Source organism: Eleutherodactylus coqui, chromosome 1 (assembly GCF_035609145.1).
Source record: "Eleutherodactylus coqui strain aEleCoq1 chromosome 1, aEleCoq1.hap1, whole genome shotgun sequence".
NCBI classification, from domain to species: domain Eukaryota; kingdom Metazoa; phylum Chordata; class Amphibia; order Anura; family Eleutherodactylidae; genus Eleutherodactylus; species Eleutherodactylus coqui.
Window position 1 is genome coordinate 526,227,704 of NC_089837.1, and position 144,179 is coordinate 526,371,882.

Genomic DNA, 144,179 nt, shown 5'->3' on the forward strand with positions numbered 1-144,179 from the left:
CAGCGCTCAGGAGCGGTCATTCATGTACTATCATCAGCGCCCCAGGAGCGGTCATACATGTACTATTGTCAGCGGTCAGCGCCCTCAGGAGCAGTCATACATGTACTATCATCAGCGCCCCTGGAGCGGTTATACTTGTACTATCATCAGCACCCCAGGAGCGGTCATACATGTACTATCGTCAGCGGTCAGCGCCCCAGGAGCGGTCATACATGTACTGTCATCAGCACCCCAGGAGCGGTCATATATGTACTATTGTCAGCGGTCAGCGCCCCCAGGAGCGGTCATACATGTACTATCATCAACGCCCCTGGAGCGGTCATACTTGTACTATCATCAGCGCCTCAGGAGCGATCATACATGTACAGCAGTCAGTAGTGAGCGCCTCAGGAGCGGTCATACATGTACTATCATCAGCGCCTCAGGAGCGGTCATACATGTACTATCATCAGCACCCCAGGAGCTGTCATACCTGTACTATCATCAGCGCCTCCGGAGCGGTCATACATGTACTATCATCAGCACCCAGGGACCGGTCATACATGTACTATCATCAGCACCCCAGGAGCTGTCATACATGTACTATCATCAGCGCCTCAGGAGCGGTCATACATGTACTATCGTCAGCGTCCCCAGGAACAAGCATACATGTACTATCATCAGCGGTCAGCGCCCATGGAGCGGTCATACATGTACTATCATCAGCGGTCAGCGCCCCGGGAGTGGTCATACATGAAGTATCATCAGCGCCTCAGGAGTGGTCATACATGTACTATCATCAGCGCCTCAGGAGCGGTCATACATGTACTATCATCAGCGGTCAGCGCCCCAGGAGCGGTCATTCATGTACTATCATCAGCACCCCAGGAGCGGTCATACATGTACTATTGTCAGCGGTCAGCGCCCTCAGGAGCAGTCATACATGTACTATCATCAGCGCCCCTGGAGCGGTTATACTTGTACTATCATCAGCACCCCAGGAGCGGTCATACATGTACTATCATCAGCGCCTCAGGAGCGGTCATACATGTACTATCATCAGTGCCCCAGGAACGGTCATACATGTACTATCATCAGCACCTCAGGAGCGGTCATACATGTACTATCATCAGCGGTCAGCACCTCAGGAGCGGTCATACATGTACTATCATCAGCGGTCAGCACCTCAGGAGCGGTCATACATGTACTATCATCAGCGGTCAGCGCCTCAGGAGCGGTCATACATGTACTATCATCAGCGCCTTAGGAGCGGACATACATGAACTATCATCAGCACCCTAGGAGCAGTCATACATGTACTATCATCAGCGCCTTAGGAGCGGTCATACATGTACTATCATCAGCACCCCAGGAGCGGTCATACATGTACTATCATCAGCAGCCCAGGAGCGATCATACATATACTATCATCAGCGCCTCAGGAGCGGTCATACATGTACTATCATCAGCGCCTCAGGAGCGGTCATACATGTACTATCATCAGCGCCTCAGGAGCGGTTGTACATGTACTATCATCAGCGCCTCAGGAGCGGTCATACATGTACTATCATCAGCGCCCCTGGAGCGGTCATACATGTACTATCATCAGCGCCCCTGGAGCGGTCATACATGTACTATCATCAGCACCTCAGGAGCGGTCATACATGTACTATCATCAGCGCCCCTGAAGCGGTCATACATGTACTATCATCAGCACCTCAGGAGCGGTCATACATGTACTATCATCAGCGCTCCTGGAGCGGTCATACATGTACTATCATCAGCGCTCCTGGAGCGGTCATACATGTACTATCATCAGCGCCTCAGGAGCGGTCATACATGTACTATCATCAGCACCTCAGGAGCAGTCATACATTTACTATCATCAGCGCCTCAGGAGCGGTCATACATGTACCATCATCAGCGCCTCAGGAGCGGTCATACATGTACTATCATCAGCAGTCAGCACCTCAGGAGCGCTCATACATGTACTATCATCAGCGCCCTTGGAGGGGTCATATATGTAGTATAATCAGCGCCCCAGGAGCGGTCATACATGTACAGCGCCCAGCGCCCCTAGAGCGGTCATACATGTACTATCATCAGCGCCTCAGGAGCGGTCATACATGTACTATCATCAGCACCCCAGGAGCAGTCATACATGCACTATCATCAGCGCCTCAGAAGCGGTCATACATGTACTATCATCAGCGCCTCAGGAGCGGTCATACATGTACTATCATCAGCGCCCCAGGAACGGTCATACATGTACTATCATCAGCGGTCAGCACCTCAGGAGCAGTCATAGATGTACTATCATCAGCGCCTTAGGAGCAGTCATACATGTACTATCATCAGCACCCTAGGAGCGGTCATACATGTTCTATCATCAGCGCCTTAGGAGCGTTCATACATGTACTATCATCAGCACTCCAGGAGCGGTCATACATGTACTATCATCAGCGCCTTAGGAGTGGTAATACATGTACTACCATCAGCACCCCAGGAGCTGTCATATATGTACTATCATCAGCGCCTCAGGAGCGGTCATACATGTACTATCAGCAGCACCCCAGGAGCTTTCATACATGTACTATCATCAGCGCCTCAGGAGCGGTCATACATGTACTATCATCATCACCCCAGGAGCGGTCATACATGTACTATCATCAGCACCTCACGAGCAGTCATACATGTACTATCATCAGCGCCTCAGGAGCAGTCATACATGTACTATCATCAGCACCCCAGGAGCGGTCATACATGTACTATCATCAGTGCCCCAGGAACGGTCATACATGTACTATCATCAGCACCTCAGGAGCGGTCATACATGTACTATCATCAGCGGTCAGCACCTCAGGAGCGGTCATACATGTACTATCATCAGCGGTCAGCGCCCCTGGAGCGGTCATACATGCACTATCATCAGCGCCCCAGGAACGGTCATACATGTACTATCATCAGCGGTCAGCACCTCAGGAGCGGTCATACATGTACTATCATCAGCGGTCAGCACCTCAGGAGCGGTCATACATGTACTATCATCAGCGGTCAGCGCCTCAGGAGCGGTCATACATGTACTATCATCAGCGCCTTAGGAGCGGACATACATGTACTATCATCAGCACCCTAGGAGCAGTCATACATGTACTATCATCAGCGCCTTAGGAGCGGTCATACATGTACTATCATCAGCACCCCAGGAGCGGTCATACATGTACTATCATCAGCAGCCCAGGAGCGATCATACATATACTATCATCAGCGCCTCAGGAGCGGTCATACATGTACTATCATCAGCGCCTCAGGAGCGGTCATACATGTACTATCATCAGCGCCTCAGGAGCGGTTGTACATGTACTATCATCAGCACCTCAGGAGCGGTCATACATGTACTATCATCAGCGCCCCTGGAGCGGTCATACATGTACTATCATCAGCGCCCCTGGAGCGGTCATACATGTACTATCATCAGCACCTCAGGAGCGGTCATACATGTACTATCATCAGCGCCCCTGAAGCGGTCATACATGTACTATCATCAGCACCTCAGGAGCGGTCATACATGTACTATCATCAGCGCCCCTGGAGCGGTCATACATGTACTATCATCAGCGCCTCAGGAGCGGTCATACATGTACTATCATCAGCACCTCAGGAGCAGTCATACATTTACTATCAGCAGCGCCTCAGGAGCGGTCATACATGTACCATCATCAGCGCCTCAGGAGCGGTCATACATGTACTATCATCAGCAGTCAGCACCTCAGGAGCGCTCATATATGTACTATCATCAGCGCCCTTGGAGGGGTCATACATGTAGTATTGTCAGCGGTCAGCGTCCCTGGAGCGGTCATATATGTAGTATAATCAGCACCTCAGGAGCGGTCATACATTTACTATCATCAGCAGTCAGCGCCCCAGGAGCGGTCATACATGTACAGCGCCCAGCGCCCCTAGAGCGGTCATACATGTACTATCATCAGCGCCTCAGGAGCGGTCATACATGTACTATCATCAGCGCCTCAGGAGCTGTCATACATGTACTATCATCAGCACCCCAGGAGCGGTCTTACATGCACTATCATCAGCACCCCAGGAGCAGTCATACATGCACTATCATCAGCGCCTCCGGAGCGGTCATATATGTACTATCATCAGCGCCTCAGGAGCGGTCATACATGTACTATCATCAGCACCTCAGGAGCCATCATACATGTACTATCATCAGTGCCTCAGGAGCGGTCATACATGTACTATCATCAGCGCCTCAGGAGCGGTCATACATGCACTATCGTCAGCGTCCCCAGGAGCCGTTATACATGTACTATCGTCAGCGCCCCTGGAGCGGTCATACATGTACTATCATCAGCGGTCAGCGCCCCTGGAGCGGTCATACATGTACTAACCTCAGCGGTCAGTGCCCCTGGAGTGTTCATACATGAACTATCATTAGCGCCTTAGGAGTAGTCATACATGTACTTTCATCAGCGCCTCAGGAGCAGTCATACATGTACTATCATCAGCACCCCAGGAGCGGTCATACATGTACTATCGTCAGCGGTCAGCGCCCCAGGAACGGACATACATGTACTATCATCAGCACCCCAGGAGCGGTCATACATGTACTATTGTCAGCGGTTAGCGCCCCCAAGAGCGGTCATACATGTACTATCATCAGCGCCCCTGGAGTGGTCATACTTGTACTATCGTCAGCGGTCAGCGCCCCTGGAGCGGTCATACATGTACAGCAGTCAGTGGTCAGCGCCCCTGGAGCGATCATACATGTACAGCAGTCAGTAGTCAGCACCCCAGGAGCGGTCATACATGTACTATCATCAGCGCCTCTGGAGCGGTCATACATATACTATCATCAGAGCCTTAGGAGCGGTCATACATGTACTATCATCAGCACCTCAGGAGCGGTCATACATGTACTATCATCAGCGCCCCTGGAGCTGTCATACATGTATTATCATCAGCACCCCAGGAGCGGTCATACATGTACTATCATCAGCACCCTAGGAGCGGTCATACATGTACTATCATCAGCACCCTAGGAGCGGTCATACATGTACTATCATCAACACCCCAGGAGCGGTCATACATATACTATCATCAGCGCCTCAGGAGCGGTCATACATGTACTATCATCAGCGCCTCAGGAGCGGTCATACATGCACTATCATCAGCGCCTCAGGAGCGGTCATACATGCACTATCATCAGCGCCTCAGGAGCGGTCATACATGCACTATCATCAGCACCCCAGGAGCAGTCATACATGCACTATCATCAGCGCCGTAGGAGCCGGTCATACATGTACTATCATCAGCGCCTCAGGACTGGTTATACATGTACTATCATCAGCACCTCAGGAGCGGTCATACATGTACTATCATCAGCCCCTCAGGAGCGGTCATACATGTACTATCATCAGCAGGCAGCAAGTCAGGAGCGGTCATACATGTACTATCGTCAGCGACCCTGGAGGGGTCATACATGTAGTAATGTCAGCGGTCAGCGCCCCTGGAGCGGTCATACATGTACTATCATCAGAACCTCAGGAGCGGTCATACATGTACTATCGTCAGCAGTCAGCGCCCCTGGAGTCGTCATACATGTACAGTGTCAGCGCCCCTGGAGCGGTCATACATGTATTATTGTCAGCGGTCAGCGCCCCTGGAGCGGTCATACATGTACTATCATCAGCGGTCAGCGCCCCAGGCGCGGTCATACATGTACAGTGTCAGCGCCCCAGGAGCGGTCATACATGTACTATCATCAGCGCCTCAGGAGCAGTCATACATGTACTATCATCAGCGCCTCCGAAGCGGTCATACATGTACTATCATCAGCACCCCAGGAGCTGTCATGCATGTACTATCATCAGCACCCCAGGAGCTGTCATACATGTACTATCATCAGCGTCCCCAGGAGCAGTCATACATGTACTATCATCAGCATCCCAGGAGCGGTCATACATGTACTATCGTCAGCGGTCAGCGCCCCAGGAGCGGTCATACATGTACTGTCATCAGCACCCCAGGAGCGGTCATACATGTAGTATTGTCAGCGGTCAGCGCCCCCAGGAGCGGTCATACATGTACTATCATCAGCGCCCCTGGAGCGGTCATACTTGTACTATCATCAGCGCCTCAGGAGCGATCATACATGTACAGCAGTCAGTAGTGAGCGCCTAAGGAGCGGTCATGCATGTACTATCATCAGCGCCTCAGGAGCGGTCATACATGTACTATCATCAGCACCCCAGGAGCTGTCATACCTGTACTATCATCAGCGCCTCCGGAGCGGTCATACATGTACTATCATCAGCACCCAGGGACCGGTCATACATGTACTATCATCAGCACCCCAGGAGCTGTCATACATGTACTATCATCAGCGCCTCAGGAGCGGTCATACATGTACTATCGTCAGCGTCCCCAGGAACAAGCATACATGTACTATCATCAGCAGTCAGCGCCCATGGAGTGGTCATACATGTACTATCATCAGCGGTCAGCGCCCCGGGAGTGGTCATACATGAAGTATCATCAGCGCCTCAGGAGTGGTCATACATGTACTATCATCAGCGCCTCAGGAGCGGTCATACATGTACTATCATCAGCGGTCAGCGCTCAGGAGCGGTCATTCATGTACTATCATCAGCGCCCCAGGAGCGGTCATACATGTACTATTGTCAGCGGTCAGCGCCCTCAGGAGCAGTCATACATGTACTATCATCAGCGCCCCTGGAGCGGTTATACTTGTACTATCATCAGCACCCCAGGAGCGGTCATACATGTACTATCGTCAGCGGTCAGCGCCCCAGGAGCGGTCATACATGTACTGTCATCAGCACCCCAGGAGCGGTCATATATGTACTATTGTCAGCGGTCAGCGCCCCCAGGAGCGGTCATACATGTACTATCATCAGCGCCCCTGGAGCGGTCATACTTGTACTATCATCAGCGCCTCAGGAGCGATCATACATGTACAGCAGTCAGTAGTGAGCGCCTCAGGAGCGGTCATACATGTACTATCATCAGCGCCTCAGGAGCGGTCATACATGTACTATCATCAGCACCCCAGGAGCTGTCATACCTGTACTATCATCAGCGCCTCCGGAGCGGTCATACATGTACTATCATCAGCACCCAGGGACCGGTCATACATGTACTATCATCAGCACCCCAGGAGCTGTCATACATGTACTATCATCAGCGCCTCAGGAGCGGTCATACATGTACTATCGTCAGCGTCCCCAGGAACAAGCATACATGTACTATCATCAGCGGTCAGCGCCCATGGAGCGGTCATACATGTACTATCATCAGCGGTCAGCGCCCCGGGAGTGGTCATACATGAAGTATCATCAGCGCCTCAGGAGTGGTCATACATGTACTATCATCAGCGCCTCAGGAGCGGTCATACATGTACTATCATCAGCGGTCAGCGCCCCAGGAGCGGTCATTCATGTACTATCATCAGCACCCCAGGAGCGGTCATACATGTACTATTGTCAGCGGTCAGCGCCCTCAGGAGCAGTCATACATGTACTATCATCAGCGCCCCTGGAGCGGTTATACTTGTACTATCATCAGCACCCCAGGAGCGGTCATACATGTACTATCATCAGCGCCTCAGGAGCGGTCATACATGTACTATCATCAGTGCCCCAGGAACGGTCATACATGTACTATCATCAGCACCTCAGGAGCGGTCATACATGTACTATCATCAGCGGTCAGCACCTCAGGAGCGGTCATACATGTACTATCATCAGCGGTCAGCACCTCAGGAGCGGTCATACATGTACTATCATCAGCGGTCAGCGCCTCAGGAGCGGTCATACATGTACTATCATCAGCGCCTTAGGAGCGGACATACATGAACTATCATCAGCACCCTAGGAGCAGTCATACATGTACTATCATCAGCGCCTTAGGAGCGGTCATACATGTACTATCATCAGCACCCCAGGAGCGGTCATACATGTACTATCATCAGCAGCCCAGGAGCGATCATACATATACTATCATCAGCGCCTCAGGAGCGGTCATACATGTACTATCATCAGCGCCTCAGGAGCGGTCATACATGTACTATCATCAGCGCCTCAGGAGCGGTTGTACATGTACTATCATCAGCGCCTCAGGAGCGGTCATACATGTACTATCATCAGCGCCCCTGGAGCGGTCATACATGTACTATCATCAGCGCCCCTGGAGCGGTCATACATGTACTATCATCAGCACCTCAGGAGCGGTCATACATGTACTATCATCAGCGCCCCTGAAGCGGTCATACATGTACTATCATCAGCACCTCAGGAGCGGTCATACATGTACTATCATCAGCGCTCCTGGAGCGGTCATACATGTACTATCATCAGCGCTCCTGGAGCGGTCATACATGTACTATCATCAGCGCCTCAGGAGCGGTCATACATGTACTATCATCAGCACCTCAGGAGCAGTCATACATTTACTATCATCAGCGCCTCAGGAGCGGTCATACATGTACCATCATCAGCGCCTCAGGAGCGGTCATACATGTACTATCATCAGCAGTCAGCACCTCAGGAGCGCTCATACATGTACTATCATCAGCGCCCTTGGAGGGGTCATATATGTAGTATAATCAGCGCCCCAGGAGCGGTCATACGTGTACAGCGCCCAGCGCCCCTAGAGCGGTCATACATGTACTATCATCAGCGCCTCAGGAGCGGTCATACATGTACTATCATCAGCGCCTCAGGAGCGGTCATACATGTACTATCATCAGCACCCCAGGAGCGGTCTTACATGCACTATCATCAGCACCCCAGGAGCAGTCATACATGCACTATCATCAGCGCCTCAGGAGCGGTCATACATGTACTATCATCAGCACCTCAGGAGCCGTCATACATGTACTATCATCAGCGCCTCAGGAGCGGTCATACATGTACTATCATCAGCGCCTCAGGAGCGGTCATACATGCACTATCGTCAGCGTCCCCAGGAGCCGTTATACATGTACTATCGTCAGCGCCCCTGGAGCGGTCATACATGTACTATCATCAGCGGTCAGCGCCCCTGGAGCGGTCATACATGTACTAACATCAGCGGTCAGTGCCCCTGGAGTGTTCATACATGAACTATCATTAGCGCCTTAGGAGTGGTCATACATGTACTTTCATCAGTGCCTCAGGAGCAGTCATACATGTACTATCATCAGCACCCAAGGAGCGGTCATACATGTACTATCGTCAGCGGTCAGCGCCCCAGGAACGGACATACATGTACTATCATCAGCACCCCAGGAGCGGTCATACATGTACTATCGTCAGCGGTCAGCGCCCCAGGAACGGACATACATGTACTATCATCAGCACCCCAGGAGCGGTCATACATGTACTATTGTCAGCGGTTAGCGCCCCCAGGAGCGGTCATACATGTACTATCATCAGCGCCCCTGGAGTGGTCATACTTGTACTATCATCAGCGCCTCAGGAGCGATCATACATGTACAGCAGTCAGTAGTGAGCGCCTAAGGAGCGGTCATGCATGTACTTTCATCAGCGCCTCAGGAGCAGTCATACATGTACTATCATCAGCACCCAAGGAGCGGTCATACATGTACTATCGTCAGCGGTCAGCGCCCCAGGAACGGACATACATGTACTATCATCAGCACCCCAGGAGCGGTCATACATGTACTATTGTCAGCGGTTAGCGCCCCCAAGAGCGGTCATACATGTACTATCATCAGCGCCCCTGGAGTGGTCATACTTGTACTATCGTCAGCGGTCAGCGCCCCAGGAGCGGTCATACATGTACAGCAGTCAGTGGTCAGCGCCCCTGGAGCGATCATACATGTACAGCAGTCAGTAGTCAGCACCCCAGGAGCGGTCATACATGTACTATCATCAGCGCCTCTGGAGCGGTCATACATATACTATCATCAGAGCCTTAGGAGCGGTCATACATGTACTATCATCAGCACCTCAGGAGCGGTCATACATGTACTATCATCAGCGCCCCTGGAGCTGTCATACATGTACTATCATTAGCACCCTAGGAGCGGTCATACATGTACTATCATCAGCACCCTAGGAGTGGTCATACATGTACTATCATCATCACCCCAGGAGCGGTCATACATATACTATCATAAGCGCCTCAGGAGCGGTCATACATGTACTATCATCAGCGCCTCAGGAGCGGTCATACATGCACTATCATCAGCGCCTCAGGAGCGGTCATACATGCACTATCATCAGCGCCTCAGGAGCGGTCATACATGCACTATCATCAGCGCCTCAGGAGCGGTCATACATGCACTATCATCAGCGCCTCAGGAGCGGTCATACATGCACTATCATCAGCGCCTCAGGAGCGGTCATACATGCACTATCATCAGCACCCCAGGAGCAGTCATACATGCACTATCATCAGCGCCGTAGGAGCCGGTCATACATGTACTATCATCAGCGCCTCAGGACTGGTTATACATGTACTATCATCAGCACCTCAGGAGCGGTCATACATGTACTATCATCAGCGCCTCAGGAGCGGTCATACATGTACTATCATCAACCCCTCAGGAGCGGTCATACATGTACTATCATCAGCAGGCAGCAAGTCAGGAGCGGTCATACATGTACTATCGTCAGCGACCCTGGAGGGGTCATACATGTAGTAATGTCAGCGGTCAGCGCCCCTGGAGCGGTCATACATGTACTATCATCAGCACCTCAGGAGCGGTCATACATGTACTATCGTCAGCAGTCAGCGCCCCTGGAGTGGTCATACATGTACAGCGTCAGCGCCCCTTGAGCGGTCATACATGTATTATTGTCAGCGGTAAGCGCCCCTGGAGCGGTCATACATGTACTATCATCAGAACCTCAGGAGCGGTCATACATGTACTATCATCAGCAGTCAGCGCCCCAGGATCGGTCATACATTTACAGCGGCGAGCACCCCTGGAGCGGTCATACATGTACTATCATCAGCGCCTCTGGAGCGGTCATACATGTACTATCATCAGCGGTCAGCACCTCAGGAGCGGTCATACATGTACTATCATCAGCGGTCAGCGCCCCAGGCGCGGTCATACATGTACAGTGTCAGCGCCCCAGGAGCGGTCATACATGTACTATCATCAGCGCCTCAGGAGCAGTCATACATGTACTATCATCAGCGCCTCCGAAGCGGTCATACATGTAGTATCATCAGCACCCCAGGAGCGGTCATACATGTACTATCATCAGCACCCCAGGAGCTGTCATACATGTACTATCATCAGCACCCCAGGAGCTGTCATACATGTACTATCATCAGCGTCCCCAGGAGCAGTCATACATGTACTATCATCAGCATCCCAGGAGCGGTCATAGATGTACTATCGTCAGCGGTCAGCACCCCAGGAGCGGTCATACATGTACTGTCATCAGCACCCCAGGAGCGGTCATACATGTACTATTGTCAGCGGTCAGCGCCCCCAGGAGCGGTCATACATGTACTATCATCAGCGCCCCTGGAGCGGTCATACTTGTACTATCATCAGCGCCTCAGGAGCGATCATACATGTACAGCAGTCAGTAGTGAGCGCCTCAGGAGCGGTCATACATGTACTATCATCAGCGCCTCAGGAGCGGTCATACATGTACTATCATCAGCACCCCAGGAGCAGTCATACCTGTACTATCATCAGCGCCTCCGGAGCGGTCATACATGTACTATCATCAGCACCCAGGGACCGGTCATACATGTACTATCATCAGCACCCCAGGAGCTGTCATACATGTACTATCATCAGCGCCTCAGGAGCGGTCATACATGTACTATCGTCAGCGTCCCCAGGAACAAGCATACATGTACTATCATCAGCAGTCAGCGCCCATGGAGTGGTCATACATGTACTATCATCAGCGGTCAGCGCCCCGGGAGTGGTCATACATGAAGTATCATCAGCGCCTCAGGAGTGGTCATACATGTACTATCATCAGCGCCTCAGGAGCGGTCATACATGTACTATCATCAGCGGTCAGCGCTCAGGAGCGGTCATTCATGTACTATCATCAGCACCCCAGGAGCGGTCATACATGTACTATTGTCAGCGGTCAGCGCCCTCAGGAGCAGTCATACATGTACTATCATCAGCGCCCCTGGAGCGGTTATACTTGTACTATCATCAGCACCTCAGGAGCGGTCATACATGTACTATCATCAGCGGTCAGCACCTCAGGAGCGGTCATACATGTACTATCGTCAGCGGTCAGCGCCCCAGGAGCGGTCATACATGTACTGTCATCAGCACCCCAGGAGCGGTCATACATGTACTATTGTTAGCGGTCAGCGCCCCCAGGAGCGGTCATACATGTACTATCATCAGCGCCCCTGGAGCGGTCATACTTGTGCTATCATCAGCGCCTCAGGAGCGATCATACATGTACAGCAGTCAGTAGTGAGCGCCTCAGGAGCGGTCATACATGTACTATCATCAGCGCCTCAGGAGCGGTCATACATGTACTATCATCAGCACCCCAGGAGCTGTCATACCTGTACTATCATCAGCGCCTCCGGAGCGGTCATACATGTACTATCATCAGCACCCAGGGACCGGTCATACATGTACTATCATCAGCACCCCAGGAGCTGTCATACATGTACTATCATCAGCGCCTCAGGAGCGGTCATACATGTACTATCGTCAGCGTCCCCAGGAACAAGCATACATGTACTATCATCAGCGGTCAGCGCCCATGGAGCGGTCATACATGTACTATCATCAGCGGTCAGCGCCCCGGGAGTGGTCATACATGAAGTATCATCAGCGCCTCAGGAGTGGTCATACATGTACTATCATCAGCGCCTCAGGAGCGGTCATACATGTACTATCATCAGCGGTCAGCGCCCCAGGAGCGGTCATTCATGTACTATCATCAGCACCCCAGGAGCGGTCATACATGTACTATTGTCAGCGGTCAGCGCCCTCAGGAGCAGTCATACATGTACTATCATCAGCGCCCCTGGAGCGGTTATACTTGTACTATCATCAGCACCCCAGGAGCGGTCATACATGTACTATCATCAGCGCCTCAGGAGCGGTCATACATGTACTATCATCAGTGCCCCAGGAACGGTCATACATGTACTATCATCAGCACCTCAGGAGCGGTCATACATGTACTATCATCAGCGGTCAGCACCTCAGGAGCGGTCATACATGTACTATCATCAGCGGTCAGCACCTCAGGAGCGGTCATACATGTACTATCATCAGCGGTCAGCGCCTCAGGAGCGGTCATACATGTACTATCATCAGCGCCTTAGGAGCGGACATACATGTACTATCATCAGCACCCTAGGAGCAGTCATACATGTACTATCATCAGCGCCTTAGGAGCGGTCATACATGTACTATCATCAGCACCCCAGGAGCGGTCATACATGTACTATCATCAGCGCCTCAGGAGCGGTCATACATGTACTATCATCAGCGCCTCAGGAGCGGTTGTACATGTACTATCATCAGCGCCTCAGGAGCGGTCATACATGTACTATCATCAGCGCCTCAGGAGCGGTTGTACATGTACTATCATCAGCGCCTCAGGAGCGGTCATACATGTACTATCATCAGCGCCCCTGGAGCGGTCATACATGTACTATCATCAGCGCCCCTGGAGCGGTCATACATGTACTATCATCAGCACCTCAGGAGCGGTCATACATGTACTATCATCAGCGCCCCTGAAGCGGTCATACATGTACTATCATCAGCACCTCAGGAGCGGTCATACATGTACTATCATCAGCGCTCCTGGAGCGGTCATACATGTACTATCATCAGCGCCTCAGGAGCGGTCATACATGTACTATCATCAGCACCTCAGGAGCGGTCATACATGTACTATCATCAGCGCCCCTGGAGCTGTCATACATGTACTATCATCAGCACCCCAGGAGCGGTCATACATGTACTATCATCAGCACCCTAGGAGCGGTCATACATGTACTATCATCAGCACCCTAGGAGCGGTCATACATGTACTATCATCAGCACCCTAGGAGCGGTCATACATGTACTATCATCATCACCCCAGGAGCGGTCATACATATACTATCATAAGCGCCTCAGGAGCGGTCATACATGTACTATCATCAGCGCCTCAGGAGCGGTCATACATGCACTATCATCAGCGCCTCAGGAGCGGTCATACATGCACTATCATCAGCGCCTCAGGAGCGGTCATACATGCACTATCATCAGCGCCTCAGGAGCGGTCATACATGCACTATCATCAGCACCCCAGGAGCAGTCATACATGCACTATCATCAGCGCCGTAGGAGCCGGTCATACATGTACTATCATCAGCGCCTCAGGACTGGTTATACATGTACTATCATCAGCACCTCAGGAGCGGTCATACATGTACTATCATCAGCGCCTCAGGAGCGGTCATACATGTACTATCATCAGCCCCTCAGGAGCGGTCATACATGTACTATCATCAGCAGTCAGCGCCCCAGGATCGGTCATACATGTACAGCGGCGAGCACCCCTGGAGCGGTCATACATGTACTATCATCAGCGCCTCTGGAGCGGTCATACATGTACTATCATCAGCGGTCAGCACCTCAGGAGCGGTCATACATGTACTATCATCAGCGGTCAGCGCCCCAGGCGCGGTCATACATGTACAGTGTCAGCGCCCCAGGAGCGGTCATACATGTACTATCATCAGCGCCTCAGGAGCAGTCATACATGTACTATCATCAGCGCCTCCGAAGCGGTCATACATGTAGTATCATCAGCACCCCAGGAGCGGTCATACATGTACTATCATCAGCACCCCAGGAGTTGTCATACATGTACTATCATCAGCGTCCCCAGGAGCAGTCATACATGTACTATCATCAGCATCCCAGGAGCGGTCATAGATGTACTATCGTCAGCGGTCAGCGCCCCAGGAGCGGTCATACATGTACTGTCATCAGCACCCTAGGAGCGGTCATACATGTACTATTGTCAGCGGTCAGCGCCCCCAGGAGCGGTCATACATGTACTATCATCAGCGCCCCTTGAGCGGTCATACTTGTACTATCATCAGCGCCTCAGGAGCGATCATACATGTACAGCAGTCAGTAGTGAGCGCCTCAGGAGCGGTCATACATGTACTATCATCAGCGCCTCAGGAGCGGTCATACATGTACTATCATCAGCACCCCAGGAGCTGTCATACCTGTACTATCATCAGCGCCTCCGGAGCGGTCATACATGTACTATCATCAGCACCCAGGGACCGGTCATACATGTACTATCATCAGCACCCCAGGAGCTGTCATACATGTACTATCATCAGCGCCTCAGGAGCGGTCATACATGTACTATCGTCAGCGTCCCCAGGAACAAGCATACATGTACTATCATCAGCAGTCAGCGGCCATGGAGTGGTCATACATGTACTATCATCAGCGGTCAGCGCCCCGGGAGTGGTCATACATGAACTATCATCAGCGCCTCAGGAGTGGTCATACATGTACTATCATCAGCGCCTCAGGAGCGGTCATACATGTACTATCATCAGCGGTCAGCGCTCAGGAGCGGTCATTCATGTACTATCATCAGCACCCCAGGAGCGGTCATACATGTACTATTGTCAGCGGTCAGCGCCCTCAGGAGCAGTCATACATGTACTATCATCAGCGCCCTCAGGAGCAGTCATACATGTACTATCATCAGCGCCCCTGGAGCGGTTATACTTGTACTATCATCAGCACCTCAGGAGCGGTCATACATGTACTATCATCAGCGGTCAGCACCTCAGGAGCGGTCATACATGTACTATCGTCAGCGGTCAGCGCCCCAGGAGCGGTCATACATGTACTGTCATCAGCACCCCAGGAGCGGTCATACATGTACTATTGTCAGCGGTCAGCGCCCCCAGGAGCGGTCATACATGTACTATCATCAGCGCCCCTGGAGCGGTCATACTTGTACTATCATCAGCGCCTCAGGAGCGATCATACATGTACAGCAGTCAGTAGTGAGCGCCTCAGGAGTGGTCATACATGTACTATCATCAGCGCCTCAGGAGCGGTCATACATGTACTATCATCAGCACCCCAGGAGCTGTCATACCTGTACTATCATCAGCGCCTCCGGAGCGGTCATACATGTACTATCATCAGCACCCAGGGACCGGTCATACATGTACTATCATCAGCACCCCAGGAGCTGTCATACATGTACTATCATCAGCGCCTCAGGAGCGGTCATACATGTACTATCGTCAGCGTCCCCAGGAACAAGCATACATGTACTATCATCAGCGGTCAGCGCCCATGGAGCGGTCATACATGTACTATCATCAGCGGTCAGCGCCCCGGGAGTGGTCATACATGAAGTATCATCAGCGCCTCAGGAGTGGTCATACATGTACTATCATCAGCGCCTCAGGAGCGGTCATACATGTACTATCATCAGCGGTCAGCGCCCCTGGAGCGGTCATACATGTACTATCATCAGAACCTCAGGAGCGGTCATACATGTACTATCATCAGCAGTCAGCGCCCCAGGATCGGTCATACATGTACAGCGGCGAGCACCCCTGGAGCGGTCATACATGTACTATCATCAGCGCCTCTGGAGCGGTCATACATGTACTATCATCAGCGGTCAGCACCTCAGGAGCGGTCATACATGTACTATCATCAGCGGTCAGCGCCCCAGGCGCGGTCATACATGTACAGTGTCAGCGCCCCAGGAGCGGTCATACATGTACTATCATCAGCGCCTCAGGAGCAGTCATACATGTACTATCATCAGCGCCTCCGAAGCGGTCATACATGTAGTATCATCAGCACCCCAGGAGCGGTCATACATGTACTATCATCAGCACCCCAGGAGTTGTCATACATGTACTATCATCAGCGTCCCCAGGAGCAGTCATACATGTACTATCATCAGCGCCTCAGGAGCGGTCATACATGTACTATCGTCAGCGTCCCCAGGAACAAGCATACATGTACTATCATCAGCAGTCAGCGCCCATGGAGTGGTCATACATGTACTATCATCAGCGGTCAGCGCCCCGGGAGTGGTCATACATGAACTATCATCAGCGCCTCAGGAGTGGTCATACATGTACTATCATCAGCGCCTCAGGAGCGGTCATACATGTACTATCATCAGCGGTCAGCGCTCAGGAGCGGTCATTCATGTACTATCATCAGCACCCCAGGAGCGGTCATACATGTACTATTGTCAGCGGTCAGCGCCCTCAGGAGCAGTCATACATGTACTATCATCAGCGCCCCTGGAGCGGTTATACTTGTACTATCATCAGCACCTCAGGAGCGGTCATACATGTACTATCATCAGCGGTCAGCACCTCAGGAGCGGTCATACATGTACTATCGTCAGCGGTCAGCGCCCCAGGAGCGGTCATACATGTACTGTCATCAGCACCCCAGGAGCGGTCATACATGTACTATTGTCAGCGGTCAGCGCCCCCAGGAGCGGTCATACATGTACTATCATCAGCGCCCCTGGAGCGGTCATACATGTACAGCAGTCAGTAGTGAGCGCCTCAGGAGCGGTCATACATGTACTATCATCAGCGCCTCAGGAGCGGTCATACATGTACTATCATCAGCACCCCAGGAGCTGTCATACCTGTACTATCATCAGCGCCTCCGGAGCGGTCATACATGTACTATCATCAGCACCCAGGGACCGGTCATACATGTACTATCATCAGCACCCCAGGAGCTGTCATACATGTACTATCATCAGCGCCTCAGGAGCGGTCATACATGTACTATCGTCAGCGTCCCCAGGAACAAGCATACATGTACTATCATCAGCGGTCAGCGCCCATGGAGCGGTCATACATGTACTATCATCAGCGGTCAGCGCCCCGGGAGTGGTCATACATGAAGTATCATCAGCGCCTCAGGAGTGGTCATACATGTACTATCATCAGCGCCTCAGGAGCGGTCATACATGTACTATCATCAGCGGTCAGCGCCCCAGGAGCGGTCATTCATGTACTATCATCAGCACCCCAGGAGCGGTCATACATGTACTATTGTCAGCGGTCAGCACCCCAGGAGCGGTCATACATGTACTATCATCAGCGCCCCTGGAGCCGTTATACTTGTACTATCATCAGCACTCCAGAAGCGGTCATACATGTACTATCATCAGTGCCCCTGGAGCGGTCATACATGTACAGCAGTCAGTGGTCAGCACCCCAGGAGCGGTCATACATGTACTATCATCAGCGCCCCTGGAGCCGTTATACTTGTACTATCATCAGCACTCCAGAAGCGGTCATACATGTACTATCATCAGTGCCCCTGGAGCGGTCATACATGTACAGCAGTCAGTGGTCAGCGCCCCTGGAGCGATCATACATGTACTATCATCAGCGCCTCAGGACCGGTCATACATGTACTATCATCGCCGCCTCAGGAGCGGTCATACATGGACTGTCATCAGCACCTCAGGAGCGGTCATACATGTACTATCATCAGCGCCCCTGGAGCGGTCATACATGTACTATCATCAGCACCTCAGGAGCGGTCATACATGTACTATCATCAGCACCTCAGGAGCGGTCATACATGTACTATCATCAGCGCCCCTGGAGCGGTCATACATGTACTATCATCAGCACCTCAGGAGCGGTCATACATGTACTATCATCAGCACCTCAGGAGCGGTCATACATGTACTATCATCAGCGCCCCTGGAGCGGTCATACATGTACAGTACGCTTCTACACAGAACCATGATCTGTAATGACTAATAGGCAAATGTTTGCTTATTGTTCATTCTCTCATCTATGAACGCCGGCCGCTTACTGTGAATGATCCCCATCCGCCCTGCGCCATCCACTGAGCGGTCACCGTCCTGCGTGGAAGCATCGGAGTGATTGTCGCCGCGCCCTTTGGGTGGATTCATGCCTGATGGGTTCTGGAGAAACAGCATTTTCTGCGACGGTTTTGCCTCCATCTTTTCCCTCAAACCGCTGTCAGCCGTTATGGAAACACGAAACTCGCTATAAAGTACATCTTTGCGGTTTCCTGTAAGCTTCTCTAAACTTCTGGAACCGCTTGTATCCCGCAGGACGGAATCAGCAGCGCGACGCACCGCAAGCTGCGCCAAAATATGCTTATGTGAGCGAACCCTCTGAAATCAATGGGCTGTACTCACTGCGTATTGGGCGGCTTCACACACGATATATATAGAAGATAGAACCCACTGACTGTAAAGCCTTCGCTTACATGCACGTGTCTTGCCTGTGGATTTCCGTCGCGCTTGGGTTTGGGCGGATGAGCGTTGTTTTCATTGATGTGATTTTTGGGAACATAGGACATTTTCTTGGATTCAAAATTAACTAAAAACTGAAATTCTTGCACTGATTTGTATTTTTAGGGCATTTACTACACATTATGACATGTTCATTTAATCCTGGGGGTCAGTACACCGTCTACCTGCAGCCACCACTAGGGGGAGCTTACAACATGCTGGTCATACTGTAGATTGAACTTGATAAGTGTATGGAGAGAGCTCCCCCTGGTGGTGACTGCGGTAGGTGTTTTTTTTTATTTCAGCCCTGGGGATTGAATGCTCTGTACCAGAACTAGAGCTCAGACTGATGTAAAGATATAGAATTAATCGGCACAGAATGTTCAACTCAAACATCACATGATGATAAAAGGTGGAGATCCAACGCTTATCATATAGCATAATGACCTGTCGTTAGATCCCCTGCCCAATCTGTGGGGCATTTATGAAACACTGATTTATTAGTGTTTGGCATTTATTATTCCCCCCGACCCCCCCCCCCCACACACACACACATCTAGTAGTGTTTGACTCCTTTGACCTTCAGAACCGCAGTAATTAGTAGATTCCACTCGGTGATGAAATGGTTCTGCAGGAATATCGGCCCCTGCGGACAGGAAGCTTCTTGTAGTTGCTGCAGATTACATGGAGGACTGACATATTCTGACCAGCTGACAGGAAGGGGTCAGCGATTCATGCTGCTTACACCAAATTCTGACCTCCCATCAGCAACAGAATTCTACATCTATTCGACTAGGAGATGTTTTTCTGCTGCTCAGTGATACAAGTTTTGCGCTCTTTTGCCCGCTGGAGTCTTTCTGTTTCTCTTAGACACAATGGCGCTGGAACTGGTCGCCTGCTGTTATACCATCCGTGCGCAGGAACGGCGAGTTGTGCGTTCGACACGTTAGTTGGAGCTCCAGTGTTGTATTCCGCTGACTGTGCAGCCTGTTGGTCAGAACGATTCCTGACATCCTCCTCCGACCCCTTTCAGTGATGAGTTGTTCCTGTCCGCGTGATTCTTCGCTGGATGTTTCCCCCGATCGCGCCATTCTCGGTATACTCTTCACACCGTTACATGAGAAACCCCCCGCGGTTGGCAGTGAGACCCCGGCTAGTCTAGCACCGATGACCGGCCTCGTTGGAAGTCGCTCCGATCGCTGGATTTTTCATCTAATGTGGATTCACACTGAAACTGATCCACGGAAAACTTGTCACGTGATTTTATGCTCCGGGTCACCGGGAGAATTACCATACAGGGTAGCGCCAATCACGAGAGGGACGGGGGTCTCTATTAAAAAGGGACAATTAAAGAATACCCCTTTGAAGTAAATCTCAGCTCACACGTGGGGGTCATCAGTGATCACATTTAGAAGTACTAGTATAGAAATAGAGATACTAGATATTTCCCATGATGCATCATTTGAATCTGCACTTTTTAGGACGGAGCTTATTGGGTACACAACTTCCACCAATGAAGAGTTACCACTAGGGGGAGTCCGACACCAGACCAGGATTGAAAGTTAAGTTGAAGCTAAAAGCTGCCAGCTACTACAAAAGCAGAGGTTGTATTGCAACGCAACACCCGGAGCGCAGCAGCTGAAGGCTTCCTCCACACGGGAAACTCGGCCCGATATTACGCTCATGCAATGGTCCGGCAGAGGCGAGGCATTGTTTTAAATGGGAAACCTTGAACTCATTCTGTTCCACTCATTGATCTATTCCCTCCTCCAGATCATTTATAACAATGTTGACCAACACTGGGCCCAGGACAGAGCCTTGTGGTCCCCACTTGATACATTCTCCCACTTGGATGTGCAGCCATTAATGACCACTCTTTGAGTATGATCACTCAGCCAGTTGTGAATCCACCTAACAGTTACCTTGTCAATCCCAGATTTGGTCATTTTTTCAATAAGTAGTAAAGCATTTGACAAAGTATCTCATACTATAAAGTCAAGATATACTATATCTACCACATTTCCCTGATCAGCCCAGCTGGTGATTGTGTCATAGGACATTAGATTCATGTGGCATGACTTGTTTGTTACAAACCCATGCTGGCTCTGGTTAATTATTCCATTTTTATCCAAGTACTTGCATACATGCTGTTTAATAATTTGCTCACAGATCTTTCCCTTTATAGAAGTCAGGCTTACAGGCCTGTAGTTTCCTGGATCCACCTTCTTCTCTTTTTTTGAAGATAGGGACAACATTTGCCCTTTTCCAATCTTCTGGGACGTCTCCTGTTCTCAAAGGATTTTCAAACATTATGGCGAGTTGTTCAGCAATTACCTCTGCTGTTTCCTTTAGTATCCTAGGATGTAATTCATCTGGACCTTGAGACTTGAATTCATGTAAGTTAGCTCAGTGTTCCCTCACCATCTCTGTGCTTACAGATAGCCTGCATGCTTGTATTCCCCCAATAGCACAAGGAAGATCAGTTGATGTTCCATCTACTTTCTGAGAGAAAACAGATACAAAATAGGAATTTAAAAGTTCTCAGCATCATTCTTAACAAATTCATCATCTTCATTCTGTAAACACCCTATAGCATCTTTGACTTTTCTTTTGACCCCCCAAATCTTTTTTTAATCGCTTTAGCCTCTCATACAAGCCAGAATTCATTACCAGCTTTAGCTTTTCTGACGATTGCCCTACAGTTTCTGCAGACTGCATCAAATTCCTCCCTCTTTCCTCGGAACGTATCGCCCATTGAAAACAATGAGTGATAAGTTCTGAGGGAAGATCCCAAGATAGGACATGTTCTTTTCATGACAAGTCGTTGATCTATATGAACGCACTCAAAGAATAGTGTTCATATTCGTACGAGATTTGTGCATCTCGCAACGCACAAGTTGAGCCTGGGCTTACAGTGTGGGAAATGACATGTGACTCACAATGAACAGTCCCTTTAAGCCCCCGGATGGGACCGTGTAGCGGCGCTCCAGTGACGACAGCCGGATTTGCATCTTCTCTCCTTTTTTTATTGGAAAAACAGACTTTTTAGAAAACTGCAGTTGGAGAAACGAGAGAGAACGTCGGATGCGCGAGGCGACCGCAGGCGGGAGGACAGCGACAGATCGAAAAATGCATCTTCCTTTATTGTTTACAGTAAGTATCAGCTTTAAGACAGAGCGAAGCATCACACACACGACAACCGCCGCGCTCCACCCACACGACAACCGCCGCGCTCCACCCACACGACAACCGCCGCGCTCCACCCACACGACAACCGCCGCGCTCCCGGCTCAGCTCGGTTTTTCCCCTTTTCACGCTGTACAATTAAAAAAAAAAAAAAAAAGACTAAAAAACTTTCGATCCAATAACTGTAACTGAAGGATAGGAGGCGCCGAGGAGTCGCCCAGAATATGTGGTAGAAATGTACACAAAAAAATCCATAATGGCAGCCACGGGACTTTCTGCGGACCATGTAGCTACACAGGCTAACAGGCCGATTACTGTAGGAGGGCCTACACCAACCGATGTGCTCAGAAAACAGGTAATGGCGGCAGCCTGGACATAGCGAAGGTTAATGATCAAAATATAAAAACTGTGAAAAAAAAAAAAAAAAAAAAAAAACTTGAACTTGCCAAGCTCCACCCACAGACCAGAAAAAAAACTGCCTGCCTGGGTTGCAGTATATTTGGGAACGTATCCTATAGAGTGTGTGAGATGAAAAGATGGAGGGGCGAGAAAAACATGGTTGCTTTCTTCAAAAAGTAGCGCCACCTCTGTTGGCAGGTCATGTGTGGTATTGCAGGTCAGAGCCGAAGACTGCAGTACATCCCAGCGATCTCCTATTCTAATAAACCGGAATGCGACTCACAAGTAACCGCGACCCGCAGAGCGCAAGAAATCCAACGGCTTGCAATCTGTCGGTGGCGGCGAGCTGTGAGACGGAGTGCTCCGCGCCATTTGTTTCTATCTTAGGAAATTACAGGACTGCACCGCCATATTAGGATACGGCTAAAGCCGCCATAGGGCGCTGGCCTAAGGCTCCACATGGCGGCAACCCAATATAAGGATCCGGTTTCTCTATGAGGGCAAAACATCGTTGACAATCATAATGCGGTCACTGCGAGTCGCTCGCCATTTTTTTTTATCATTGGTCGCATATCATCACAATTTAGAACTGTGGGCGGAGCCTGACGTTTAAAGTAGACCTCGAGTCGTCCTCTTCTGACAACGCTGGGTCACCCATCTGTCCTGGAGTCCTGAATGCCAAATGCTAGTCACCGACTAACGAGAGAGGAGTAGAGAGTCTAGGCAGCGGCTGCTGTGAGAGATTGGATGGCGGCCATATTACTCGTCACCCAACTTAGAGACTCGGGGGCTGTTCTTTATTTTGGGGTGCGCTCACTGCACCAGGCGAGGGATTTTATGTTGGAATGAATGGAAGTTCAAAGGAGAAGTCATCCCCTGACATATGTAATTATGGGATGATGGGAGTTGTAGTCTCGTATATGGATGGTGGGCTCAGTTGTGCAGTGGGTTGGGCGATGCTGGGACTAACGTATATAGGAGGGGGCCCGCCAGCTCAGCGCTAGTAACATGAAGCTCCACTTTTGCTCATTTTTTCCTTGTCTTTATACTCTACTCACATCCAAAGCTGCAGTCTGCTGGCATAATGTTTGATTACATTACCTCCCATAGCGCATTGTACTCTGACCAACACAGCTGCACTGGACTCCCATAATGCATTGCATTCTCTCACTCATCTCACAATGCAGGGCAGCGGAGCTTTAATAGGAAACCAGCAGAATTTCCCGCAGCTTAGGATGGGACTGGAGTAGAATCCCGGATGTAACAGCAGTGGTGCTCTAGAGAGGACAGGCATCTAAGACAGCAGTATTACAGGTGCAGCTCTGACTGTGGCTGGAGTATAGCTGATAGCATGGACCAGCAGCATTGTGAATGCAGCTCTAGAGGTGACTGGAGTAGAAGACCAGGAAAGCAAAGTATTTACAAAGTGAAAAGAGGAGTTTTACCCTCCAGGTAAGCTGCAACTTCTAAGATGTGGAAACCTAGAGATGAGCTGTGTCACAAGACCCAGAGCCCTTGGGCAGCACCCGCCAGGGTACAAGGTGGGTGAGGGGAGACGTTCCTATAGGGTGGCATCGTTTCTGCTTTATTCCTTCTCAGCGTATAAATGTGACGGCGCGACGGGATCTTATTTCATTTTTTTCTCGGAGGTCAAACTGTCGTGGAGCTTGGAGACTTCAGGCTCAAACATGTCCATGACTAAGGTGCCGCTGTCATCGAAGAACTTGGCTATAGATCTGGTGAACTCGGCGTCTCGCTGCTGATTGGTCCTCCCACTGATGAAGGTCACCTTCAGGGTGTACTTATCATCGAACCTGCAGAAAACAGCGAGACGTCAGAGGACTGCTGCCAAAACTAAATCACGCTCCACCCGCCCGCTCCCAGCGACAGACAGCCTCCCTCCCGTGAACCCCTCTACTCCCCGCCTGCTCCAAGCGACGGCCTGCGCATTCCCCCTCCTCCTGGCCTGCAAAGCCCCCCCTCCGCAACCACCTGCGGCTCCCCGCCCGCTCCAAGCCACCGCCTGCGGGTCCCCCTCGGCTCCAAGCCACCGCCTGCGGGTCCCCCTGGGCTCCAAGCCACTGCCCGCTCCAAGCGACCGCCTGCGGGTCCCCCTCGGCTCCCCGCCAGCTCCAAGCGACCGCCTGCGGGTCCCCCTCGGCTCCCCGCCAGCTCCAAGCGACCGCCTGCGGGTCCCCCGCCAGCTCCAAGCGACCGCCTGCGGGTCCCCCGCCAGCTCCAAGCGACCGCCTGCGGGTCCCCCGCCAGCTCCAAGCGACCGCCTGCGGGTCCCCCGCCAGCTCCAAGCGACCGCCTGCGGGTCCCCCGCCAGCTCCAAGCGACCGCCTGCGGGTCCCCCGCCAGCTCCAAGCGACCGCCTGCAGGTCCCCCGCCAGCTCCAAGCGACCGCCTGCAGGTCCCCCGCCAGCTCCAAGCGACCGCCTGCAGGTCCCCCGCCAGCTCCAAGCGACTGCCCGCAGGTCCCCCGCCAGCTCCAAGCGACTGCCCAAGAGTCTGCCTCTCCACCCGGTCTTCTCCCTCTCCTCACCGAGCGACGGCCCGAGAGGCGACGGCCCGAGAGGCGACGGCCCGAGAGCCCCCGTCTCCTCCCTGCCCGCTCCTAGTGACAGCTTGCAAGTCCCTCTCCTCCCCGCCCGCTTCTAACGACAGCCCCCGTCTCCTCCCCGCCCGCTCCTAGCGACAGCCCGAGAGCCCCCCCCCCCCCCCCCGTCTCCTGCCCGCCCGCTCCTAGCGACAGCCCGAGAGCCCCCCCGTCTCCTCCCCGCCCGCTCCTAGCGACAGCCCGAGAGCCCCCCCGTCTCCTCCCCGCCCGCTCCTAGCGACAGCCCGAGAGCCCCCCCCCGTCTCCTCCCCGCCCGCTCCTAGCGACAGCCCGAGAGCCCCCTCCCCCCGTCTCCTAGCGACAGCCTGAGAGCCCCCCCCGTCTCCTAGCGACAGCCTGAGAGCCCCCCCCGTCTCCTAGCGACAGCCTGAGAGCCCCCCCCGTCTCCTAGCGACAGCCTGAGAGCCCCCCCCGTCTCCTAGCGACAGCCTGAGAGCCCCCCCCGTCTCCTAGCGACAGCCTGAGAGCCCCCCCCGTCTCCTAGCGACAGCCTGAGAGCCCCCCCCGTCTCCTAGCGACAGCCTGAGAGCCCCCCCCGTCTCCTAGCGACAGCCTGAGAGCCCCCCCCGTCTCCTAGCGACAGCCTGAGAGCCCCCCCCGTCTCCTAGCGACAGCCTGAGAGCCCCCCCCGTCTCCTAGCGACAGCCTGAGAGCCCCCCCCGTCTCCTAGCGACAGCCTGAGAGCCCCCCCCGTCTCCTAGCGACAGCCTGAGAGCCCCCCCCGTCTCCTAGCGACAGCCTGAGAGCCCCCCCCGTCTCCTAGCGACAGCCTGAGAGCCCCCCCCGTCTCCTAGCGACAGCCTGAGAGCCCCCCCCGTCTCCTAGCGACAGCCTGAGAGCCCCCCCCGTCTCCTAGCGACAGCCTGAGAGCCCCCCCCGTCTCCTAGCGACAGCCTGAGAGCCCCCCCCCGTCTCCTAGCGACAGCCTGAGAGCCCCCCCCCCGTCTCCTAGCGACAGCCTGAGAGCCCCCCCCGTCTCCTAGCGACAGCCTGAGAGCCCCCCCCGTCTCCTAGCGACAGCCTGAGAGCCCCCCCCGTCTCCTAGCGACAGCCTGAGAGCCCCCCCCCGTCTCCTAGCGACAGCCTGAGAACCCCCCCCGTCTCCTAGCGACAGCCTGAAAGCCCCCCCCCCCCGTCTCCTAGCGACAGCCTGAGAGCCCCCCCCCCGTCTCCTAGCGACAGCCTGAGAGCCCCCCCGTCTCCTAGCGACAGCCTGAGAGCCCCCCCCGTCTCCTAGCGACAGCCTGAGAGCCCCCCCGTCTCCTAGCGACAGCCTAAGAGCCCCCCGTCTCCTAGCGACAGCCTGAGAGCCCCCCCGTCTCCTAGCGACAGCCTGAGAGCCCCCCCGTCTCCTAGCGACAGCCTGAGAGCCCCCCCCATCTCCCCCCCCCGCTCCTAGCGACAGCCTGAGAGCCCCCCGTCTCCTCCCCCCCCGCTCCTAGCGACAGCCTGAGAGCCCCCCGTCTCCTCCCCCCCCCGCTCCTAGCGACAGCCTGAGAGCCCCCCGTCTCCTCCCCCCCCGCTCCTAGCGACAGCCTGAGAGCCCCCCGTCTCCTCCCCCCCCCGCTCCTAGCGACAGCCTGAGAGCCCCCCGTCTCCTCCCCCCCCCCGCTCCTAGCGACAGCCTGAGAGCCCCCCGTCTCCTCCCCCCCGCTCCTAGCGACAGCCTGAGAGCCCCCCGTCTCCTCCCCCCCCCGCTCCTAGCGACAGCCTGAGAGCCCCCCGTCTCCTCCCCCCCCCCGCTCCTAGCGACAGCCTGAGAGCCCCCCGTCTCCTCCCCCCCCCCGCTCCTAGCGACAGCCTGAGAGCCCCCCGTCTCCTCCCCCCCCCGCTCCTAGCGACAGCCTGAGAGCCCCCCGTCCCCTCCCCCCCCCCGCTCCTAGCGACAGCCTGAGAGCCCCCCGTCTCCTCCCCCCCCCCCGCTCCTAGCGACAGCCTGAGAGCCCCCCGTGTACTCCCCCCCCCTGCTCCTAGCGGCAGCCTGAGAGCCCCCCGTCTACTCCCCCCCCCCCGCTCCTAGCGACAGCCTGAGAGCCCCCCGTCTCCTCCCCCCCCGCTCCTAGCGACAGCCTGAGAGCCCCCCGTCTCCTCCCCCCCCCCGCTCCTAGCGACAGCCTGAGAGCCCCCCGTCTCCTCCCCCCGGCTCCTAGCGACAGCCTGAGAGCCCCCCGTCCCCTCCCCCCCCCCGCTCCTAGCGACAGCCTGAGAGCCCCCCGTCTCCTCCCCCCCCCCGCTCCTAGCGACAGCCTGAGAGCCCCCCGTCTCCTCCCCCCCCCGCTCCTAGCGACAGCCTGAGAGCCCCCCGTCTACTCCCCCCCCTGCTCCTAGCGGCAGCCTGAGAGCCCCCCGTCTACTCCCCCCCCCCGCTCCTAGTGACAGCCTGAGAGCCCCCGTCTCCTCCCCCCCGCTCCTAGTGACAGCCTGTGAGCCTCCCCCCCCCCCCCCCCCCGTCTCCTCCCCGCCCGCTCCTAGCAACAGCCTGCAAGGCCCCCTCTACTCTCCACTCGCTCCTAACGACAACCTGCAAGCTCACCTCTTCTCCCCGCCCGCGCCTACTGACAGCCTCTGAGTCCCCCTTTCCTCAGCAGTTCCTGCCCTCCCCGACCACACAGTGACGGATTGCTTTCCTGCATTAGTGTGTATACATGTGTGGCTCTCAGTCACTGCATGGCCATCACCTTGTATCCTACACCATGATCCTTCTATCCTGCTGTGTCAGTCTTGACTACAGCTCTGGCATTCTGTTCATAACCCTGGAGCTCAGGATGAACAGGTATCACATCTCTGTGGCATGGGGCCAGCAGCTGGGAGTCCCATGCCAACGCTCACCTCTTCAGACTGGAGGACAGGTGCCAGATATCATCGGGGTCCATTCCTGCTGGATCCTTTCTGTGGGCGACCAGGAAAATGCTCTTCTCCTTGTATGAGGTATAAACGGTGAGGACGCCCATCATCAGGAAATAAGTGACCGAAGGGTTAAGGGAAACACGGGCTCAATGTGAATATCAGCACCCACAAAACCCCAGCTGGCTGTCAGTGAATGGAAACATTTATTGTATGCAGACAGCTGAGGATTTGTTACAATGTATCAGAACTTAAAGGCTATCAGACTGGAGTCCAGTATAGGAAATAGCAAAGGGTCGTCTGCACTGATACAATGAAGCAAACACCTCAGCTGTGTGACAACCAGAAGCGACAGGAGCCGAGAGCCGCGCAGACAGATAACAGAAGGATATGATATGACGCAGAAGGCAAGAACAGGCTTAGATTCGGGGAAGGGATGGAGATAATCCCACACCAAGGCTACGATGGCGAACATACAGGAGATGCTGCAGATGATGAGGCGGCCGTCAATAAGACAGAAGTTCTCCACATACTTGTACTTCTCCAGGAGGACCTGAGGAGAGAGACCATGGTTATACCACTTCTATAATCGTCCATTAGGGGGCAGTATTATAGTAGTTATGTTCTTGTACATAGGGGGCAGTATTATAGTAGTTATATTCTTGTATATAGGGAGCAGTATTATAGTAGTTATATTCTTGTACATAGGAGGCAGTATTATAGTAGTTATATTCTTGTACATAGGGGGCAGTATTATAGTAGTTATATTCTTGTACATAGGGGGCAGTATTATAGTAGTTATATTCTTGTATATAGGGGGCAGTATTATAGTAGTTATATTCTTGTACATAGGAGGCAGTATTATAGTAGTTATATTCTTGTACATAGGAGCAGTATTATAGTAGTTATATTCTTGTACATAGGGGGCAGTATTATAGTAGTTATATTCTTGTACATAGGAGGCAGTATTATAGTAGTTATATTCTTGTACATAGGGGGCAGTATTATAGTAGTTATATTCTTGTACATAGGAGGCAGTATTATAGTAGTTATATTCTTGTACATAGGGAGGCAGTATTATAGTAGTTATATTCTTGTACATAGGGGGCTGTATTATAGTAGTTATATTCTTGTACATAGGGGGCTGTATTATAGTAGTTATATTCTTGTACATAGGAGGCAGTATTATAGTAGTTATATTCTTGTACATAGGGGGCAGTATTATAGTAGTTATATTCTTGTACATAGGGGGCAGTATTATAGTAGTTATATTCTTGTACATAGGGGGCAGTATTATAGTAGTTATATTCTTGTACATAGGGAGGCAGTATTATAGTAGTTATATTCTTGTACATAGGGGGCAGTATTATAGTAGTTATATTCCTGTACATAGGGGGCAGTATTATAGTAGTTATATTCTTGTACATAGGGAGCAGTATTATAGTAGTTATATTCTTGTATATAGGAGCAGTATTATAGTAGTTATATTCTTGTACATAGGGGGCAGTATTATAGTAGTTATATTCTTGTACATAGGGGGCAGTATTATAGTAGTTATATTCTTGTACATAGGGGGCAGTATTATAGTAGTTATATTCTTGTACATAGGAGGCAGTATTATAGTAGTTATATTCTTGTACATAGGGGGCTGTATTATAGTAGTTATATTCTTGTACATAGGAGGCAGTATTATAGTAGTTATATTCTTGTACATAAGGTGCAGTATTATAGTAGTTATATTCTTGTACATAGGGAGCAGTATTATAGTAGTTATATTCTTGTACATAGGGGCAGTATTATAGTAGGTATATTCTTGTACATAGGGGGCAGTATTATAGTAGTTATATTCTTGTACATAGGAGGCAGTATTATAGTAGTTATATTCTTGTACATAGGGGGCAGTATTATAGTAGTTATATTCTTGTACATAGGGAGCAGTATTATAGTAGTTATATTCTTGTACATAGGGGGCAGTATTATAGTAGTTATATTCTTGTACATAGGGAGCAGTATTATAGTAGTTATATTCTTGTACATAGGGGCAGTATTATAGTAGTTATATTCTTGTATGTAGGAGCAGTATTATAGTAGTTATATTCTTGTACATAGGGAGCAGTATTATAGTAGTTATATTCTTGTATGTAGGAGCAGTATTATAGTAGTTATATTCTTGTATGTAGGAGCAGTATTATAGTAGTTATATTCTTGTACATAGGGGGCAGTATTATAGTAGTTATATCTTTGTACATAGGGGGCAGTATTATAGTAGTTATATACTTGTACATAGGGGGCAGTATTATAGTAGTTATATTCTTGTACATAGGGGGCTGTATTATAGTAGTTATATTCTTGTACATAGGAGGCAGTATTATAGTAGTTATATTCTTGTACATAGGAGGCAGTACTATAGTAGTTATATTCTTGTACATAGGGAGGCAGTATTATAGTAGTTATATTCTTGTACATAGGGGGCTGTATTATAGTAGTTATATTCTTGTACATAGGGAGCAGTATTATAGTAGTTATATTCTTGTACATAGGGGCAGTATTATAGTAGGTATATTCTTGTACATAGGGGGCAGTATTATAGTAGTTATATTCTTGTACATAGGAGGCAGTATTATAGTAGTTATATTCTTGTACATAGGGGGCAGTATTATAGTAGTTATATTCTTGTACATAGGGAGCAGTATTATAGTAGTTATATTCTTGTACATAGGGGGCAGTATTATAGTAGTTATATTCTTGTACATAGGGAGCAGTATTATAGTAGTTATATTCTTGTACATAGGGGCAGTATTATAGTAGTTATATTCTTGTATGTAGGAGCAGTATTATAGTAGTTATATTCTTGTACATAGGGAGCAGTATTATAGTAGTTATATTCTTGTATGTAGGAGCAGTATTATAGTAGTTATATTCTTGTATGTAGGAGCAGTATTATAGTAGTTATATTCTTGTACATAGGGGGCAGTATTATAGTAGTTATATCTTTGTACATAGGGGGCAGTATTATAGTAGTTATATACTTGTACATAGGGGGCAGTATTATAGTAGTTATATTCTTGTACATAGGGGGCTGTATTATAGTAGTTATATTCTTGTACATAGGAGGCAGTATTATAGTAGTTATATTCTTGTACATAGGGGGCTGTATTATAGTAGTTATATTCTTGTACATAGGAGGCAGTATTATAGTAGTTATATTCTTGTACATAGGAGGCAGTACTATAGTAGTTATATTCTTGTACATAGGGAGGCAGTATTATAGTAGTTATATTCTTGTACATAGGGGGCTGTATTATAGTAGTTATATTCTTGTACATAGGAGGCAGTACTATAGTAGTTATATTCTTGTACATAGGGGGCAGTATTATAGTAGTTATATTCTTGTACATAGGGAGGCAGTATTATAGTAGTTATATTCTTGTACATAGGGGGCAGTATTATAGTAGTTATATTCCTGTACATAGGGTGCAGTATTATAGTAGTTATATTCTTGTACATAGGGAGGCAGTATTATAGTAGTTATATTCTTGTACATAGGGGGCAGTATTATAGTAGTTATATTCCTGTACATAGGGGGCAGTATTATAGTAGTTATATTCTTGTACATAGGGAGCAGTATTATAGTAGTTATATTCTTGTACATAGGGAGCAGTATTATAGTAGTTATATTCCTGTACATAGGGGGCAGTATTATAGTAGTTATATTCTTGTACATAGGGAGCAGTATTATAGTAGTTATATTCCTGTACATAGGGGGCAGTATTATAGTAGTTATATTCTTGTACATAGGGGGCAGTATTATAGTAGTTATATTCCTGTACATAGGGGGCAGTATTATAGTAGTTATATTCTTGTATATAGGAGCAGTATTATAGTAGTTATATTCTTGTACATAGGGGGCAGTATTATAGTAGTTATATTCTTGTACATAGGGGGCAGTATTATAGTAGTTATATTCTTGTACATAGGGGGCAGTATTATAGTAGTTATATTCTTGTACATAGGAGGCAGTATTATAGTAGTTATATTCTTGTACATAGGGGGCTGTATTATAGTAGTTATATTCTTGTACATAGGAGGCAGTATTATAGTAGTTATATTCTTGTACATAGGGGGCAGTATTATAGTAGTTATATTCTTGTACATAGGGAGCAGTATTATAGTAGTTATATTCTTGTACATAGGAGGCAGTATTATAGTAGTTATATTCTTGTACATAGGGGGCAGTATTATAGTAGTTATATTCTTGTACATAGGGAGCAGTATTATAGTAGTTATATTCTTGTACATAGGGGGCAGTATTATAGTAGTTATATTCTTGTACATAGGGAGCAGTATTATAGTAGTTATATTCTTGTACATAGGGGCAGTATTATAGTAGTTATATTCTTGTATGTAGGAGCAGTATTATAGTAGTTATATTCTTGTACATAGGGAGCAGTATTATAGTAGTTATATTCTTGTACATAGGGAGCAGTATTATAGAAGTTATATTCTTGTACATAGGGGCAGTATTATAGTAGTTATATTCTTGTATGTAGGAGCAGTATTATAGTAGTTATATTCTTGTACATAGGGGCAGTATTATAGTAGTTATATTCTTGTACATAGGGGGCAGTATTATAGTAGTTATATTCTTGTACATAGGGGGCAGTATTATAGTAGTTATATTCTTGTACATAGGGAGCAGTATTATAGTAGTTATATTGTTGTACATAGGGGGCAGTATTATAGTAGTTATATTCTTGTACATAGGGGGCAGTATTATAGTAGTTATATTCTTGTACATAGGGGGCAGTATTATAGTAGTTATATTCTTGTACATAGGGGGCAGTATTATAGTAGTTATATACTTGTACATAGGGGGCAGTATTATAGTAGTTATATTCTTGTACATAGGTGGCAGTATTATAGTAGTTATATTCTTGTACATAGGGGACAGTATTATAGTAGTTATATTCTTGTACATAGGGGACAGTATTATAGTAGTTATATTCTTGTACATAGGGGGCTGTATTATAGTAGTTATATTCTTGTACATAGGGGCAGTATTATAGTAGGTATATTCTTGTACATAGGGGGCAGTATTATAGTAGTTATATTCTTATATATAGGGGGTAGTATTATAGTAGTTATATTCTTGTACATAGGGGGCAGTATTATAGTAGTTATATTCTTGTACATAGGGCGCAGTATTATAGTAGTTATATTCTTGTACATAGGGGGCAGTATTATAGTAGTTATATTCTTGTACATAGGAGGCAGTATTATAGTAGTTATATTCTTGTACATAGGGGGCAGTATTATAGTAATTATATTCTTGTACATAGGGCGCAGTATTATAGTAGTTATATTCTTGTACATAGGGTGCAGTATTATAGTAGTTATATTCTTGTACATAGGGGGCAGTATTATAGTAGTTATATTCTTGTACATAGGGAGGCAGTATTATAGTAGTTATATTCTTGTACATAGGGAGGCAGTACTATAGTAGTTATATTCTTGTACATAGGGGGCAGTATTATAGTAGTTATATTCTTGTACATAGGGAGGCAGTACTATAGTAGTTATATTCTTGTACATAGGGGAGCAGTATTATAGTAGTTATAATCTTGTACATAGGAGGCAGTATTATAGTAGTTATATTCTTGTATGTAGGAGCAGTATTATAGTAGTTATATTTTTGTACATAGGGGGAGAGTATTATAGTAGTTATATTCTTGTACATAGGGGGGCAGTATTATAGTAGTTATATTCTTGTACATAGGAGGCAGTACTATAGTAGTTATATTCTTGTACATAGGGGGCAGTATTATAGTAGTTATATTCTTGTACATAGGGTGCAGTATTATAGTAGTTATATTCTTGTACATAGGGGCAGTATTATAGTAGTTATATTCTTGTACATAGGGGGCAGTATTATAGTAGTTATATTCTTGTATGTAGGAGCAGTATTATAGTAGTTATATTTTTGTACATAGGGGGAGAGTATTATAGTAGTTATATTCTTGTACATAGGGGGGCAGTATTATAGTAGTTATATTCTTGTACATAGGAGGCAGTACTATAGTAGTTATATTCTTGTACATAGGGGGCAGTATTATAGTAGTTATATTCTTGTACATAGGGTGCAGTATTATAGTAGTTATATTCTTGTACATAGGGAGCAGTATTATAGTAGTTATATTCTTGTACATAGGGGCAGTATTATAGTAGTTATATTCTTGTACATAAGGAGCAGTACTATAGTAGTTATATTCTTGTACATAGGGGCAGTATTATAGTAGTTATATTCTTGTATGTAGGAGCAGTATTATAGTAGTTATATTCTTATATATAGGGGGTAGTATTATAGTAGTTATATTCTTGTATGTAGGAGCAGTATTATAGTAGTTATATTCTTGTACATAGGGAGCAGTACTATAGTAGTTATATTCTTGTACATAGGGGCAGTATTATAGTAGTTATATTCTTATATATAGGGGGCAGTATTATAGTAGTTATATTCTTGTACATAGGGGCAGTATTATAGTAGTTATATTCTTGTATGTAGGAGCAGTATTATAGTAGTTATATTCTTGTACATAGGGAGCAGTATTATAGTAGTTATATTCTTGTACATAGGGAGCAGTATTATAGTAGTTATATTCTTGTACATAGGAGGCAGTATTATAGTAGTTATATTCTTGTACATAGGGGGGCAGTATTATAGTAGTTATATTCTTGTACATAGGGGGGCAGTATTATAGTAGTTATATTCTTGTACATAGGAGGCAGTACTATAGTAGTTATATTCTTGTACATAGGGGGCAGTATTATAGTAGTTATATTCTTGTATATAGGGAGCAGTATTATAGTAGTTATATTCTTGTACATAGGGGGCAGTATTATAGTAGTTCTATTCTTGTACATAGGGAGCAGTATTATAGTAGTTCTATTCTTGTACATAGGGGGCAGTATTATAGTAGTTCTATTCTTGTACATAGGGGGCAGTATTATAGTAGTTCTATTCTTGTACATAGGGGGCAGTATTATAGTAGTTATATTCCTGTACATAGGGGGCAGTATTATAGTAGTTATATTTTTGTACATAGGAGGCAGTATTATAGTAGTTATATTCTTGTACATAGGGGGCAGTATTATAGTAGTTATATTCTTGTACATAGGGGGCAGTATTATAGTAGTTATATTCTTGTACATAGGGGGCAGTATTATAGTAGTTATATTCTTGTACATAGGGGCAGTATTATAGTAGTTATATTCTTATACATAGGAGGCAGTATTATAGTAGTTATATTCCGGTACATAGGGGGCAGTATTCTAGTAGTTATATTCTTGTACATAGGGGGCAGTATTATAGTAGTTATATTCTTGTATATAGGGGCAGTATTATAGTAGTTATATTCTTGTATATAGGGGGCAGTATTATAGTAGTTATATTCTTGTACATAGGGGGCAGTATTATAGTAGTTATATTCTTGTACATAGGGGGCAGTATTATAGTAGTTATATTCTTGTACATAGGGGGCAGTATTATAGTAGTTATATTCTTGTACATAGGGGGCAGTATTATAGTAGTTATATTCTTGTACATAGGGGGCAGTATTATAGTAGTTATATTCTTGTACATAGGGGGCAGTATTATAGTAGTTATATTCTTGTACATAGGGGGCAGTATTATAGTAGTTATATTCTTGTACATAGGGGGCAGTATTATAGTAGTTATATTCCGGTACATAGGGGGCAGTATTATAGTAGTTATATTCTTGTACATAGGGGGCAGTATTATAGTAGTTATATTCTTGTACATAGGGGGCAGTATTATAGTAGTTATATTCTTGTACATAGGGGGCAGTATTATAGTAGTTATATTCTTGTACATAGGGGGCAGTATTATAGTAGTTATATTCTTGTACATAGGGGGCAGTATTATAGTAGTGTTCGTAGAAGGTGGTATTGTAGTAGCTACAAGTCATTCATCCCAGTGTTTCAGGGGGTTGCGATACCTTTTTGGCTGCATCATCCAGCGAGTTCTTGACTGCAGATCCGTCCCATTTGTCGACTTTCACCGGCTTGTCATCAATCTTCCACTACAGAAGTAAAAGCACATCGGTCAGCTCAGACGATTATTGGTGGATGTTTTTAGTCACAGATGGATATAAATGTCTGCAGGTTCTCGGTGGCTCTGAAGTTTCTGCGATGGGGACGGCGGTGTAATCAGCTGACGTGTCCCAACATGCGGCGCTCCCCCGGCGGCGCGGTGTTGCAGTAGCAGCCGTGTGACTGCTGGTGATAAGAATCCCGTTTGTCAGGATGTGAGATCTATGAATTCCCCGTGTGTCATGCAGTCCCTCTCGCTGTCGGCGCCGTTCGCTATTCTGGTTTTCAGCTCAAAGGCAAAATTATAACAATATTTAAAGGTCTCCTGAGGTGACGAGCGACAAGCGGCTCCATCAGACATCTGACCAGCGGCTGCCGGAGACCCGTCTATCCTGATTATGGCAAAGTGATTGGAGAAGTTTTTTAGTGCCATTCCATATGCCAGCAGCAGCGGTGGGCAGGATGCTGGGATTTGTAGTCCCACACCATGTGACGGGTTTTTGAGACAACGGGGGTTGTGAACCACACAGCAGGCCGGGAGGCCGCGACACGTTACCGATCCGAAATATCACACAAAGGCCGCTGATGTTATGCAGAAATACGCAGATATTATCCGTCGCACTCGCACAGGCCGGTTCACGAGTGCGTTCTGTCCGATACGGATTGTGATCGCACGGGAAATGAAACGAAATGAGATGTATTTATTTCAATCTGTACATTCGCAGGCGCCGCGTCTCTCGGTGAGCCGCAGATGTTCCTTACAGAGAATCGGAAGAAAACAAACAAAAACCCGCCGCCGCGGTGATCTATGCCGCCAACGCTACTGGAACTACTTGCTAGCATTTTTCACGCGCGCAGATGCTCTGCGTTAAGAGAAGCGAACCGCGATCACATACAAAACTAAGTTAAAGCGTGCCATATCAGACCGCCATCCCGCGTGAATACAGCCCGACTCTTTGTACGCGGCGAGCATGGACCGCCTCCGAGTGTCGGTTACACCGGCGGTTGTCGTGCCTGAGGGAGGGGACGCTCATCCGTTTCCCGCTGCCATGTTGCGCCCAGCTGTTAACTCACTTATTTTTGATGACCCCTTTAATGCGGCCGCTCAGCATTCAGAGGGGTTTTCTCACATTTAAAAAACGGGAAAAAAAGTGGGAACGTCAGAAAAACGACCGCACCCTCCCCTCGTGTGTTGCTGCCGCTCCATTGTTATGGTCACATGACTGCTGCAGCCAATCTGTGGCCTCAGAGATCATGTGAGAATAACAGCATGTGACCGCTAAGGCCTGCGATTGGCTGCAGTAGTCACATGGTATCCTCACTTCCGGCGCCCTGTGAGTGACGGCCGTTGTATTTCTTCACCCCACTTTTGTTCTAAATGTTGGGGTCACAGCGTGCGCCGACCACTTGTACTGTGGGGGCCCAGGACCCCCATTCTAGTGAGCAGGCAGAGCGCCACCTCTAGGACAGTGGATATCTTTGCCCTCTTAAAGCTTCCTGCTGAGGGGCAGTCGGACCGCCAGTCCCGGTCGTCGCTGCTGCTATAGCAGGGACTCATGGCGGTCTACGGCGGCGGCTCCGGGGGCTTCCGCTTCGGGACGTTTAGGGCATTTTTACACGGAACGATTATTGCTCAAAGGAGTGAAAGTGATGAATAATCGCGGAGCGTAACCGCGGCCGGTGACCTGACGACGAAGGAGCGGTGCGTTCGCCAAGCGTTGGCTTAAATATGGATCCTTCCGGCTTCTCACTTATACGGCCAATGTGACGACTGAACGATTTCTCGTTTGAACGCGCCGACGCCGTATCTGTCGTAAACCAGACGCAGAGCGAACGGCGACATTGTTGGTTCGTTCAAATGGTAAATCGTCTCATCTGCAAGTACCCTTAATAGGTTAACATCTGCGACCGCCGCGGGGCAGACAGCCGGGACCGCCGCCGCGGGGCAGACAGCCGGGACCGCCGCCGCGGGGCAGACAGCCGGGACCGCCGCCGCGGGGCAGACAGCCGGGACCGCCGCCCCTGCGCTCTAAGGAGCCAGATGTTTCGCCATCCGTACAAACCGCTCATTAACGAGCGCTAAGATGAGCGCCAATTTTTTGAGTACCAAGAAAAAGCCCCATTTTTCTGGCCTCGGAACGCATCGCTCGTCATTTTCAACGGGACCGTCAGAATCGCGGCACGGCGTCCGAGGAGCCCACGAGCACGGCGTGATGCCCCCTACTGAGGTCAATGGGAAATACTCCTGCTCCTCCACCGAGCGCCGGGGACCGCGGATTCCCACTGGAGGCGGTTTTGCATGAGAAGGTAAAACTTTCACCGACGAGCGCCACGTCCGGCCGGGGGCTCACTGTGTGAACGCAGCCCTAAGGGGTTAAACCCGCTCCTGCGCCCCACAGGGTTGTTACATTGTATCCGGCCCGCTGATACATTGTAACAAAGCTACACCAGATCCGCGGCGGCCGTTGACTGGCAGGTTCTACGGACGGACGGCGAGCAGACGCTGCCACTACCAGATTATATCCAAGGCTCCATATAGCACCCTGCACAGGCAGCCCCTCAGCTGCTCCTCCTGTCAGCCCCCATGAGGAGGACTCCTGGTGCAGAGCTTCCTCCAGCCTGGTCTATCAGGGGTTGACTGTGACTGCCGCCCCCTAGGGCGAACAACTGCAGATTACATTAGGGTCCCCTTCCTCCCCATCCCCCGCCCGAGCCCCCATTACTTTCTCCAGGAGCCCGTTCTTGCCGCCTCTCGCCGCCATCTTGTCTCATCCCTCTGTGCCCTGACCTGGCAGCCGCTGATTGGTCACTTTCGAGTCGTGACGTCATGCCCCTTCTGTCTGTTGCGCGCGTCATCATTGGGGGAATTTACAGAACTACATTTCCCGGCAGCAGCGAGCGGAAAAGAACGTCACGACGCAACGTCACGTCGGCTCGAAGCATGTCGGGAGTTGTAGTTCTTGGAAGTTTGGGTAACTTGAGAGCGTCCTTGTTGCTAGGAGACGGAGAGATAGGGCCAGAAGGGGAGAGTGCGGCTCCGGAGGCGGCTGAGGAGGTGAGTCTGCGGGAATGAAGGTAAATGTGACCAGCGGTGAGACCAATAAGGAGAAATAATTAGTGTTTAGCGTCATTCCAGTCACTTGATAGGAGTTATAATTCGATTGCGGTCTTAAGAGTTGACATTTAACGTGATTCTGGTCACATGACACGACTCATGGTTTTATTCCGCCCACATCAGACGCCTTAGGCCTTCTTATTAAATGCGCCCCATGTGACGCGTGGAACACGGAGAGCTGAAGCCGCATGGATTAATACGTTTTCACGTATGTGAAAGAAACAAACTTGCAGCGCGTCCCGTCTAATAATGTGACCGCGAATACACACGACCCGCACGTATGGACTGCGTATCTACGGATGAAATCATCGGGGTCTTCTTGTGGTTTTTTCGCACACGTGACGGATGCAGTGACAACCCGCGCCAAACGCCCGCCATAAGCAGGGAATACGCACAGTCTAGTCCGTAAAAACACTGCGTATTTCACGGACTGAAGCGGAGCACGGCCGTGTGACCGCGCCATAGATGTGCGACACGATTCTGGTCACATGATGAGAATTACAATGCGATTACGGTGACGAGCCGACGTGTGATGTCATGCTGATCACATGGTGCCACGCCGGCCGATGTCATGTGAGCACAAGCGAAATTGCGCAAGCCGTAGTGCAACTATTTGGCACTCAGTAGGAGGCTTTTCTGCGTGTCGCGCACTTTACTGCACTTTTTCTGCCCGCGGTGTGTGGGGTTTTTTTTGCGTGGAGAACACAAAGAGGCGCCGCTGGAGAAGCTGATCCGTCTGATGTCCTCTTTATCCTGCAGAATTGCGCAGCGTATCACCAGTCTCCTTGCACACATTTTCGCACCCCTCCTTCTATGGGGGCCTTTGATTCGCAAATACGCAGGAAGATAGAGCGCGATCTATGTTTGTGCGCGCCAAAGTACATGCATGGGAAGAACGCAGTGAAATCAATGAGCTCCTTTCTCTGCGATTACGTGCGGAAATACGTCCGCCTGAAGCCGACCTTATAATGCAATTTAGGTCACATGATGCGACTTAAAATCTGTTACCGCCATGTGACAACTTACAATGCGATTCCGGTCACTGAATGCGATTTATATTGCGGTGCCGGTCACATGACCTGACATGCACGACGCGCTTACGGTTAAATGATGGGAGTTAGAATACGATTTACTGTGTGATTCCGGTCACATGAGGGGACACAATGCGTTTACGGTCACATGACCCAATTATACCACGTGGTTTAACCCATGTGAACCTGGTCACGTGATGCGATTTATTATATAATCCTGGTCACATGATGCGATTTATTATATAATCCCGGTCACATGATATAATTTATTATATAATCCCGGTCACATGATATAATTTATTATATAATCCCGGTCACATGATGCGATTTATTATATAATCCCGGTCACATGATGCGATCTATTACACAATCCCAGTTACATGATATAATTTATTATATGATCCCGGTCACATGATATGATTTATTATATATTCTGGTCACATGATGCGATTTGTTATATAATCCCGGTCACATGATATAATTTATTATATAATCCCGGTCACATATTGCGATTTACTATATAATCCCGGTCACATGATATAATTTATTATATAATCCCGGTCACATGATGCGATTTATTATATAATCCCGGTCACATGATATAATTTATTATATGATCCCAGTCACATGATATAATTTATTATATAATCCTGGTCACATGATATAATTTATTATATGATCCCAGTCACATGATATAATTTATTATATAATCCTGGTCACATGATATAATTTATTATATGATCCCAGTCACATGATATAATTTATTATATAATCCTGGTCACATGATGCGATTTGTTATATAATCCCGGTCACATGATATAATTTATTATATAATCCTGGTCACATGATATAATTTGTTATATGATCCCGATCACATGATGCGATTTATTATATAATCCCATTCACATGATATAATTTATTATATGATCCCGGTCACATGATGCGATTTATTATATAATCCCGGTCACATGATATAATTTATTATATGATCCCAGTCACATGATATAATTTATTATATAATCCTGGTCACATGATATAATTTGTTATATGATCCCGGTCACATGATATAATTTATTATATGATCCCGGTCACATGATGCGATTTATTATATAATCCCGGTCACATGATATAATTTATTATATGATCCCGGTCACATGATATAATTTATTATATGATCCCGGTCACATGATGCGATTTATTATATAATCCCGGTCATATGATATAATTTATTATATAATCCCGGTCACATTATGCGATTTATTATATAATCCCGGTCACATGATATAATTTATTATATAATCCTGGTCACATGATATAATTTGTTATATGATCCCGGTCACATGATATAATTTATTATATGATCCCGGTCACATGATGCGATTTATTATATAATCCCATTCACATGATATAATTTATTATATGATCCCGGTCACATGATGCGATTTATTATATAATCCTGGTCACATGATGCGATTTATTATATAATCCCGGTCACATGATGCGATTTATTATATAATTCCGGTCACATGATATAATTTATTATATGATCCCAGTCACATGATATAATTTGTTATATGATCGCGGTCACATGATATAATTTATTATATAATCCCGGTCACATGATGCTATTTATTATATAATCCCGGTCACATGATGCGATTTATTATATAATCCCGGTCACATGATGCGATTTATTATATAATCCCGGTCACATGATGTAATTTATTATATAATCCCGGTCACATGATGTAATTTATTATATAATCCCGGTCACATGATATAATTTATTATATAATCCCGGTCACATGATATAATTTATTATATGATCCCGGTCACATGATATAATTTATTATATGATCCCGGTCACATGATGTGATTTATTATATAATCCTGGCCTCCGTTTGTCTCTGGGCCTCCAGTCCGGTTCTCCTGCTGCTCACATGATGCAATGTTTTGGCGCTTCTGGTCACATGACAACATTTCTGAATGTCCGGCTGCTGTTCTTTCCTTCCTCAATAACAGAGAATCGCTTGCAGGAACTTCCCCAACATCCATCGTACTTCCCAGGGATGGACGCCGCTGCTCTGTACGCCGCCGACTGCTTCCCGGCGCGGAGGATTTTCCGGACTAACAACGCAGGTAAACGCAGCGACGCGCTCTCCCGTCTCCCGGACTCACAACCCTCTTACATGGCTGACAGCGCTGCGGCACGAATCTCGCTCTTTGTGGGGCGAGACGTACTTTACATTTTGGGGCTTTTTTTTTTAGATCTTCTTGATCCAATAATATAACTTTTGGGACATTTTGTAATTGTTTGTTAGTTCTTTTCCTACGACAGGATACATAACCGGATAATATTATAGTTATAGCGCTACTAATTATACGGTTAGCTAAATACACTCTGAACCCAGAAGAAGTTGTGGTTCTGCTGCAGACCCCGGCATGCGGCTCCATCTCAGGCAGATCTGTAACTGATGAGAGTTGTGGTGATTAGATGGACGGTCTTGTCACCGGAGGCCCTAACAGTGGTTCCCCCCTTGGCCTATAAGAGGCTCTCGGAGGCTCCTTGTGTGCAGTGACCTCTTCTTCCGCTTGTAGAGCTTGTTGGCCACTAGACGCCTCTACGAAGAAGAGAAGAGATTTCACCCCGTTACCAGAGGGGGGCGCATTATTGGGGTGTGAGAAGCTGGATGGTCGTATCGATGAATTGTCCCCCCAGCGGGCCGTTCTGTACAGACTGTTAGCAGGTTTTGGGACCAGTGGATGTGTGAGGGCACACAAGGTGACCGGGCTCAGGACGCCCCCTACAGACCACCAGTAGAGAGGAGTGTCTGACCAGACTGTTAGGAGGTGTTGGGACCAGTGGATGGGGGGACACAAGGGGACCGGGCTCAGGACACCCCCTACAGACCACCAGTAGAGAGGAGCGTCTGACCAGACTGTTAGGAGGTGTTGGGACCAGTGGATGTGTGAGGGCACACAAGGTGACCGGGCTCGGGACGCCCCCTACAGACCACCAGTAGAGAGGAGCATCTGACCAGACTGTTAGGAGGTGTTGGGACCAGTGGATGTGTGAGGGCACACAAGGTGACCGGGCTTGGGACGCCCCCTACAGACCACCAGTAGAGGAGCGTCCGACCAGACTGTTAGGAGGTGTTGGGACCAGTGGATGGGGGCACACAAGGTGACCGGGCTCAGGACGCCCCCTACAGACCACCAGTAGAGAGGAGCGTCCGACCAGACTGTTAGGAGGTGTTGGGACCAGTGGATGGGGGCACACAAGGTGACCGGGCTCAGGACGCCCCCTACAGACCACCAGTAGAGAGGAGCGTCTGACCAGACTGTTAGGAGGTGTTGGGACCAGTGGATGGGGGCACACAAGGTGACCGGGCTCAGGACGCCCCCTACAGACCACCAGTAGAGAGGAGCGTCCGACCAGACTGTTAGGAGGTGTTGGGACCAGTGGATGGGGGCACACATAGTGACCGGGCTCAGGACGCCCCCTACAGACCACCAGTAGAGAGGATCGTCTGACCAGACTGTTAGGAGGTGTTGGGACCAGTGGATGGGGGCACACATGGTGACCGGGCTCAGGACGCCCCCTACAGACCGCCAACTTCCACAGCCTACAGGTTTACACAATCTAGAGGCTCAGTTACAGCAAATGTGAACGATATGCTGCAGGATACCAGACAGAACCCTTATACCTCCATGCCCGGCCATATACATATTGTATCCAAGCTAGAGGCGGTACAACATGGTACTAGAACCTCCATGCCCGCCCCCGGTTTCATCTCCTATCTTCTCTGGCAGCCATGTTGTCTTGTACCCCCCAAGCGATGAGAATGATAAAATAAAAGTTTTTGGGCCTCATTTAGCAAAACCATCTACCGGTAACGACCTTGTTGCTCCTAGCAACCAATCACAGCGCAGCGGTCATCTTACCTCAGCAGGTGGAGAGACGAGCGCTGCGCTGTGATCGGTTGCTAGGGGCAACAAGGACGTCTTACCGGTAGATGGTTTTGCTAAGTGGATTTTTTGAGTTTCCATTGATGTCAAACGTCTGTATGGGAGTGTCAGGCGCGGTTCTGGGGTCTCACATCGGGGGGATCATCTGTAATAACCAAGTATTATGTAATTATGGCCGTGTTCTGTAGGAGTCCAGGAAAGTTCTGTCCCGACACTTGTGGACCCGTACGGGCGGCCACATTGGTGATCACCCAGCTTTCCCAGACTCCTGAATGGCCGGTTTGTAGAGTTCTGCATTCACTCCATCCTCATCCTCACAGGGGCCGGTCACTGGCTGCTGGCGCGGAGGGGCGTCCAGGACGGACACTTTCGGGCAGTGGTTCGCTCAGCGTCCTCAACGCAAAAGATGGCGCCTGAAATCGGAGAAATAACGCATCAAACCCGGAGAAGCCGATCCACCAAGATGGAAAACAGAGCGGAGCGCGTGCTGGACGGCCCACTGCTGGTACGGGGGGATCTCCAAGCCTAACATCACCCTGATCCCCCCCCCCCCCGGCTCGGGCCGCCCTGCACTATCAGGGGATGCCTCTGGCTCCGTTGTCTGCCAGTTATGTCTTTTTGCATTGTTTCTCTCACCTCTCTGATTTTATTTTTCCAAGGTTTGCATGTATTTAAAGTAACAGTCAAGGCCACGCCCCCTTGTCGAGGCTCCTCCTCTCAGACTCGCTGGGGATGTAGCTCTTTGTGGTTTATAATCTTTTTATCCTTACTGAACGAGAAGTCCTGCACTGACAACCTGCTGAGCCTATACACTGCAGCCGTTCAGAGCAAGCAGAGCTGCAGTGTAAAGCATGAGATACATGATTAATATATAACAGGGACTGTTTGTGATGAGATACGTTCTACTGCACCCAGATATCAAGTCTGATAGCAAAATTCCCTCTTATATTCTTGCTGACTAATCTCTGCTGCTTGTTATATACTGCCTGCAGATGAAGACCCATCATGTTAGAAAACCGTCTGATCTGTGCGCTGCTGATGTGAGCGACGAGGGTTTAACTTCAGTAAGTAGGAAATGTGTGACCCTGTATTATACTCCAGAGCTGCACTCACTATTCTGCTGGTGGAGTCACTGTGTACATACATTACTTATCCTGTACTGACCCTGAGTTACATCCTGCATTATACTCCAGAGCTGCACTCACTATTCTGCTGGTGGAGTCACTGTGTACATACATTACTTATCCTGTACTGCTCCTGAGTTACATACTGTATTATACTCCAGAGCTGCACTCACTATTCTGCTGGTGGAGTCACTGTGTACATACATTACTTATCCTGTACTGAATCTGTGTTACATCTTGTATTATACTCCAGAGCTGCACTCAATATTCTGCTGGTGGAGTCACTGTGTACATACATTACTTATCCTGTACTGCTCCTGAGTTACATCCTGTATTATACTCCAGAGCTGCACTCACTATTCTGCTGGTGGAGTCACTGTGTACATACATTACTTATCCTGTGCTGATACTGAGTTCCATCCTGTATTATACTCCAGAGCTGCACTCACTATTCTGCTGGTAGAGTCACTGTGTACATAGATTACTTATCCTGTGCTGATCATGAGTTCCATCCTGTATTATACTCCAGAGCTGCACTCACTATTCTGCTGGTGGAGTTACTGTGTACATACATTACTTATCCTGTGCTGATCCTGAGTTACATCCTGTATTATACTCCAGAGCTGCACTCACTATTGTCCTGGTGGAGTCACTGTGTACATACATTACTTATCCTGTACTGATCCTGAGTTACATCCTGTATTATACTCCAGAGCTGCACTCACTATTCTGCTGGTGGAGTCACTGTGTACATACATTACTTATCCTGTACTGCTCCTGAGTTACATCCTGTATTATACTCCAGAGCTGCACTCACTATTCTGCTGGTGGAGTCACTGTGTACATACATTACTGATGCCGAGTTCCATCCTGTAGATCTTTTTTATTATAAAATTAAAAAACATAACAGCAACAAAACAGACCCGCTTCACGGCTCACATAGCAACAATAACCAAATACAAATTGTTAATACTAAATACAAAAGTCCGGCTCTCGGTCAACGAAACTTGTCCTTAAATTATAACTAAACGGTCCTTCTGGTCAGGCTAAAAATACCGCACACACACTGCACACCATCCAAACCATCACAACCTATAGAATCTGTAACTGAAGAAAACCTGAAAAACGGGACACTACACTAAGGGCTCATGTCCACGGGCAAAATGTGATTTAAAATCCGCAGCGGATCTCCCGCGCGCGGATCCGCACCCCATAGGGATGCATTGACCACCCGCGGGTAGATAAATACCCGCGGATCGTCAATAAAAGAGATTTTAAAAAAAATGGAGCATGAAAAAATCTGGACCATGCTCCATTTTCGTGCGGGTCTCCCGCGGGCTTCTATTGAAGCCTATGGAAGCCGTCCGGATCCGCAGGAGACCAAAAATAGGAATTTAAAAGAATTACTCACCCGGAGCGGGCGCTGAAGCTCTGCTCTTCCTCACGGCCGCATCTCCCTTGCTTCGGCTCGGCGGATGTGCCCGGCGCATGCGCGCGGCACGTCGACGACGTGCCGGCGACGTGCCGCCGGCGTCAGGAATTCATCCGCCGGCCAAAAATGAAAATCCGGCCGTGAGGAACAGCTGATCTTCTCCGCCCGCTACGGAAAGGTAAATGCTTTTAAATTCCTATTTTAAGCACTCATGTCCGCGGGGCAGGAGGGACCCGCTGCAGATTCTACATGGAGAATCTGCAGCGGATCTGATTTTCCCCGTGGACATGAGGCCTAAGGGTTTGGGGGAGCAGACAAAATAAAGCTATATTTAACACCCTAACTCAAGGGATCCAGTCTGACCTAATCCAGACCTGCTTCAGTCCAAATTATAATGAGCTAAGAACAAACCTAAATAAACAGCAAATAAATGAGGGGGAAAAAACCTAAGAAATCATCAATATAACTGAACTTAAACCAGCATTCTGTATTATTTTTATTTTTTTTTATAATTTTTATTTATTTATTTATTTTTTAAATATATAAATGCACACAAAACTAAAATGAAATCAATTATCCCAACTATTCCTGAGCTAATTCCCCGCCACCACACACCCAGCACTCCACCCATACAGTGCAGCCTGGGGGCCACGCCTGCATCCCAAGTCCGTACCCAATGTTTCTGTCCAGGACGAGCCAAGCTGCACCAGAATACATGCCCTGCCCGCCGCAGCCTGAGGGCCACGCCCGCACCAACAGTCCGTGCCCAGTGTTCATTGTCCGGGACGTGTCAAGCTACGGCTAAGGCATATATCCCCCCTTCCCCCCAATAAATCCCCACCCAACCTATCTATAACCCCTCACCCTATATACAAAACAAAACATATAACATCTCATACTACATAAACTACAAACCAACACTACATATTAATACCCGAAAGCCTAAGGTTCAGTTACCTGCAGCCGTACATACTTTATCTTTGACCGAAAACAAAAACTCTACTAGTGTCACACTCAGCCCTCTACCAGGACTGGATATGATAAGCCGGGCACCGACCAAATAGAGAAACACTATCCCTATAGTTAATCTGTCCCTACAATGTCCCTACTCCTTCCCTAAAACTTACCCTCAGAGAAACTGTCCCTACCTCTCCCTATTCTGTCCCTACAAAGACCCTAACAATAAGAAAACTGTCCCTAACGAAAGACAAACCCTCTCCATAGGAGAGAGGCCTTAGTCATGCCCAACCTCTCATAATCCAGAGAGCGCACCTTCACCAGGTCACCCAGGATGTTCCTATTCACCTCATCCACGGGGAGGATTTTCTCTTCCGTCGAAACTAGACACCGTGCATTCCAAATGTGAAACCTGACCACTAGGCTGACTAAGAATAAAGTGCACCGCTCCCTGCCACCAAGGTCCCTGAATGCCCCATACACCCATTCTGCATACAAGAGTCGTGCCAACCTGGGCCAACCAATGGAGGCGCCCACCCGATTGTATACCTCTGTATTAAAGGGACACTGAAGCAGGAAATGCTCCAGGCTTTCCAGCACATCGCTGCACTCCTGGCGGGGACAACCCCTATCCACCAGCGGCCTGCTCTTCAAGTTGCCCCTTACATACAGTCTCCCGTGGAAACAGCGCCAAGTCAAGTCCCAAAACTTCAAGGGGATCCTGTCAGAATTCAATAAACGTAACCCTCCCTCCAGGTCCCGACTTGGGCAGTCCTTGAGCGCCAGGGGCTTCTGGAAATGGGTCAACAGAACCCTCTTATCGAGGAGTTTCCTCGACAGAGTTCTGATCTCCCATATCCCCAGACCCCACCGACTTATCATCTTCAGAACCACGGTAGCGTAAGCCGGAAGATGCCCGTGCGGCGTGCGAAGATCCTTCACTCGCCCTCCAGTTTCCCATTCCTGGAAAAAAAGGCCGAAGCCATCCCCAACAGGAGAATACCCACGGAGGAGCCCTCTCTTGCCAGAGGTTGCCTATATTGATCTTAACAAAGGTGTTTACGAGAAACACCACGGGGTTGACCATAGATAACCCCCCTAGTCTCCTCGTGCGATATGTGACATCTCTCCTAATTAGGTTCAACCTGTTCCCCCACAACATTAGGAAGAACAGGTTGTAGACCCGGGTCCAGAGAGGCTCTGGCAAAATGCATACGCTGCCCAGGTAGATGAATAAAGGGAGCAGGTATGTTTTGATCAGGTTAACCCTTTCCCGAAGGGTCAAAGACCAACCCTTCCACTGGGCCACCTTCTGAGTGGCACCATCGAGCCAGACCACCCAATTTTGCATGGGGTAATCTCCCCGGCCAAATTTGATGCCGAGAACTTTAGCCGAGTCCTGGGGCACTGGAAGGGTGTCCGGGAGACCAAATGTAGGATCTCCCCTTCCTAACCAGAGACTTTCGCACTTATCCCAGTTGATGCCGGACCCGGATGCTTCCGAGTAGCGATCCACCTCTGCCATCACGTACTCTGCCTCCCCCCTCGAGGACACAAAGACGGTGACGTCATCAGCGTACGCTGCCACCCTGAGGGTGGCTTCCGGCACCGTCCGATCCATCCTGACCCCCGCCATAGGCCCACCATCAATCCTCCTAAGGAAGGGATCAATGGCAAACACGTACAGCAAGGGGCTCAGAGGACAACCCTGACGGACGCCAGACCCAACCTCAAATGGGTGGCCGACCCAACCGTTCACTAGCGGGAAAGTCTCAGCCCTCGCGTACAATGTCTTGAGCCAATTGACAAACCCCACTGGCAGGCCATATCTCAGAAGAACAGACCAGAGGTACTCGTGATTAACCCGATCAAATGCTTTGGCCTGATCCAAGGACAGCAGGTACCTCTCCCAGTGACCAGCCCTATCCTGCTCCACTGCCTCCTGGACACCTAGAACAGCACTAAAGGTGCTACGGCCTGGAACAGAGCAATGCTGGGCGCCAGAGAGGAGCCGGGGTGCAAACTTGACCAGCCGATTAAACAGCACTTTTGCCAGAACCTTCCTGTCCGCATTGAGAAGCGTTATGGGACGCCAGTTCTCAATACGGCTCGAGTCTTTACCCTTTGACAGAAGGATCAAAGCCGACCTCCTCATTGACTTTGGGAGAGTGTCCGAGGAAAGACACTCATTGAAAACCTCAGTCAAGAGGGGACTCAAGAGGTCCTTAAAGGTTTTATAATACTCGGATGTTAAGCCATCCGGTCCTGGCGATTTTTTGAGCGCAAGCCCATCAATCGCCAGTTTAACTTCCTCTATGTTGATCTCCTCTGTCAAAACATTAAGGGAGATGTCATCCCCTGGCTCAGGAACAGCTTCAGCCAGGAAAGCCGACATCACATCTCGATCTAGATCCCTCTTTCTCAAAAGGTGCGAGTAGAAGGATCTGACGACTTCCAGAATCCCTGATTTGGACCTGTTCAGAGATCCCGTACCATCGAGCAGTCCAGTGACAGTGGCAGTTTCTGTAAGGGTCAGGTGAGTGGTACTTCCCGAAGTCCCTCTCAAAAACCAAAGATACGTGCCTATTATACTGGCACCCTTTAAGCAAAGACTTCACTCTGGAGATCTCCTCGCGGCTACCTCCAGTCGAGACGAGATGTTCGAGTTTCCTCCTCAGGCCCTGATAAAGACAGTACTTACTCAGGCTCCTGAGGCTAGAGAGCTGGCGGAAGAACCTCGCCGCCCTGATCTTGAGCATCTCCCACCACTCTGACTTACTGCTACAAAGATCCAGTAATGGTACCTGGCTCTGCAGAAACTCCTCAAAGGACTGTCTTATCTCTGCTTCCTCCAGGAGTGATGAATTCAGCCTCCATAAGCCTCTACCCATCCGGGGGGTCTCTGCAACATTCAGGGAAAACAAAATCAGACAGTGGTCGGAGAACTCCACCTCAACAACAGATACTGGTGAAGAGATGGCTTCCTCCTTCAAATAAAACCTATCTATTCTAGACCTGCACTCGCCTCTATAATAGGTGAAACCCGCGTGGCCTGGGGTGTGCTGGATGTGGACATCCACCAGGCGAGCTTCGCTAGCTATGCTATTAAGCGCGACGCTATCATAAGTCAGCTTGCCTAGGGAGCCTCCCCTGTCACGGGTCCTCGTGACTGCGTTAAAGTCACCCCCAAAGATCACCTGCCGACTGGTAAAAAGGTACGGCTTGATCCTCATAAAGAGATCCTTGCGGTCCCGCTTGGTTTGGGGACCATAGATGTTGATTAGCCGAAGCTCTTGTCCCTTCATGAGAACATCCAGGATCAGGCACCTCCCTATTTCTAACTCAATAACCCGTTGGCATTCAACCGCTGCGGTAAAAAGTACCTCCACTCCGCTATATGGCTCGGCCGCAAGAGACCAGTAAGATGGACCAGACCTCCATTCCCTCCTTGCCTTATGCACAGCTGCCAAATTTGGCAGCCTGGTCTCTTGCAAAAACAAAATGTCGGCTTCAACGCGGCCGAGAAAATCAAAGGCCTCGAATCTAGCCATATCAGATTTAATGCTGGCAACATTAATGGATGCCAGCGTCAACGGAGCGGGTGCCACCATCATTGGTGATTGAGTTAGATGGCTTTCTTCTTCCCACCCCCCTTCTCATCCGGGTCTGAGGATGACCCCTTGCCACGTTTCTTGGACACGGAAAGGTCCATGGCAAGGGGCTCCTCAACCTCGTCCTCCTTGCCACTGGGCTCTGGGCCAGCCCTCCCCCTGGAGGTCACCAAACCCCCACAAGAGGAAGGCTCAGCACCCCCTGTAGGCCCCACGCTTGTCCTAGGCACCTCTCCCTCTGCCTCCTCCGAGGACGAGAGAGCTTGGTACCTGTTGGAGAGCCCAACAAGAGGAGAGTTGGGATTGCCTTCCTGCACCTGGCCCGTTGCAGGGGAAGATTTCCCTTCCCTTTTTTCATTTTCTTGGAGCCCTGCTTGCGCTTTTTCTTTTGCCACTCATCCTTGCCCTCACCCACACTTTCATAGTGGGAAGAATCTGAATAAGTGGCATCCTCTTCCCTTTGGATCCTCCTGACCTCCTCATCCAGCTCCCTGTCCCCTGGAGCCTCAGCCACATGATTTGCGTCCGGAGCAGGGGCCAGCATTGACCCACCTGCCACCTGGGTTTCTACCAGCTCCCTGCCCCTTCCGCGCTTCTCTTGGCGCTTTAGCTTGGCTGCCCCAGCATGTTTGTTCTTCCTTGGCTCCTGGGCTCCATCGCCTCTGCTGGTCCCCTCCCCTGCAGAAGCAACCTCACGGCTCTCCTCCGCTGGGGCCATGACCGCATTGGCGAAAGAGCGCGGACAGCGACTGAATGGGTGACTGAGGTCACCACACAGGTGACACCTAATCTCTGCACAAGATGCCGCAAGATGACCTACCTCACCACACAGAGCGCACTTGATGACGTTACAGGCTGCACTCAAATGTGTAGGGTCGCCGCACTTGTGGCAGAGCTTCGGCTGCACCTGGTAGAAGGCCAAGATACGATCCCTGCCAAGGAAGGCCGCGGATGGTATGTGGGCCACCGAATTCCCTGAACGCTTTAGTTTCACCATAAACGTCCAGGCTCCGGACCAGATGCCGTGTTCGTCCCGGTTCTTATTGGGCATATCCACCACCTCTCCGTACCGACTTATCCAAGTCATGATATCGTAACAAGAGAGGGACTCGTTACGAGTCAAAACGGTCACTCTCTTGACTCCAGTCTGGCGGGTTACCACTTGTGCAGCGAAACCGCGCCAGCCGGGCTCGTCCTTCATCAACTCGTAGTTCCCCCAAAAGAGCTCGAGGCCCTCTGGGCGAACAAAGCTGATGTCGAACTCAGACGTGCCGTAAGGATGGATCAGGGCATAGATGTCATTTGCCCTGAAACCCATCTTCAGCAGAAGCTCCACCACCTTACTCCTGGATGGGCACGCGTCATTGCCTCTCCACTGAAGATGAGCCACATTCCTACGGCCAATGTCCTGCCCGGTTGTCGGCAGGGACCAGACGGTCCCCCCCCCCTTTGTTCTCGGAAGGCACCAAGACCATGTCTCTCCACCCAGAGAGACAAATCCACAACTCTGCCCCCTACATTCATCGAGCTCTCCCCCCTCCTCAAGGCCTCCAGGAGGCGCCGTTGCAAATCGCCGTCCCCAGAGCCCAAAGACAAGGAGGACGCATCCCCCCTCCCTCCAGCGGCGACACTGGCATAACTTCTACCAGCTGTTGTCGCCGCTGGAGGGGTGACTGGATCCTGGCCCATCCCCTGACTACTACCCGAATCCCCACCCTCCTGTACAGCTGATGGCATACCTCCCACGGGGTTGGGGGCATCCCGAGCCTCCACGGGAGCAGGGGCAGTGGTAGTACTAGCACTTACATTCATTACACCACTCGCACCTTCCTTTTCTTTCGCCGGACCAAGACCTGTTATACCTTTGTTTTTAATATTGCGTTTGCTAGATGGTTTGTCCTGGGAGCCTCCAGCGGGCTGAAGCTGGAGACCGACAGAATTCGTCCTGAGTCCTGCATTAGTCTTGGTAGGAGCTGTCTTTGCAGCTCCAGCTACACCTATTTTCCCAGCCATTCTGGGACTTGTGGTACTCTTCACTTCCTTAGTTGTAACTGCATTACTGTCATGATGGGTGGGAGGATTGGCAGACTTGGCTACCACCCACTGCGCCCCCTCTACACCTGACAGGCGTTTTAGGGACACAGGAGGGACAGCCAAGCCGCCACTGGTGGAACCTGATGCCGGACTGCCCCCCCCTCCCACTGGGGGGCAGCCATCAGCGCCAGCACCTCCGGATTGGCCGCGACCCCTGATTCCATCTTTCCCATGGACCTTCTCTGCCTCCTTATCGTCTCCATTCCCACTACTGGCACAAGCAGAAATGGAGTTTTGGGCCGCATTAACCCTCTCTTCCCCAGTCCCCTGCACCAGACCCACTGCAGAAGCCGGGTATACCAGGGCTAGCACCCCGATCTGACTTTGCAGCCGGACCGGAGTGCTTGGTGACGTACACAAACCTCTCCTGCACGGTGGTCTTCTTTATCTTTTTTTTCTGTTTCTTTTTGCCCACAGATGTTCCTTCAGGCATGTCGTCACCAAAATACATGTTCTGCATCCTTTCTGGGGACTCCTGCAGCATGATTTGCTGCATGATGAGGGCCCCCTCACCGCTGCTGCTGTCGCTGTCGTCATCCCCGTCCTCAGCACTGGACGACTCTGATGTGGGGGGCAGGCTAACCTGCTCGGCAGGAATGCTGCTCCCTGCTGTTCCCCTCTGCTGTAGGGACAGCTGCTCCCCAGAGCATACTGGCATCCCCTCCTGTGGATCCTCCGATTCATCCGAGCTGCTGTCGCTGCTCACGGGCGCCATTCCAGAGAATCACTCATCATTTAGGAGCTTCTCTTTAAACGGGCCGCTGGCTTGGAGTATTCTATACCTCTCCTCTTTGTAAAAATCAACGGCCTCCTTGCAGGCTTTAACTTTTTCTGCTGCAGCGATCTTTTTCCTTCCCTGTGGGGCTTTATCCACCTCGCTCAGGGCAGTCTGCAGTTCCCTGTGGTGTTTCTGCAGCTGCCTACCAACCTCCTTATAGTCTTTTTTATGTTGGCAGCTATCCGAGACGCCATGGCAGTAACAGATTCACCTTTGCTGCGCTCTCCCCAGCTGACACTTGTGGGTGCCTTTGCAGCACTCACCTTGCCTTTAGTTTGGCTTCGGGTTTTCCTATAAGCCACGTCCTCCCGGGGGGTTTGGGTGACGCTGCGTGGACCCCGACTGGATCCTCTCCCCTCCTGGGGTTCATTTCTCCCCCCTCCCGACCGAAGCTGGGGGGGGGGAAGCACGGAACTCCATGGCAAATGTAGCCCAGAAACGTGCACTTGTTCCTGGGCTTTCAGCAAGGTCTCCACCCAAGAAGCAGAGCACACCCTGGAACCAGCAGAGCTCTCCAACACACAGCCTTCTCCAGAGCTGCACTCACTATTCTGCTGGTGGAGTCACTGTGTACATACATTACTTATCCTGTACTGATCCGGAGTTACATCCTGTATTATACTCCAGAGCTGCACTCACTATTCTGCTGGTGGAGTCACTGTATACATACATTACTTATCCTGTACTGATCATGAGTTATATCCCGTATTATACTCCAGAGCTGCACCCACTATTCTACTGGTGGAGTCACTATGTACCTACATTACTTATCCTGTACTGATCATGAGTTATATCCTGTATTATACTCCAGAGCTGCACTCACTATTCTGCTGCTGGAGTCACTGTGCACATACACACATACTGTACTGATCTTGAGTTACATCCTGTATTATACCCCACAGCTGCACTCACTATTCTGCTGGTGGAGTCACTATGTATATACATTACTTATCCTGTACTGATCCTGAGTTAGATCCTGTATTATACTCCAGAGCTGCACTCACTATTCTGCTGGTGGAGTCACTGTGTATATACATTACTTATCCTGTACTGATCCGGAGTTACATATATTATACTCCAGAGCTTTACTCACTATTTTGATCCCTCAGTTGTCTTCTGTAAAGTGTCTTCCCTTCTTTATCCCGCCCCCGCAGGCGCAGTGGGAGGAGTTTCAGCAGTTTACTTGTCTGGCTTACATCAATGCATCGGAGAATTCGCTGCGTCTGGGTAAGAGACAGATCTGCACACATAAACTGTCCCATGGAGATGGCCCCCTTAGTGTCTGCGCTCGGAAGCCACAATGCTGCTTAGGTTTTCACCGTTTTTGGTTTTATTTGTGGCATCTTGCTCCCGCGCCCATTTCTTAAACTCCTCTGGGAAGCTGTGCTGTGATTGGCTACTGTGGACAACAAGGACATATTACTGCTAGACCTGTTTGATACGTGAGGCGCAGTGTATGAATGCACCGTTAAAGGGCCACAAACCCTACCCTCTGTCCACCACATCTACATCTACAGCTGTACATGACAGTTGGGGTCCTTCTGCAATGGCCAGGATCGGGGATAACTCTGATCCCGGCTGTTAACCCCATCATCAGTTAACATCATTAGCCCTCCACCATCGAATCGCAGAGGACTAACGGCTTGCCAATCAGTGGCCTAACTATGACATTTCGGCCTGTCGTGGCTCATAGCATAAAATAGCGATAATACACCGCAGTACAGTAGTACTGCAGCGTATTATGTGAGCGATCAGAGGATTGCAGGTTCAATCCTCTACAGGGATATAAAAAATCTAAAAAAAATGAAGATGATGGAGAAAAATCCATAAAGACATAAAGAATGTAAAAGTGTACAAACATTATGGACACGGCGATACAAAATGTGTGGTGTTTTATACATACTAAGGGGGGGGGGCTGAGTTTTGTTTTTTTTTTTTAGTTTTTTTTCCTTTTGTCTAACTAGGGGACTTAAATTTTCCACTTTTGATTGCTTTTTTTAATACTCTCCAATACTTCAGTATTACCATAAAGTCCTGGCTGAGCCTCATAAGCCGCCGTAGATGACAGACCCATGGGTCATCTTCAAGTCACTGGGTGCTATAGCAGCCCATCGGGACCCTGCGATCACAATGCCAGCCCTGTACATACTGCGGTTGCGCTGACAGTGGCATATAAAGGGTTAAATAGCGTGGATCAGCGGTTTTGACAGTCCCCACAGTTAGAACAGGTGCCGGGCTGCCATCAGACACCCATCAGTCTCTGCCCCCTGGCATGGGTGTTCCATCCCAGACCTCTGATGCAGCGCCGTAAAAAGGTGTATGGGTGGGCTTTGAGTGGTTAAGCAAAATGTCTGATCTGAAAGCCACCGGCTGCTGCTTTCGGTTTGGGCCCCGTTGTGCATCCAGACATAAGATTAGGGCCACAATGGGTATGTGTCTAAACACGGGACAAACAGGGGGATCCATTTTAGGAGGAAATCCTCATTTTCATGTGCACTATAGGAAAGAAATATGTCTTTAAAATGATGCAAAAATATGAAATTTTATTTTTTCTCGTCTAAATTGCATCAATTCCTGAAAATAAACTATCAAAATCCTCCTGACCCCCTCAGTGAATACATTAAGGGGTGCAGTTGTTAAAATGGGGTCATTTGTGCTGGTATCTATCATTTTGACACCTATGAGCCTCTACAATCTTGGCTTGGTGCAGGAAGACAAAGTGTTCCTCAAAATGCTGAAAAGTAATGTTAAATTTGTACGTCTCCTAAATGGTTAAAAAAAAACTTAAAAAACAATTTAAATGTGCGTCCAGAATAAAGTAAACAGATGGGGACATGTATCTTATCAAGAATGTGTGCGGCATGTTTCCACATATTTGAGATATTACAGTTAAAAATTAGAGATGAGCGAGCATACTCGTCCGAGCTTGATGCTCGTTCCAGTATTAGGGTGCTCGAGATGCTTGTTACTCGAGACGAGCACCACGCGGTACTCGTCTCGATTAAACGAGCACTGGCCATTGAATTCAATGGAGCCGGCAATACAGCCAGCTCCATTGAAAGCAATGGCCTGCCGGCGAGCGCGGGATGAATTTTCGGGAAGGGCTTAAATATATAAGCCCTTCCCTGCAATTCATCCAGAAATGTGTAAAAATAAAAAAAATATATATACTCACCTGGTCCCGGCAGACGGAGTTCAGCGCGGCCGGCGGCAGTCCTCCTGAACTGCTCTGAACAGCTGTGAGTAGTAATGGCATTCAGCTGAGAGCTGCCCCTGAGCCAATCAGAGGCAGCACTCACTCACCCATTCATGAATTCATGAATGGCTGTGAGTGAGATCTGCCTCTGATTGGTCAGGCTGTGACCAATCAGAGGCAGCTCATTTAGCAGGCGGGGATTTTAAATCCCCGGCTGCTGAATACTACTCACAGCTGTTCAGAGCAGTTCAGGAGGACTGCCACCGGCCGCGCTGAACTCCGTCTGCCAGGACCAGGTGAGTATATATATATTTTTTTTTTTACACATTTCGGGATGAATTGCAGGGAAGGGCTTATATATTTAACCCTTCCCAACAATTCATCCCGCGATCGCCGGCAGCCCATTGCTTTCAATGGAGCCGGCTGTATTGCCGGCTCCATTGAATTCAATGGGCTAACATCGTTCTGCCGGGACAAGGTGAGTATATATATTTTTCTTTTACACATTTCGGGATGAATTGCAGGGAAGGGCTTATATATTTAAGCCCTTCCCAACAATTCATCCCGCGATCGCCGGCAGCCCATTGCTTTCTATGGAGCCGGCTGTATTGCCGGCTCCATTTAATTCAATGGGCTAACATCGTTCTTCTCTGCCACAGCTGTTACAGCTGTGGCAGAGGAGTACGATCTTTATGCTGACAGTGGGGGGGTCTCACTCTTGCCACTATTGTGGCTTAATAATGGGACCTGGGAACTTGAGATGCAGCCCAAAATGTAGCTCCTCGCCTGCCCTATCCGTTTCTGTGTTGTTTCCATCACTTTCATAGGTTTTCCAGATTTTCACAAATGAAAACCTTAGCGGAGCACCAGTCATATGCAAAAATGCTCGAGTCGCCCATTGACTTCAATGGGGTTCGTTACTCGAAACGAACTCTCGAGCATCACTGAAAGTTCGACTCGAGTAACGAGCACTCGAGCATTTTGGTGCTCGCTCATCTCTATTAAAAATGTAGAACAATTCTATCAGACTATTTTTACCCCCTAAATAAAGTACACAATGTGGCGAAAAACCAGAGTCAGAGCCAGTCGGATATGCAAAACCTTTACGGAGGTATTATATGTTAAAGTGACATGTTTCCAAAATCTGGCCTGGTCATTAAGGAGTTAATATACCATACAATTTATAGAAGAACTTTGAAACATTTTGAAGTGGGGTGAAATAGAAAAACAACAATTGTATCATTTCTTTTTTTTTTTTCAGTGTTTCATTTTTCCGGCATCCATCTAGTGTTCAGCGCGACGATACAATGCTTGTATTTTAGCACTTTTTAAAACTGCCTCCTCTCCCCAGATCTGTCGCCGTACTCCGACACTCTGCATTGTTCTGTCCGCCGTGCGGCGTTCCACGTGGGGCGTACTGTAGCTTTTATTGCTACTACTTTCTTTCACACTCAGCTTTTCGATCACTTTTTATTCAGATTTTCTCAGGAGAGGAGGTGATGAAAAAAAGCAATTCTGGCGTAGTGTGTTTTTTTTCTGGCGTAGTGTGTCCACCATGCGGGATAAATAATGCAATATTGTAACAGGTCGAGCTTTAACAAACGTGATGATACCAATTATATAGATTTTTTGTTGTTTACATTTTTTTCTTGAACAAATGCCAGAAGGTATTTGGGATTTTTTTTACATTATTTTTATTTTTAAAAATGTTATTTATGTTTGATTTTAAGTTTTCTTTTTATTAGACAATGAACTTAATTGCTTCTATAATATACTGCAATACTTCTGTATTGCAGTACATTGTAACTTTAATGTCGGTATATGAATCCTTGCCATAGGGTTAATTAGGCCTGCACTCCTGACACTAGGCTGAGGTATGGTAAGTGATGCCATGGTAACTGATGGCATGCTCCTTTGATCGTGGCTGTATGTGGCGGGTGGCGGCTGTTTCCAGCAGCTGGCACCCACCAGGTATAAAGCAAGCCCAGCAGCCGAGTCTACCTCCCACTCATCACAGAGGATGAAGGGGCTAAATACACTCCGGCCCCCAGAAGAAATAGTTGTCCTGCTGCAGACCCTGGCATGCGGCTCCATCTCAGGCAGATCTGTAAATGATGAGAGTTGTGGTAATTAGATGGACGGTCTTGTCACCGGAGGCCCTAAAAGTGGTTCCCCTCTTAGCCTATAAGAGGCTCTCGGAGGCTCCTTGTGTGCAGTGACCTCTTCTTCCGCTTGTAGAGCTTGTTGGCCACTAGACGGCTCTACAACGCACGGAAGAGATTTCACCCCGTTACCAGAGGGGGGCGCATTATTGGGTTGTGAGAAGCTGGAGGGTCGTATCGATGAATTGTCCCCCACTGATGACATCATTATTTTCAAAAGACATAGAGGGAATAAAAAACCAGCATCAGGATCCGTCAGCATCATGTGAACTACTTGCTGATGGTTTCCATATTTTTCTGTATTATAACAGTGAAAATGAAGTGTAAAGCCAGCAGATATTTGCGGCTGACAGAGGTGTAAACTGCGTTTTTTTCCCCCAGAGGCTTTCCGGACATTTCCGGCTCTCCGAGAACTTGATCTTTCCATGAATGGAATCCGCAGAATCACCGTAATCCCTGGAGAGTTGCCACAGCTGGAGGTGAGTCACAGTGACAAGTGTGAAGCCCTCCTCCGGTGCCATCAGGGACTCCAGCACTGCTGTATTACTTCCCCCATGCTTTATACTGAAGCACTGCCTCATTAGCACATAAATAAGATCAACACCCTCAGCTCAGCTGCAATGTCTGTTGAAGTCTCTACACATCCAATAGTCTGAAATATCCATGGTCATCCAGAAACATCTGATAGTCTGGAGTATTCAGTGTCACCCGAAACATCAGCTGAATATGGAAACATCTGATGGTCTGGAACATTCCGGGTCATGCAGAGCCGCCTGCTCATCCAGAACACTCTGATCTGTGACTACTATTGTATCCCAGGTTCTGGATCTTTCTTACAACAGCCTCTCCCCCGGAGACGTACCGCAGCTGGGGGCGCTGCCGCGCCTCAGAGTACTCTGCCTGACCGGAAACGGGCTGACGAATCTGCCGCCGGACCTCAGCGCTCCCGCCACGTAAGTAGGGACTCCATACATCTGTGGGTATTTATATACCGATATCCAGTGGGGGGCGCTGTCTGAAAAGTGATTCCAACTTAACTGCATTGTCTCGGAGGTCCAGAGACTCAGGCTGCTGCTTGTCCTTCCCCCATGCTTTACACTGCAGTTCTCCATCACTAAAAACTATATAAGCATCTAACATACCAATGAGAGAATGGCTTTATATATATTGGGGGAGGAGCATCAGTGTGGGGAGGAGCCTGTACAGCACCTGCTCTATACCCCAATGAGCAAAGTCTCCGGAGTTCTGCGCTCCCCTCACCGTCTCTATCCGGATGTCTTATTATTATGTTGCAGGAAAGATGGTGAAGCCCCGATGTTCCCGAGTCTGGAGGTGTTAATGCTAGATGATAACTTACTGTCGCATCCTTCAGTCTTTGTCAGCCTGGCTGGACTACAAGGGTGAGTGTGACCCCAAATGTGTGACCCCCACCCCAAGTGTGTGCCATTATAGTATATTTATTTGTGTAATGGCTGCAATGATGAAGAAACACAACTGAATAGTGAGTGCAGCTCTGGGGTATAATACAGGATGTAACTCAGGGTCAGTACAGGATAAGTAATGTATGTATACAGTGACTCCACCAGCAGAATAGTGAGTGCAGCTCTGGAGTATAATACAGGATGTAACTCAGGATCAGTACAGGATAAGTAATGTATGTACACAGTGACTCCACCAGCAGAATAGTGAGTGCAGCTCTGGGGTATAATACAGGATGTAACTCAGGATCAGTACAGGATAAGTAATATATGTATACAGAGACTCCACCAGCAGAATAGTGAGTGCAGCTCTGGGGTATAATACAGGATGTAACTCAGGATCAGTACAGGATAAGTAATATATGTATACAGAGACTCCACCAGCAGAATAGTGAGTGCAGCTCTGGAGTATAATACAGGATGTAACTCAGGGGAAGTACAGGATAAGTAATGTATATTCGCAGTGACTCCACCAGCAGGATAGTGAATGCAGCTCTGGAGTATAAACAGGATGTAACTCAGGAGCAGTACAGGATAAGTAATGTATGTACACAGTGACTCCACCAGCAGAATAGTGAGTTCAGCTCTGGAGTATAATACAGGACGTAACTTAGGAGCAGTACAGGATAAGTAATGTATATTCGCAGTGACTCCACCAGCAGGATAGTGAATGCAGCTCTGGAGTATAAACAGGATGTAACTCAGGAGCAGTACAGGATAAGTAATATATGTATACAGTAACTCCACCAGCAGAATAGTGAGTGCAGCTCTGGAGTATAATACAGGATGTAACTCAGGATCAGTACAGGATAAGTAATGTATGTACACAGTGACTCCACCAGCAGAATAGTGAGTGCAGCTCTGGAGTATAATACAGGATGTAACTCAGGATCAGTACAGGATAAGTAATGTATGTACACAGTGACTCCACCAGCAGAATAGTGAGTGCAGCTCTGCAGGATAATACAGGATGTAACTCAGGATCAGTACAGGATAATGTATGTACACAGTGACCCCACCAGCAGAATAGTGAGTGCAGCTCTGGGGTATAATACAGGATGTAACTCGGGGTCAGTACAGGATAAGTAATGTATGTACACAGTGACTCCACCAGCAGAATAGTGAGTGCAGCTCTGGAGTATAATACAGGATGTAACTCAGGATCAGTACAGGATAAGTAATGTATGTATACAGTGACTCCACCAGCAGAATAGTGAGTGCAGCTCTGCAGTATAATACAGGATGTAACTCAGGGTCAGTACAGGATAAGTAATGTATGTACACAGTGACTCCACCAGCAGAATAGTGAGTGCAGCTCTGGAGTATAATACATGATCATCTGGTCTTTTGTTCTCATCAGGTTACAGTTGCTGAATCTAGACAAGAACACCATCTCTGCCGTCCCGTACCTCCCAGGGAGCAGCCCTTCCATCTTTGGAAAACCAGAACCAGAAGGATATGTAGAGGGACGCGGTCACATGACACAGGAGATGACAGAAGATGAACTGGAGCGCAGTAGGGCGGCTGAGGATAGAGTGGAATATACGGTTCTTCGTAACAGAAAGGACCCTGACAGGACGGGTGAGGGACGGCACTGATCGAATTTAAAGGGCAACTCTGCCTACTTCTAGTATCATTGACAACATGCAGCTCGGCGGTCTTCACTGGGGGTCATCTTACCTGAGGTGGGCTCTGCAGGTACCCCTGTGCTGCATGTTGCCTCCAGTATGGAGTTTGGGGTCCCAGGGGGGGGGGGGGGTGTGATAGCTGCAATAATAGTTCTTGTTTCCTTGGTTGCAGAGGTGATCTTCCCCTCCCGCCGCCATCCATTCACAGACCGCCTGCTGGTACGTACAGCGCTGCCTGCCCGCCGTCAGCGCTAGGGAGTTGTGTAACTGCAACTAAGGGCGGATATACACGTGTATTACACGCATGATATGTAGCACTGAGCAGTTTTTGCTCGTGTTGAATACAGACCACCGCATATCCTGTTTTAGTGCATATTACGGACAGAAATAGCCCATCGCAGTCAACGGGAGCGCGCAAATACCGAGTGAGCAGCGCGCTGCAGGTGTATTCACTGCGTATTTGCGCATATAATAAATGGGATCCACTTGTGTTTTTGGTAACGTCCGTGAAAAAACCAGGTAATGCGCGCTAAAAACCGCCTCCAGAGCCGGATGTGCAGGGGGTGTGCCGTGTCGGTCTGTGGATACACACTCATGTACTCATCTGCGTCCGCCCGTGTGAACCGACCTTTAATACTAATACGCTTACGTTTCATTTCCTCCCCCTTTTCAACATCTCTGTTTGCTGTCAATTAGTGGGAACATTTTTGCTGACTCCCATCCTGACTATGGCTGAATGCACACGGACGGGTCGGATCGGCAGCGGAATTTGACCTGGTGCCGGACGGTGACCCCTGCGGCCCCTGTGTATCCCCCGCGGACTTTGGATTTCACAATGCAAATACGCCCGTGTGCATTGGGCCTTACTCACAGCTGAGGGTTTGTTACAAGTGTCACAGGTCTAGGCCTTATTCGGCTGCATAGTTTGTTACAATGTATCAGTGCAGGTAACATGTATCAGTCTGGAGTCCACAGAGGATTGTGTAGGCTGGATACAACTGTAACAAACCCTCAGCTGTGCGGCGGTTTAGGTTCGGGTGGGTTTTCAGCCTCTGGATGTGAATAAATGTATCTAGAAAGTTGCAGAATTTTCATTCTAGAGGGATTATGTCTGATTAGCAGAAGCCTGGAGGAGGCTGTGGAGGAACTACAAGTCCCAGCATGGTGGCTCATTCATACGGGCGTTTCATGCCGTTTTGTTCCGTGAAATATAGAGTTTTTATGGACCAAAACTGTTCATTCCTGCAGATTGCGTTTTTTGTTTTTTTAATGCAAAGTCCTTGTGTTTTTACATCATGTGTAAATCTGCAATAAACCCCTCTGTGTCCGGCGGACTCACTGCGGACTCACTGCGGACTCACTGCGGACTCACTGCGGACTCACCGCGGATTCACTGCAGACTTATTTCGGATTCACTGCGGACTCACTGCGGATTCACTGCAGACTTATTTCGGATTCACTGCTGACTCGCTGCGGACTCACTGCGGACTTATTTCGGATTCACTGCGGATTCACTGCAGACTTATTTCGGATTTGCTGCGGACTCGCTGCGGACTCGCTGCCGACTCGCTGCGGACTCGCTGCGGACTCGCTGCGGACTCGCTGCGGACTCACTGCAGACTTACTGCGGATTCACTGCGGACTTATTTCGGACTCACTGCGGACTCACTGCGGACTTATTTCGGACTCCCTGCGGACTCACTGCGGACTTATTTCGGACTCACTGCGGACTCACTGCGGACTTATTTCGGACTCACTGCGGACTTATTTCGGACTCACTGTGGACTCACTGCTGATTCACTACTAAAGAAAAAAAGCTGCTTTTGCGCTCGTCGGGATAAAAGATGAAAAAAATGTAAATATATTAATTTTATTTACATAAATACGAGCGACGCGTTTCAACGAGTACAATCGTCTTTTTCAAGCTCAAAAAAACTTACATACAATTATTACACAGCACGTCTATAAATAATACTACTCACATGTTCCATATGCTTTCAGACTGGCAATCAAGGTTGTTCCCTGGGGAAAGGAAGGAGGTGCAGGAAACACCCCTCCACTCCCACAATTACGTCACTAATAGTTTAATTGAAACTACATCACATGGAACGCTGTGAGCGATCCATATATTCACTAATAAAACTTTATTTAAAAACGACCGGGAACACGATACGGTCAGGTTCACATTTAAATACATCGAGCCACACTTAATTATAGTGTATTAATATTGCTATAAACGAAATAGTATTTAAAAAGACTTTCTCATTGTGCATCAATATTCTTATTGCTTATAGAATAAAATTTATAATATGTATAAATATATATAAAAATACATTAATATAACATCAATAACCATAATAAATTAATGCTTTATGAAGAGACCCTACGGAAACAAGTTATAATAATACAGTATTAGGCCTCCTTCCCACGAGCGTGACGGGCTCCGCCGCGTAATATTACGCAGTGAAGCCCGTCACGGCGCCCCCCAGAGCCCCTATACTTACCTGCGGGAGATAGCGTGAAAACGCTTCCCCGCCCATCGCCGCCGCGTCACCGGCCGTGTCACGTGCGCGGCCGGCCGTGTCATATGGCGTCATATGACGCGCGGCGGTGGGCGGGAAAGCGTTTTTTCACGCTATCTCCCGCTGGTTACAGCGGGAGATAGCGTGAACGGACGGCTTCCATTGACTGCAATGGAAGCCGTCAGCGCGTACAGCCCGTCCTCACCCGCAGAAAATAGAGCATGCTGCGGGTGAGGACGGGAGAAATCGCGGTGCGTAATTCCGCGGTGCAATTCCGCACCGTGAGCATTGTGCTATTAGGTTCAATAGAACCTAATAGCAGGGGGCAACGCAGCGGATTTTTGCCGCGAATTTACGCGGCGTAAATCCGTTCGTGGGAAGGAGGCCTTAATCAATTAATGATAATTAATAATTAATAATTTAATAAAAGAAAAATAAATGTGCTAAAAAAAAATTCTAAATTTTTTCTAATAGTTCATTCAGTCCAAAGGGGGTTGATGTATTGAGACGATGGATCCAAAACATTTCTTTTTTTCTCAATATAGTAATAGATTTTACTTCAATCCTTTCCAATGCTGTAACTCTCATTAAGGACGAATCCCCATTATGGACATCATAAAAATGCTTGGGACTCACTGCGGACTTATTTCGGATTCACTGTGGACTCACTGTGGACTCACTGCGGACTCACTGCGGACTTATTTCGGATTCACTGCGGACTCACTGCGGACTCACTGCGGACTCACTGCGGACTCACTGCGGACTCACGCGCTCCCAGTGACTTTAATGGACAATTTCCGTCCGTAATAAGAAAACGGTTCGGCCGTGTGTAATACGGAACGCAAATATGCCCGTGGGAATGAGGCCTAAGCCTATATTTACACAAGTAACATTGGCGCACATATTCTGTGCTATTGCGAGACGCGCAGAAGTCGTGTGTGAAAAGGACCCATTATATTGAATGGGTTAATATACACGGGGGGGGGGGGGGGGGGGCGCAGCTCGTCTCATATCTGAGGGTTTCCCCTGCGAGAATTGCTCACTGTTTCCTATAGGAGTGTGTAAACAATCTCTCTCCTGCCATGTGATTTGCACGTGAGGCGACGCGCCTTTTCCTCACTATAGGCACATGCGATCTCTATTTATTTTTTCATGTGTGAATCCCGTGTTTATAGCGCTAAAATGCATCGCAGTCACTGACAAATCACGGCAGAGGTGTCTGCAAGGCCGGGGCGATTACGTATATCACAGCGGTCCGTGTAAATACAGCCCAACGCAGATGGTGACCGCTGGGAATGTTAGGGGCGGGGGAGGGTCATAGCGATCCCAGTACCTCATGAGCGCCAACTGTGCCATCCTCCCACTATATCTCATTCACTGGGGCAGGTATCGGGCATCAGTGCCAGCGAGTATAATGCTCTTATTTTGTGGCAGGAGCCCCTGGATGTCGCCGTTCACCCCTCATCCCTGCCCGGCGCCCTGCTGTCACCCACAGAGTCGCCTCCTCTGCCAAGTCTAAGGATCCTGAGCCTGGCGGACAACAAGGTACATGTCTCAGGTAACCAGAGATGGATGGAAAGCCGCATATAGAGCCCCCCCCCCCCAGTCAGGCATAAGGCTATTGGGGTCTCTACACACTTCTTCAATTTTTGGACAATCTTTTCCCCCAAAATGAGTTGAAAAAGCCCTATAAATACCCTATAGGTTATCTAAGTAGGATATGGAGCTCCAGATCCCCTGCATATACCTAGAGTTACATGATAAAATCCATTCTGTCTGCAACCACCACTCGGGGGAGCTCACTATATACAGATATATACAGCCACCACTAGGGGGAGCGCACTGCATACAGATATATACAGCCACCACTAGGGGGAGCTCACTACATACAGATGTATACAGCCACCACTAGGAGGAGCTCAGTACATATAGATGTATACAGCCACAACTAGGGGGAGCTCACTATATACAGATATATACAGCCACAACTAGGGGGAGCTCACTATATACAGATATATATACAGCAACCACTAGGAGGAGCACACTGCATGCAGATATATACAGCCACCACTAGGGAGAGCTCACTACATACAGATATATATAGCCACCACTAGGGCGAGCTCACTACATACAGATATATACTGTTACCACTAGAGGAGCTTACTGTATACAGATTTATACAGTCTCCACTAGGGGTAGTTCATTGTATACAGATATATATAGCCACCACTAGGGGGAGCTCACTACATACAGATATATACAACCACCACTAGGGAGAGCTCACTACATACAGATATATATAGCCACCACTAGGGGGAGCTCACTACATACAGATATATACTGTTACCACTAGAGGAGCTTACTGTATACAGATGTATACAGTCTCCACTAGGGGTAGTTCATTGTATACAGATATATATAGCCACCACTGGGGGGAGCTCACTACATACAGATATATACAGCCTCCATTAGGGGTAGTTCATTGTATACAGATATATATAGCCTCCAGTAGAGGGAGCTCACTGCATGCAGATTTTTGTTCAGTCACCACTAGGTGCAGCTCACTGTATACAGAGTTATATATCCACCACTAGGGGGAACTCCTTGTATACAGATATATACATCCACCACTAGGGGGGGAACTCCTTGCATACAGATGTATACATTCACAAATAGGGAGAGCTCCTTGTATACTGATATATACGTTCACCACTAGAGGGAGCTCACGGCATACAGATTCATAGAGCTCTATTTGATCACTGTGCTAGCAGTAGAAATTCTTCTGCAGGGAGCTCCCCCTAGTGGTGCTGCAGGATTCCAGAATTGTATCCTGGAACTCTGTGGCTGTGCAGGATGGAAATAAATTCTATTCCTGGAAACCATCAGTAAGTTGCTATTGCTGGATGTTATTCCCATACTATGCCCCTGTTTAGTTCTTGGCATACACAATGAAGAACGAGCTGTGGATCTGCTCAGCTCAATAACTCCTAATACCCCGTGCAGCCTTTATCATTGTCACCTGACACCCCTACGGAGTATTCGGATTATATGCTACTATATCAGCGGTGCCGGCTGTTTACTGTACCTGCATGTATGATAGGAATAAGACGATGCATAAGCAGCAGCCAACCTCCTTGCTGATGGTTTCCATATAGCAGCATCTTGCATGCACCTGCCTCCTAGTTCTTGCACCAGTATACTATATACAGTAAGTGTTATATAGGGGCCTGGTATAAAGACTGCACAGAGCAGGCTGCAGTGTAAAGTAATGGGGAACATGTTGGCGCTTCTCCTGGATAACATCTTTGTGTAATGTGCTGATATTACAGATCCGCTATGAGGAGGACGTGCTGCCGGTGGCGCTGCTCCCCTCCCTGGAGGAGCTGATAATTACTGGGAACCCTCTGGCAACACTCAGAAAAGGTAACGGGGTACAGAAGGAAGGCTGAGCTGCTGCAGCGCTTCTTGCATCGATATGGAGATCTATCCGTAAAAATGCCAGAAAACGCTTAGAAGTGCGAACAGGATCCTCCCGTTTCAGCTGAACTAGGCCTCATTCATAGCATACAGCCGGCATGAAGAACATGTGATGTAATGTAGACCCCTCCTACTGATCGCCGGACGATCCGTGTCACCGCGGCCAACCATGGACGATTCTTCGTTTGCTTATCGTTCCTTTTATGTAAGCATGAAAAGCCTGGCTCTCTCATTCGCCAATCGTTCGGATTAAACGCCGATCGTTCAGTCCTTCTCATCCCTCGTACGGCGAACGGAACCATCCGGTAAAAACAAACCATTTATGGCGGCTTCCACATCTGTGTCCGTTCCGCTCGGGGAATCCTGTGGCTGAACACATCCGTCTTATGATGGAAGCGAACAGCGGCGGACGGACCCCACTGACTATAACGGGGGCTGTTCGGCTTCCGCTCCGCCGTCCGGCATTTTACTTCTGATATCTGCGGTGAAACCTGCGAAACGCCAATCTGTGTGTTTAGAATGACTGCCGGAGTGAAGCAGCGAACTGCGACATCATTGGCTCCGGCGACCGATTTCTCACTCCGCCTGAAAGCACTCTAACGGGACGAAACACCCTTTCAATGCCAGTGACTGAATGATGGTATTATCTCCTGGGGAATATCCAAAGAGTGCGCAGCCGCTGCAGACGGAACGCCTCAATACGCCGAGGGGGACTGGACCCGGATATATGCGCCGCAGTACGCAGTTCTAGTTTGCGGGATGTCCATCCGCAGTGTCGCCCCCCACAGGCAGTACGTCCAATGGCAGAAATAACACAGTGCTACAATCTGTAAAGGAGTCTGGGATGTTACCGGGGAGGTTTGTTTTAACCTATTAAGGACCGAGCTCCGTAAATATACAGCGCTTGGTCCTGGGGTGTCACCCCCGGCCAATAATAAGAATATGGCGCGGGATTAAAGCTCCTGCAATCTTGGATATCAGAAGTGCAGAAGGCAGGCGTAGTTTTACCCGCTCCGCCTTCCCTTGCCACACAGCCCTGAATGATTAGGAAAAGATTACAGAATAAAATAAAAACCGCCTAAACCGCCGCCCTGTAATCCGCCGCCATACACATTATATATGAGGAGCGCGCTCCTGTGCGCCACTTTAGTGTAAATATGATCATTTTTAAAATAAAGATTTATACATTTTTTTAAAATATGTATATTTTTTTTACTTTTTTGCGCACATTAACCCTGATAAAATGGAAAAAAACTGAGAAAAGGAATAAAGAGTGGCCCTAAATGTGAAAAAAACACAGCAAAAATAATTTTGTCGAGCTGGGAAAAAAAAAGGACCATAAAACCACCACATGGGTAAAATCACTAAAAGGTGTCCGGACCTTTAGTACCGAAACCCGCTGGTTGTTAAGGGTTAATAGAGGGTAACGCCGCGTCCCGCTGGGCACATGTAAATCAACCTATAATTATAAGCCAGGCTGGTACTGCTGGATCGTGTTGTTCTGTAGCCTGGGGGCTCTGAGATTACTGATTTCCGTGTTTTCTTAGCGGCGCTGGGGTAGACGGACGGGCTGCTTTGCAATGTGTCTGAGATCAAAGAGCTCCATGTCGCCTGATTGTACTGTATAGACAGGTCTAGGTATTGGTTCTACTACCGTGTTTCCCCAAAAATAAGACACTGTCTTATATTAATTTTTGCCCAGAAGAGGCGCTAGGTCTTAATATACTTACCTAGCTGGCATGGTCCGGGTCCCTCCCGCTGGTCTCCCACATTCCAGCACACTTGCAGACCTCAGCCGCAGACAGAAGATCGCTTCCTGGTAACGGGGTTTGTAAACCCCGCCTCCAGGAAGCGATGGCTCTGATTTGTTCTCGAGCACCACCACTCAGCCAATCAGTGCAGCGCTCACATAACCAATCACAGCCATCACATTGGTTCATCAAGCGTTGCATTGATTGGTTTGCGAACCCCATTACCAGGAAGAGATCTTCTGTCGGCAGCTGAGGACTGCAAGCAAGCATGGGAGGGACCTGGATGAGCGTACTAGGTAATGTTTTGCTTTTTTGTTTTATGTAGTGTAGCTGGGGCTTATTTTAGGGGTAGGACTTATATTTCAAGCCCACCGAAATCGGGTTAGGTCTTATTTTCGAGGAGCAGGGTATATTCTTTGCCCTATTTACAATCCCGCTATGATGGCCCGTAATAACATGATTTACTCCTCATCTGATGAACGCGCCTCTGGGCTGCTCAGAACACTTGTGGAGTTAGTGAAGGTCCAGCAAAAAGTTCAGCAACTTTATTTTAACGCGCCGGATTGGCTAAAGCTGGACATGGTGCGATAACGGAGGTCCCCATTGTGGAACCCCACTGCTAATTAGTAGGAGCTCGGAAAATAGACTAATACTAGCAATGCAAACACAAGATGCGGCTCATAAGGAACCGTCTGCATCCACAGCGTTACGCCAAACCTCCAATGTCGATGGGAGAGGAGCGCAGAGAACAGCGCCAAACCGGGGCCTCAGGACGCCATCATATCAAATAGATCCTTATTGAGCTGTATCCATAGAAGATGTTAAAGTGCCCATCGTGCTCCTGAGGCCCCGGGTTGGCGCTGTTCTTTGCGGATGTTGGTTGTTTGGCGTAACGCTGTGGATGAAGACCGTACCTCATGTGGTGAGCTGCATCTTGTGTTGCATCTCTAATATTGTTCCCCTTAGTGTATAGAAATGTCTATAGTACCCAGATGTACACATCATGTGACTACAGTATATAATCGGCGGTGCCCAGTACCATGTGACTGTATAGGTCCTCCGACATAATCTATAGTGCCCAGATGTACACATCATGTGACTACAGTATATAATCCGCGGTGCCCAGTACCATGTGACTGTATAGGTCCTCCGACATAAGCTATAGTACCCAGATGTACACATCATGTGGCTACAGTATATAATCCGCGGTGCCCAGTACCATGTGACTGTATAGGTCCTCCGACATAATCTATAGTGCCCAGATGTACACATCATGTGACTACAGTATATAATCCGCGGTGCCCGGTACCATGTGACTGTATAGGTCCTCCGACATAATCCATAGTACCCAGATGTACACATCATGTGACTACAGTATATAATCCGCGGTGCCCAGTACCATGTGACTGTATAGGTCCTCTGACATAATCTATAGTACCCAGATGTACACATCATGTGACTACAGTATGTAATTCGCGGTGCCCGGTACCATGTGACTGTATAGGTCCTCCGACATAATCTATAGTGCCCAGATGTACACATCATGTGACTACAGTATATAATCCGCGGTGCCCAGTACCATGTGACTGTATAGGTCCTCCGACATAATCTATAGTACCCAGACGTACACATCATGTGACTACAGTATATAATCCGCGGTGCCCGGTACCATGTGACTGTATAGGTCCTCTGACATAATCTATAGTACCCAGATGTACACATCATGTGACTACAGTATATAATCCGCAGTGCCCGGTACCATGTGACTGTATAGGTCCTCCGACATAATCTATAGTACCCAGATGTACACATCATGTGACTACAGTATATAATCCGCAGTGCCCGGTACCATGTGACTGTATAGGTCCTCCGACATAAGCTATAGTACCCAGACGTACACATCATGTGACTACAGTATATAATCCGCGGTGCCCGGTACCATGTGACTGTATAGGTCCCCCGACATAATCTATAGTACCCAGATGTACACATCATGTGACTACAGTATATAATCCGCGGTGCCCAGTACCATGTGACTGTATAGGTCCTCCGACATAATCTATAGTACCCAGATGTACACATCATGTGACTACAGTATATAATCGGCGGTGCCCAGTACCATGTGACTGTATAGGTCCTCCGACATAAGCTATAGTACCCAGATGTACACATCATGTGACTACAGTATATAATCGGCGGTGCCCAGTACCATGTGACTGTATAGGTCCTCCGACATAATCTATAGTACCCAGACGTACACATCATGTGACTACAGTATATAATCCGCGGTGCCCGGTACCATGTCCTCGGACATCATCCATAGTGCCCAGTATGGACCATGTGACTCTGTAGCTGCTGGGATATAATCTGTGGTGCCCAGTATAGACCATGTGACTCTTGCAGCCACCTATATTGTTTCCCCCCTTTTCCGCAGGTGAGCCCCCATTACTGGGAAGCTTCCTCCAGCAGAGACTCGGGATCAAAGTGATTCGCAAGAAATCTGCCGGATTTCATAAACCTCATCTAATCATTCCAAGGAAAGAGAAGAGGAAGGTGAGCGGGGGCGGGGCTTATCACCAAGTATCGCTGGACGCACGGAGCAAGCAGCAGACAATGGCAAAAATTAGTATATGTGAATGTAGGGTGTGTGTGTGTATATGTATATATATATATATATATATAATATATATATATGTGTGTGCGTGTTTGACAGTATGTGTGATGGTATGTCTGTGTACAGTTATGCATCCCTCTGTATTTGGTTGCTTTCTATATATGTACCTGTGTATATACCTATCTGTATATGTGTATTGGGTATGATAGGCCACAATGCAGCTCTTTTTGAAGACTCCGTTCTCACTGGGCTGTGTATATTTTTGCAGCATTTTTTCATGTTTCCCCAACCTCTGTGTCTCCATGGTTACAGACTACAAGCATTCTATGTGTAGTCTGATCCTGCGGTCACCTTTTACCCCATTCCCCCTGTGATGATGCCCAAGTAACTTTTTGTTTTCTGGGTCCCTAATTGATCCGACTAAGTCTGTGATTGGCTAGAAGTTGCCGTAGCCCCTCCCACATAGAGCCAACTAACATGCTGCTCTCAGTGCAATTCAGACTCCTTTTGCCATTCCACAGACCCATACAAGTGTGTCTGCGCCAGAGTGCCCATACAGAGCCTATAGGGGTAAATACATGTATAGTGGCGGTCATATGATTTCCACTGAATCCCGCGGAGCGGTGGGGGGAGGGGCACGTGGTACAACCGCTTCCTCACAATAATCGTAAAGTCTGTATTTTGTCCTCCAAGGTCAGAACTCACATTCCCAAAATCCCTAAACAGCCTTTGATGTTGGAGTCCCTGTTATCCTCTTTTCCAAGACTGCCCCATCCTGAGAGTGATGTCACTGAATCTGTGATGTCATCAAGCCCTCTTCCACCAATCAGAAACTTGTCAGCGAGAAGCATGGATACACCCTTGGAGCAGAGTCAGGAGTGTACAGAGTCGTCTCAGAACAAGGAAGAGGAAATGAGCTTCAGCTGTGATCCGGATGTGGAGTCCGTGTTCATGACTCAGGTCTGTACTGTACCCAGAATTCGATTGCGACTGAATGTGGGCGGGGCTACAGCATGATTGACAGCTGAGTTCTCGCATTCTGTCCCGCCATAGTCTTGTTCAGGCAGATCACAACCTGCAGCAGGTTTGTGAGGAGGATGATGGTTGTATGCTGGCAGATACCAATAGGATAAATGAGTCTATGTGACATACACTAGAACTCCATTAAGTAAGTGAACCCTATAGGGACATCAGACGAGTGGTGGTGGTCTATAATTTGACAACTCCTATTTAATACATTACATCATGTGTGAGGTTGCCATGGTTCCTTGTTGTTTTTAGGTGGACAATATACCAGATTCTCCTGCAGAGACTCTCCGCCTCCGCAGCCCAAGGACCGCCCCCGAAGAGCGAGAATCAGCAACAGACAGGAAGACAGAATCTAAGAAGGTCCCAGAGAAGTTCAGAGGTTATGAGGAGCTGTTAGACGTTAGGACAGACCCTGCGTTCATAGAACCTGTGGGTGAGTGATGGATGGGCGGCGTAGTGACTCCGGTCAGGCAGATGTCACTAGAAGGACAGCAGGGGGAAATATTAACCCCTTCAGGAACAAAGATATTTCATTTTTTTAAATATGTGTTTTTTTTAGCCCCGCCTTCCAAGAACTATAACTTTTTAAGTTTTCCATTGACAGCCGTAGGACGACTTGTTTACACCCTCTGACTATTATATATGTGCTCAGCTGTGAGCGTGGCATCTAAACCCTTAACTACCGCTAACTGTCAGAGTTAACTTTCATCACTGCAGTTACTGGCGGCTGTCAGAAGTCGGTGGTAGCTGCCGGGTATGGAGCGGACTCGGCTCTCTACACCCTTCACAGTCGCACAACATAAAGTTCTATTAGGTTGTGAAGGGGTTAAAGGCTTTATAGTGATTTTCTGGCACAAAGTCACACATTATGATGCACGCCACGTTTGCTCAATGACATGCGAGTTTTTGGCCATTTTGCGCTTCTTTTGCCACTTTTGAAAGGTAAAGGATGTTTAGTGTGACTTCCAGCTGTGATGTCTGTATGTAGGGTGCATCATAGTTACCTGCCCAAACCTTACAGGTATACAGAACAACGTGCGGGCCCTGGAGTACGCCCTCAGGCGTCTGCTCGTATATAGGGACTACAAACCCAAACTTCACAGTGTCCAGAAGCCATATGTCCCCCAAGAGAGCAAGGTAAGTGTTCATGCATATAGCAGTAAGAGGGAGATAAGCAGCTGGTAGACACCGCTGATCACCATTTTATAGGACATGGGTTGAACTAAACTACATTAAGCAGACACACAACATTACTTATCCTGTACTCATCCTAAGCTACACCTGCATTATCCTCCAGAGCTGCACTCACTGTTCTGCTGGTGGAGTCACTGTGTACATTATCCTGTACGGATCCTGACTTACATCCTATATTATCCTCCAGAGCTGCACTCACTATTCTGCTGGTGGAGTCACTGTGCACATACATTACTTATCCTGTACTGCTCCTGATTTACATCTTGTATTATACTCCAGAGCTGCACTCACTATTCTGCTGGTGGAGTCACTGTGTACACACATTACTTATCCTGTACTGCTCCTGATTTACATCCTGTATTATACTCCAGAGCTGCACTCACTATTCTGCTGGTGGAGTCACTGTGCACATACATTACTTATCCTGTACTGCTCCTGATTTACATCCTGTATTATACTCCAGAGCTGCACTCACTATTCTGCTGGTGGAGTCACTGTGTACATACATTACTTATCCTGTATTATCCTCCAGAGCTGCACTCACTATTCTGCTGGTGGAGTCACTGTGCAAATACATAAATTATCCTGTACTGACCTGAGTTACTGTACATCCTGTATTATACTCCAGAGCTGTGCTCACTATTCTGCTGGTGGAGTCACTGTATACATACATTACTTATCCTGTACTGATCCTGAGTTACATCCTGTAGATCTTTTTATTATAAAAGTGAAAAACATAACAATAAACAGAACATAAATATCGCTCACTTGGCATAAACATAAAACCAAAACAAAACCAAATCATCACTTATATTAACTGTACGTTTGCCTTACTTCAGGACAAAGGAACGAAAGCAAAAGGTCCATCTGGTCCAAATAATACACACAGCACACTACACCAACCTGCACTCCAAAACTACACTCACTCATCCTCACCAATACATATACACTACATACTACATATAACAATATACCCACATGTAAGAAAACATCCCTAACTCACAGGATCCAGCCGGAAATCCCAAAAGAAGAAAGAAAATATGACTAATAACCGAAGCAATGATGTAATAATAATGCAAACAACAATAACAAAAGTAATAATAATAACAATAATAACAACCCAATACCTTTTTTTTTTTTTTTTAAATGCCCACCACCTAAAGAATAAAACCCTACATAATCCTAAACTAACCCTATACCCAGACCAAACCACCACACACCCCAAACAACCCCCTACGGTGCAGCCTGGGAGCCGCGCCTGCATCCCAAGTCCGTGCTCAATGTCTATGTCCAGGACGAGCCGAGCTGCACCGCATACACACACCCTGCCCGCCGCAGCCTGAGGGCCACGCCCGCACCAACAGTCCGTGCCCAGTGTTCATTGTCCGGGACGTGTCAAGCTACGGCTGAGGCATAAATCCCCCCCCCCCTCCCCCCAATAAACCCCCACCCAACCTATCTATAACCCCTAGCCCTATATACAAAACAAAACATATAACATCTCTTATATTACACAACTACAAACCAACACTACATATTAATACCCGAAAGCCTAAGGCTCAGTTACCTGCAGCCGTACATACCTCATCTTTGACCGAAAACAAAAACTCTACTAGTGTCACACTCAGCCCTCCACCAGGACTGGATATGATAAGCCGGCCACCGACCAAATAGAGAGAAACTATCCCTATAGTTAATCTGTCCCTACAATGTCCCTACTCCTTCCCTAAAACTTACCCTCAGAGAAACTGTCCCTACCTCTCCCTATTCTGTCCCTACAAAGACCCTAACAATAAGAAGACTGTCCCTAACGAAATACAAACCCTCTCCATAGGAGAGAGGCCTTAGTCGTGCCCAACCTCTCATAATCCAGAGAGCGCACCTTCACCAGGTCACCCAGGATGTTCCTATTCACCTCATCCGCGGGGAGGATTTTCTCTTCCGTCGAAACTAGACACCGTGCGTTCCAAATGTGAAACCTGACCACTAGGCTGACTAAGAATAAAGTGCACCGGTCCCTGCCACCAAGGTCCCCGAATGCCCCATAGACCCATTCCGCATACGAGAGGCGTGCCAACCTGGGCCAACCAATGGAGGCTCCCACCCGTTTGTACACCTCTGTATTAAAGGGACACTGAAGCAGGAAATGCTCCATGCTTTCCAGTACGTTGCTGCACTCCTGGCGGGGGCAACCCCTATCCACCAGAGGCCTGCTCTTCAAGTTGCCCCTTACATACAGTCTCCCGTGGAAACAGCGCCAAGTCAAGTCCCAAAACTTCAAGGGGATCCTGTCAGAATTCAATAAACGTAACCCTCCCTCCAGGTCCCGACTTGGGCAGTCCTTGAGCGCCAGGGGCTTCTGGAAATGGGTCAACAGAACCCTCTTATCGAGGAGTTTCCTTGACAGAGTTCTGATCTCCCACATCCCCAGACCCCACCGACGTATCATCTTCAGAACCACGGTAGCATAAGCCGGAAGATGCCCGTGCGGCGTGCGAAGATCCTTCACTCGCCCTCCTGTCTCCCATTCCTGGAAGAAAGGTCGAAGCCATCCCCAACAGGAGAATACCCACGGAGGAGCCCTCTCTTGCCAGAGGTTGCCTATATTGATCTTAACAAAGGTGTTTACGAGAAACACCACGGGGTTGACCATAGATAACCCCCCTAGTCTCCTCGTGCGATATGTGACATCTCTCCTAATTAGGTTCAACCTGTTCCCCCACAACATTAGGAAGAACAGGTTGTAGACCCGGGTCCAGAGAGGCTCTGGCAAAATGCATACGCTGCCCAGGTAGATGAATAAAGGGAGCAGGTATGTTTTGATCAGGTTAACCCTTTCCCGAAGGGTCAAGGACCAACCCTTCCACTGGGCCACCTTCTGAGTGGCACCATTGAGCCTGACCACCCAATTTTGCATGGGGTAATCTCCCCGGTCAAATTTGATGCCGAGAACTTTAGCCGAGTCCTGGGGCACTGGAAGGGTGTCTGGGAGACTAAATGTAGGATCTCCCCTTCCTAACCAGAGACTTTCGCACTTATCCCAGTTGATGCCGGACCCGGATGCTTCCGAGTAGCGATCCACCTCTGCCATCACGTACTCTGCCTCCCCCCTCGAGGAAACAAAGACGGTGACGTCATCAGCGTACGCTGCCACCCTGAGGGCGGCTTCCGGCACCGCCCGATCCATCCCGACCCCCGCCATAGGCCCACCATCAATCATCCTAAGGAAAGGATCAATGGCAAACACGTACAGCAAGGGGCTCAGAGGACAACCCTGACGGACGCCAGACCCAACCTCAAATGGGTGGCCGACCCAACCGTTCACTAGCGGGAAAGTCTCAGCCCCTACGTACAATGTCTTGAGCCAATTGACAAACCCCACTGGCAGGCCATATCTCAGAAGAACAGACCAGAGGTACTCGTGATTAACCCGATCAAACGCTTTGGCCTGATCCAAGGACAGCAGGTACCCCTCCCAGTGACCAGCCCTACCCTGCTCCACTGCCTCCCGGACACCTAGAACAGCACTAAAGGTGCTACGGCCTGGAACAGAGCAATGCTGGGCGCCCGAGAGGAGCCGGGGTGCAAACTTGACCAGCCGATTAAACAGCACTTTTGCCAGAACCTTCCTGTCCGTATTGAGAAGCGCTATGGGACGCCAGTTCTCAATACGGCTCGAGTCTTTACCCTTTGACAGAAGGATCAAAGCCGACCTCCTCATTGACTTTGGGAGAGTGTCCGAGGAAAGACACTCATTGAAAACCTCAGTCAAGAGGGGACTCAAGAGGTCCTTAAAGGTCTTATAGTACTCAGATGTTAAGCCATCCGGTCCTGGCGATTTTTTGAGCGCAAGCCCATCAATCGCCAGTTTAACTTCCTCTATGTTGATCTCCTCTGTCAAAACATTAAGGGAGATGTCATCCCCTGGCTCAGGAACAGCTTCAGCCAGGAAAGCCGACATCACATCTCGATCTAGATCCCTCTTTCTCAAAAGGTGCGAGTAGAAGGATCTGATGACTTCCAGAATCCCTGATCTGGACCTGTTCAGAGATCCCGTACCGTCGATCAGTCCAGTGACAACTTTACGATTCACTGACATCTTGCAGTTTCTGTAAGGGTCAGGTGAGTGGTACTTCCCGAAGTCCCTCTCAAAAACCAAAGATGCGTGCCTATTATACTGACACCCTTTGAGCAAAGACTTCACTCTGGAGATCTCCTCGCGGCTACCTCCAGTCGAGACGAGATGTTCGAGTTTCCTCCTCAGGCCCTGATAAAGACGGTACTTACTCAGGCTCCTGAGGCTAGAGAGCTGGCGGAAGAACCTCGCCGCCCTGATCTTGAGCATCTCCCACCACTCTGACTTACTGCTACAAAGATCCAGTAATGGTACCTGGCTCTGCAGAAAATCCTCAAAGGACTGTCTTATCTCTGCTTCCTCCAGGAGTGATGAATTCAGCCTCCATAAGCCTCTACCCATCCGGGGGGTCTCTGCAACATTCAGGGAAAACAAAATCAGACAGTGGTCAGAGAATTCCACCTCAACAACAGATACTGGTGAAGAGATGGCTTCCTCCTTCAAATAAAACCTGTCTATTCTAGACCTGCACTCGCCTCTATAATAGGTGAAACCCGCGTGGCCTGGGGTGTGCCGGATGTGGACATCCACCAGGCGAGCTTCGCTAGCTATGCTATTAAGCGCGACGCTATCATAAGTCAGCTTGCCTAGGGAGCCTCCCCTGTCACGGGTCCTCGTGACTGCGTTAAAGTCACCCCCAAAGATCACCTGCCGACTGGTAAAAAGGTACGGCTTGATCCTCATAAAGAGATCCTTGCGGTCCCGCTTGGTTTGGGGACCGTAGATGTTGATTAGCCAAAGCTCTTGTCCCTTCATGAGAACATCCAGGATCAGGCACCTCCCTATTTCTAACTCGATAACCCGTCGGCATTCAACCGCTGCGGTAAAAAGTACCGCCACTCCGCTATATGGCTCGGCCGCAAGAGACCAGTAAGATGGACCAGACCTCCATTCCCTCCTTGCCTTATGCACAGCTGCCAAATTTGGCAGCCTGGTCTCTTGCAAAAACAAAATGTCGGCTTCAACGCGGCCGAGAAAATCAAAGGCCGCAAATCTAGCCATATCAGATTTAATGCTGGCAACATTAATGGATGCCAGCGTCAACGGAGTGGGTGCCGCCATCATTGGTGATCGAGTTAGATGGCTTTCTTCTTCCCACCCCCCTTCTCATCAGGGTCTGAGGATGACCCCTTGCCACGTTTCTTGGACACTGAAAGGTCCATGGCAAGGGGCTCCTCAACCTCGTCCTCCTTGCCACTGGGCTCTGGGCCAGCCCTCCCCCTGGAGGTCACCAAACCCCCACAAGAGGAAGGCTCAGCACCCCCTGTAGGCCCCACGCTTGTCCTGGACACCTCTGCCTCCTCCGAGGACGAGAGAGCTTGGTACCTGTTGGAGAGCCCAACAAGAGGAGAGTTTGGATTGCCTTCCTGCACCTGGCCCGTTGCAGGGGAAGATTTCCCTTCCCTTTTTTTCATTTTCTTGGAGCCCTGCTTGCGCTTTTTCTTTTGCCACTCATCCTTGCCCTCACCCACACTTTCATAGTGGGAAGAATCTGAATAAGTGGCATCCTCTTCTCTTTGGATCCTCCGGACCTCCTCATCCAGCTCCCTGTCCCCTGGAGCCTCAGCCACATGATTTGCGTCGGGAGCAGGGGCCAGCATTGACCCACCTGCCACCTGGGTTTCCACCAGCTCCCTGCCCCTTCCGCGCTTCTCTTGGCGCCTTAGCTTGGCTGCCCCAGCATGTTTGTTCCTCCTTGGCTCCTGGGCTCCATCGCCTCTGCTGGTCCCCTCCCCTGCAGAAGCAACCTCATGGCTCTCCTCCGCTGGGGCCCTGACCGCATTGGCGAAAGAGCGCGGACAGCGACTGAATGGGTGACCGAGGTCACCACACAGGTGACACCTAATCTCTGTACAAGATGCCGCAAGATGACCTACCTCGCCACACAGAGCGCACTTGATGACATTACAGGCTGCACTCAAATGTGTGGGGTCGCCGCACTTGTGACAGAGCTTCGGCTGCCCCTGGTAGAAGGCCAAGATACGATCCCTGCCAAGGAAGGCCGCGGATGGTATGTGGGCCACCGAATTCCCTGAACGCTTAAGTTTTACCATAAACGTCCAGGCTCCGGACCAGATGCCGTGCTCGTCCCGGTTCTTATTGGGCATATCCACCACCTCTCCGTACCGACTTATCCAAGTCATGATATCATAACAAGAGAGGGACTCGTTACGAGTCAAAACGGTCACTCTCTTGACTCCAGTCTGGCGGGTTACCACTTGTGCAGCGAAACCGCGCCAGCCGGGCTCGTCCTTCATCAGCTCATAATTCCCCCAGAAGAGCTCCAGGCCCTCCGGGCGAGCAAAGCTGATGTCGAACTCAGACGTGCCGTAAGGATGGATCAGGGCATAGATGTCATTTGCCCTGAAACCCATCTTCAGCAGAAGCTCCACCACCTTACTCCTGGATGGGCACGCGTCATTGCCTCTCCACTGAAGACGAGCCACATTCCTACGGCCAATGTCCTGCCCGGTTGTCGGCAGGGACCAGACGGTCTCCCCCCTTTGTTCTCGGAAGGCACCAAGACCATGTCTCTCCACCCAGAGAGACAAATCCACAACTCTGCCCCCTACATTCATCGAGCTCTCCCCCCTCCTCAAGGCCTCCAGGAGGCGCTGTTGCAAAACGCCGTCCCCAGAGCCCAAAGACGAGGAGGACGCATCCCCCCCCTCCCTCCAGCGGCGACACTGGCATAACTTCTACCAGCTGTTGTCGCCGCTGGAGGGGTGACTGGATCCTGGCCCATCCCCTGACTACTACCCGAAGCCCCACCCTCCTGTACAGCCGATGTCATACCTCCCGGGGGATTGGGGGCATCCTGAGCTCCCGAAGCCTCTGCGGGAGCGGAAGCGGGAGCAGGGGTAGCACTAACGGTTGTCCCATTCACATCATTCAGACATTTCTTCCCTTTTGTTGGACCAGGACCTGCTTCACCTTTTTTCTTAATGTTACACTTTCCAGCTGGATGAGGCTGGAGACCAGCACTGAAAGAGTTAGCCTTAAGTCCAACATTATGCTCTGTAGGAGCTGTTCCTGCAGCTCTAGCTCCGTCCATTTTCCCGGCCATTCTGGGACTTGCAGTTCTTTTTACCTGCTTATTTGTTATGACGTTACCATCATGATGGGTGGGAGGATCGGCAGACTTGGCCACCACCCACTGCGCCCCCTCTACACCTGACAGGCGTTTTAGGGACACAGGAGGGACAGCCAAGCCGCCACTGGTGGAACCTGATGCCGGACTGCCCCCCCCTCCCACTGGAGGGCAACCATCAGCACCAGCACCTCCGGATTGGCCGTGACCCCTCATTCCATCTTTCCCACGGACCTTCTCTGCCTCCTTATTGCCTCCATTCCCACTACTGGCACAAGCAGAAATGGAGTTTTGGGCCGCATTAACCCTCTCTTCCCCAGTCCCCTGCACCGGACCCACTGCAGAGCCCGGGACTAGGGGTATACCAGGGCTAGCACCCCGATCTGACTTTGCGGCCGGACCGGAGTGCTTGGTGACGTACACAAACCTCTCCTGCACGGTGGTCTTCATCTTTTTTCCTCTTTTCTTTTTGCCCACAGATGTTCCTTCAGGCATGTCGTCACCAAAGTACATATTGTGCATTCTTTCTGGGGACTCCTGCAGCATGATTTGCTGCATGATGAGGGCCCCCTCACCGCTGCTGCTGTCGCTGTCGTCGTCCGCGTCCTCAGCATTGGACTCCTCCGATGTGGGGGGCAGGCTAACCTGCTCAGCAGGAATGCTGCTCCCTGCAGTTCCCCTCTGCTGTAGGGACGGCTGCTCCCCAGAGCATATCGCCATCCCCTCCTGTGGATCCTCTGACTCATCAGAGCTGCTGTCGCTGCTCACATGCGCCATTCCAGCAAATCGCTCATCATTTAGGAGCTTCTCTTTAAACGGGCCGCTGGCTTGGAGTATTCTATATCTCTCCTCCTTGTAGTAATCCACGGCCTCCTTGCAGGCTTTAACTCTTTCTGCTGCTGTAATCTTTTTTCTTCCCTGTGGGGCTTTGTCTAGATCGCTCAGGGCAGTCTGCAGTTCCCTGCGATACTTCTGCAGCTGCCTACCAACCTCCTTATAGTCTTTTATGTTGGCAGCTATCCGAGATGCCATGGCAGTAACAGATTCACCTTTGCTGCGCTCTCCCCAGCTGACACTTGTGGGTGCCTTTGCAGCACTCACCTTGGCTTTAGTTTGGCTTCGGGTTTTCCTATAATCCACGTCCTCCCGGGGAGTCTGGGTGACGCTGCGTGGACCCCGACTGGATCCTCTCCCCTCCTGGGGTTCATTCCTCCCCCCTCTCGACCGAAGCCGGAGGGGGGAAGCACGGCATTCCATGGCAAATGTAGCCCAGAAACGTGCACTTGTTCCTGGGCTCTCAGCAAGGTCTCCACCCAAGAAACAGACCACACCCTGGAACCAGCAGAGCTCTCCAACACACAGCCTTCCTCCAGAGATGCACTCACTATTCTGCTGGTGGAGTCACTGTGTACATACATTACTTATCCTGTACTGATCCTGAGTTACATCCTGTATTATACTCCAGAGCTGCACTCACTATTCTGCTGGTGGAGTCACTGTGTACATACATTACTTATCCTGTACTGATTCTGAGTTACATCCTGTATTATACCCCAGGGCTGCACTCATTATTCTGCTGGTGGAGTCACTGTGTACATACATTACTTATCCTGTACTGCTCCTGAGTTACATCCTGTATTATACTCCAGAGCTGCACTCACTATTCTGCTGGTGGAGTCACTGTGTACATACATTACTTATCCTGTACTGCTCCTGAGTTACATCCTGTAGATCTTTTTTATTATAAAAGTGAAAAACATAACAATAAACAGAACATAAATATCGCTCACTTGGCATAAGACAAACATAAAACAAAATCACTTGTGTTATCTGTACTTTGCCTTACGTCAGGACAAAGGAACAAAAGCAAAAGGTCCATCTGGTCCAAACAATACTACACAGCACACTACACCAACCTGCACTCCAAAACTACACTCACTCATCCTCACCAATACATATACGCTACATACTACATATAACACATGTAAGAAAACATCCTTAACTCACAGGATCCAGCCTGAGATCCCAAAAAAAGAAGAAAGAAAACGACTAATAACCGAAGCAATTATATAATAACAATAATGCAAACAATAACAAAAGTAATAATAAGAACAACGCAATACCTTTTTTTTTTCTATATATATATATATTTAAAAAAATTTTTTTTTTTTTTTTTTTTTGTTTTTTTATAATGCCCACCACCTAAAGAATAAAACCTTACATAATCCTAAACTAACCCTATATCCAGACCAAACCACCACACACCCCAAACAACCCCCTACGGTGCAGCCTGGGAGCCACGCCTGCATCCCAAGTCCGTGCTCAATGTCTATGTCCAGGACGAGCCGAGCTGCACCGCATACACACACCCTGCCCGCCGCAGCCTGAGGGCCACGCCCGCACCAACAGTCCGTGCCCAGTGTTCATTGTCCGGGACGTGTCAAGCTACGGCTGAGGCATAAATCCCCCCCCCCCCCTCCCCCCAATAAGCCCCCACCCAACCTATCTATAACCCCTAGCCCTATATACAAAACAAAACATATAACATATCTTATACAACACAACTACAAACCAACACTACATATTAATACCCGAAAGCCTAAGGTTCAGTTACCTGCAGCCGTACATACCTGATCTTTGACCGAAAACAAAAACTCTACTAGTGTCACACACAGCCCTCCACCAGGACTGGATATGATAAGCCGGGCACCGACCAAATAGAGAAAAACTATCCCTATAGTTAATCTGTCCCTACAATGTCCCTACTCCTTCCCTAAAACTTACCCTCAGAGAAACTGTCCCTACCTCTCCCTATTCTGTCCCTACAAAGACCCTAACAATAAGAAGACTGTCCCTAACGAAATACAAACCCTCTCCATAGGAGAGAGGCCTTAGTCGTGCCCAACCTCTCATAATCCAGAGAGCGCACCTTCACCAGGTCACCAAGGATGTTTCTATTCACCTCATCCACGGGGAGGATTTTCTCTTCCGTCGAAACTAGACACCGTGCGTTCCAAATGTGAAACCTGACCACTAGGCTGACTAAGAATAAAGTGCACCGGTCCCTGCCACCAAGGTCCCCGAATGCCCCATAGACCCATTCCGCATACGAGAGGCGTGCCAACCTGGGCCAACCAATGGAGGCTCCCACCCGATTGTACACCTCTGTATTAAAAGGACACTGAAGCAGGAAATGCTCCATGCTTTCCAGCACATCGCTGCACTCCTGGCGGGGACAACCCCTATCCACCAGAGGCCTGCTCTTCAAGTTGCCCCTTACATACAGTCTCCCGTGAAAACAGCGCCAAGTCAAGTCCCAAAACTTCAAGGGGATCCTGTCAGAATTCAATAAACGTAACCCTCCCTCCAGGTCCCGACTTGGGCAGTCCTTGAGCGCCAGGGGCTTCTGGAAATGGGTCAACAGAACCCTCTTATCGAGGAGTTTCCTCGACAGAGTTCTGATCTCCCACATCCCCAGACCCCACCGACGTATCATCTTCAGAACCAAGGTAGCGTAAGCCGGAAGATGCCCGTGCGGCGTGCGAAGATCCTTCACTCGCCCTCCTGTCTCCCATTCCTGGAAGAAAGGCCGAAGCCATCCCCAACAGGAGAATACCCACGGAGGAGCCCTCTCTTGCCAGAGGTTGCCTATATTGATCTTAACAAAGGTGTTTACGAGAAACACCACGGGGTTGACCATAGATAACCCCCCTAGACTCCTCGTGCGATATGTGACATCTCTCCTAATTAGGTTCAACCTGTTCCCCCACAACATTAGGAAGAACAGGTTGTAGACCCGGGTCCAGAGAGGTTCTGGCAAAATGCATACGCTGCCCAGGTAGATGAATAAAGGGAGCAGGTATGTTTTGATCAGGTTAACCCTTTCCCGAAGGGTCAAAGACCAACCCTTCCACTGGGCCACCTTCTGAGTGGCACCATCGAGCCTGACCACCCAATTTTGCATGGGGTAATCTCCCCGGCCAAATTTGATGCCGAGAACTTTAGCCGAGTCCTGGGGCACTGGAAGGGTGTCCGGGAGACTAAATGTAGGATCTCCCCTTCCTAACCAGAGACTTTCGCACTTATCCCAGTTGATGCCGGACCCGGATGCTTCCGAGTAGCGATCCACCTCTGCCATCACGTACTCTGCCTCCCCCCTCGAGGACACAAAGACGGTGACGTCATCAGCGTACGCTGCCACCCTGAGGGCGGCCTCCGGCACCGTCCGATCCATCCCGACCCCCGCCATAGGCCCACCATCAATCATCCTAAGGAAAGGATCAATGGCAAACACGTACAGCAAGGGGCTCAGAGGACAACCCTGACGGACGCCAGACCCAACCTCAAATGGGTGGCCGACCCAACCGTTCACTAGCGGGAAAGTCTCAGCCCCTACGTACAATGTCTTGAGCCAATTGACAAACCCCACTGGCAGGCCATATCTCAGAAGAACAGACCAGAGGTACTCGTGATTAACCCGATCAAACGCTTTGGCCTGATCCAAGGACAGCAGGTACCCCTCCCAGTGACCAGCCCTACCCTGCTCCACTGCCTCCCGGACACCTAGAACAGCACTAAAGGTGCTACGGCCTGGAACAGAGCAATGCTGGGCGCCCGAGAGGAGCCGGGGTGCAAACTTGACCAGCCGATTAAACAGCACTTTTGCCAGAACCTTCCTGTCCGTATTGAGAAGCGCTATGGGACGCCAGTTCTCAATACGGCTCGAGTCTTTACCCTTTGACAGAAGGATCAAAGCTGACCTCCTCATTGACTTTGGGAGAGCGTCCGAGGAAAGACACTCATTGAAAACCTCAGTCAAGAGGGGACTCAAGAGGTCCTTAAAGGTCTTATAGTACTCAGATGTTAAGCCATCCGGTCCTGGCGATTTTTTGAGCGCAAGCCCATCAATCGCCAGTTTAACTTCCTCTATGTTGATCTCCTCTGTCAAAACATTAAGGGAGAGGTCATCCCCTGGCTCAGGAACAGCTTCAGCCAGGAAAGCCGACATCACATCTCGATCTAGATCCCTCTTTCTCAAAAGGTGCGAGTAGAAGGATCTGATGACTTCCAGAATCCCTGATCTGGACCTGTTCAGAGATCCCGTACCGTCGATCAGTCCCGTGACAACTTTACGATTCACTGACATCTTGCAGTTTCTGTAAGGGTCAGGTGAGTGGTACTTCCCGAAGTCCCTCTCAAAAACCAAAGATGCGTGCCTATTATACTGGCACCCTTTGAGCAAAGACTTCACTCTGGAGATCTCCTCGCGGCTACCTCCAGTCGAGACGAGATGTTCGAGTTTCCTCCTCAGGCCCTGATAAAGACGGTACTTACTCAGGCTCCTGAGGCTAGAGAGCTGGCGGAAGAACCTCGCCGCCCTGATCTTGAGCATCTCCCACCACTCTGACTTACTGCTACAAAGATCCAGTAATGGTACCTGGCTCTGCAGAAAATCCTCAAAGGACTGTCTTATCTCTGCTTCCTCCAGGAGTGATGAATTCAGCCTCCATAAGCCTCTACCCATCCGGGGGGTCTCTGCAACATTCAGGGAAAACAAAATCAGACAGTGGTCAGAGAATTCCACCTCAACAACAGATACTGGTGAAGAGATGGCTTCCTCCTTCAAATAAAACCTGTCTATTCTAGACCTGCACTCGCCTCTATAATAGGTGAAACCCGCGTGGCCTGGGGTGTGCCGGATGTGGACATCCACCAGGCGAGCTTCGCTAGCTATGCTATTAAGCGCGACGCTATCATAAGTCAGCTTGCCTAGGGAGCCTCCCCTGTCACGGGTCCTCGTGACTGCGTTAAAGTCACCCCCAAAGATCACCTGCCGACTGGTAAAAAGGTACGGCTTGATCCTCATAAAGAGATCCTTGCGGTCCCGCTTGGTTTGGGGACCGTAGATGTTGATTAGCCGAAGCTCTTGTCCCTTCATGAGAACATCCAGGATCAGGCACCTCCCTATTTCTAACTCGATAACCCGTCGGCATTCAACCGCTGCGGTAAAAAGTACCGCCACTCCGCTATATGGCTCGGCCGCAAGAGACCAGTAAGATTGACCAGACCTCCATTCCCTCCTTGCCTTATGCACAGCTGCCAAATTTGGCAGCCTGGTCTCTTGCAAAAACAAAATGTCGGCTTCAACGCGGCCGAGAAAATCAAAGGCCGCAAATCTAGCCATATCAGATTTAATGCTGGCAACATTAATGGATGCCAGTGTCAACGGAGTGGGTGCCGCCATCATTGGTGATCGAGTTAGATGGCTTTCTTCTTCCCACCCCCCTTCTCATCAGGGTCTGAGGATGACCCCTTGCCACGTTTCTTGGACACTGAAAGGTCCATGGCAAGGGGCTCCTCAACCTCGTCCTCCTTGCCACTGGGCTCTGGGCCAGCCCTCCCCCTGGAGGTCACCAAACCCCCACAAGAGGAAGGCTCAGCACCCCCTGTAGGCCCCACGCTTGTCCTGGACACCTCTGCCTCCTCCGAGGACGAGAGAGCTTGGTACCTGTTGGAGAGCCCAACAAGAGGAGAGTTTGGATTGCCTTCCTGCACCTGGCCCGTTGCACGGGAAGATTTCCCTTCCCTTTTTTTCATTTTCTTGGAGCCCTGCTTGCGCTTTTTCTTTTGCCACTCATCCTTGCCCTCACCCACACTTTCATAGTGGGAAGAATCTGAATAAGTGGCGTCCTCTTCCCTTTGGATCCTCCTGACCTCCTCATTCAGCTCCCTGTCCCCTGGAGCCTCAGCCACATGATTTGCGTCTGGAGCAGGGGCCAGCATTGACCCACCTGCCACCTGGGTTTCCACCAGCTCCCTGCCCCTTCCGCGCTTCTCTTGGCGCCTTAGCTTGGCTGCCCCAGCATGTTTGTTCCTCCTTGGCTCCTGGGCTCCATCGCCTCTGCTGGTCCCCTCCCCTGCAGAAGCAACCTCATGGCTCTCCTCCGCTGGGGCCCTGACCGCATTGGCGAAAGAGCGCGGACAGCGACTGAAAGGGTGACCGAGGTCACCACACAGGTGACACCTAATCTCTGTACAAGATGCCGCAAGATGACCTACCTCGCCACACAGAGCGCACTTGATGACATTACAGGCTGCACTCAAATGTGTGGGGTCGCCGCACTTGTGACAGAGCTTCGGCTGCCCCTGGTAGAAGGCCAAGATACGATCCCTGCCAAGGAAGGCCGCGGATGGTATGTGGGCCACCGAATTCCCTGAACGCTTAAGTTTCACCATAAACGTCCAGGCTCCGGACCAGATGCCGTGTTCGTCCCGGTTCTTATTGGGCATATCCACCACCTCTCCGTACCGACTTATCCAAGTCATGATATCATAACAAGAGAGGGACTCGTTACGAGTCAAAACGGTCACTCTCTTGACTCCAGTCTGGCGGGTTACCACTTGTGCAGCGAAACCGCGCCAGCCGGGCTCGTCCTTCATCAGCTCATAATTCCCCCAGAAGAGCTCCAGGCCCTCCGGGCGAGCAAAGCTGATGTCGAACTCAGACGTGCCGTAAGGATGGATCAGGGCATAGATGTCATTTGCCCTGAAACCCATCTTCAGCAGAAGCTCCACCACCTTACTCCTGGATGGGCATGCATCATTGCCTCTCCACTGAAGACGAGCCACATTCCTACGGCCAATGTCCTGCCCGGTTGTCGGCAGGGACCAGACGGTCTCCCCCCTTTGTTCTCGGAAGGCACCCAGACCATGTCTCTCCACCCAGAGAGACAAATCCACAACTCTGCCCCCTACATTCATCGAGCTCTCCCCCCTCCTCAAGGCCTCCAGGAGGCGCTGTTGCAAAACGCCGTCCCCAGAGCCCAAAGACGAGGAGGACGCATCCCCCCTCCCTCCAGCGGCGACACTGGCATAACTTCTACCAGCTGTTGTCGCCGCTGGAGGGGTGACTGGATCCTGGCCCATCCCCTGACTACTACCCGAAGCCCCACCCTCCTGTACAGCCGATGTCATACCTCCCAGGGGATTGGGGGCATCCTGAGCTCCCGAAGCCTCTGCGGGAGCGGAAGCGGGAGCAGGGGCAGCGGTAGCACTAACGGTTGTCCCATTCACATCATTCATACATTTTCCTTTTGTTGGACCAGGACCTGCTTCACCTTTTTTCTTAATGTTACACTTTCCAGCTGGATGAGGCTGGAGACCAGCACTGAAAGAGTTAGCCTTAAGTCCAACATTATGCTCTGTAGGAGCTGTTCCTGCAGCTCTAGCTCCGTCCATTTTCCCGGCCATTCTGGGACTTGCAGTTCTTTTTACCTGCTTATTTGTTATGACGTTACCATCATGATGGGTGGGAGGATCGGCTGACTTGGCCACCACCCACTGCGCCCCCTCTACACCTGACAGGCGTTTTAGGGACACAGGAGGGACAGCCAAGCCGCCACTGGTGGAACCTGATGCCGGACTGCCCCCCCCTCCCACTGGAGGGCAACCATCAGCACCAGCACCTCCGGATTGGCCGCGACCCCTCATTCCATCTTTCCCACGGACCTTCTCTGCCTCCTTATTGCCTCCATTCCCACTACTGGCACAAGCAGAAATGGAGTTTTGGGCCGCATTAACCCTCTCTTCCCCAGTCCCCTGCACCGGACCCACTGCAGAGCCCGGGACTAGGGGTATACCAGGGCTAGCACCCCGATCTGACTTTGCAGCCGGACCGGAGTGCTTGGTGACATACACAAACCTCTCCTGCACGGTGGTCTTCATCTTTTTTCCTCTTTTCTTTTTGCCCACAGATGTTCCTTCAGGCATGTCGTCACCAAAATACATGTTCTGCATTCTTTCGGGGGACTCCTGCAGCATGATTTGCTGCATGATGAGGGCCCCCTCACCGCTGCTGCTGTCGCTGTCGTCGTCCGCGTCCTCAGCGCTGGACTCCTCCGATGTGGGGGGCAGGCTAACCTGCTCAGCAGGAATGCTGCTCCCTGCAGTTCTCCTCTGCTGTAGGGACGGCTGCTCCCCAGAGCATAGTGGCATCCCATCCTGCGCGTCCTCCGATTCGTCTGAGCTGCTATCGCTGCTTGCGTGCGCCATTCCGGAGAATCGCTCGTCGTTTAAGAGCTTTTCTTTAAACGGGCCACTGGCTTGGAGTATCCTGTATCTCTCCTCCTTGAAAAAGTCCACAGCCTCCTTGCAGGATTTAACTCTTTCTGCTGCTGTAATCTTTTTTCTTCCCCGTGGGGCTTTATCTAGGTCGCTGAGGGCAGTCTGCAGTTCCCTGCGGTGTTTCTGCAGCTGCCTACCAACCTCCTTAAAGTCTTTTATATTGGTGGCTACCCGAGACGCCATGGCAGTCACAGCCTCACCCCTCTTGCGCTCTCCCCAGCTGACACTTGCAGGTGCTTTTGCAGCACTCACCTTGCCTTTGGTTTGGCTTCTGGTCTTCCTGTGCTCCATGTCCTCTCGGGGAGTCTGGGTGACACTGCTTGCACCCCGACTGGATCCTCTCCCCTCCTGGGGTTCATTCCTCCCCCCTCCCGACCGAAGCCGAGGGGGGGAAGCACGGCACTCCATGGCAAATGTAGCCCAGAAACGTGCACTTGTTCCTGGGCTCTCAGCAAGGTCTCCACCCAAGAAACAGACCACACCCTGGAACCAGCAGAGCTCTCCAACACACAGCCTTACTCCAGAGATGCACTCACTATTCTGCTGGTGGAGTCACTGTGTACATACATTACTTATCCTGTACTGCTCCTGAGTTACATCCTGTATTATACTCCAGAGCTGCACTCACTATTCTGCTGGTGGAGTCACTGTGTACATACATTACTTATCCTGTACTGCTCCTGAGTTACATCCTGTATTATACTCCAGAGCTGCACTCACTATTCTGCTGGTGGAGTCACTGTGTACATACATTACTTATCCTGTACTGCTCCTGAGTTACATCCTGTATTATACCCCAGAGCTGCACTCACTATTCTGCTGGTGGAGTCGCTGTGTACATACATTACTTATCCTGTACTGCTCCTGAGTTACATCCTGTATTATACTCCAGAGCTGCACTCACTATTCTGCTGGTGGAGTCACTGTATACATACATTACTTATCCTGTACTGATGCTGAGATACGTCCTGTATTATACCCCAGAGCTGCACTCACTATTCTGCTGGTGGAGTCACTGTGTACATACATTACTTATCCTGTACTGCTCCTGAGTTACATCCTGTATTATACTCCAGAGCTGCACTCACTATTCTGCTGGTGGAGTCACTGTGTACATACATTACTTATCCTGTACTGCTCCTGAGTTACATCCTGTATTATACCCCAGAGCTGTGCTCACTATTCTGCTGGTGGAGTCACTGTGTACATACATTACTTATCCTGTACTGATCCTGAGTTACATCCTATATTATACCCCAGAGCTGCACTCACTATTCTGAAAAAGTACTGTACATTTTGCAAAACAGCTATGCTCGTGTACATCTGGTCTAACGGTAGCGCCGCAGGTCCTCACGTCTCACTGCTGCGCCCTAGTGGCTGTCTGTATTTGCTGCAGTGGTTACAGATTGCCGACCTTTACTAATGTTCACCTTTCCTTGTAATCGTTCAGTTGGTTAAAGACGTTTTCCTGCCGTCTTGGAAGAGTAAGCAGGACGCAGCATCAGAAGTGTTGAGCAGGATGAAGCAGCGGCGCCACCTGCTGGAGGTCCCGTTGGGTACGTTATGATTGCACATTAGATGATGCTGATACTGTTGTTGAGGTAGTCAGTGACCGCCTCCTCCTCTCTGCAGGCTCCGCCTTACAGGAGTGCAGGTCCAGCCAAGAGCACAGAGAAGCAAAACTGCTGCTGAAGGAATTACAGAAGAAATATAAATTCTTCCAAGCGGAAGTCATGAAACGGGCGTCGGAGGTGGAGGGCGGCCTGCGGGCCCCCGCCCGGCCCCCACTCCGGGCTCAGAGGAAAGCGGGCGACGACCACAGGCGAGCAACAAATGGGAAAATCTGAGGAGCGGTCCAATGCCAAAATCTTTGACCCCGTTTTCCAGTTGAGCCACCTCCATTGCTGATCCTCCAGAGCCGGCGTCCTGTCCAAGAGCGGCGCGGTCTCCACTCGCTGCCTCCTACACAGCCACATCTTCCCCCATCACCTCGCTTGTTATTCGCCGCCATGTCTGTGCGCCCGGAGAGGCGGTGTACTGTGTAGGAGCTGAAAGATGGACAGAAATGGTGCTCACTCAGCCAGGAGGCAACGCGAGGCGGACACACAATCACCCGGATCCGTATGAGGCCGTTGTCACCCCAGCAACCAATCACAGTGCAGCTTTCATGTTACCACAACAGTTTAATCACTGAACTACGCCTATCCTCTAACTGCACTAATGGGCCCCGCCCATCCGTCCCTCCATCACCCGTCAGCACCCCGCAGTGCGATCACAGGGACCAGCCCGAAGCGTGACGAAGGCCGCCCTGTCTGCAATGTAACTCCACCTGTTAGACCCGCCTCCAGCAGAGTCTAATAGGCTCAGTAGAATGCAGTACATAAGTAATGCGGTGTATTATAATAGGGATCACATCTCCAAGCCCCCTTAAGGGACTAAAAAAGTGTCAAAGTTAAATAAAGTTTAATTGAAAGAAAAAAATCTAGTTTAAAAAAAAATATCTTCGCATTTTCCCCCCAAAAAACCTGTTTTAAATGGATAAAATATCAAAATAGATTTTAAATAATCGGCACTTCAGTTATTAACGAGCAAAACGGAACGAAACAATGAAAATAAGGTATTTATGGCACAGAATGTGACGATGCTGGAATTAGTCTGTAAAATTATTTTTCTTTTGTTCGCCTCCCAAGTAGCACAATAAAAAGCAGTCCAGCAGCCCCATGTAAGCAGCCGCAGCCTGCAAGAACCGCCGCTCGTCCCGCAGACAGCAACCCCCCAGCGCTCCGCCGCCGGTAGTAACAATCTTCGGGGGCTCAGAACCCCCCAATGCAGGCAGTCTGTGATCTTTAAAAATGTGATGTTTTTTGTCCTGAAATAGTAAAAAATAAACCAGGAATGGCGCCGATCAGATGAGAACGTCAGCCGGTGACCGCCGTAAATACAACCCCCCCGAACAATGGTGGAGGTCCTGTATACAACACATTATATGTCCCCCAGAGTGCGGCCAGTAACATCTCCAACACATTATATGTCCCCCAGAGTGCAGCCAGTAACATCTACAACACATTATATGTCCCCCAGAGTGCAGCCAGTAACATCTCCAACACATTATATGTCCCCCAGAGTGCGGCCAGTAACATCTCCAACACATTATATGTCCCCCACAGTGCAGCCAGTAACATCTACAACACATTATATGTCCCCCAGAGTGCAGCCAGTAACATCTCCAACACATTATATGTCCCCCAGAGTGCGGCCAGTAACATCTCCAACACATTATATGTCCCCCAGAGTGCGGCCAGTAATATATACAACACATTATATGTCCCCCAGAGTGCGGCCAGTAATATATACAACTCACTTGGTCTTTAACCCCTTAAGGAGACAACGATTTTTGGCGGATTTTCATCTCCATTTTTCAAAAATCATAACTTTTTACTTTTTTCCGTGGACGCGGCCGTATAAGGGCTTGTTTTTTCCGTGGCGAACTGTAGTTTTTGATGGCGCCATTTTTTGGTACATAGACTATATTGTAAAACTGTTATTTTTTTATAACAGGGAGAGAAACCGCATCAATTCTGCCATAGATTTTTGGTTTTTTTCAGCGTTAATCATGCAGTATAAATGACACACTACATTTTTTCTGCGGGTCGGGACGGTTACAACGAGACCAAAATTCTTATATTTTATTTGGGTTTTTCCACTTTTCTGCAATAAAAGCCCTTTTTTTTTGCTAAATCGCTGCATTCAAAGTCCTGTAACTTTTTTTTACTTTTCTATGTATGGAGACGAGCTGTAGTTTTTATTGCTACCATTTTGGGGAATATACGGCTTTTTTGATCACTTTTATTGCATTTTTTGGGAGGCAAAATGCTAAAAATTAGCATGTTGCCTGTTTTTTAGAGTTTTTTCTTGCGCTTTTTGCCGTGCAGAATAAAAAGCATGTGCAGCTTATTGTACACGTTGTTACGGACACGTCAATACCAAATATGTGCTATTTAAATTTTTTTTAACTTTTTTTTTTATGTTAATATGAGAAAAAGTATAAAGGGTTTTTTTTTTTTACATTTTTCTTTTTTGTATATTTTTATTATTGGTTTTTTTACGCAATTTGTGTCCCCCTGGGGGGTTCACAGCACAGCAGTGATGATCGCTGTGATAAGGCATGGCAGGACTTCTGCCCTGCCATGCCTTATCGCTTATACAGCGATCATAGGCTCTGGCAACACAGGACTCCGGTATCTGGCGTCCTGTTGGCATGGCAACCAGCCGGGCTCTCTGCGATTATATCGCGAGAGCCCGGCAACTTTACAGAGGGAGCGCGCTCCCTCTGTGAACCCTTCCCATGCTGCGGCAGGGAAGGGGTTAACAGCGGGGGGTGCATCTCCAATGCACCCCTGGCTGTGGCATAGCGCGAGATCTGTCATGACCCGCGCTATCCCTATGACGTACCCTTACGTCATAGGGAGGGAAGGGGTTAAGGAACAAAATAGGCCGGCACTGAGGGGTTAAAAAATGAATCGGTAACAGAGGCTGTTTGGGCTTTAGTCGCTAACAGTAAGACGCCCTTGTTGCCCGTAGCAACCAGTCAGAGCACAGCTTTAAATTCTTACACTGCTGCGCTGTGATTGGTTGCTACGGGCAACAAGGATGCCTCCCTCTTAGCTTTGATAGCTGTGGCCCCTTGTGACCTCCCTTCCACCCCACCATACATGCAGACCGTCAGCCAGCAGCTGTATAACCCCCTTTGGTGTACATGATGGGAGTGATGATCCGGATGGTCGCCGTTCGGTCGGTCCGTGATCGCGCCAAACACACAAGGAGAAGAATTACAGAAACCGCTTTATTGTATCAACCAACCGAGCGCAAAGTAAACCAAAAATACACTTTAGAGATGTAGGGGAGCAGCAGACGCCTTCCGCCCCGTCCACTGGGGGCAGCGATGGACGCTCTACACACTGTCGTGAGCGCTACCATAGGTCGGGTAATATTGCAAACCGTTAGCCGCGCGCAGGCCTGCCGGACGGCTCCGCCGTTTCCTGGAGGGTCTCCATCTCACACTGAGGGACCGTGCGAGCGCTCATCATGTAACGCATCCCCACCTCCAGAGCTGCATTCACAAATCTGCTAGTACAAGTGCTGTGTAACTGCTGCTCTGCAATGGGGGAGTTGTCTGTACTACTTCCTGGACAGCGCCTCCTAGAGCACACACTACATCTCCCACAATGCACCACAGCGTGGCAGATGATGAGCAGGAGATGCAAGCACAAAGCTAGACAGAACTGTGAATGCAGCTCTGGCTGTGGCTGGAATCTCAGGCACGGCTTAAGAGCAGAGTTGTGGCTGCAGCTTTGGCTGTGACTAGAGGTGCAGTCGTGGCCCAACCGTCTGAGACCGACACAAGTCCTGGTTTTTACAAAGTTCGCTGCTGCAGTGTTTTTAGACGTTTTAGTCGGATGTTTCTACGGTTACTGAAGTGCAACTCAGCATCACTCCTGGGATGGAGGGGGGGGGGCAGAGATAATCACTAAGCCGCTCGCTGAACAAGACATTGAGGGTCCGTGGCCGGAGACCCCCAGATCAGATCCCAACCTGCAGACAATCCTCAGGAAACAGACAAACCGAGAAATAGTGAGGAGGAGCAGGGATCATCAGAAGAAGATATCCAGCCTGTCGGGGGAGGGGCAGAAGGCTGGAAACTAGGGGCAACACTGGAAATACGGGGTCTTTACCGAAACGTCTTGTGTAGAAACTTCTGAAATGCTTCTAATTGTTCTTCAGTGACCGTAGAAACATCCGCCTGCGGGTCCTTTGCGCGGTCTGATATCGCACTTTCCACCATGTGAAAATAGTCTTGCATCACTACGGGGAATCCCCTCATCCCTGCAGGGATTCCCCCGCCCCTGCTGTCACAGCTGCTGCAGGTGATCACCGAGTTCTCCCAGCGCTGATGTCGCCGCTGGACGCATTGTGAACGGGCGATATCGCAGAAAGAACGGACAGGCTGCGATTTATATTTTTCACTCCATATAGCATTGGCTTCCTAATCCTGCGTTCTCACTCGCTTTCGCATTGCGCAGTTTTATCGCCAGCGTGACGGCGCCCTCCGGCTAACTTCATACGGGTGAGAAAATCGTGCGAGATGTGCGCATTACAAGACGCACGAAAATACAGCCCATTATTTGCGTTATTTTCACAGGTGATGTTTTTTTCACCGCGATTCGGATGGCGGCACGGTCTACTTTCATGTGAGTCTCGTACAAGAACACGCGGATGTGCGGCGTCCCACACCGATGGGGTGTCCGTGTGTGAGGCGAGCCCGAGAATGTTGGGCACGACTCGCTGAACGCACCACGGCGATCTAAGAACACTGGAGCAGAAAACTTTGAAAAAGTATCTCAAAACTTTTAGCCATGACTGTATATGACAAGGTAAAGGAGCAGAATAGTGAGTGCAGCTCTGGAGGGGACTAGAGTATGATAACAGAACTGTATTTGCAGCTCTCAATGGAACATAGGATACAGGAGCAGAATACCGAGCGCAGCTCTGGGTGTGATTCAAATATGCAAGAGTGAAGTAGAGAATACAGCTCTGGATGACAGTAATGCAGCTCTGGATGTGATCCGAGGAGCAGAATTCTACATACAGCTGTGGAGAGGAGTGAAATATAAGACAAGATATAGCAGCATAAGAGCGAATTCAACCCCGTATGAGATTGTAAGACATCATTTAAGAATTGCAAGTGCAGCTCTGGATGTGATTGGAGTAACATTCAACATGAGCAGAATGGTAAATGCAGCTCTGGATGTGACTGGAGACATAACATTACTTAGGATCAGCGTAGAAAAAGCAAAGCCAAGGATGACCGAGCCTTGTGTGTGTCGGTGGATGAGAGGCGGAGCCGCGGCCAGAGACCCTCAGCCAAGATTAAAGCTTTTTTTTATTTTTAAAAAGGGGAAGGCGCCCCCTTGTGGCTGCAGCAGAGCCGGCGCCTCGCCTGCAATATGCACAAACACTGCATAGTCATGGAAAGCCCTTGTGGTGAGACAGATAACTTGAACAGCTGCAGGGGGCGCTACAGCCAGGAGGGGAGGGCATCCCCTCATACCAAGAGCAAGTCCAGGAGTCCCAGCCGGTAGAGTTCTGGGAAAGCTGGGTGACGAGCACCATTATCACTCCTGTTGGGTCGGAGCACATCTCCCCACTCCAATATCACTGTGTAACCAGTCAGGACCCTGGGCGAGTCGGATAACCCCTGTGGGGGCTGGAAGGGCAGGCAGATAAATCACCACCTAGTTTTCCAAAACTCCTGAATGACATATCGCTATAGGCCGCGGTAGACTTGCCATTTAGGGGTCTGGGAAAGTTGGATGATAGCTGAGAAGGATTTGTTCCACATGCCTGCTGTATTATTTGATAAAGTAGCAGCAGGGTCTACTTATCACTATATAACAAGGCAGATGCCATTCAGGGGTCTTAGAAAGCTAGCGATCTGCTGGAATGGATTTGGCACTCCGCTTTCCCAGACTCCTGAATGGTAATATTTGCTTATTTATTTGATGATCTGGCAGTGGAATATACATATTGCTACACATCAAATACCTACAGGAGGGAGTGAAAGATGCATGCCAGATCCACATAGACTGTCACCGAGCTTTCTAAGACTCCTGAGTGGCCACTCTGTAGTACATATACCCCACTGCTGTACCAGGAATAATGGAGCAGATATACCATTCAGGAGTCTGGAAAGGCTTAGGACCAGATACATAATCTATCACCCAACTTTCTAAGACATCTGAATGTCAAATCTGCCTTACAGAAATATACAACAGTGGCATATATATGTATCATTGGTTAACAAGACAGATTTACTGTTCAGGAGTCTTAGAGAGTTGGGTGTTGGATTATATGGATCTGACACTCTGCTTTCCTACACCTCCTGAATGGTATATCTGCTCTATGAATGGATGATGTATCAGCAGGATATGATTCACTACATATCAAATACTAGAGCAGCTATAGAGGCAGTCACACAGCTTTCTAGGAGCTCTGAACGGCAAGTTATATAGTAATTCACGTATTTTACTGTTATAAATCGGTGGTTAGCTGTATCATGTAGCGGTGCGATATATGTGTATCACTACATCACAAGGCAGGTATGCACTTCGGAATTCTTAGAAAGCTGGGTGACTGCCTATCTGGCTTTGGCACTTGACTTTCGCACATTCCTGAATGGAAAATCTACTTCGTTATCCAGTGATAAGGCAGCAAAATATGGATGTAAAAAAAAAAGGTTTCCACGCAGGAGCCTGGGAAAGCCGAGTGTAACATCCAGATAAGCTCTCACCCAGCTTTCTAAAACTCCTGAAAGGCAAATCTGGCTAGTGATATAGCAACAGTTACCCAGTGATAGAGAAGCGGGATACGCAAGTAACATTTTGCACTGAGGACTCTGCACCCATATCTGCCATCACCCAGCTTTCCTAGACTCTGCAGCAGCACATTCGCCTCACTACACACTCTGCTCCCATCTCATTGGATAACGGACCGGATGTAGACAAGATGGCGGCTCTAGCTGGTGCCGGCGGCGCTCCTGGACCGCAGCGAGTACTCGTCCCTGCAGCCAAGATGGCAGCTCTAGCTGGTGCCGGCGGCGCTCCTGGACCGCAGCGAGTACTTGTCCCTGCAGCCAAGATGGCGGCTCTAGCTGGTGCCGGCGGCGCTCCTGGAGCGCAGCGAGTACTCGTCCCTGCCCCCCTTACAGCGCTTCGCCATCCGCCGCTCCTTGTCGAACATCTGCTGCAGCTTTAAGGCCAGTTTCTTGTCGTCCTCCTCTTGGCGCAGCTTCTTCTCCGTCTCCCGCCAAAGCCGCTCAAAACCACCCTGCCCGCCCCGCTTGCAGTTCACCCTCAGCCTCTTGAAGGCGCCATTCTTTTCCAGGTGTTTGGTTTTACAGCGTCTCTTTTGCCCGCGCCGCTGGGGGTACCCCGGGCTGATGTTTTCTGTGGTGGCGCCGTTTGGCATCCCCATGGGCTGGGCGTCCTTCTTTTTGTGCGCCCGTTTCAAGGGTTTCGCCACCAAGCATTTGCACTGGCATATTGTCTTTTTGTTGGAGGTCAGCCGGGCGGCCAACCGGGTCTTTGTGCCAGGGTACGAGTTGGCGCTGCCCTCTGAGAAGTCTTTAACAGCGACGGGCTTGTGAAGGCACCCGCTGCAGGGAGGTGGTTGCAGTTTCGCACTGGTCACCGGGGTCTCCTCCGCACTGGAGGAGGGGATGAGTCCGAGGTCCGCAGGCTTCGCCTTGGCTGCTTGGCCGCCCCCCTCAGGCGGGGAGGTCAGGGTCCCTTTGGACAGAGTCCTCTTCATCTGCCGGTCCTGGAAGACCTGCTCCCACTTCTTGAGGATGACGGGGCTGGCCTCGTAGCTGGTGGGCTTCTGTAGGTTCCTGCGCAGGTTCCGGGGGGTGGACTTGATGATGAGGGGGCTCAGCACTTGCCCGTCTGGCAGCCTCTTGGGCGGTGTGCAGGGCGAGCAGACGATGGGCTTGAAGTGGTTCAGCTCCTCGGAGATGCTGTCGTTGCTCTCGGGGCTGATGGACCTCTCGGGCTTGTGGAGGGGGGTGAAGGAGTTCAGGGAGTTGATGACCACCCGCTTCTCCGAGGTCAGGACCGGCGCCGAGAAGGAGCGGCTGTTCTCCGTAGACAAGAGGACGCCGGCGAAGCTGCCCAGACCGCCGACAGCCGGGACCACCTGCAGGGAGAAGGGGAGAGGCTGAGACACGGAGAGGTAGGTGCCAGTCCTGGAACCCCCAACACAACCGCCGCTCTGACAATGCGGTTGCTATGGAGATGCTGCCTGACAACCACAGCGTGGGCTCAATCCAGACTTGTCCCTTCACTGAGGCCGGAGTATAACAGACAGTGTGAGACCACATCTGTGGATGCAGCTTCGGAGGTGACTGGAGCACAACAAGATGTAAAAGGCAGAAGTGTGGGCGCAGCTCTGCATGTAATTGGAGTATAAAACTATAAACATGGCTGCAGCTCTGGATGTGAATGGTATATAATACTATTAGAGTGGATGCAGCTTTGGGGGTGACTGGAGTATAAGATGATGTAAGACGACAAATGCTGATGCAGCTCTGGATGCAACTGGAGTATACGACATGATGTAAGACTACAAGCGTGGATGCAGCTCTGGATGTGATTGGAGCTGCAGGGTGTCAGTAGTACACGAGTGAAGCGCAGCGGTACCCCGCGGTGTTACCTTGGCTCTCGGCAGCTGCGGCGCCCTCCTGCGGCCGGCGACGGGGAGGCTGTCAGTCACATGATCGCTGCAGCTCTGGCTGCGCTCCAGCCTGGACTGAAGGCTCCTGGAAGACAGAAGGGAGGAACCCTTAGTGGCCGCGGTGACCATCAGGGGCGCCGGGACTCGTCTCCGCGGGCCCCTGGAGCGCCGCACCGCCTGCAGTAACTCCCCCCGATAGTCCGGCAGCAGCGCTGATAATCCAGAACTTGTCGGAGTGGAAACAAGAGACCCGAAGCGGCCAAAACCAACGGTGGGGAAGTGAGGCCGGCCCATCCGCTACTCCGGCAGGCTCTGGATCATCAGGCGGATGGACTTACCACGAGGACGACGTGAGCGGGTGGGGGGGGTTCTTGGAGACGAACGCGGATCGGTGAGACGTCCTGCGGGGGATGGGCTCCTCATTCTCCGAGTCCGAGAGCGGTTGAGGCGGCTGCCAACAGAAAGAAACAGCAGTTTATATCCGGTCTGATGCAACAGTCCTGGCGCCGCGCTCAGTCGTCTCCGCGGCGCCCGCGTATATAAAAAATGTCCCCCCCAGCGGAGGGTAAAGCGTCACATGACCCTCGCTGACCAGCGGAATCACCCAATCGGCGGCCACCACTCACCGCCACGTGGCACGGCTTGAACACCGTTTTCTCCTCCATGTCGCGGCTTCGGACGGCCACATCCTCCGCCGCTCGCCTCGGTGGACCCGGAAGCTTCTCCTGCGCCGCGTCACCGGGGTCCTGCCAACACAAGGAGACGTCAGACTGTCACACGAGAACGAGGGCTGCAGCTGCGGACAGTGGGGGTCACAGGGGGTCAAAGGGCGGAGCAGGGCTGGGGGTCACATGACAACAGCAGGATTGGGGCGTCACACGTGTCACGTTACGTCATTATGTCACATGACGCGGCCGTCGGCCGTTAGCAGCCGGTACCTTGACTTTCACTCTCCGGGACATGCCGAGCGGGAATCACATCTTCAGCCACAGAGCCATCACCGGATATCCGCCCACCCCGCGCCTAGACGTCACACGCTGCCGGACATCCGCTCGGCCATACCTGACGTCATCGTTTTTTCCCTCCGCTTTGACCACAGGTGACGTCACCGGGCGGCCGCAGCGCGCTCATCACGTGAGGAGGCGTGCGGTGACGTACAGTGGGCGGGGTCAGAACGGCGTGCAAGATGCCTACTGCTGGTCACGTGAGCTGCCTACTGCATGCCGGGACATGTAGTTCTCGCTGGGCAGAAGCGCTTCCACAACGGTGTAGATTGTAATTCACCCGCTAGGAAACCCGGACATTCCTCCATATCTGTCAGTTATGTCTGCTTCCCTATGAAAACAGATAGACTTGGAAGTTGTGGAGCAGAAAACTGCATTGCCCCTAGTAACCAATCACAAAGCAGCTTTCACTTCACCACAGCTCGTTGGGGAATGAAAGCTGTGCTGTGACTGGTTGCTATGGGCAACCACATTCCCCCCCCCCCCCCAGTGTCTATGGAAACATCCCACCGATCACCATAGCGGACTGCAGCCGTGCTGTCTAGGCGCGACCGCCAAGCAGGCGTCTGACTCCGCGCCACAAACGGACTTAGCTGAATAAAATCGCGAAAAATGGCGAACGAGTTCATTTACACAATGTCAAAGGCATATTGTAATAAGGGCTCATTCACACGGGTCGAAGCGCGTTTCAACCACGTAAATATGTATATTTACGCAAAATACAGTGACTTACCCTCCAGTGTTTTTCTCGTTCCTGCGGCTTTTTGTGCGTGCGAACACTGCGGATTTGCGCAGGTCTATTCTGACCAGTAGCCGATCCCAGTACATAATACAAGGCAGGCCATGCCACGAATGTTTCCACGTGAACGAACCCCTTGGCATCAGTGCGTTGTATTTACTACATAACGCGCGTGTGAATGAGCCCCAATTGTGAGGGGGACTGGAAAATATGTGGCCACGAAGTCACCAGAGGGGGCGCCGTCAGGCGACTTCTTGTGGGGTTCAGTGAGGGCCCGTGTATACGGCGGGAGGTTCCCGTCATTTCTGGTGCCCCAATATGTAGACTCGCACACCGGAGGCGCCATTTTCAGCGGCGGCTGCCGGTGGCGGGTGAAGTAGATGACAATTTTTGAGGACTCTCCTGGTTTCTCAGCGGTCGCGGCGGTGACAGGATGGACCCGGAGAGAATGTCGCCGGTGCTTGGGGGTTGGATTCCTCGTTTGTAGCTCATTGACATGAAACCCCCCGCTCCGCAGGCTTCATAGCGGACTGCAGCTCCTCCATGGCTGCCCGTTAACCCTTGAAGGACGCGGCCCTTTTTTCTTTTTCGTTTTTTTCATTCCCAAAAATCCTATCCCTTATTTGTCCGTCGCTGTCACGGGGCTCGCTGTTTTTAGCGGGACGAGTTGTATTTTTCAGTGGTACCATTTAATGTACCGTATAATGTACGGAAAATCTTTTGAAAAATTCGCGGGCGCAATATGCAGAGGATAGAAAACATTGATACACATTTTCCGTATTTTACATGCGCTTTTCTTGCGCAAACAAAAAAATAGGATCTACCCTATTTGGTGCATATTTGCGCACCGAAGGTCGCTATATAAGTTTATGGGGGATGCGCGAATGCACAATACGCTGCGCAATTCTGTGAAAAAAAGAACACATCTGAATCTCAATAGCCTTTTAAATCGCTGCGTTGTAGAGTCCTGTGCGCAAAAAAAACTGCCCCGCGTGCGCAAAAGTAGATCAAAACGTATTGATACACGCACTAATCAACCACGTTTATAGCACAAACAGGTGACGGCGCCCGATGGATATTCCGCTCCGTTCATCATATACCTCCGGCTGGGATACAGCAAAAAATCATGAAAACTGAAAAGCTGCAAAAAAAAAATGCCGTTCCCACACATCTCCACTTATTCCTGTGATGCTTAAAGAGTTAACAGATTTGGAAACCTTGCGATCTTTAACCCCTTAGTGGCGCCGCCGGATGTGACAATTGGGGGGGGGGGAATTTTCATCTCCACTTTTCAAAAGCCGTAAGTCAGCCCGGCCGTACGAGGGATGTTTTTTGCGCGGCGAGCTGCAGTTTCTATGTATTGGGAGCATTTTTGGGGTGCAAGCGACTTTTTTGATCACTTTTATTGCATTTTTTTTTGAAAAGCAAAATTAACAAAATAGGTGTTTTTTTTTTTTACAGTTTTTGGAGTTCAGGATAGTTAGTGCGCCCGATTTTTGTTGTACAGGTCGTTCTGGACGCGATGATAACAGACGCGCATTTTCTTTATATTTTTTTTTTTAAAGGGGAAAATGGGCAAAAAAAAATTTTTACCACTATTTTTATTCAATTTTTTAAAACTATTTTTTATTTTTCTGACACTTTTTACGCCCCTGTAGGGGACTTTAACCCACGACTGTGCAGAGCGTCTATTACTAGCGATCCTATGCATGGCAGACCCGGACGCCATCAGTCCGCCACTCCCTCTGGGAACCCTTTCCATGCCACGATTAACAATGTGGCATGTAAGGGGTTAACAGCGTGGAGCTCCTCCTAGAGGCCGGCTGTCAGTCCCCGCGAGCTCCCGCTGCAGATGGCTGTAAGTTTACGTCCTGTTGCAGCGAGTACCACCTGCCCGGGACGTAAACTCATGCAAGATTTGTGCGTTGTGATACGTTGCCCGTGTGACCACCCCCCCACTTGGGCAAGTAAAAGCAGTGCTCAGTGACCACCAAATAGAGTGACACCTGCCGGATGTGGTAAATGGGGTCAGAAAGCCCAAAACTGGCTGAGGAGGAAGGGGTTAAAGGCACAGAACCCATAAAGCACCGGCAGCGAGCGTCGTCCGCTGTGGCCGCTGCTCATGGGGTTAATTGTGGGGTAAATGGAAATGTCTAGAACTGACAGCAGAAGTCGGCGATCATCACGGTTATAAGACGCGACTGTCACTACTGCGCTGGCCATAATGATAGTGATGGGATAAGGGACTTACCTGCAGGGGTGTCATGGCAGAGTGTCTGCAGCGAGGTCCAGGCTGGCAGTGAGATGTGAGGCTGGTGTCTCCTCTGTACATACAGCCGGTACATGCCTGCACATGTCTGCAGGATGGAAATCCCCTGCATGGAAGTTGGCTCACACCCCGTATCCTCACCCTGCCGGCTCACACCCCGTATCCTCACCCTGCCGGCTCACACCCCGTATCCTCACCCTGCCGGCTCACACCCCGTATCCTCACCCTGCCGGCTCACACCCCGTATCCTCACCCTGCCGGCTCACACCCCGTATCCTCACCCTAACGGGTCACACCTCGTATTCTTATCCTAACACTAGGGGACCTTTTACATCGGACTGAATAACGCCGCAGGATGGCGCCAAATTCGTAGTTGTGAAGTTCCGTACCAAAGCCCGCAGATCTGGCTGCGGATTGTGATGCCGACCCGCTGCAGGTTTTAAGTCATTTTTCAATTCTGCATCAAAATCTGCAGGAAGTCAACGGGATTTGGTTCTGAATTTACTGCAGGTCCCTATAGGATGCTCTCCAGGGGGAGTGTATCTAATCCCATCCTGTGTGATACTGTCTGCTGAGCTGTGTATCTAATCCTATCCTGTGTGATACTGTCTGCTGAGCTGTGTATCTAATCCCATCCTGTGTGATACTGTCTGCTGAGCTGTGTATCTAATCCTATCCTGTGTGATACTGTCTGCTGAGCTGTGTATCTAATCCTATCCTGTGTGATACTGTCTGCTGAGCCGTGTATCTAATCCTATCCTGTGTGATACTGACTGCTGAGCAGTTGTATCTAATCCCATCATGTGTGATACTGTCTGCTGAGCTTTGTATCTAATCCTATCCTGTGTGATACTGTCTGCTGAGCCGTGTATCTAATCCTATCCTGTGTGATACTGTCTGCTGAGCTTTGTATCTAATCCTATCCTGTGTGATACTGTCTGCTGAGCCGTGTATCTAATCTAATCCTGTGTGATACTGTCTGCTGAGCCGTGTATCTAATCTCATCATGTGTGATACTGTCTGCTGAGCTTTGTATCTAATCCTATCCTGTGTGATACTGTCTGCTGAGCTTTGTATCTAATCCTATCCTGTGTGATACTGTCTGCTGAGCTTTGTATCTAATCCTATCCTGTGTGATACTGTCTGCTGAGCCGTGTATCTAATCTAATCCTGTGTGATACTGTCTGCTGAGCCGTGTATCTAATCCCATCATGTGTGATACTGTCTGCTAAACTGTATATCTAATCCTATCCTGTGTGATACTGTCTGCTGAGCTGTGTATCTAATCCTATCCTGTGTGATACTGTCTGCTGCGCTGTGTATCTAATCCTATCCTGTGTGATACTGCCTGCTGAGCCGCTGTATCTAATCCTATCCTGTGTGATACTATCTGCTGAGCCGTGTATCTAACCCTATCCTGTGTGACACTGTCTGCTGAGCCGTGTATCTAATCCTATCCTGTGTGATACTGCCTGCTTAGCCGTGTATCTAATCCTATCCTGTGTGATGCTATCTGCTGAGCTGTGTATCTAATACTATCCTGTGTGATACTGTCTGCTGCGCTGTGTATCTAATCCTATCCTGTGTGATACTGTCTGCTGAGCTGTGTATCTAACCCTATCCTGTGTGATACTGTCTGCTGAGCCGTGTATCTAATCCTATCCTGTGTGATACTGTCTGCTGAGCTGTGTATCTAATCCTATCATGTGTGATACTGTCTGCTGAGCTGTGTATCTAATCCCATCCTGTGTGATACTGCCTGCTGAGCCGCTGTATCTAATCCTATCCTGTGTGATACTGTCTGCTGAGCCGTGTATCTAATCCTATCCTGTGTGATACTGCCTGTTTAGCCGTGTATCTAATCCCATCCTGTGTGATACTGCCTGCTGAGCCGTGTATCTAATCCTATCCTGTGTGATACTGTCTGCTGAGCTGTGTATCTTATCCTATCATGTGTGATACTGTCTGCTGAGCTGTGTATCTAATCCTATCCTGTGTGATACTGCCTGCTGAGCCGCTGTATCTAATCCTATCCTGTGTGATACTGTCTGCTGAGCCGTGTATCGGATCCCATCCTGTGTGATACTGTCTGCTGAGCTGTGTATCTAATCCCATCCTGTGTGATACTGTCTGCTGAGATGTGTATCTAATCCTATCCTGTGTGATACTGTCTGCTGAGCTGTGTATCTAATCCTATCATGTGAAATACTGTCTGTTGAGCCGTGTATCTAATCCCATCATGTGTGATACCGTCTGCTGAGCTGTGTATCTAAGCCTGACCGTCACACCGGTGGGATCAGCTGAGGACATGTCTGCTTGCAGCACTTTGTCTCCTGACCTTCCTTACTGCATGTACAAGTCTGGACGAGTCCCGGATCGTCACGGTAACTGCATGGTCAGCGGTTCCTAATACTCATCTATATACATTTGGAAGAAAAACTAAGTGAACCCTTTGAAAAGCCTCCGATTTCTGCATTGATCGTTATCTAAGTCACAACAACAGTGACAGCTGTCAGCCATGTCTGTTATTGAGCACATTCAGTGATTACCACAGTGCAGAGAAAAGTAAGTGAACCCTTGAATACAATCACCTGTAGATCCCCCCTTTAGCTGCAGTCACCTCCACCAATCATTTCCTCTAGTCGCAAATAAAATTTACAACGTTGAGAAGGAATTATAGACCTTCCTGCCTGCCGATGTGTGTCAGTTCATCACTATTTCTGGGATGTTTTGTGCAAAGCTCTCTGAAGACAACTGCAGAATCTCCATAGGGCTAAGGAAGTTTTCCCAGGACTTCAATATTGATCATCTATCAGAATCAATAATATATCTGATCAATTAACTATTCGAAGTGGTATCTGCTCTCAGATGAGTGTGGCTGTCGCATCACCGCATGGCAGGCGCAGCGGCGTATACACTCCGCGTCAGAGAAAATCCAGAAGAAGTTGTCATTCTGCTGCAGACCCCGTCCTGCGGTCCCATCTCAGCAGATCTGTAATGATGAGAGTTGTGGGGATCAGATGAACTGTCTTGTCCCCGGAGGCCCTAAAGGTGGTTCCCCCCTTGGCCTATAAGAGGCTCTCGGAGGTTCCTTGTGTGTAGTGACCTCTTCTTCAGCTTGTAGAACTTGTTGACCAATAGACGCCTCTACGACGCAGAGAAGAGATTTCACCCCGTTACCAGAGGGGGGCGCATTATTGGGATGTGAGAAGCTGGATGGTCGTATCCATGAATTGTCCCCCACCGGACCATTCTGACCAGACTGTTAGGAGGTGTTGGGACCAGTGGATGTGTGAGGCCACACAAGGTGACCGGGCTCGGGACCCTCGACAGACCACCAGTAGAGAGGAGCAACTGACCAGACTGTTAGTAGGTGTTAGGACCAAAGGATCGGGGGATACAAGGTGATCGGGCTCAGGATGCCCCCTACAGACCACCAGTAGAGAGGAGCGTCTGACCAGACTGTTAGGGTGAGTTGGGACCAGTGGATGGGGGCAGACAAGGTGACCGGACTCAGGATACCCCCTACAGACCACCAGTAGAGAAGAGGGTCTGACCAGACTGTTAGGGGATGTAGGGACAAATGGATGGGGGCACACAAGGTGACCGGGCTCAGGACCCCCTACAGACCACCAGTAGAGAGGAGTGTCTGACCAAACTGTTCGGGGGTGTTGGGACCAGTGGATGCATGACGGCACACAAGGTGACCGGGCTCAGGATGCCCCCTACTGGCCAACAGTAGAGAGGAGCATCTGACCAGACTGTTAGGAGCTGTTTGGACCAGTGGATGTGTGAGGGCACACAAGGTGACCGGGCTTAGGATGTCCCCTACAGGCCACCAGTAGAGAGGAGTGTCTGACCAGACTGTTCAGGGGTGTTAGGAGCAGTGGATGTTTGAGGGCACACAAGGTGACTGGACTCAGGACGCCCCCTACAGACCACCAGTAGAGAGAAGGGTCTGACCAGACTTTAAGGGGGTGTAGGGACAAGTGGATGGGGGCACACAAGGTGACCGGGCTCAGTACCCCCTACAGACCACCAGTAGAGATGAGCGTCTGACCAGACTGTTAGGGGGTGTTGGGACCAGTGGATGCATGAGGGCACACAAGGTGATCGGGCTCAGGACCCACGACAGACCACCAGTAGAGAGGATTGTCTAACCAGACTGTTAAGAGGTGTTGGGACCAGTGGATGAGGGCACACAAGGTGACCGAGCTCAGGACGCCCCGACAGATCACCAGTAAAGAGGAGCGTCTGACCAGACTGTTAGGGGATGGAGGGACCAGTGGATGGGGGCACACAAGGTGACCGGGCTCAGGATGCCGCCTACAGACCACCAGTAGAGAAGAGTGTCTGACAAGACTGTTAGGAGGTGTTGGGACCAGTGGATGGGGGCACACAATGTGACTGGGCTCAGGACGCCCCCTACAGACCACCAGTAGAGAGGAGCGTCTGACCAGACTGGTAGGAGGTGTTGGGACCAGTGGATGTGTAAGGGAAACACAAGGTGACCGAGCTCAGGACGCCCCCTACAGACCACCAGTAGAGAGGAGGGTCTGACCAGACTGTTAGGGGGTGTAGGGAACAGTGGATGGGGGCACACAAGGTGACCGGGCTCAGGACGCCCCCTACAGACCACCAGTAGAGAGGAGCATCTGACCAGAATGTCAGGGGGTGTTGGGACTAGTGGATGTGTGAGGGCACACAAGGTGACCAGGCTCAGGACACCTCCTACAGACCATCAGTAGAGAGGAGCGTCTGACGAGACTGTTCGGGGGTGTTGGGAGCAGTGGATGGGTGAGGGCACACCAGGTGACCGGGCTCTGGCTACCCCTACAGACCACCAGTAGAGAGGAGCGTCTGACCAGACTGTTAGGGGGTGTTGGGACTAGTGGATGTGTGAGGGCACACAAGGTGACCGGGCTCAGGAGGCCCCCTACAGACCAGCAGTGGAGAGGAGCATTTGACCAGACTGTTAGGGGGTCTTGGGACCAGTGGATGTGTGAGGACACACAAGGTGACCGGGCTCAGTACCCCCAACAGACCAACAGTAGAGAGTATCGTCTGATTGTCCAACAAGCACCAGCAGCTTCAACTGTTTCATTGTCCGCCAGAGACAGGTGGCGCCATCGTTACACTCCTGTGTCTGTCAGTTTTGCGTCGGTTCTGGGATTGCTGCTATGCTGATAGTCTGGGGCAGGTTTTACAGGTGGTTCTCCATCTTCTGGCCCTGGTGGGTGTGGTATTAGGTGAGACATGCTTAGTCGCACCTGTGGGTAATTATCAGGCTATTTAGTCTGGCTGATGCTGGACAGAATTGCTGTTGAATCTCCAGTCTAGCTCTGCCTGTGGTCTCAGTCAGCGCTCTCTTCTGGATCGTTTATTTGCCTGCTGTATTTAAGCTAAGTTTGTGTTTTTTTCTATTTGTGTTGTTTGTTTCCCCTGTCCCACATAGGGTTAACTCAGGGCCGAAGTATGAGGTCAGGTGTGCCCTTGTTAGGATGAATTGCCTGTATTTAGGCAGGTCGCCTCTGTTTGCAGTTGCAGTGTCCAAGAAGCAGGCCCACAGATGAGGAGACAGCAGGGTAGAGAAAGGCCTTGTCACGGGGCTCTACCATCTCCTCCCCTGGGGGTAGTTCGGGACCCGACCATGTTACTGCTGGGTGAGAACACAGGGCTAGTAACTGGGGTTATCTTAAGTCCAGTTGTCACTCGTGATGCCACTGTTCCGTCCTCTGCTGTGGATCTTCCCGAAGAAATAAAGCAGTCCACACCAAGGGCAACTTTCTGAATAAGAACCAGGAATTGTCTTCTCTGTCCCTTTACTGTAAACTCCTCAAAATAATTCCAAACAAACAGTCTTGGTACAAGTACAACAAACCAGAGTGGTGCAATCGGGAGGATTCTTGGGGTACTCGGATAATCCACAGTCCCAGTTATCTGTGTGATCCCACTCCTGGTGACTCTTTCTTTCTTTCTTTCCACTGGTCAACCATCACTCACATTGTGCTTTTTTTGCTGTAAAGCAGGTTGTCCTGCTCCTGGTGATCAGTAGCAGCACTGATATCTCCTGGGTAGAATGGGCCCTTGCCAAGCATAAGGAAGTTGCTCGGCTTCCTCCATTCCCTTTACACAGAGACCGATGTCCGGGGTCTGTGTGGCTCGCTCACTTGACTCACTGTTAGACCTCACTTCTCTCTCTTGACTGACCTGTCTCTCTTCATTGCATCCTTGCAAACACATATATCAGGCACAATCACATGACCACAGACGATACAAAATGTTACATTTTCCAGACTAGACATACCAGACATTAACCCATTCAGTCCTGCAAACGTGTAATACACATAACTCTGATACATGCCACAAATAAGGCGATGACAAGACATTGACACAAGATAGACATATAACATTTATGGAGGGGCCCCATTAACTCTGGGCCACTACAGCTCCCTCCTACTTAAGAAAAGCCGACCCCCGGTGACTCTTAAAACAGAGTGAAAATCCGGAGTTGGAATTCTACCCATTATCACTTTGAGAACCATCTACAGTCTTGGATATTGTAAGGAAAACCATTACACAAATTCCCCCCTTTGGTTACTACTGAGAGTTAACCCATCCCGGTGCGCTCAGACTACCTGGGATCTCACTTTCTCTGCAAAGCCATAATACATGACAGCATGTAAAGAAGTGGTGTGGCCATAACCACTGAGAAAAACTTTTAGGCTGGACAGAATCCAGGATACTCTAACATTGCTATGGGGCACTTACATAATTCTTCTTACCAAAGACAAAAGAAAAGTTACAACACTGTAGCTAAACAGGAGAATAGAAAAGGGTGGCTGGTAGGTTTGAAAAATACGAGGCAAGTCGCATGAACATCACGTCCTTTGAGTCTCGCGGAGGGTGGTAGCTTCAGTCAGTAACCCCAACCAAGCTAACCAGAAAAAAATGATAATGAGGCAAATAGAACGTCGGACAGACATTAGTGCACGAAGTGGATTAGTAGGGTGTAGCGTCTAGACCTCCTGTTTCATACATAGGCCATGCAAACACAAGCAGTCACTTTGGTGCAAGCAGCGAACTTTACTTTGCCTACGTCCTCTTGCACATAAGCTTAAACATTACAACATTGTACAACTTTAAATAGTAAACTATGCATGTTAGAACTCTATGCATTAAACAACTATGTCTAGGGTAATATAACTTTAAAGTCTCTATGGGCATAACAGGGGACAGAAAAAGTCTTAGTATAGTCCAAGAATACTGACCAAGTCCCTCTCTTACTGAATGAACCTGTGGGCTCTTCAGGCTCAGATTCAGTGGTAAAGACTCTTGGTGTAGCATTGCTCTCCCAAAAATGGATCCCAACTGAAGAACAAAGTGAGGGACTCGCTCTCTTTCTCGGAGTAACTCAAAAAAGTCAACCGACTGCCGCCGCGGTGCCGACAAGTCCATAGGGCAAGTGTCTTCTTGCTCAGAACTCCGGTACACAGAAAAGTCCGGTAGCTGCCGCCTTGCTACTGAGGGGGCCTGTGAAAAGTCAAAGGGCCTACCTTGAGGTTGGTCCGCAGTGGCCATGTAGTATGGGGGTGCCTTTGGGCAGTCCACTCGGTCGTCCACAAAGAAGAAGCTGAAGTTAGAGTCTCTGTACTCGTTAATGAATGGATGGAAAGATTGTGGCAGTGCGTCCTTTACCTCCTGATTGTCCCGATGGACCAAAATCCAGGGAGGGTAGTGTAACGCTACAAATCCACCATGGGTCCGGAACTTTTGCAGACTCCTGATCCTTTTCCCGGCAAGTCTCTCTGCAGGGGAGTCTCTTTAGGCAAGAGAGTTGTGTAGGCTATAGAAGTAGAGGCCTCTTTCTTAGAGTCAATGTCCAAATTTGGCAGCTCACCTATCCTCTCCTCTGATGGAGGTGAAGCCGGTGAAATGCTGGGGAGTAACTCCAATAGCTCCAGCTCTTCACCCCAGTAACATTGTGGCGGTGTGTATCTGCAGCGTACTGCACTATTGTATGTCCCGTGTACTGCATTGTTTTTTGTCCACTGTACGGCTCCATTATTTTTCTTCTGTATGGCGCTGTTGTTCGTCCATTATACGGTAATATTATGTGCCCCCTGCGGTGTTTGGCACAGCTGTTTGTTAGCTGCTTACTCTCGGGAAAGCTAGAGTATACAAGATGTTGGGATGCTGCTGGTAGCGACCAGACCGCAGGCGCTCTGATAATAAGATGGCGGTCTGGAGAATACGGCGCCTAAATTTCTATATTTGCAGTTCAGATTTAGAGAGAAAACTCAACCATCCAGAATCTCTCCGATCAGACGGATGTTTGGAGTCACGCTGCAGTAGCTCTTGCAGCCGCTAGATGTCCCCGCAGCATCATTCTCCATGACCAGTGACATCTAAGAGGTGAAGTTTGTTGCCAACTTTTATACATATCTCTATTCCAGGTCAAATCACTGCGAACATCCTAAAACCTGAACCTCGGCCATCTTACCAATTCTTTACTATGAAAGCTGTGCGATAGAGTCCAGCCATTGGTGATCCAGTGTAATAGCGTCCGCTCCCTGGTGATCCGGTGTAATAGCGTCCGCTCCCTGGTGATCCGGTGTAATAGCGTCCGCTCCCTGGTGATCCGGTGTAATAGTGTCCGCTCCCTGGTGATCCGGTGTAATAGTGTCCGCTCCCTGGTGATCCGGTGTAATAGTGTCCGCTCCCTGGTGATCCGGTGTAATAGTGTCCGCTCCCTGGTGATCCGGTGTAATAGTGTCCGCTCCCTGCTGATCCGGTGTAATAGTGTCCGCTCCCTGCTGATCCGGTGTAATAGTGTCCGCTCCCTGGTGATCCGGTGTAATAGTGGCCGCTCCCTGGTGATCCGGTGTAATAGTGGCCGCTCCCTGCTGATCCGGTGTAATAGTGTCCGCTCCCTGCTGATCCGGTGTAATAGTGTCCGCTCCCTGCTGATCCGGTGTAATAGTGTCCGCTCCCTGCTGATCCGGTGTAATAGTGTCCGCTCCCTGCTGATCCGGTGTAATAGTGTCCGCTCCCTGGTGATCCGGTGTAATAGTGGCCGCTCCCTGGTGATCCGGTGTAATAGTGGCCGCTCCCTGGTGATCCGGTGTAATAGTGGCCGCTCCCTGGTGATCCGGTGTAATAGTGTCCGCTCCCTGCTGATCCGGTGTAATAGTGTCCGCTCCCTGCTGATCCGGTGTAATAGTGTCCGCTCCCTGCTGATCCGGTGTAATAGTGTCCGCTCCCTGCTGATCCGGTGTAATAGTGTCCGCTCCCTGCTGATCCGGTGTAATAGTGTCCGCTCCCTGCTGATCCGGTGTAATAGTGTCCGCTCCCTGCTGATCCGGTGTAATAGTGTCCGCTCCCTGCTGATCCGGTGTAATAGTGTCCGCTCCCTGCTGATCCGGTGTAATAGTGTCCGCTCCCTGCTGATCCGGTGTAATAGTGTCCGCTCCCTGCTGATCCGGTGTAATAGTGTCCGCTCCCTGCTGATCCGGTGTAATAGTGTCCGCTCCCTGCTGATCCGGTGTAATAGTGTCCGCTCCCTGCTGATCCGGTGTAATAGTGTCCGCTCCCTGCTGATCCGGTGTAATAGTGTCCGCTCCCTGCTGATCCGGTGTAATAGTGTCCGCTCCCTGCTGATCCGGTGTAATAGTGTCCGCTCCCTGCTGATCCGGTGTAATAGTGTCCGCTCCCTGCTGATCCGGTGTAATAGTGTCCGCTCCCTGCTGATCCGGTGTAATAGTGTCCGCTCCCTGCTGATCCGGTGTAATAGTGTCCGCTCCCTGCTGATCCGGTGTAATAGTGTCCGCTCCCTGCTGATCCGGTGTAATAGCGTCCGCTCCCTGCTGATCCGGTGTAATAGCGTCCGCTCCCTGCTGATCCGGTGTAATAGCGTCCGCTCCCTGGTGATCCGGTGTAATAGCGTCCGCTTCCTGGTGATCCGGTGTTACAGCGTCCGCTTCCTGGTGATCCGGTGTTACAGCGTCCGCTCCCTGGTGATCCGGTGTTACAGCGCCCGCTCCCTGGTGATCCGGTGTTACAGCGCCCGCTCCCTGGTGATCTGGTGTTACAGTGCCCGCTCCCTGGCGATCCTGTGTAATAGCGTCCGCTCCCTGGCGATCCGGTGTTATAGTGATCCGGATAGGTATGTGCCATCACCGACTGTGGACAGAGTTTGATTCTGCAGCAGGCTCCCGCATGCAGAATCCGACCCACCACTGGACATGAGGTCTCAGTGTCGCCTGTTTCTTTGTGCTTCTTCTTGAACAGCACATCTTAAAACTCCGGACTGCTGTGAAATCTTTGCTTGGAAGAAACCTTGCTGATGGAGTGTAACTAACCTTGTCTTGTCACGGTCCTCAGTCTTGTCATGGTGTAAGACCTGTGACAGAAACTGTCTTCCACAACCTCACCTTTGTAGCAGAGTTTGATCAGTTTTAAGCCTCCTACACAGCTGTTTCTGTATCAGTTAATGATTGTATTTTAACATATGACATTGATGATAACGATCAGATTAACCAAACCTACCAGAGTATAATCCTACAAACTCCCTGGCTGCACAAGTGCACCTAGAAGAACTGATGCTGTTTTGAAGACAAGGGGCAGCAACACCGAATACTGATGGGATTTACACTTCTCTTTTGTTCAGTCACTTTGTATTTTGTTAATTGACAGCAATAAAGTATTAAAGGGGTTGTCCCGCGCCGAAGCGGGTTGGTTTTTTCTTCAACCCCCCCCCCCCCCGTTCGGCGCGAGACAACCCCCGATGCAGGGGTTAAAAAAGAACACCGGAGAGTGCTTACCTGAATCCCCGCGCTCCGGTGACTTCTTACTTACCTGCTGAAGATGGCCGCCGGGATCTTCTCCCTCGGTGGACCGCAGGGCTTCTGTGCGGTCCATTGCCGATTCCAGCCTCCTGATTGGCTGGAATCGGCACGTGACGGGGCGGAGCTACACGGAGTCGGCATCCTGCACGAGCGGCCCCATTGAGAAAAGAAGAAGACCCGGACTGCGCAAGTGCGGCTAATTTGGCCATTAGACGCCGAAAATTAGTCGGCTCCATGGACACGAGGACGCTAGCAACGGAATAGGTAAGTGAAAAACGTCTTATAACTTCTGTATGGCTCATAATTAATGCACAATGTACATTACAAAGTGCATTAATATGGCCATACAGAAGTGTATAGACCCACTTGCTGCCGCGGGACAACCCCTTTAACCCTTCGATTTCTGAAAGCATTCTTGCTTTGCAGCATTTTTTTCACATCTGCCTAAAAGTTGTATCCAGCTACAAAACCACCTGCTAAACGTTGTACTCAGACCTTCAGATATGGCGCCAAATCATGCAAACATGAGAAACCAAGACCTCCATCAGCCCAGATGTCTGAAGGGGATTGCAAATATCCCTCGAGACGATCCCAACAGGTTGGTGCGTCACGGACGATCGGAACCGGAAACCAGACAAAGTGACCGGTGCAGAAACTGAAAGAGCTAATGTGGTTGCCGAGTATGATCGCTAGAGGACGATGGATCCATTGCTGTACTTGATGACCGATGAAGCTTGGGTTCATTTATAAGGTAAGTTCACAGAATACAAGGTATCGGTCTACTGAGAATCCCCGCCTCACTCATGGAACTCCACTGCAGGAAAAGACAATTGTTTGTGGCTGTGAAAGTATTGAAACGACCTTCGTCACAAATGTTATTCAGGGTTAATACAGGTTATTTCAAAGCTTTTTAAAGAGGCGTATGCTGGCCTGAACTGACTTGTTAGCGGGGGCCTTGAGGGTTTCCTGGAGACCACATTTAGTCATTGTATCCACATCCCTTACTCCTATCACTGTAGGTAATCTACGCACCCGTCACATCATGTATTCATCTGTCACTATTAAACTTTTGTAATGACTTGCTCGTTTTCCACTGCACTACAGAGTAACTTAGGGTGCTGTCTCCTGTGATTGGACACTACACATTTCTTTGTTCTACTTTGCACTATTAATAAATATAACACTGAGCTGGTCCCTCAGGAAGAGCACAGTGGTGACTTTACAGACAGTTCTGTCTTTTGTTCTTTTCTCTTATTATCATTACTAACAAATTTGGACACATGAGTGAACTTGGGTCCCGGGATCCTTACTGATGATTCTAAATTTAGAGGTGTACTCCAACAGTGCACAGTGTCACGAATACAAACAGTGGGCCCAGTTTTCTTCCTATCAAGTGTAAATACTGCTGGACATGTTTGAAAGTTTTTGTGACCAACGAACATCAGGAGAAAGAATATATTCCTTTTTCCAACAAGATGTGGCAACATGCCATCCCCCCCCCCCCCCCCCCCGACTCACTGGCGAGGTTCATGAACTGCTTTCGGAACAGGGAGCTTTGAGCGAGGGGTTATGGCCACCACGTTCCCCCGGACTTGTCCACATATGATTATTATCTGTGGGGAAATTTAAAGGGGAAGCTGTACACCAATAAACTGTATAACCTGAATGAACTCAAGAAAAACATCACAAACCCCATCCACAGCATCACCACTGAAGTATCAGCCAACATGTTGCTTCGTGCCCACAGGTGCATAGGAGTCAACAGGGACGACATCCAGCATCTATTGTAACATGAGGGTTCATTTTTAAAAGCTTTGAATAAAAAAAACTCCACTTGCTCGTTCCTTCTGTTGCAGTATGTCAGAGGCGGCCTACTTTTCCGTGGACCACCCTGTATATAAATAGACCATATGAGTGCATTATACATAGGAGCAGTATTATAGTAGTTATATTCTTGTACATAGGGGGCAGTATTATAGTAGTTATATTCTTGTACATAGGGGGCAGTATTATAGTAGTTATAATCTTGTACATAGGAGCAGTATTATAGTAGTTATATTCTTGTACATAGGAGGCAGTATTATAGTAGTTATATTCTTGTACATAGGAGGCAGTATTATAGTAGTTATATTCTTGTACATAGGGGGCAGTATTATAGTAGTTATATTCTTGTACATAGGGGGCAGTATTATAGTAGTTATATTCTTGTACATAGGGGGCAGTATTATAGTAGTTATATTCTTGTACATAGGAGCAGTATTATAGTAGTTATATTCTTGTACATAGGGGGCAGTATTATAGTAGTTATATTCTTGTACATAGGGGGCAGTATTATAGTAGTTATAATCTTGTACATAGGAGGCAGTATTATAGTAGTTATAATCTTGTACATAGGAGCAGTATTATAGTAGTTATATTCTTGTACATAGGGGGCAGTATTATAGTAGTTATATTCTTGTACATAGGGGGCAGTATTATAGTAGTTATATTCTTGTACATAGGAGCAGTATTATAGTAGTTATATTCTTGTACATAGGGGGCAGTATTATAGTAGTTATATTCTTGTACATAGGGGGCAGTATTATAGTAGTTATATTCTTGTACATAGGGGGCAGTATTATAGTAGTTATATTCTTGTACATAGGAGGCAGTATTATAGTAGTTATATTCTTGTACATAGGAGCAGTATTATAGTAGTTATATTCTTGTACATAGGGGGCAGTATTATAGTAGTTATATTCTTGTACATAGGGGGCAGTATTATAGTAGTTATATTCTTGTACATAGGGGGCAGTATTATAGTAGTTATATTCTTGTACATAGGGGGCAGTATTATAGTACTTATATTCTTGTACATAGGAGGCAGTATTATAGTAGTTATATTCTTGTACATAGGGGGACAGTATTATAGTAGTTATATTCTTGTACATAGGGGGACAGTATTATAGTAGTTATATTCTTGTACATAGGGGGCAGTATTATAGGAGTTATATTCTTGTACATAGTAGGCAGTATTATAGTAGTTATATTCTTGTACATAGGGGGACAGTATTATAGTAGTTATATTCTTGTACATAGGGAGCAGTATTATAGTAGTTATATTCTTGTACATAGGGGGCAGTATTATAGTAGTTATATTCTTGTACATAGGGAGCAGTATTATAGTAGTTATATTCTTGTACATAGGGAGCAGTATTATAGTAGTTATATTCTTGTACATAGGAGGCAGTATTATAGTAGTTATATTCTTGTACATAGGAGCAGTATTATAGTAGGTATATTCTTGTACATAGGGGACAGTATTATAGTAGTTATATTATTGTCCATAGGGGACAGTATTATAGTAGTTATATTCTTGTACATAGGGGCAGTATTATAGTAGTTATATTCTTGTACATAGGGGGACAGTATTATAGTAGTTATATTCTTGTACATAGGGAGCAGTATTATAGTAGTTATATTCTTGTACATAGGGGGCAGTATTATAGTAGTTATATTCTTGTACATAGGGAGCAGTATTATAGTAGTTATATTCTTGTACATAGGGAGCAGTATTATAGTAGTTATATTCTTGTACATAGGAGGCAGTATTATAGTAGTTATATTCTTGTACATAGGGGACAGTATTATAGTAGTTATATTATTGTACATAGGGGACAGTATTATAGTAGTTATATTCTTGTACATAGGGGCAGTATTATAGTAGTTATATTATTGTACATAGGGGACAGTATTATAGTAGTTATATTCTTGTACATAGGGGCAGTATTATAGTAGTTATATTCTTGTACATAGGGGGACAGTATTATAGTAGTTATATTCTTGTACATAGGGAGCAGTATTATAGGAGTTATATTCTTGTACATAGGGGGCAGTATTATAGTAGTTATATTCTTGTACATAGGGAGCAGTATTATAGTAGTTATATTCTTGTACACAGGGGGCAGTATTATAGTAGTTATATTCTTGTACATAGGAGGCAGTATTATAGTAGTTATATTCTTGTACATAGGGGACAGTATTATAGTAGTTATATTATTGTACATAGGGGACAGTATTATAGTAGTTATATTCTTGTACATAGGGGCAGTATTATAGTAGTTATATTCTTGTACATAGGAGGCAGTATTATAGTAGTTATATTATTGTACATAGGGGGCAGTATTATAGTAGTTATATTATTGTACATAGGGGGCAGTATTATAGTAGTTATATTCTCGTACATAGGAGGCAGTATTATAGTAGTTATATTATTGTACATAGGGGGCAGTATTATAGTAGTTATATTCTTGTACATAGGGGGCAGTAGTATAATAGTTATATTCTTGTACATAGGAGGCAGTATTATAGTAGTTATATTCTTGTACATAGGAGGCAGTATTATAGTAGTTATATTCTTGTACATAGGGGGCAGTAGTATAGTAGTTATATTCTTGTACATAGGGGGCAGTAGTATAGTAGTTATATTCTTGTACATAGGGGGCAGTATTATAGTAGTTATATTCTTGTACATAGGGGGCAGTATTATAGTAGTTATATTCTTGTACATAGGGGGCAGTATTATAGTAGTTATATTCTTGTACATAGGAGCAGTATTATAGTAGTTATATTCTTGTACATAGGGGGCAGTATTATAGTAGTTATATTCTTGTACATAGGGGGCAGTATTATAGTAGTTATATTCTTGTACATAGGGGGCAGTATTATAGTAGTTATATTCTTGTACATAGGGGGCAGTATTATAGTAGTTATATTCTTGTACATAGGAGGCAGTATTATAGTAGTTATATTCTTGTACATAGGGGGACAGTATTATAGTAGTTATATTCTTGTACATAGGGGGCAGTATTATAGGAGTTATATTCTTGTACATAGTAGGCAGTATTATAGTAGTTATATTCTTGTACATAGGGGGACAGTATTATAGTAGTTATATTCTTGTACATAGGGAGCAGTATTATAGTAGTTATATTCTTGTACATAGGGGGCAGTATTATAGTAGTTATATTCTTGTACACAGGGGGCAGTATTATAGTAGTTATATTCTTGTACATATGAGCAGTATTATAGTAGTTATATTCCTGTACATAGGGGGCAGTATTATAGTAGTTATATTCTTGTACATAGGGGGCAGTATTATAGTAGTTATATTCTTGTACATAGGGAGCAGTATTATAGTAGTTATATTCTTGTACATAGGGGGCAGTATTATAGTAGTTATATTCTTGTACATAGGGGGCAGTATTATAGTAGTTATATACTTGTACATAGGGGGCAGTATTATAGTAGTTATATTCCTGTACATAGGGGGCAGTATTATAGTAGTTATATTCTTGTACATAGGGGGCAGTATTATAGTAGTTATATTCTTGTACATAGGGGGCAGTATTATAGTAGTTATATTCTTGTACATAGGAGGCAGTATTATAGTAGTTATATTCTTGTACATAGGGGGCAGTATTATAGTAGTTATATTCTTGTACATAGGAGGCAGTATTATAGTAGTTATATTCTTGTACATAGGAGGCAGTATTATAGTAGTTATATTCTTGTACATAGGGGGCAGTATTATAGTAGTTATATTGTTGTACATAGGAGGTAGTATTATAGTAGTTATATTCTTGTACATAGGGGGCAGTATTATAGTAGTTATATTCTTGTACATAGGGGTCAGTATTATAGTAGTTATATTCTTGTACATAGGAGGCAGTATTACCTTAGTTATATTCTTGTACACAGGGGGCAGTATTATAGTAGTTATATTCTTGTACATAGGGAGCAGTATCATAGTAGTTATATCTTTGGACATAGGTGACAGTATTCTAGTAATTATACCTTGTATAGCATTTATCGTGTGGCTGGAATAATTCCTGCACCTGTCACGTTAATAACGTTAGTGCCTGGAACTGCCCTATAAATAACTTTTTTCTAGTAATGCGGAGTAATTAGATGGTAAGCTCATCTGGACAGGGAGTCTATGACTAAGTTATTCTGGGAATAGCCGCGCGTCGAGGCACACGCAATGCCTTATAATTACAGGAATGCTCGTCTTTTCGTTTCTGTGTAATTAGTCACAATGCGCGGCGACTGTATTGTTGAATTTAAGGCGTCTTTCTCTAAACAATGGCTTCCTTCTTTTTACAAAATCTAGTGAAACATTGTAACAGGTCTCGGTGACAGGTATTCATTTTAACCCCCTCTGACTGGTTAATGGAAACTTGCATCCGTTGCCAGTGGAATGATGAAGTATTTCATATAAACATGTTCTTATGACAGCAGACGGCCTCAGTATCAAAATATATTATCCGCTATTTCCTTGCGCTCTGCTGTGAAAGAGGCAGTGTGTTATCCTGGCTCCGCGCTCCATCTGTTTCAGACCCATTTTTATTTTACTGCTCTTAAATGAGCGATTCTTCCAGTATAAACATGGCTAATTAGGGGACGACGGGGTGAAATGTTTGTTTGCCCCCCGTGAAGCCCTCGAAGGCTCTTAGGTCATAGATGTTGACTTATCTATTGTATATGTTGAATGTGCGTAAGCTACAATGTGGCTATTCAATAGCGGTGGGGGTATAACGCACATCACGCAGTGGCGGTTATATTACTTAGAGGAGGCTTGCTTGCAGGTTAACATCTGGTGTGACCATCAAACCACTCTGATGCACATCCTTTATATGTAAAAGGCAAGGAGTATTGGCGACGACTCACTCCCTAAAAAGTATGTGCCCCCCCCCCCCTGAAAAGTGCGCAGAGCAGTAGGAACGAGGAGGAGAGAATTCTGCATGATCAAGTAGATGCATATGGCATTGTAGCGACGCTCCGGTCTCAGGACAAACTTGTCTCTTGGGACTGTAAGATCGGGTTATATCACCTTCTGTTGTTCTCTATCGTTAGTTCTCTGATCAACCAATTCTGAACCCTGATTTTTAATTTTTGGTCATCCATTATGGCCACCGCAAGTTTTATGTAATGCAGCATGCACTGCATTCTGATTGGCCAGTGCTGATCACATGAGCAGCATTGGCCACTCAGAGAGCAGTACACTACGGAGGATTAAGGTCAGGTCACATGAGCGGAATTTCATTGCGTATTACGCTGTGTGTCAATAAAAGTGCATTGATTGTCATTGATACATTCACACTTGTGTATATTCATTGCATATAATACGCACAAAAAAAAAAGACCGCAGCATGTCCTATTTGACTGCGTATTACATAGATGGCGCCCTCCCTGCTGTTCTTTATGGGTACCTAATTGTGCGTATGTGCGGCATTCATGTGCAACGTTGCTATGTGACAGAGCGGAAAATAAAGATGAAGCCAGGATGACGGCGTGCATGAGATACGCTGTCATGCACAGTGCAAAATTGCTTCTGTACGCACTGATACGCCGGCTCACGCAGCGCTTTACCGAGCGTTCCTGTGAGCCCGGCCTAAGCACTGAAGATCACATCGGCTATCTGGGCGCACAGCTTCTCAGGTAAGACTTGGAGTGATGACGGTAATGAGAGTCGCCTGCGGTCAGCGAAATCCTTCTGATTTATTTGACTAGTAATTCAGGCAGAGCTTACCGTGTCTTCTGATCAGTCCTCCTATCTGATTGGCAGAAAGGAATTACGTGGTCTGATCCTAAATACGTTTTCAAGTAAGAATCAATGAAAAAAAGGGGGTTCGGTCCGGTGTCGCCAGTAGAGCAAAGTGTGATCGTTCTCAGTGAGAGAAACCAAGTCATCTTGTAGAGATGTGTTTATTCATCCATACATATAACATGCAAAGGGAGATCCCTCAGACACAATTCAGCGGTCCTGACAGAAGACACTGATCTACTGCCACCACAGAGATCCGGTGGGCTGAAGGGCCTGCGGTGACATCACTGCTGTGGGAAAAACCATTCTGCAGTTTGGTAGAAAGTACTGTATACTGGATAAGCCAACCTTATCTTGTAGATATGAGACCGTTACTGGCTAACAAACTACATGATGTTCCAGCGAGCTGTCAGGTCTTCTATCGATCCTTCATCAGGTTAAATGAACCTGGTTTAGATGGGGCCCATATATATAATATACAAATGCAATAAGGACTCCCCCCCCCCCCCCCCCCTTGATTAAAATACAAATGTTCAGTGGCTTTAGGCAGATGGTGAAGTGTATTCACACCTTTACCTGTTATCCAATGAAGCCCTTTGTTGCAATGATAACGAGTTTACCAAGTTACAAGGGTTGTCAATTGTTTATATCCCTACACCTGCCTGCAATACGCATTCTCCAAACTTGCTGACTGCGATTTCCCTCCAGAGATGGGACAAATAAAAAATCAATAACTGGGATTATGGGTCATTCAAAGGTCCCAGCCCAACAGCAATCATATTTTCAAAACCGTGAGTTTACCACGGTCACAATACATTCACTCCTGTCGCTGTGCAATCTCCGGAACCCACAGAATCACATACCTGCAAAGCTAATCATCTGTTGCATATCATATTTGGTGTCCACTGGTAGATAAATGCATGATATGAAACATGGCCCCCGTAGATTCCCTATCGGAGGGCATCATCAAACTACTAACGCCCAGTTGTCTGTTTGTATGTGAGTGAATGAGTCTCATAGCTCGGCTCCCTGGCAATGTCATAGCCCGCTCCTGGTAACGTCATAGCTCCACCCCCTGGCACCGTTATGGCAGGTCCTAACACACTGAGAATACAACTAAGCCATTATGTCAGACACAACCCAGCGGTCCTAATAGGGGACACCGACCTACTGCCACCACAGAGATCCGGCGGGCTGAAGGACCTGTGGTGATGTCACTGCTGTGGGAGGAGCCATTCTGGAGTTTGGTAGTACTGTATACTGGATAAACTGACAGAAAGTACAGGACCTGTGATGATGTCACCATCATGTGATCACATGTGTGGGTGGAGTCAGGGATCACATGGCCAGGGGCTCATCACTGTATCCAAGAGCTGTGTGTGTCTTGTGTGCAGACAGCATAAATGTAGTAGAGCTGCGAGTGGCGGTTTGTCTAATGTGCTGTGTGTGTAATGTGTATAGTTAGCATGGATGGATGCATGTCATGTAGCAGAGCTGAGTTTGTGACGCGCACGTCATGTAGCAGGGCTGAATTTGCAACATGTGCACGTAGTGTTGCACAGCTGTGTATGTCTTGCGCATATAATGTAGCAGACCTGTGTTTGTACCATGCACATGTCATGTACCAAAGCTGTGTCTGTGACGCACATGCCATGTAGCAGAGCTGAGTTTGTAACATGTGCATGTACTGTTGCACAGCTGTGACTGTCACGCGCATGGCATGTAGCACAGCTGTGTATGTGACGTGCATGTAGCAGAGCTGTGTGATGCATTGCGCCACCAGATACACTGGTACTATAATTTCCTAATAATTACTAGTAGGGAAATATGGCTGAAATGTTAAATTATGTTTCCATCCATAAGAGCTGCACATTTTCTCAGCCTGCCTGTGGTGATGTCATAAGTAGGACGGTGGGACCCAAAGGAACTTTGAAATTACAGGTGAATTTCCCCCCCCCCCCTTATCAGACCCAGGAGTTGCATCTAAATGCAGGCCTGTCCACCTTCCCGCGCTCCTCAGCCCAGGACCATCTGAAACAACTTCACAGACTGGTATTTTCTATTCTTTTATTCCACTTTGTTTTCATACCACTTTGTGTGTGTTTGTAGCTCCGCCCCCTTCTGTAAATATCTCCTTTTGTATATTTTTACCCAAGCACTGCTATCCCTTTTTAGAACAAAGCTTTAAACTTTCTTAGTTTTATGTCTTCCACCTCCATAGATCATAGAATCATAGAATGGTAGAGTTGGTCATCGGGTCCGACCCCCTGCTCTGTGCAGGATCACTAAATCATCCCAGACAGATGTCTGTCCAGCCTTTGTTTGAACACTTCCATTGAAGGAGAACTCCCCACCTCCCATGGCAACCTGTTCCACTCATTGATCCCTCTCACTGTCTAATATCTAATCTGTGTCTCCTCCCTTTCAGTTTCATCCCATTGCTTCTAGTCTTTCCTTGTGCAGATGAGAATAGGGCTGATCCCTCTGCACTGTGACAGCCCTTCAGATATTTGTAGACGGCTATTAAGTCTCCTCTCAGCCTTCTCTTCTGGAAGCTAAACATTCCCAGACCCTTTAACCATTCCTCATAGGACATGATTTGCAGACCGCTCACCATCTTGGTAACTCTTCTCCACAAACTGATGAACGCAAGAATTGCAAAACAGACTTCATATTCGCTGACAGGTGAACTCAGAGGGAACTGCAGAACTGTGAACTGGACTCCATACTCACGGACAGATATAAACCAAGCGCTCAAAATGCTCACCCGCATACCTGCACACATAGCCAGATGGAATAACTACAGGATGTACGAGGTCTTAGTTCATATTTTGGCCAAGATACTTAAGCCTGTGAGGGCCCTCGTTGTCTAATGGGTCCCTACTCTAACAAGACAACTAACCCCAGGAAACCTGCCAGCATGCTGAGCGATCGTCCTGACAGGGGCGACCCCGTACTGGAACCTAGGGACCACCTAATGCTAGATGATAAATGATCACCAACTAGACCAAGTTTATAGCACAGGTATGGAAACCTGCACAGACACTCAGGAACAAACAGGGGAAAGACCAGCAGCCTCTAGGAGAGAAACTGATATATATGAGCAGCAGACCTGGGGGATTAGCTGGCTGGAGTAATCCACACCCAGCCAGCTCAATCAACCCAACCTGTGGGGCTGTGCTGCTGGAAACCATGTAGTACAACAGATCCCAGCAGCACAACCTGACAGTAAGTTTCCTTGAATGCTTCAAGCAATCCATAACCAAGAAGTGTGTAAATTGTGTTGGTTGGTGGAAACCGATCTGGTTGACTACCTGTCAGAAACGTTCAGCAGTGATGGCAGTGTGTTGGGGCATACTAGGCCGCGCAGGGTTCATCTTGCACAAATGCAGGATCCAGGGAACTGGAAAAAAGTCGCCCCTGGGTGCCAGACGTCACAGTTGGTAACCGTTGGACCCGTCAACCCTGTATTCGTGACAATGCACTTGCGTCATTCCAGCCTTAATACGAGGTATGAGGTGCGCTGTGGTCTCAGATGTGCGTCACTGATGCTCCGACATTCCAGTAATACGGATCATTAATTCCTCCGATGATGAGTATCTGCTGGGCTCCGCAGACGTCGGACTATCTACTGGTCAGCCACGAGACGAGGCACAGTTGTCCTGTGGGACCTGCAGGCTTCCAGGATCCTGGATTCTTCTCTGTGGTCTTGAGGTTTATTTTCTTATTTATGTAAAACTTAGTTTTTCCATTACTGTTCCAAGCAGTCCTGTCACTGGGCGGCTGTGCCTGCTGCTCTCTGACACTAGAAAGCTCTCTTAAAGGAGAAGTACAGTTTTAAGCAGCAAATTACCAGTTGACATGAGGCATTCGGTAACTTTTCTCGTTAGCGATCGGGTGCAGATTTTGAGTGACGGAATGATTTCTAAAGCTGAGTCCATAATTCTTGGTTTTCTGACTCCAGAGAGCAGTGCATTGTGGGCGCTGAGGTGACAGTGAAAATAACGCTGCAGACTGCACTATTTTCCTAACAGAACGGAAGCAAACTGAAGTCCGCTTTCTGTCTTTTTTTAAAATCCCATTGAAATCAATTGGGGAAAAACATCCTTTTTTTCAGTTTTATTCAGTTTTCAAAAACGGAGCAGAGAGACGGAAACTCTGAACGGACCCCAACAGCGGTGTGATGATGCCTACACACTGTAACAGCGGTCGCGGGTGGCGGTGCGACACAGGTACAAAATGGCGTGGCGATGACGGGCGGTGCATTTTTTCTATAAAATAACTTTATTGAACAGTTACATAATGAATAAGGTTGCGCTCCACAGGAGGGTTTGTGTATTTTAACGTTACGTAATAAATGGGTAGCTTGAACTCACTCTCTTAAAGTGACAGTACTTTTCATCATTGGCATCTTTTATCGACCTATACCTCTGTTCTGTTCCTCTATAGTTCCTCCTGGCAGTAGCAAGGCACATGGTGTTCCTCTTATTCTATCAGCATAATTTTACATCTCATTACTGCGGCGTAACCTCCACATACACAATCATCATTGTAGCCGTAGGCTCCGACCTCAAATTCCCAGTAGAAGCAGCATTCTTATCTACTGAATGCGTCACACGTCTTAAATGTACTAAAATCCAGAGGTCGTCTCAATCATCATCGTGTTATATTACTAGATTCTGTATACACTCTAACTGCACCATTACACCTTATCATTACGGGTCGGTGGAGGTGCCATCCCTCCTTAAGGAGAGCACCCAGTAGGTGTGTGGGGAGACTTACAAAGCCATGCATGCTCCTCTAGGTAATATATGAGAATAAGGAAGATGGAACGATACCTCTGCAGCGCCACCTATTGGATGGCAGCATAAAGAGTCCTACATTGATTTGAAGGAATACTGCCATCCAATAGGTGGCGCTGCAGATGTATTGTTTCATCTTATTACACTATTATATCACATCAAGTACATTAGATTGTTGTCATTAACCCTTTATGCAGAACATTATAGCATCACACTGCATATAACATTTCTGCGCTTAACCCTCACAAGGCCTTATATTCTAGCTCATTCAACCCGTTACGCTAGCATGTCATTTCAGTTCTGTTAGTCCATTTACCCACCCTGGCCTGGCATGAGAAATATCTATGAAACCACCTCCATGGATGACAGCTGTCGGATGGGACCATTATAAGATGAAAAACACCTAGCTGAGCCATAATAAGGTGGGAATATCTGCAAGCAGGACATTATAGGTATTAGGAAAAACTTCCAGGAGGAGTTTTTGAGTAACATCTATAAGGATGACTTTCCAAGTAAGAGACCTCTACCTCAAAGGCCATGGAAACCTTTGTGCTTGAAATACACTCATATCTTTCTTGCAGAAAAATATGATGCACTTATCTGTGTTTTTGTATTGAGTTTTCCTTCTCGTGCATTTACAACACCTCATATCTGCTACATTTAAGTCTCTGGTGTGTTGCATTCCCAGCACTAAGCAGCTGGTCTCTCTTATGAATGCGAATGCACACAAGCTCACATCCCTTTCCATGTGTAGCATAACCACGCCCACTCAATACTACACAGCTATTTTTCCTCCTCTGTCTGAGTAGCTGCTGGTCTCACTCCTCCTCACTGCAGATAAGTGCAGAAAATTCACTCAGAGAGAATTATAGCCCCCCCCCCCCCTGTAATAGTAGCTTTCCCTGCTCTCTCTTCCCCTGATCTCCTCCAAAATCTCTGTCATACAGCCCTCTGTAATAGCTCAGTGGTAACGCAGGGAATGCACATTCACAACAGGGGAGCAGAATCCTGAACAGAGGACCCCCCCCCCCCTTGACTAAGTCAAAATTTAACCCTTTAACAGCACAGGGTGAACAGTTACATCCTCGGTGTGGGTGGTTTATATGGAGCAAGACCACAAGCCGATCCTGCTCCATACAAGGCAGATGCCGGCTGTCTGCGATATAATAGATACCTGCCTGCAGCAGTGCTGATGCTGATCCCAGCTGTTAACCTTCAGTGGCGCTATCTCACTCCACTTAAATAATTTTAAAAAGTTTTCCAGTAAATTAGAGAAGGGCCCCCCTCCTCCTGCCATCTGCTTACATGCTGCAGTTGCTATTGATTGTGGCATGTAAGGGGTTAAATGCCAGGTTCTGAGGTTTCTCCATTCCTGGTGGTTACAGCAGTAGGACACCAACTGTTTAGGCTTCCACCCTTGGGTGTGGATGCCTAATTTGGAAGTTTAGGAAGAGGACTAGAGGGGGACGGGTAATGCAAGCATGCACTGGCCCTTTAAGAGACCGGATGGGTTCACACGTAAGCCTTACCGGCATAGATCACATAGTGAGCAGATGAGATGGAGCATGAGCATGGCAGAAACCACCTGCGGCTGTAGGAGCAGGAGAGCCGTGAAGGACGCACACCGTGTCTGCTCTTTAGCATCATCGTGTAGGACGTCATCGTGGATGCCACCATTGTGGTGTTGATGACATATATTGACTGTATTAACATCCATTGGGACATCCTTTACAAGAACAGACGGATGTGTAATTATCTATGACTCTAAAGGTTTTTATGACCCTTCAAGATGATAACTTTCTTGGATACCGAAGGAGATTGACCAGAGTTTAATAAGGATCTCCTCCATTGACTCTCCAAGAACTTTTTTAGATGCTAATTTCCAGTCTTGGGAATTGATTCCACCCTGTCTAGTTGTGAATTGGCTAGTATGGGGGTACCTGTATTTTGGAGGCCACCTGTATGGATCACGGAGGGACTCTTTGAGGGACAGTTACCTGATTTTGAATGCCTAGAACGAGGAGAGTCTAGTTTCAATAAAAGCCTTTCTTTGCTCACACGTAGATAATGTGTGTGATGGACGGAGCGTTCCCGACAAACAGCCCTAATAGCAGAAGGAATCCCATTAAAACATGCATGACACGGCGAAACGATGGGACGCAAGTAGCAGATTTCATGCAGCAGAGGAATTGGCAGAACTTGTGGAACGTTAGCTCTTCAAACAGCATTAAGAGCTGGTCAATTAGTCAGTGCCGTGTTCTTGGTATCAGGTTTTGCATGGCGCTTGGCAAGCCGGGATTTACTTGAGTCAATTTTTATTTTTTTGTTTTTTTGCCTTCTTAAAAGGATATTAAGAATTGCAGTGGGATTTATTGTAGGGATTGGCACGATGGCACCTTCTTGGCACGCCAAGTTTGTTAAAATTGGAAAGTACAAATGGCATGAGGAGAAGTGCTTCATAAATTGAAACCCAATGCACTAGTAGAATAGGAGAGCTATTGAACGACTTGTATAATTTAGAGTCAGTTGTAATCACCGTTCTGTGGACTCCAGACCTCCCAGACTGAACAGACTGTTGTACGTTCATTAATGAGGTGCAGTCATGGGAAAGACTTAGTGAAAAAAAAAAAGCACATAAATATTACTTTCCCCAATAAGCTATTGAAGCGTCGGGTTGCGTAATCCCTAAGCTAGACCTTCAGAGTAAGTCAGTGGTATATTTCTAGTGTAGGCATTTGTTGGTGGTGGGTACCTTCTAAGTCTAGGGCTAAGAGGGTACCCACCGGCCCCCTACTCTTCTCCATGCTGTTGGAGTCCCTAAGGGCTCGGTCCTCAGCCCCCTCCCCTCCTCTTCTACTTGCTGTTGGGGTCCTTCAGGGCTCGGTCCTCAGCCCCCACCCCTCCTCTTCTACTTGCTGTTGGGGTCCTTCAGGGCTCGGTCCTTGGCCCCTCCCCTTCTAGTCTCCTTGCTGTTGTGGTCCCCCAGGGCTCAGTCCTCAGCCCCCTTCTCTTCTCATCTACACAGCCCCTATTGAACAGACCATCAGGAGTTTGGGCCTCTCTACCTAAAACTGAACCTCTCAAAAACTGACCTACTGGTGTTTCCACCCTCTACCAACTGACCTCATCCTGACATCTCCATCTCCGTGTGTGGCACCATAACTCCCAGCACGCCCGCTGTCTTGGGGTCATAGTCAATCCCGATATCTCCTTTACCCCCCACATTCAATCTCTGGCCCGAACATGTCAGCTGCGCTTCAAGAACATCGCAAGAATCCGCTCTTTTCTCACTGTGGACACGCTAAAAACGCTCTCTGTTGCCCTCATCCACTCTTGCCTCGATTATTGCAACTCGTTGCTGGTCAGCCTCCCCTGCACCAGACTCTACCCTCTCCAATCCATCCTGAATGCAGCAGCCAGGCTCATCTTCCTGTCCAGGCACTACTCAGACGCCTCTGCCCTGTGCCAGTCACTGTACTGGCTGCCCGGCAAATACAGACTACAATTTAAACTCCCTACCCTCATCCACAAAGCGCTTCACAGCGCCCACCGCCCTACAGTGCTTCCCTCATCTCAATCCATCACTCACCCCGCGCCCTCCGCTCCGCTAATGAAATCAGATTAAGTGCCCCTTTAATTCGAACCTCTCATTTCCGCCTCCAAGACTTCTCCAGAGCAGCACCGGTCCTCTGGAACGCGCTATCCAAAACTACCCGGGCAATCCCCGACACACACAACTTCAGGCGTGCTCTAAAAACATAACTCTTCAGGGAGGCATACCATATCCCCTAAACCAAACCCTCTGTACTGGAACATGGACCTCTTGCCCTGTTTCATTTTCTTATCAGCTTGAGAAAGACCGTAAAAGGTTGAAACGTTGCCTGTTTTAAAAGGATGAAACAATAAAGTTCTTGTTCTTAAATACTTTGGAAGCACCTGTTATGCTGCTACCTCTCCTGTACATATTTGGTTCCACTATGAGTGGTTGATAATCCACAACCCGCTGGTGGCTTGGCATAGTGTGCGTAGGTGAAGCGCAATTTCCCCCCCCCCTGGTTTTGCTGATTGCACTGGGGTGATCTGAGTGCTGCTGACTGCTTTTTTTTCTCTTGACTTTCAAAAGGTTGAGGTCCCTAGAATAGATACCAGTTGGGCGTTGGTATACTGCTAAGCGTAGGGCTGAAAACTTCGCCCATAATTCTTACAGGCAAAGTAAAATTGCCAGCTGACAATCCAGGTCAAACCTTGACTTTCATGTTGAGTTTAAATCTGATATAATTCTCACCAAAGAAATGGCTCCTTGTACTTCCACTGGTTTTATTTCTCGTTTTTCACTCTTGAACCACACAAGTGGGTATGGACTTTTATAGGCTGTAGAGTAGAGAGCCATTGTCAGTGGGCACCATCTAAGTGTAGGGCTGAGAAGTTCATCCTTACAGGCTAGGTAAAATTATTAGATGACCAATCCAGGTCATACCTTGACCTTCAGGTTGAGTGTGGCTCTGATATAGTTCTCACCAGAGAAGTGGATTCTTGTATCACCGTTGGTTTGGTACTAGCTGAAGTGAGATGCAGAATCTAATGAATCTTGTGTTTTTTACTTGTAACCCCCACAAGGAGGTATCGACTTTTACAAGGTTATAGTTACCAGAATAGGCACTGTCATGTATAGGGTTGAAAACTTCACCTATAATCCTTACAGGCAAAGTCAAATTGTTAGATGATGATCCAGGTCAAACCTTGACCTTCATGTTGAGTGTAACTCTGATACAAGTAGATCATTGTACCACCATTGGTTCTCTACTGGTTAAGCAGAGATGAAGAGTTTAAGGAATGTCTCGTTTGTCACTCTTAATCCACACAAGTAAATATAGACTTTTATAAGGTTGTAGCCTTCAGAGTCGACAGCGATTGGCAGTGGGCTCCTTCTAAGTGTAGGGTTGAGAACTTAATCCATAATTCTTACAGGCAAAGTAAAAGTGTTATATGACCAATCCGGGTCAAACCTTGACCTTTACGTTGAGTTTGGCTCTGATACAATTCTCATTGGAGGTGGGTCATTGTACCACCATTGGTTTGGTGTTGGCTGAACTGATGTGCAGTCTAAGGATTCCTCCATTTATTTATACTTAAACCCCACAAGGAAGGGATGGGCTTTTACAAGATTGTGGTCCGCAGAGTAGACACTGGTTGACCATGGGTACACTGCTAAGAGTAGGGCTGAGATCATAAGGTAAGGTGAAATTGTTCGATAATCATACTTTCGTCTTCACATTGATATGATGAGTGTGGCTCTGATACAGTTCTCACTGGAGACACGGACCCTTGCATTGTCTTTGGTTTGAAGCTGACTTACTTGAGATGCAGATTCTAAGTGATCACCTGTTTTATACTCTTAACCACCAAAAGGAAATATATAGACTTTTACAAGGTCATGGTCCCCGGAGTAGATACCATCTGGCGATGGGTACATTCTTAAGTGTTGGGCTGAGAACTTCATCCATTATTCTTACAGGTAAGGAAGAATTATTGGATGGCCATTTGGCTCCAACCTTGACTGTCTTGTTGAGTGTGGCTGCGATATACAATTCTCACTGGAGAAGTAGATCTTTGTACCTTCATCTGTTTGGTGCTGGCTGAAGTGAGATGCAGAGTCTGAGGAATCTTGCCTTTTTTTCTTTTAACCCCCTCAAGGAGTTATATCTATATATTTACAAGGCTATGGTCTCCAGAGTAGACACCAGTTGGCGGTGGCTAAACTGCTAAGTGTAAGGCTGAGAACTTCATCCATAAGTCTTACAGGTAAGGTAAAATTATGAAACGGCCATTCAGCTCCAACCTTGACCATCTTGTTGAGTGTGGCTCTGTTACGATTCTCAGTAGATCTTTTTACCACCATTGGTTTGGCACTGGCTGAAGTGGGATGCAGAGTCTGAGAATCTTGCATTTTTCAGTCTAAACCCTCCCAACAGGGAGATAAGTACTTTTACAAGGTCATGGTCCCCAAACTAGGCACCGGTTGGCATTGGGTACACTGCTAAGAACATTTGCAGCAGAAGTGAAGTCACGGATCATAGATGTCAGGATCCAACAAACCAGAGGCAGAAGACAGGCCAGGGGTCAAAAACAAGAGATAGAACTGCAAGAAGATCCAAAGAAGGTACATACCCGAGGAGATGTCTAGTATGGGAACATATTGAACATATAAAATTGTTTTTGGATCCTCATCCACAAATTATATTTTATGTGAGTGGTTTTACATATCTGATACCATCATGGCTGAGCTTGACAAATCCAACACCGTTAACAATGCGTATTGCGATCTTGACCAATGTGGATGGTTTTACACAACATTTCCGCCATCTAGTTGTGTTCCTGTCATACATCTGGCGTTATTAATCTGTCTTGTATATGCACGTGGTGCAAGTGGTGGAGATCATGATGTATATTTCAGTTTCCTGCAGTAAACTTAGATGGAGTAATGGAAGCTCATCTGTATACCGGGTTGTTGGGGACTACACATGTTTTTGGACATTATCTTTGCTTAATTGATCTGGTCTTTTTAAAAGGGAGTTATCATGTTGGGTCATTAACCAAAGATCATCGTCAGGTGCCACAAATAGATTTGGACTTGGCTCTTGCAGTCGATCATTCAGGCTTCGTAGCCCCCAAGTGACTCCCGTCTTAATCTAATAAATGATAATAAACAGCTGTCCATCTCTTAACTTAATAAACAATGGTGACCAAACAATGTTTTCCATATATTGCATGAAGTCATAGGAGGGTTTCGAGCTTAGGTCATTTTGGAATAGACCTTTAACTGCCTCTCTTCGAGAGGTTATGATGGACCACTAACCCGGAGAAAGTGTCTGCTCATAAAGCATTCGACCCATTTCCACGCGTTGCATCCAGTTATCTGCCATCTCTCAGCAACGAAACACAAATAACTATTCCCTGTAGACATCAAGACGTCTGGAGCTTCTTATGATGAGAAATCCTGCGCACCTGCTAGGGCCCACCCTATCATAAAACATCCCAAACAATTGTAAACATCCATATCTCATCCTAACAACTGTCACAGCAAAAAATTCATGATCTCTTCTCCGAATTACAAACTTTATACTACCTGGAGCCTCCGTCAAGACAATGTTTATTAGTGTTTGCTCTCCATGACAGTGATGTCATATATAGAGTATGTTTATTATCGAGCCACCTGACAGGAACAATTTGTTTGGACACATCACTGTATTGTACCATGTAAGTCACAGATTCCCAATGTGGGTGCCGCAACCCCAGGCCAGGTTCAGATGGACCGTTCACTCCACCAAAAAAAATCCTGGTGGGCTGGTCACGTCCTGGGGCCACCAGTAACTGTGACTGTTACAGAGAGAAGAGAAGCAAATGGACAAGAACTCCAAGGGGCAAAAAATGGCAAAATGGTCAGATAGATCCAGATTACTGTTGCACTGTGCTGATGGGAGTTCAGCGTTTGATATAGATACTCGTCGTCTCCATCTGCCCCAATACAGATCCTTGGGGTCTCCATCTGCCCCAATCCAGATCCGCGGGGTCTCCATCTGCCCCAATCCAGATCCGCGGGGTCTCCATCTGCCCCAATCCAGATCCGCGGGGTCTCCATCTGCCCCAATACAGATCCACGGGGTTTCCATCTGCCCCAATACAGATACACGGGGTTTCCATCTGCCCTAATACAGATCCGCGGGGTCTCCATCAGCCCCAGTACAGATCCTCGGGGTCACCATCTGCCCCAATACAGATCCTCATGGTCTCCATCTCTCCCAATACAGATCCTCGGGCTCTCCATCTCTCCCAATACAGATCCTTAGGGTCTCTATCTCTCCCAATACAGATCCTCATGGTCTCCATCTGCTCCAATACAGATCCTTGGGGTCTCCAGCTCTTCCAATACAGATCGTCGTGGTCTCCATCTGTCCCAATAGAGATCCTCATGGTCTCCATCTCTCCCACTACAGATTCTTCTTGTCTCCCTCTGCTCCAACACAAATCTTTGTGGTCTCCATCTGCACCAATACAGATCCTTGGGGTCTCCATCTGCCCCAATTCAGATCCTCGGGGTCTCCATCTCTCCCACTACAGACCCTCGTGGTTTCCATCTGCCACAATACAAATCCTCATGGTCTCCATCTGCCCCAATATAGATCTTCATAGTCTGGATCTCTGCCAGTACAGATCCATGTGGTTTCCATCTGTCCCAATACAGATCCTGTTTCTCAGGGAGAGAGAGGGGGGACCCTGACCGATCCTGCCTCTGTTGCCGATTTGTCACGGATCAACTGCTTTGAGCACTCTCACCAATTGTCATTAGCGGGATTGTAAGCACAGAGTCGTTAAAATACAGGTAGATTTGTACCCAGCTTTCCCAAGCTCCTGAACGCATGCAGAACAAAAGCTCAAATCACCCCCTGATCCGGTCTAACGCCTCCAGCTCTCTCCACACACCAGCTTTTATAGGTAAGCTGGAACTTAGACTATGAATTATGAACGCAATTTTCGGAGTTATGGTACATTTTAAAATGGAGAAGGCTCAACTAATAAATTGCTGATTTATTCTAGAAAAAAATGACTGGGAAAGGTAATGGCGACCCGCCCCATGAAAACTGTCTGCCAAGAAAATGTCACACTGTGACACCACCCTAGGAGTCGGTCATGATTCGGTGTTTGCACCAGGAGACTTTACCTTATCTCTAGAAAAAAGACTAGCAGTGCTAAATACTGATATGAACAAATATATACAGAAAAGGATATTACAGTGGAGATAAGGTTTACAGACATACACAACAGGCAGTAATTAAAATAAGTAAACAAGGAAGGAATAACAGAGAGTTACCAGATTTGGGATGTTCAGTCCAAGGTTCTGATTTGTGCGGAGGCACTGAAGCAAACAGGAAAGCCTTACACCATAGCGTATCTTCGAAGTCTGACACCTGGTTCTTTAGACCCTGTGGTTCTTAAAAGTTTTCCCAGAACACACCTCCCCCCACCCTCTCTGACGTCATTCAGGGACGGGTAGGGTAGAGGCGTAGGTAGTAGGTACCTGTGAAAAAACATAATTCCCCATTTTAGTCATATCTCCACAGGAGATCCTCTGGTCAGGAATGTACGTCATGATTTTATCAACTCAGTGATACCAAGCATGACCCAGAAATTATACCCAAGTACGCGGATATGCCATTTGGGGATGTTCTGGCGCCCGCACCTCGATACGTTTAGATGTGTTTTAATCACCTGGCCTGCCTGTTGCCGAAAATATAACTTATATTGGGCTAGGACCTTCACATGACCAATAATCTGTATTAAAAGATTTTCTCATTAATCTGACTCTCGGAGTTAGGGTGTCTGTGGGAAATACCAGGGTTGTCGATCCTCACCAGCAGAGGGGTAAGCCAGTGAGGATTCACCTGTTACTAGCTAACTTTATTGCCATCAGAACAAAGAACGTCCTAAAGCCACCTGTAAATCAGAGGCCTGGCCGATGTGAGGAACCGGGGAGAGAAGTGTTGGGGGGTTTCAACTCAACTTTCCCCTTATCCTAAGTAGCAGCTGATGTACAGTTGGTTGATACTTTATCAATACCATTATACCACACTTATGGTCTCCATCTCTTCTAATACAGATCCTAGGGGCTCCATCTTTCCCAGTTCAGATTCTTATGGTTTCTGCATTTCCCTTCTGGTCTCTGTATCTCCCATTACAGATCATCCTGGTCTCCATCTCTTGAAGACATATCGTCATGGTCTCCATCTGTCCCAATACCGATCATTGTGATCTAATAAATGCGAGTTCTTCATTTATATGCGGCCTACCTCTACCATAGAGCCTGTAGATGTCTGAGATGTCAGCCCAGTTCTCCAAGAACCCAAACCACTCTTCCTGCATTAAATACTTAAGTGGTATTCCCAAACCCAGAACATAGGCCATAGACATGATAGATGCAGGTCCCACCTCTGAGAACTGCATCTATCTATGTATGTGGAAATCCTCGACTTCCATCCTGCCCATTGGCCAGTGCTATTAGGTGGTGAATGGAGAGGAGGTGGTGTGTATATGTGCATTATGGGAGTCAAGATAACGGCTGAGCATGGCTCCCATCTTCCTACCATCAAAGAGCTTTGTCACTGGCGTTGATGCGTACTACGACCGATGGGACCACTCCAGACCCTCCCAGCCATTGATCTGATCCTTATTATGCTGAACCTAAGCCCCTGTCTGATCACTTGTGCTTGAAGTGGAAAGTTCTGTTTGATCTTTCTACTTCAAAGGGGCCAAAACTTTCCGCCCATGCTTCTCCTTGTACCTTTATATATAATGCTACCCAGTAGGTGGCATTTCATGTTGTCACGTTTTACATGCTCAAATATTTCTCATTGGCACACATAGTGGAGAGGGGCCAAACGGCAAAAAACAAAATGGAGCCGTGACCTTCTACTAGTTCATATCAACACTGTCATCATCATCCCCAAAAAGTAAGGCCCACCACCACTGTCTTGTTGGAGAAGAGGACGGCATAACCCTCAGACTGGGAATCCTGGGCTGGGTCCCTTCTCTCACCGGCCCCATAGAAGCTTGCATTGGCTGCCTCTATGTTGTGCATGATATCATTATACATATACACTAAACAGGCCCCTTTATTACCCCCCATCTAGTAGCCTTGGACTCCTTTAGTATTTACAACCGCAGCAATTCATCCTGGTGTAGATTCCACTCAGTGATTACATCATTCTGCAGGAAAATCGGCCCCTGCGGACTGGAAGCTTCTTGTAGTTGCTGTAGATTAGATGGCAGTGCTGACATGTTCTGATCGGCTGACAGGAAGGGGTCAGCGATTCATGCTGCTTGTGCCAAATTCTGCCCTCCCATCAGCAACAGAAATCTGGATCCATCTGACCAGGAGATGTTTTTCCGCTGCTCAGTGATACAAGTTTTGCGCTCTTTTGTCCGCTGGAATCGTCCGTTTCTCTTAGACACAATGGCGCTGGAACTGGTCGTCTGCTGTTATAGCCCATTGAGGAACGATGAGTTGTGTGATTGGACACTTTATTTGGAGCTCCAGCGTTGTATTCAGCTGACTATGCAACCTGTTGGTCAGAACGATTCCTGACATCCTCCTCCGACCCCTTTCAGGGATGAGTTGTTTCCGTCCACAGGATCCTCTTTCGCTGGATATTTTTCCTCGATCGCGCCGTTTTCGGTATACTCTCCACACCGTTTCATGAGATCTGGATCCATCTGACCAGGCGATGTTTTTCTGCTGATACAAGTTGGCGTATGTAGTTATTGACTTGGGGTTATTCTGGTAGCTACAAATATCACTCTTTACTATAATATACCGCTGTTACATCCATGTTTATAGGGATGACCAGAAGTTGACTTGCTCTTATTTGTGTTTGTCCCTGATTTTGCGAAGCTCCGTGGGGCGTTGAGCAATACATGACATATCCATCATGCTGATCGCGTACATCTGGATATTAAGCTCAGTCGTATCCCAGAATAGACATATAAATAGATAAAATATGATCTCTGAGTCACAGAAGTCCTCGGTCTCCCCAGGAATCGGACCTCCTGGATGGTGGAGCACAAGTTGACAAGACAACGCTACTCGGCGGTGATGTCACCAATAATTGGTCAGATGAGACTCCCCCTCTACTAATAGTAGAATAAATAATGGGGGTAACTCCCCTGAGGACATTCCTATCCTATGAATTGTTCTGTTACTCCCAGAGTCGCGGGATCTGCCAGGGACGTCGCCACAACTCCGTTCTAGCATCTTGGAAATACGAGTTCATAATTACTTGCTCTGGCCCGTGGAAGCTGTGCGGTCACCGAGCTTGAAAACTCCCTCGAGCCAGGAAAAATCTGCTCCCGTGTAGACCCCCTAGTGATCGGCCAGAGAGCTCTTCAATCACAGCAGCATAGTCATATCGTTCTGCTCTGCACTCGTCTCTATGATCAGCGCTGCAAGGAAACAGAAAGCTGAGCGGTCAGTGTTAGAGGTGTAACACCTGAGACAGAATAGTGACCCTAGACCACCAGGGCATTACCTCCAGTGGTCCCAACTATGACGGATACAGCAGGACAGTCCCAGATTAGGGCAGCTGTCTGGAAGGGCATGCCAGTGTCTCGTCTAACACTGGGTCCTCTCCTCCAGTAATTAAAGGGCTTGTCAAGTTGTAAAACTATTTACGGATTATCTGCAGGATAGGCCATCAATAGCAGATCAACAGGCGTCTGTCACCCAGGAACCCTGCTGGACCAGTATGCTTGTGAATGGCATGCAATACCAAGCCTGACCACTGCAGTTGAAACAGAGATGTCTGCTTCCTGCAGCAATGAACTCGGTGAATGAGCACACCAACCCAGCGAACGGCTGATCAGCAGGTTTCCTCCATTCTTGATTGCCTATCCAATAGTTTACAACTGGATAAACCCTTTAATCCTTTATGTACAGGGAAGACAGCGATCACTCACAGGTCCTGGCAGGGCACGGCACTCAGCATTACTTCACTACTCCCCCGGCTCCGGACTCGGAGTGATGAGAGTGCGAGGGTGAGGGAGGAGTGAAGTTATGCTGTGTGCTGCAAGGACCTGTGAGTGATGGCTGCCTGTATTGTAGATGAAAGTAGTTAGTGGAGTGGGGTCCATACATCAAAGAGGGGTAGCATAGGGGGTTTCTATAACAAAAGAAGAGCCACAGAGGGGGTCGCTATAACAAAGAGCAACCACAGAGGGGGTCACTGTAGCAAAGAGCAACCACAGAGGGGGGACCTACTGAGAGGGGTATTGGGGGTAGCAGGAGGATGGATAGAGTGCAGAGATGAGTTGTGGCTGGAATATATCTTCATGGCTGTTGGGGACCAAAAAGAAAAAACAAAAAAGGCATCACTAATTAGGGAAGACATCGCCTGTGATCACTGGAGGTAACTGCACTGTAATCACTACCTCTGCATACAGCTGGTATAAACTACTGTGAGGAGGTCACTGAGGGGCACGATTACTGTGAGGGAACACAAATAGCATAGTTTAGCATAAAAGGAGCATGACCTAATGTAAAGACATTTGACGGACTGCGCTCAGCACTAAAGGTGATCCCTCTTCTCATTGTTCAAAAGTTGGGACATATGATTTCCCCCTTTTCTTTCCTAGACCACCAGGGATGTACACATCAATGTTTTCACTTTCCTGGACCACTAGGGGTGCAGAAATTAGCATCTTCCTTGCTGTAAACCACCAGGGGTGCAGACATTTGACACCTTCCATTCACTTCCTCAGACCACAAGGGATGCAAATGTAGAGGCCCAGAGTTAGCGGGGCCCCTCCATAATGTTATGTGTTTGTCTGGTGCAATGGTATTGTCAGTGTCTTCTGATGTGTATTGCACCTCTGCAGCACTAAATGAGTTAACGTCTTGGTTATGTCTGGGAAATGTATCTTATTGTATGTCAGGTGACTATATATGTGTTTGTAAGGACGCTAAGTGAAGGAGGAAAGTGAGTTAGTGGAGCAGTCTTGCAAAGACTGCAAGTGAGTGAGCCACACAGACACTGTCTGGTCTGTGTGCTCCGGAATGGAAAAGGCTGAAAGGTATCCCTCAGCTTGGCCTGGGACTGCTTTACCCAGGACGTGCCAGTGCTACCAGTAAGCACTGTGAAGGAGAGAGAGACAAAAGCAGCAATGCGCCTGAAGTGAGAGAGAGAGAGACTGACTGACTGGGAGCAGGATCACATAGATAACTGGGACTGTGGACTGTCTGGATTTCCCCGAGAGCCTCCCTGTCACATCAACTTCACAGAGTGTAATTGACTTTGTTTTACTGTTACTTTGTTGGAAGTTGAAGTAAACGGACATAACTGACCATTCCTGGTTATTTTCAGAAAGTCATCCCTGTGTTTGGACTACTTTATTACAATCTCAGGATTCACCGCAGAGGATGGAACGGTGGCGTCACGAGTGACAACGGACTTTAACGCAACCGTTAGTTACTCTTTCCCTGTGACCTCCTCCAGCAGCAACTCGGACGGGTCCTGGGCTACCCTCAGGAGAGGAGATGGTAGAGCCACCGTAACACAATTATTCCTTATCTACCTTGCCATCTCCTCGGCTGTGGGCACGCTCCTTGGATGCTGCACAAACATTAATGCCTTCACTTCCCAAGATGACCAGGGAAGCGGATATTAATGCCTTCCTTGCTCTAGACCACCAATCATGCAGATATTTGATGCCTTCACTGCCCTAGACTACCAGGGATACAGACATTAACCCCTTCAGTTCCTTAGACTACCAGAAATATAGAAACAAACCCCTTTACTTGACAAACTGATACAGATATTAACCCCTTCCCTCCCAGGACATAAACTTACATCCTAGTTGGGAAGCAGTCCAACCCTAGGATGTGAGCTTACGTCCTATGGATACGTGGGCTCAGAAGCTGACCCCACACCATCTGCAGTGAGAGTTGGCAGTGACTGACCACCGACCTCCCGCCGCAACAGTGCGGATCAGTGAGAAAACTATTTAATGGCGGGGGGGCCGATGGGTTGCCATGGCAGCTGGATACCAAACAGTATTGTCCGGGTCTGCCATGGCTTCCGATCACTATTATTAGTGATAATACATTGCAGTACTGAAGTATCATCATGACGA

The 144,179-nt window shown here is 48.6% G+C and overlaps 3 protein-coding genes across 8 annotated transcripts; 1 reads left to right on the top strand and 2 right to left on the bottom strand.

The window, feature by feature from the left end:
- Positions 1-22,417: 22,417 nt before the first annotated feature.
- SPCS2 (signal peptidase complex subunit 2) lies at positions 22,418-39,289 on the bottom strand. Its single transcript, XM_066588358.1, has 5 exons — positions 39,180-39,289; positions 36,363-36,446; positions 28,740-28,900; positions 28,333-28,467; positions 22,418-24,694 (listed from the first exon to the last, which is right to left on the bottom strand). Exons 1-5 carry the CDS (start codon positions 39,216-39,218, stop codon positions 24,508-24,510), a joined length of 606 nt encoding a protein of 201 aa, XP_066444455.1. The 5' UTR covers positions 39,219-39,289; the 3' UTR covers positions 22,418-24,507.
- Positions 39,290-39,459: 170 nt separating this feature from the next.
- On the top strand, positions 39,460-94,935 carry XRRA1 (X-ray radiation resistance associated 1). Of its 4 annotated transcripts, none has more exons than XM_066588361.1 (18): positions 39,460-39,531; positions 42,625-42,741; positions 44,892-45,076; positions 45,564-45,635; positions 55,722-55,794; positions 60,307-60,404; positions 60,745-60,878; positions 61,221-61,325; positions 62,764-62,984; positions 63,204-63,250; positions 66,988-67,098; positions 68,883-68,976; positions 73,216-73,334; positions 74,089-74,355; positions 74,677-74,857; positions 75,446-75,561; positions 93,418-93,523; positions 93,600-94,934. In XM_066588361.1, exons 2-18 carry the CDS (start codon positions 42,672-42,674, stop codon positions 93,812-93,814), a joined length of 2,214 nt encoding a protein of 737 aa, XP_066444458.1. In that variant the 5' UTR covers positions 39,460-39,531; positions 42,625-42,671; the 3' UTR covers positions 93,815-94,934. The 4 variants fall into 4 exon arrangements, with proteins under 4 accessions (XP_066444458.1, XP_066444457.1, XP_066444459.1 ...); XM_066588360.1 differs by having other exon boundaries at positions 39,466-39,511; XM_066588362.1 differs by having other exon boundaries at positions 39,470-39,511; positions 42,639-42,741; positions 93,600-94,935.
- Positions 94,936-96,796: 1,861 nt separating this feature from the next.
- Positions 96,797-106,383, bottom strand: RNF169 (ring finger protein 169). Of its 3 annotated transcripts, none has more exons than XM_066588363.1 (5): positions 106,249-106,383; positions 102,881-103,000; positions 102,593-102,705; positions 102,234-102,339; positions 96,797-101,717 (listed from the first exon to the last, which is right to left on the bottom strand). In XM_066588363.1, exons 1-5 carry the CDS (start codon positions 106,327-106,329, stop codon positions 100,671-100,673), a joined length of 1,467 nt encoding a protein of 488 aa, XP_066444460.1. In that variant the 5' UTR covers positions 106,330-106,383; the 3' UTR covers positions 96,797-100,670. The 3 variants fall into 3 exon arrangements, with proteins under 3 accessions (XP_066444460.1, XP_066444461.1, XP_066444462.1); XM_066588364.1 differs by lacking the exon at positions 106,249-106,383 and adding an exon at positions 103,193-103,628; XM_066588365.1 differs by lacking the exon at positions 106,249-106,383 and adding an exon at positions 103,193-103,628 and having other exon boundaries at positions 102,881-103,050.
- Positions 106,384-144,179: the final 37,796 nt, after the last annotated feature.

What these genes read in the sequence shown, in the direction of transcription:
- XRRA1 (XM_066588359.1), top strand. An exon ending in GACCTCAGCGCTCCCGCCAC is followed by an intron (nt 60,879 to 61,220) that starts GTAAGTAGGGAC and finishes ATTATGTTGCAG; the next exon opens with GAAAGATGGTGAAGCCCCGA. An exon ending in CAAGGAAAGAGAAGAGGAAG is followed by an intron (nt 73,335 to 74,088) that starts GTGAGCGGGGGC and finishes TTGTCCTCCAAG; the next exon opens with GTCAGAACTCACATTCCCAA.
- SPCS2 (XM_066588358.1), bottom strand. Translation starts at nt 39,218, where the DNA reads ATGGCGGCGAGAGGCGGCAAGAACGGGCTCCTGGAGAAA. An exon ending in CTTGCCTTCTGCGTCATATC is followed by an intron (nt 28,468 to 28,739) that starts ATATCCTTCTGT and finishes CCCTTCGGTCAC; the next exon opens with TTATTTCCTGATGATGGGCG. An exon ending in CTGTCCTCCAGTCTGAAGAG is followed by an intron (nt 24,695 to 28,332) that starts GTGAGCGTTGGC and finishes TGTTTTCTGCAG; the next exon opens with GTTCGATGATAAGTACACCC.
- RNF169 (XM_066588363.1), bottom strand. Translation starts at nt 106,329, where the DNA reads ATGTACAGAGGAGACACCAGCCTCACATCTCACTGCCAGCCTGGACCT. An exon ending in CTGCCATGACACCCCTGCAG is followed by an intron (nt 103,001 to 106,248) that starts GTAAGTCCCTTA and finishes TTGTGTTGGCAG; the next exon opens with GACCCCGGTGACGCGGCGCA. An exon ending in TCAAGCCGTGCCACGTGGCG is followed by an intron (nt 102,706 to 102,880) that starts GTGAGTGGTGGC and finishes TTCTGTTGGCAG; the next exon opens with CCGCCTCAACCGCTCTCGGA.